The sequence below is a fragment of the Apium graveolens genome, chromosome 10 (assembly GCF_009905375.1).
Source record: "Apium graveolens cultivar Ventura chromosome 10, ASM990537v1, whole genome shotgun sequence".
Lineage (NCBI taxonomy): Eukaryota > Viridiplantae > Streptophyta > Magnoliopsida > Apiales > Apiaceae > Apium > Apium graveolens.
The window spans coordinates 202,632,068-202,776,246 of NC_133656.1; the positions used below are offsets into that span (position 1 = coordinate 202,632,068).

General features: G+C 36.3%; 12 protein-coding genes across 16 annotated transcripts; 8 read left to right on the forward strand and 4 right to left on the reverse strand.

Annotated features, from left to right (window-relative positions):
- Nucleotides 1-51,186: 51,186 nt before the first annotated feature.
- Nucleotides 51,187-58,341, forward strand: LOC141693528 (ATP-dependent RNA helicase DEAH13-like). Of its 3 annotated transcripts, XM_074498664.1 has the most exons (12): nucleotides 51,187-51,290; nucleotides 51,863-51,911; nucleotides 52,055-52,124; nucleotides 52,199-52,273; nucleotides 52,358-52,407; nucleotides 52,506-52,566; nucleotides 52,815-53,186; nucleotides 53,349-53,594; nucleotides 53,702-53,932; nucleotides 54,042-54,155; nucleotides 54,437-55,651; nucleotides 56,605-58,341. In XM_074498664.1, the coding sequence occupies exons 2-12, from the start codon at nucleotides 51,868-51,870 to the stop codon at nucleotides 58,087-58,089; spliced, it is 3,963 nt and encodes a 1,320-aa protein (XP_074354765.1). In that variant the 5' UTR covers nucleotides 51,187-51,290; nucleotides 51,863-51,867; the 3' UTR covers nucleotides 58,090-58,341. The 3 variants fall into 3 exon arrangements, with proteins under 3 accessions (XP_074354765.1, XP_074354766.1, XP_074354767.1); XM_074498665.1 differs by lacking the exon at nucleotides 51,187-51,290 and having other exon boundaries at nucleotides 51,331-51,911; XM_074498666.1 differs by lacking the exons at nucleotides 51,187-51,290; nucleotides 51,863-51,911; nucleotides 52,055-52,124 and having other exon boundaries at nucleotides 52,358-52,391.
- Nucleotides 58,342-60,448: 2,107 nt separating this feature from the next.
- On the forward strand, nucleotides 60,449-64,778 carry LOC141693029 (putative ethylene response sensor 1). The gene is made up of 6 exons (XM_074498011.1): nucleotides 60,449-60,646; nucleotides 61,741-62,661; nucleotides 63,346-63,714; nucleotides 63,806-64,072; nucleotides 64,201-64,325; nucleotides 64,449-64,778. Exons 2-6 carry the CDS (start codon nucleotides 61,759-61,761, stop codon nucleotides 64,585-64,587), a joined length of 1,803 nt encoding a protein of 600 aa, XP_074354112.1. The 5' UTR covers nucleotides 60,449-60,646; nucleotides 61,741-61,758; the 3' UTR covers nucleotides 64,588-64,778.
- Nucleotides 64,779-67,708: 2,930 nt separating this feature from the next.
- Nucleotides 67,709-70,373, forward strand: LOC141689076 (uncharacterized). Of its 3 annotated transcripts, none has more exons than XM_074493251.1 (3): nucleotides 67,709-67,945; nucleotides 68,128-68,173; nucleotides 68,359-70,373. In XM_074493251.1, exons 1-3 carry the CDS (start codon nucleotides 67,836-67,838, stop codon nucleotides 70,288-70,290), a joined length of 2,088 nt encoding a protein of 695 aa, XP_074349352.1. In that variant the 5' UTR covers nucleotides 67,709-67,835; the 3' UTR covers nucleotides 70,291-70,373. The 3 variants fall into 3 exon arrangements, with proteins under 3 accessions (XP_074349352.1, XP_074349351.1, XP_074349353.1); XM_074493252.1 differs by having other exon boundaries at nucleotides 67,831-67,964; XM_074493250.1 differs by having other exon boundaries at nucleotides 67,709-68,173.
- Nucleotides 70,374-80,110: 9,737 nt separating this feature from the next.
- Nucleotides 80,111-83,339, reverse strand: LOC141693033 (endoglucanase 17-like). The gene is made up of 8 exons (XM_074498014.1): nucleotides 82,901-83,339; nucleotides 82,583-82,789; nucleotides 82,091-82,291; nucleotides 81,862-81,954; nucleotides 81,575-81,736; nucleotides 81,354-81,450; nucleotides 81,072-81,235; nucleotides 80,111-80,784 (listed from the first exon to the last, which is right to left on the reverse strand). The coding sequence occupies exons 1-8, from the start codon at nucleotides 83,156-83,158 to the stop codon at nucleotides 80,452-80,454; spliced, it is 1,515 nt and encodes a 504-aa protein (XP_074354115.1). The 5' UTR covers nucleotides 83,159-83,339; the 3' UTR covers nucleotides 80,111-80,451.
- Nucleotides 83,340-86,376: 3,037 nt separating this feature from the next.
- On the forward strand, nucleotides 86,377-88,755 carry LOC141688976 (pectinesterase-like). The gene is made up of 2 exons (XM_074493130.1): nucleotides 86,377-87,366; nucleotides 87,831-88,755. Exons 1-2 carry the CDS (start codon nucleotides 86,463-86,465, stop codon nucleotides 88,505-88,507), a joined length of 1,581 nt encoding a protein of 526 aa, XP_074349231.1. The 5' UTR covers nucleotides 86,377-86,462; the 3' UTR covers nucleotides 88,508-88,755.
- An 848-nt stretch (nucleotides 88,756-89,603) lies between these two features.
- On the forward strand, nucleotides 89,604-91,412 carry LOC141691661 (pectinesterase-like). The gene is made up of 2 exons (XM_074496425.1): nucleotides 89,604-90,600; nucleotides 90,724-91,412. Exons 1-2 carry the CDS (start codon nucleotides 89,604-89,606, stop codon nucleotides 91,410-91,412), a joined length of 1,686 nt encoding a protein of 561 aa, XP_074352526.1.
- Nucleotides 91,413-92,712: 1,300 nt separating this feature from the next.
- On the reverse strand, nucleotides 92,713-96,667 carry LOC141693654 (epoxide hydrolase 2-like). Its single transcript, XM_074498806.1, has 3 exons — nucleotides 96,030-96,667; nucleotides 93,856-94,094; nucleotides 92,713-93,161 (listed from the first exon to the last, which is right to left on the reverse strand). The coding sequence occupies exons 1-3, from the start codon at nucleotides 96,492-96,494 to the stop codon at nucleotides 92,915-92,917; spliced, it is 951 nt and encodes a 316-aa protein (XP_074354907.1). The 5' UTR covers nucleotides 96,495-96,667; the 3' UTR covers nucleotides 92,713-92,914.
- A 1,013-nt stretch (nucleotides 96,668-97,680) lies between these two features.
- Nucleotides 97,681-100,358, reverse strand: LOC141693465 (large ribosomal subunit protein eL18y). Its single transcript, XM_074498569.1, has 5 exons — nucleotides 100,212-100,358; nucleotides 100,032-100,121; nucleotides 99,297-99,425; nucleotides 98,574-98,756; nucleotides 97,681-98,064 (listed from the first exon to the last, which is right to left on the reverse strand). Exons 1-5 carry the CDS (start codon nucleotides 100,212-100,214, stop codon nucleotides 97,906-97,908), a joined length of 564 nt encoding a protein of 187 aa, XP_074354670.1. The 5' UTR covers nucleotides 100,215-100,358; the 3' UTR covers nucleotides 97,681-97,905.
- Nucleotides 100,359-102,472: 2,114 nt separating this feature from the next.
- Nucleotides 102,473-104,703, forward strand: LOC141691662 (F-box protein CPR1-like). The gene is made up of 3 exons (XM_074496426.1): nucleotides 102,473-102,580; nucleotides 103,160-104,284; nucleotides 104,665-104,703. Exons 1-3 carry the CDS (start codon nucleotides 102,533-102,535, stop codon nucleotides 104,701-104,703), a joined length of 1,212 nt encoding a protein of 403 aa, XP_074352527.1. The 5' UTR covers nucleotides 102,473-102,532.
- A 1,430-nt stretch (nucleotides 104,704-106,133) lies between these two features.
- LOC141691663 (agamous-like MADS-box protein AGL62) lies at nucleotides 106,134-106,755 on the reverse strand. The gene is made up of 2 exons (XM_074496427.1): nucleotides 106,527-106,755; nucleotides 106,134-106,480 (listed from the first exon to the last, which is right to left on the reverse strand). The coding sequence occupies exons 1-2, from the start codon at nucleotides 106,753-106,755 to the stop codon at nucleotides 106,134-106,136; spliced, it is 576 nt and encodes a 191-aa protein (XP_074352528.1).
- Nucleotides 106,756-108,380: 1,625 nt separating this feature from the next.
- Nucleotides 108,381-109,601, forward strand: LOC141691664 (F-box/kelch-repeat protein At3g23880-like). Its single transcript, XM_074496428.1, has one exon. It carries the CDS (start codon nucleotides 108,381-108,383, stop codon nucleotides 109,599-109,601), a length of 1,221 nt encoding a protein of 406 aa, XP_074352529.1.
- Nucleotides 109,602-116,250: 6,649 nt separating this feature from the next.
- On the forward strand, nucleotides 116,251-117,262 carry LOC141691665 (uncharacterized protein At2g29880-like). The gene is made up of 2 exons (XM_074496429.1): nucleotides 116,251-116,586; nucleotides 116,690-117,262. Exons 1-2 carry the CDS (start codon nucleotides 116,251-116,253, stop codon nucleotides 117,260-117,262), a joined length of 909 nt encoding a protein of 302 aa, XP_074352530.1.
- The last annotated feature ends 26,917 nt before the right edge of the window (nucleotides 117,263-144,179 follow it).

Here is a 144,179-nt window from a genome sequence, read left to right on the forward strand (position 1 = left end):
AAGAGCACTGCAAGAAGAATGATTCGTTCTTGCTGATGGAGAGCTTCTCTCATTTCCTCTTCAGGACGATCACAATGGAGATGATAGTCCATATAAAAGAATAAGAGGTTTGTGTGAACCTCTTGTGGAACTGAGTTCCAGATCTCTTCAGGAATGACAGTGACATGCCACTCCTGGCACCAATCATCACAACTCAACTCGATATTAAAAGTATCATAGTTCAGGAGCAAGTTGAAATGAACCATGTTTTTGATGAGTTTTAAAAAAAATGAGTTTGTGAGAAAATGAAAGATGTATTGGCTGGAATGAGTAGTTGGTTTAAATAACCAATAGAATATCAAGTGACGCAAGAAATATTAAATAGTTACAAGTAAAAGTAATGATACCTCGTCTCCCTAAACGAATGTGTAATAATAACAGTCATTAAGTGATCTAAAGCCATAGTAAATGAGCACGGGAAATAATAACAATTACTGTGCACATGTAGGTTTTCAAGACATACACGCTAATCACTAACCCATAATGATTATGACTGATTTATCTCACATAAACCAATATTCTGTAAAAATATGACCGTTCAAGTAATGACCAAAAATAGACCAAGTAAATAAATACCGCCACGTCAGCATCAGAACTTGATTATTATCAGGATTTAAAAGTCATCAGAATATGGCTCCTTTACTCGAAAAGTGAATGTTTATTCCTGTAATTCTTCGCACAAATACTGATATGGGTTCAACATAACTTAATCATCAGAACTTCCATCAAAACTTGTCCTCATAATTTATGCAACTGACACTTAAACTGTTCATCTAAAATAATATTTATCACCACAGTAATTTTCATCATTCATATGGAGTGTACGTGTGTGCATTAAGCTAAATATCAGACAAAGAGTAAAGTCTGATTCACTTCAGTACATCTTAGAAATAAGGCATAACTAAGAACTTTGCTCAAAATCTTTCATTATTTTGAAGTCTACTATAGAATGAGTTCATGCATGAGTCCACCTCAACTATTTTGTGCTCATTTTATGCATCTTTTGAAATTCCTTTTTACAGTGGCTTCTTAGTGTAAATGAGTCACGACTGCTTATCAGAATTTATGCTGTTATCAGAGTACTTCTCCAGTAATCAGAGAGTGTGAAAAGTCACCAAGAAAATTTTATGTTGCTTTTCTAATGCATATTACTTAATACCAGCACTGCACTTGGGTCTTCCCTTCCACATTTTTACTGTAGATCTCAAAGGAGTACCTGATATTTATTTCTTTTCTTTTTCTTTTGATAAGTGAGGCTTATCAGCACTTAGTACATCCACCAGATTTACTAACATCAAAACTTAAAAGATAAGAAGCACTATTCTAGTTTTTGACTTAGTAATAAGATACACAAAGTAAACTTTAACTAAGCTCAATATCAGAATTTGCTTGTTTCAAAAGATTTCCACATAAACAATTACTTCATACATGGGATCTTTAGTATATTAAAGACTATTAGATCAGCATCTAGCACAGTTATCCTCATTGGTTTGAATAGTCACAGAAACAATTATATCACTATCAGAGTTTAGAAATTCACATCAAACAACAATCAGCACTTAGAAAATTTTTCAATTAAGCACAAAATACACAAAGATAGTAATATCTGTAAATGCTGATCATAAAGTCTGATGTATCAGAACATAAACTAAGCAGATTTAGAGAAAGAACCTGAAACCATTCCAAGTTCATTTACCAATCTTGTAAAAGTAGCTTCACACAGTGGTTTTGTGAAGATATCTGCTAGTTGTTGATCTGTTGGAACAAAATGCAATACCACTGTACCTTCATCCACATGTTCCCTTATGAAGTGGTACCTAATGCTGATGTGCTTTGTCATTGAGTGTTGAACTGGATTACATGTCATAGCAATAACACTTTGATTATCACAGTATATAGGGATTTTAGAAAATTCTAACCCATAATCTAATAACTGATTCTTCATCCAAAGAATATGTGCATAACGGCTTCCTGCAGCAATGTATTCTGCTTCTGTAGTTGATGTGGAAATTGACTTCTGTTTCTTGCTAAACCAAGAAACCAATCTCAGATCAGCTATACCCTTAAGGTACTTGAAAATTCTTTTCACAGCTGTTAAGTGAGGTTCTCTTGGATCTGCTTGAAATCTTGCACAAAGACATGTAGCATACATGATATCAGGTCTACTTGCAGTTAGATTGAGTAGTGAGCCAATAATACATCTATAATCAGTAATATCTACTGATTTACCAGTATCTTTATCCAATTTTGTTGCAGTGGCCATAGGAGTGGATGCATTTGAACAATCTTGCATTCCAAACTTCTTCAACAAATTTCTGGTGTACTTAGATTGATAAATAAAAGTTCCTTCTTCATTCTGCTTGACTTGAAGGCCCAGAAAATAGCTAAGTTCTCCCATCATACTCATTTGATATCTTGACTGCATTAGCTTGGCAAACTTCTTACAAAGTCTGTCATTTGTAGAACCAAAAATGATATCATCAACATATATCTGCACCAAAAGTAAGTCCTTTCCATGGTTGAGATAGAACAATGTTTTGTCAATAGTCCCTCTATTAAATCTACTTTCCAGAAGAAACTGAGCTAATGTCTCATACCATGCTCTTGGAGCTTGCTTAAGGCCATAAAGTGCTTTGTCAAGCCTGTAGACATGATTGGGAAATTTTGGATCTACAAAGCCTGGAGGTTGTTCAACATATACTTCTTCTTCCAATTCTCCATTAAGAAAAATACTTTTCACATCCATTTGAAAGACTTTAAACTTCTTGTGAGCAGCATAGGCCAAAAATATCCTTATGGCTTCCAATCTAGCAACTGGTGCAAATGTTTCATCATAATCAATTCCCTCTTGTTGAGAGTATCCTTTTGCAACCATCCTTACTTTATTCCTTGTAATTATGCCATCACTATTAGTTTTGTTTGTGAACACCCACTTTGTACTAACAATAGATATGTTCTTTGGTCTTGGCACTAAGATCCAGACTTTATTTCTTTCAAATTCATTTAACTCTTCCTGCATTGCTTGCACCCAATCAGCATCTTGAAGAGCTTCTTCCACTTTCTTTGGTTCAGTCTGAGAAAGAAAAGAATGATAGAGACATTCATTTGATGTAGCTGTTCTAGTTCTGACACCTGCATCAGGATTTCCAATAATTAAGTCAGGTGTATGTGCTTTAGTCCACTTCCTTGCAGATGGAAGGTTATCTCTAGAACTGGATGCTCCCCCATGATCCATGCTGTCTCCATCAACATCTTCTGATGCTCCCCCTGAAATTATGCTCTCTGAGTTGGATCCTTCAGAATTTGAGTTTCCAGAAATATCAGAACATGAGTTTCGAGAATTATCAGAACTTGGCCCATCAGAACTTGATGAATCAAAACTTAAAGAGCCTGTTGTAGATTCTGATGCTTCTAGAGATCTGGTTGGATCTTCAATATGCTCCCCTTGCACAGGTGCATCTTACTTTGGCATAGTCACCACAGTTTCAATAATATAAGAGTTTAATCCATTAGAGTTTGCAGTATCAGGATTTAGACTGTCATGATTTACAGAATCAGAATTTAAAACTTCATTTTCGAATCTCAGCTGATCATGATCATTGAAATCTTCAAGTCCAGTAATCTTCTTATCATCAAAAGAGACATTGATAGATTCCATGACAACCCTTATTCTTAAATTGTAGACTCTGAAGGCTTTTGTGGAAAGTGGATATCCAACAAAAATTTCTTCATCAGCTTTTAGATCAAATTTGGATAGCTGTTCAGGATGAGTCTTAAGAACAAAACACTTGCATCCAAATACATGAAAATACTTCAGATTTGGCTTCTTTTTCTTCACCATCTCATATGGTGTCTTTACATGCTTGTTGATAAGTGTTGCATTCTGAGTAAAACAAGCAGTCTGCACAGCTTCAGCCCAAAAATAGGTTGGTAACTTTGCTTCATCAAGCATAGTTCATGCAGCTTCAATAAGAGTTCTATTCTTTCTTTCAACAACTCCATTTTGCTGTGGAGTTCCAGGAGCAGATAATTCCTCCTTTATTCCATGGTCTTTGCAGAACTCTTCCATAATCAAATTCTTGAACTTAGTGTCATTATCACTTCTTATGATTTTCACAGAGTCTTTGACCAATTTATCCAGTTGTTTGACATGATCAATCAAGATAGATGCAGTTTCACTTTTTGTGTGCAATAAATACACCCATGTGTATCTGGTGAACTCATCCACTATGACCATGGTATATTTCTTCTTTCTAATAGACATGACATTCACTGGACCAAATAGATCAACATGTAGTAGGTGATAAGGCTCAAGAATTGAAAATTCAGTCTTGCTCTTAAATGAAGATTTTCTTTATTTTGCCTTCTGACATGAATCACAAAGGCCATCAGGAGCAAATACTGATTTTGGCAGTCCTCTCACAAGATCTTTCTTGACTAGATCATTTATATTGTTGAAATTTAAATGAGAGAGTTTCTTGTGCCAATTCCAGCTTTCTTCAATTGATGCTCTACTTAACAGACAGATTGCAGAACCATCAATACTTGTTGAAAGCTTGGCTTCATAAATGTTACCATGCCTGTATCCTTTCAGAACAACTTTGCCTGTAGATTTGCTTACAACCTCACAGTGTTCTTCAAATAAATCTACATGATAACCTCTGTCACATATTTGACTAACACTCAGCAAATTGTGTTTAAGTCCTGAGACAAGAGCTACTTTTTCAATGATGAAATCCCCAAGATTGATATTGCCATATCCCAGAGTTTTTCCAATGTTGCCATCTTCATAAGAAACACCTGGGCCAGCTTTCTCCCCAAAGTCTGATAGCATGGCTTTATTTCCAGTCATATGTCCTGAACATCCACTTTCCAGAACTAGGATGTTTTTCATGTTGCCCTGCAATCACAAAGACCACTAATGATTAGTTTTAAGGACCCAGAGTTGTTTAGATCCTTTGGCCTTATTAAGTTTGTTAACATTTGCAGCGGATTTAGCATCAGAGTTTATGTTAACAGTTTTCTTATCAGAATTTATATTATCAGACTTTGCATCAGAACTTACACTAGAAGGAACAATGCTAACTTTCTTTAAAGAAGGTTTTATTTGATAATAATCATAGTACAAACTATGATATTCCTTACAAGTATAAATGGAATGTCATAAACTACCACAATGAAAACAAGGATTTTGTGGCCTATATCTAACAGACTGACTCTTAACTCCTGACTTTGAAGGTAAGGAGTTTATGTTCTTATTCTTCCTGCAAAAAGAAGCCAGATGGTTAGAATTTCCACAGTTATAGCATTTCTTTCTAGGAGCATTAGGAACAGGCTTATAATCATTGCTTTTATTCATACCTTCCTTTCCATTCCTATTTTTCCTAGGTGGCTTTACCTTGTTTACATTCTTAACATCTTTCAGCTTATGCTTAAGCTGCTTCTTAGTCATTAAGCATATGTTAACTTCAGTTGGCTTATCCTGTTTTGGTTTGTCAGAATTTAATCTCTCTTTAACTTCTGATTTATCAATATCAGACTTTACAGCTACAAACTTAACAGGATTTACCTTTGGCTTTTGTTTAACAACTATAGACTCAATTTCCACAGTTCCTTTATCATTCTTATCATCTCCATAACCTAAACCCTCTTTCCAGTTTCCACTACTTAATAAATTCTGAGTTGTTCTGCCAGAGTTAGTGCAAGTCCTGATAATCTCTCTTTCCTTTTCTAACTCAGTTTTTAGAGATTCATTCATTTTTAGTACTTCATCCTTAACATAAAAGGCATCATCTCTATCTTTCTGAGTTTGATGGAACATAACTAACTCTTTTTCTAAATAATCATTCTTCTTTTTATAAGCAAGATTTTCAGAAGTTAATCTTTCACATGTTAAAGTTTGATCTCTATAACTAATGAACATGGTTTTAAGATATCTTCTCAACTCAGTAATATCATCAGTATGAAAGGCATAAGTAGTTTGAGGTACCTTTAACTCAGCAGCATCAGAACTGCCATCAGCATTTGCCATTAAGGCATAGTTCACCTCACTTTTAGAATCTGAAGTGTCTGTCTAGCTTTTCTTCTTTGTGACAAGAGCCTTTCCTTTGTCACTCTTCACTTTCTTGCAATCAGGAGATATGTGGCCTTTCTCACCACAGTTGTAGCATTTGACATTTGAGTAATCTCCTCTGTCGGACTTTCCTCCCTTGCCTTCAGATTTTCCGAAACCTTTCTTATCAGAACTTGCACCTTTCCTGGAAAACTTCTTTCCCTTTCTGAATTTCATGTATGCAATCCTTGTGATTCCTTTCACCATAAGAGTACACAGCTTCATCATCTCTTCATCATGATCCATCTCAGGTAAGCTTTCAGTTTCTGAGTCATCATCACTATCAGAACTTGATGACTCAGTATCAGACTTTGTAATGAGAGCTTTTCCTTTGCCTTTTCTTGAGGCAGCTACTTTGGGGACATCCTCCTCAGCCTTAAGAGCAACTGTCCTTGACTTCCTTCCATTCCTCTTGCTTCTTTGTTCCATCTCAAGTTCATGAGTCTTGAGCATCCCATAAATTTCATCAAGAGTTGTTTCATCAAGAACATAGTTGTCTCTTATAATGGTGGCCTTCAAATCCCAACTTTCAGGAAGAGCTAACAGGAATTTAAGATTTGAATCTTCAAGTTCATATTCCTTGTCCACCAGTGACGGATCATTCAAGAGTTTGAAAAATCTGTCATATAATCCAGTTCATGACTCATCAGGTTTTGAGTCAAAGTGCTCATACTCTTGAGGGAGTATAGTTCTCATGTTCTTCTTAATTGAATCAGTTCCCTGACATCTTGTTTCCAAGGCATCCCATATCTCCTTTGCAGTCTTGCAGTTGATTACCATGTTTGACATGACATTATCAATGGCACTATGCAGCAAATGTCGTACCTTTGCATCCTTAGCAATAGATGAGATATCTTCAGCTGTATATTCACTTTTCTCCTTTGGTACCGTCTGTGCTGGCTGATCTGCAACTATAACAGAGAGCTTGGTTGGCTTATGCGGTCCTTCATTGATTCTGTCAAGATATTCTGGATCTGTAGCTTTCAGAAACATAGACATCCTCACCTTCCATATGGGATATACAGATGGTTTCAGTATGGGAACCCTAATAGTCTCATATCGATTATGGATTTAAGTCTTTGGAGGTTCTTCAGTTTTGGTGGGCTTGGTTGGAGTTTGTGCTTCTTCAGATATGATTGTTTTTGGATATTTATTGTATGTATGTTAACAGAAGGCTCTGATACCACTTGTTAGGTCACACGCACTGTAGAAGGGGGGTGAATACAGTGTTTACTACAATTAAATCGAATTAAAGAACACAAATAACAGAACACAGATTTTATTCAACACAATAAACTCTGTTACAATATGGAACTGTCCTCTCTCAGTGATGAACAAATTATCACGAGAGATGTTCGGGTTACAATGAATAATATTTTCGATAATGATAACACATATAGTGTAAACCATATGCCTGTGTTTATATACTACACAGTTACAAGATAATCTTCTAATTGATATTGAATATAATTCTGCTTCCTAAAATATATCAATTAGTTATCTTTTCTTCCAAGTATTTTATTCTTCATAGAATTCCTTCTTCATGCATATCTCTTCTTGCGTTTGTCTTGATCTTCTTTCCTTTCAATCAGCCGCATTCCTTATCTGAAAGTCTCCTTAAGTCCTGATATTATCTCCTGATAAATATCTCCTGATAACTTAAGTTCTGATAACTTAGGTTCTGATATCTTAAGTTCTGACTTCAGTATAAGTACTGATTTCCAGTTAAGTACTGATTTGTCCTGTTTAAGTAAGATCTAAAAACTAAACACAAATCATATTAGACATGACATCACAAATATATCTAACATAAAGTGATATGATGACAACAAAATTTATATAACAGAAAAACATCTTAGCTACGATTTTAATGATTTACAAATAGAAAAAACTGAAAAACAAGGTATTAACAAGGTATATCACTAACAGCCCTAAAAACAAGGTATTAACAAGGTATATAACACAAATAAAATGTCACCTACCAAGAATATAACACAAATGAAATGTGTAGCTCAGTGAACACGCTACTAACAATTTAATCATATATTTAATTAACCTCGTTACACTGAAAAACTAAAAGAAAAATAGTAAAACATTAAACAGATGCAAACAAGTTGTCCACATTAAAATATTAAAGAGGTAGATGAAATGTACAAAATATTATAATTTTAATTATTTATTAAGCCAAATTCCTCGAACATCCTGTCTTTGATTGCTAAGACTAGGGTCATCTGGATCATCATATACAGCGGCATCAATTGGAGGGATTTCAGTGCAGAATTGAGGAGTTTCCATTGTTGTGTCTCCTAAATCGTCGTCATTATACATCTCGTGATAATTTCGGTTCATCGATGTTAATACAACTGACCATGTAGCATCCACTGGATCTTCGATATAAAACACCTACTTCACTTGGTCAACCGATACATACTTATCATTTTTGTGACTTGGCCGACTAAAGTCCACAAGAGTGAATCCAAGCTCATCCACCTTAACGCCTCTATCACTATCTGCCCATTTACACAAGAATAGCGGCGCTTTGAATGCATGATAATCCAACTCCCAAATATCTTCAATGATGCCATAAAATGTCATATCGCCTTCCACTGGATTTAAATCCTTTGCGCTCGACACTTGAACTGTGCTATCAACTAAGGAGATGCCACTGTTCTGCACAACTCTTGCATCGTCTCTGCTTTTTGTGAAGTATCGGACGCCATCAACAAGAAAACCTTCATATGTCAAGACAGAAAAAGAGGGTTTGCCGGCAAGCCATCTTATTGTTTCAGAAACACTTTCACCATTCTTGATCATATCACTAACTTTTTTTCAAACCAACTAGAAAAAAGCCGATTATGTTCTCCAATCAGCCATTGTGCAGTCTTTTTTTACCTAGGTAAGTTCTTTCTAGAAATTCCTTGTGCATCCTATACAAATGCATGAATTAAATCAGGAATTACATAAAAATTTGCTAAAAATGATGAATTGGAAAATGGTAATTAATTTAACTTACGTAATGTATGGATACACTTCGGAGTTGTTTAAAAGAACATGCAGATGAGCCTCATCTCGTTCTTTTTCATCCACTGACTTCATAATTGCAGTAGATAGTGGACCAGAAAGCTTGCCTTCGTCTTTCGGGAGACCGGCAGTTGTACAACTTTGGCGAATAAATTCGGTGCAAAATTCTATAGATTCTTCTACAAGATAACTTTCGGCTATGCATCTTTCCGGATAAAATCGATTTCGCACATAACTTTTCAACACTTTGTTGAACCGTTCAAAGGGATACATCCATCTATAAAAAACCGGACCACACAAACGTAATTCCCTAACCAAATGGACTGTGAGATGTATCATTACATCGAAAAATGAGGGAGGAATTTTTTTTTCCAGCTCGCACAAGGTTAATACCACTTCTGACTGCAATCTATCCAATTTTGACACATCTACAACTTTGTTGCACAGAGAATTGAAAAAGAAACACAACCTTATGATGCTAACCCTAACATTTTTCGGAAGTATTGAACGAATTGAAACTGGGAGCAGTTGTTGAAGTAGTACATGACAATCGTGGGACTTCAACCCAAACAACTTTAAGTCAGGAATTGATACATAATTTTTTATATTCGATGAATGGCCATAAGAAAGTTTCATCGATGACAACGATTTTAACAGTTTCTTTTTTTGTCTTTGAAAGAGTAAAAGTAGAAGGGGGCAAGTAGGTTCTCTTTTCTCTAATTTTTTGTGGAGCCAAGTCTTTCATAACGCCCATTTGAATCATATCAAGACGTGACGCCTCACTATCTTTAGTCTTATATCTTATATTTAGAAGGGTCCCAATAAGATTGTCACACACATTCTTCTCGACGTGCATAACATCGAGACAGTGACGGACATGATGGAATTTCCAATATTCTAAGCCAAAGAAAATTGATTTTTTTTCCATGGACAGTCCACCTTCTTTGACTTATTTACTGCTTCTTCAAAAGAAAATTTTATTCGCTCCTGTTACAATAAAACCTCTTCACCGGAAAGGGGTGGACGCGCAAATCCTAACTCTTGTTCACCATTAAAAGTCGCCTTCTTCTTCCTATAAGGATGGTGCCTAGGTAAATATCGATGATGACCTTAGAAAGACATTTTCTTCGAATGAGGTAAGTATTTAGCCACGGTATCATCCCCACAAATAGGAAAAGACATATAACCCTTATTCACACAACCAAACAAATTACCATATGCGGTGAAGTCATTTATCGTCCACATTAGAATTGCCTTTAAAGTGAAAAAAATTTAGTATGAGCGTCAAATACATTTGGTTCACCTTCTTCCCAAAGCTTCTTCAAATCATCGATCAATGGTTGCAAAAACACGTCAATATTATTACCTGGCTCTTGCGGGCCAGAGACTAATACTGTTAACATCATATATTTTCTTTTCATGCACAACCACAGAGGGAGATTATACGTTGTCAATACTACAGGCCAGCAGCTATACCTATTGTTTAGGCCATTATTGTGTGGGTTTATACCATCAGCTGCCAAGGCTAACCGAATATTTCTTGGCTCATTACCGAAGGTTGGCCACCTATAATCGACATTCCTCCATGAAGGAGAGTCAGCTGGATGGCGCATGTGACCATCTTGACTTCTTTGGTTCACATGCCAAGTTATTAATTTAGCGGTAGATTCAAATTTAAACATCCGCTTAAATTTGGGAATGATCGGGAAATACCACATAACTTTGGCCGGAACGTTGACTCTCTCTTTACCATCTTTTCCTAACTTCTACCGAGATTTGCGACACTTGGGGCACTCGACAATATCGGAATTGACACCCCTATATAGAATACAATCATTCAGACATGCATGGATTTTTATATACTCAAGGCCTATATCGGATAGGGTTTTTTTAGCTGTGTATGCATTAATTGGCAAGTCATGATCTTTGGGAAGTAAAGAACCAACCGAAGAGAGTAAATCTGTAAAGGCGCTATCACTAATCCCGAATCTCGCTTTCCAATTATGTAATTTTAGCATTGATTATAATTTACTACTATCACTGCCCTCAAATAATGGGTGCTCATCATCGGCCAAAAACCGCTTGAACTCGTCTGAATCTTTATCACAATCATCACCCAAATTACCTTGATTATATGTTGCTTCACAAATATCACCTACTTCTGATGCCCCAATATTTTCTTCGATATTCTCTTCTATATTCACCGAAGAAGGAGTCGGCATTATGCTATCGGCAGATGACCTAGGATTGGCACTAGCCCCATGCCAAATTCAGTTTACCTACCCCAAACTAAAGCCCTTTTCATACAAATGACCTCTAATGATTTTCACAGAGAACTTTTTGAAATTACAGCAACGTGCACATGGACAGGGTATTAGTTTAGGATCTTTACAGTTTTCTTTGGCGTATATTAGAAAGTTTTCAACTCCGATCTCATACTCTAATGAATCCCTATCAGCCCGCATCCATGATTTATCCATATATAGACACGTACACCTGATTCTAAGTTCAATATTAAATACTAAACAACTACATAGCTTACACATTATTTACAACAATTGTTACTCATGTTATTTTGTTAAAAAATATATCGAGATAATTTAATATATGATTAACTTACTTGGTGCAATTGTGTATTTAATTTATAATTATAATTCTTATTAGGTTAGATGCAGGACATAAAACAAGACACAAAACATGACACTACTACACTACTAATAAAGGATGCACTTATCAATTCACACTAGTACACTACTAATGATAACACTACAGATTTCCAAAAATAAAATTATAAAAATAATTACATTATCTATGTGTTCAAGTCAAGGTGCACAAGTAATTAGCTATGTGTTCAATTAATTTAGTACACACGGAAAAGAGTAAATGCAAATTTTGAAAAAAAGAAAATCCATGGAAGTCTGTTACTTTTTAGAGCAAGAGTGAAACATTGCAATTGTGAGTCCTAAACTTAAGTTGTCAGTGATGTTTTTAAACATAAAGTTGGCTTCACACTATGCAGCATACCAAAACCAATAACATATAAAGACCAAAACCAAAATTTATACACAAAACCAATAGAACAAACACTATCATTAAATTTTCAGAACCAAAAGAAGTTAACAAACATACAATATAAAGACAAACATACAATATCATACATTTATCACTTTAAAAAAGAAAAAACATACAATATCATACACATCATATAAAGATAAAGACATGCAGATACATACAATATAATGCCATATAACATCATACCTAATTTATACATACAATATCATACCATACAAATCATACCTAATTGGTCCAAAAATCCCCAATTTTTAAAATCCCCAATTTGTAAAATCCTCAACTAAACAAGTTCAAACAAAATTAGGGTTCATAGAGAGCTTACCAAACCCAGAGCAAAGGAGTTGGTGCTTCGATTCGATTCAAACCTAGCTTCGGCTCAAACCCAGCTTCGACTCAACCCTAGCTTTGATTGGAGCTTCAATTAAGCTTCGATTGTGAGCTTCAAACCTAGTAGCTTCGATTATTTCAGTTTGTGACTTCGATTGTGAGCTTCAAATGGCTTCAATTACTTCAGTAGTGAGAGTAGTGAAAGTTCATTGGAGAGTAGTGAGAGTGGTTGAGAGAGTCGGGGTGAGAGAATGTGGGAGTTATATTTTTTAGTTTTTAGTTTTATATTTTTAGTTTTTAGTTTTATTTTAATTTTTATTTGGGGGGATGTGGGTGAAATATTTGGGGGGAAGTGAATTTATCTAGGGGGAAATAAATTTGGAGGGGGGAACATATACACTACTTAAAATATAAACAGGAAAAGACACGGGCTGATTTAGCGTGCTTTTTTTTCCAGCTTACATTAGACATCGGTTGAACTACAAATCGATGTCTATATAAATCATAGACATCGGTTTTATTGGGACCAATGTTGATAGTACTCTTTTACATCGGTTGCACCAACAACCGATGTCTAAAGGGCGATGTCTATTAACAGATTTCTAGTAGTCGGAACACCAAAACTTGGCATTTGGTACCCTAGAGATTTTGGTTTTGATCTAATTGGTTATTCAAATACAAATTATGCAGGTTGTAGAATTGATAGAAAAAGTACAACATGAACCTGTCAATTTCTAGGAAACAAGCTTGTGTCCTGGTTCAGTAAAAAGCAAAATTCAGTTTCTACCTTTACAGCTGAAGCCGAATATATTATTGTTGGCAGTTGCTGTGCACAGATTTTGTGGATGAAAAACCAATTGCTAGACTATGGTCTGCAAGTGGAAAGTATCCCCATTTTTTATGATAACACAAGTGCAATTGCCATCACTGAAAATCCAGTACAACATTCAAGGACAAAGCACATAGACATCAAGTACCACTTCATAAGGGAAAATATAATGAATGGTACTGTGGAACTACATTTTGTTCCAAGTGAAAAGCAGCTTGCAGATATATTTACCAAGCCACTGGATTAATCCACCTTTTCAAGGTTGGTAAGTGAGTTAGGTATGCTAAATTACTCTTAAATCTTCTTAGATAATTTGCAAGTTGTGATGTAGCCAGAAATTTAATTGATTTTACAGTCTTGGATGAAATTTTGGCTAAGTCAAAATTTATATCTCGACGGATGATCATTATCCATCGAGTTTGATCATCCGTTTAATATATGTTTTATTAATAAAATCAATTACTTTTCTGGAATATTTTATGACTCGACGGATAACTGATTTATCCTCATCCGTCGAATTGTCTGAATCCTAGCCGTTAATTCCCTGAACATTATCCATCGAGTATACTTATAGTTTATAAGTATAACACGACGGATAATTGAAGGAATTTTTACAGTTTATTTTTAAACGGCTATTTTGGGCAATTCTCATTGGTTGCTTTATTTTACTCTATTATTTTTTACAGTTATTTTTGAGATAGTATAAAAGCTTAATTCATTTCCATTACTTTTCTTTTATCATTCTCAAATCATCTGCTCTAAATTCTCTCTTTCTCAAAATCAACTATCATCTCTATCTCTGCAATTTCCACTCTCTAACAATGGCACCAGTAGTCAAGATCATATCACAAACTGGATACATCTATGAGAAGAACAACTTCACGGCTCTAGTAAACAAGGGGATTCAACATTCAAGTGACTACCACAAAATGATGGATTTTGTGAAGAACTGCAAACTCAGTTATGCAATGCTAGAATCACCCACCATCTTCTGTGAGGTTGTCGAAGAGATGTGGACGACTGCTACATACAAATCTATTGATAAGACCATCACACTCACTATTAAAGGTAAGGAATTCTGTATCAATAGTGATGTTATTAAAGCATGTTTCAAAATTCCTGATAATACTGTGACCTCACCACACACAGATACTGATATTGTTAATATGCTTAATTCCATGAACTATGCACTCTCCACTTCTAAGTTAAGTGATATTAAGAGGTTGGGTCTTAGGAAATAATGGAGTTTCATGTGTGATGTAGTTACCAAGGTCTTTTCTGGTAAAATCAGTGATTTTGATTCTATCAATATTTATATGCTTAACATGCTCAACATGCTAGTTACAGATAAGTTCTTTAATTTTAGTGATCTTATTTTGTTTGAGTTAGGGTTTAAATTAGGGGAGTTAAACAAGAGGGGTAAAAATGTTTACTATGCTAGATTTTTCATGATGCTAGCTAACCACGTGCTCTGAAAAAATTGTGCTTGAGAACCCAAACAACAAATTAGATTGTTGGGTTCAGGAGAGAAGAATAATTGCAGATTTAAACAGGGCAAACCATCACAAGGAGGTGCCACTCTTCTATTTCCCTGTAATGGAAGCACCTCAGGTAAGTGAAGTAAGTTCATCTGTCCCTACTCTTCCAACCTCACAGATTTCTTTGAATTCTAGTGTAGTTATGGCAACTGTGTCAATGACCCAACAGTTACCTACCCAAGCTACTAAACCATCAAAAATTTCAAAAACCAAATCAAAGAAAGCCACCTCTAGTATCTCTCAAAAGATGCCAGTTATAAAATCCATCAAACCCAAAGATGGGAGTGTGAAGGTGGGTAAGGTAGGTAAGGTAGGTGAGGGACAGGGTGAACATAAAAGAAACCCTAAGGATAAGGTTGGAGAGGTGAGTGTTTCCCAGCCTAGCCACACTGCAGTTTCCCAACAAACTGCAGTGCTTAAAAAGGATAAAAGCTCATTTTTAGCTGCATCCTCCCAAAAGGATGTGGCTATTGAACAAAGCTCTCAGCCAAGAGCACAGGCCAAAAGGGTAAGGGACACTAGCTCACCCCAAACTTATGCCAGAAAGAAGAAATCAAAAACTTTTGGGGATGCACAGGGTTCACACACTATGCAAACTGGTGCTAAAGACACAATCACTGCACCTTCTCAAATTCAGTTTGATGTGGCTCCAATAAATGTGGAGTCACATCCAAAATCTTTAGTTATAGAAGCACCTCACACCCCAAATTCTCCCATAAACTCTCTGGATGTGGATATGATCAACACATCAATTCATGATTCCCCTTCTTTAACTCTGTTGGGGAAGCCAAAATCTAATGCAAGTGAGCATCATCTTTTAGATGATTTGTTAGCTCACTTGCCAATTCTTTCAGGAACTGTTGGAACTTCTGTGCCCAAAATCTCATCAATCTGCATAGATTCCACAATAGTTTCAATTCCAAGTTCACTCATTTCTACTCTCTCGATGGATATTGCTCATCCGTCGAGTAGTGATTGTATCCCGAAGGATAAGTTTAACAGCAGTTATCCGTCGGATAGTCAAACTGCTAACCCGACGGATATCCCTTATCCATCGAGTGTCTCTGCACAGCTTAAAATTTCATCAATTATCTCAAGTGCAGAAGACTTAGTGGTAGTACAATCACTCTTAGGATTGAGGGAAGAAAGTGTTATGAGTGAGAGTCTGGGTTGCTCCCAGGAAAAAGGAGAGGAAAAGAGTGAAAATAAGCAATCTAGTTCTTCAGGATTGGCAAAAGAAAGTGAGAGGAGTCCCACCTTATATGGTGAAGGTGATGGTGTGAGGGTGGGGAGCCAAGGTGAGACCTTGATGCAACAAAAGAGAGAACACGAGAGAAATGCAGGTACAGGAGCTATAAGGATGGATGTCATTGCAAGTGAGTTAATGGATGTCCAGGATGCAAACAGGGAGGGACTATCTCAGCAACCTCAAACTGTTATAGATTCCACCTCCCTTGATGCTGAGACATTTACTCACCCTGTTCCAGCTTATCAACTTCTAGCTGAACAGGGCAATGACAATGCAGAAAGGATGCTCAACTTGGTGCACACCACACAGTCAATGCTAAGGGCTAAGGATGCCATCACAGCTTTGCCCTCTACAGTTGGTGATGTTGATTATGAGACTGGTGGTTCAGCAGATTTCTTTGGAGATGAAGGTGGAGATAGTGAAGAAGAGCCATTGGACATAGGGGGAGAAGTAGGTTCTAGCTCAAGATCAGGCATGCCATCATGGGCATTTTCAAAGCATTGTGATGAACACTACTTCAAGACAACCCTGATTCAACTCATAAATCAGACAAATTCTGCTCTTCAAACCACCACAAATGCCAACACCAAGAAGCTCCTTCAAGCACATCTTGCTTCTCTGCAACTACAATAAATTCAAGGCTTCCAACATGCTAGAGATATCAACACCATCAAAGGAGATATTGATGAGATGAAGAAGGCTATTTCTGACAAACTGGACTCTAAGCTTCCAGAAGCTACAATGCTTGATATTAAGAGACAACTCAGGAAAAATTCTGATCTTGCCACAAAGATAGATGCCTTGGATACAAGGATGACAGCTATGGAAGCATCTCTTACAACAATTTATCTGCATCAAGCTCAACGGATAGACTTGCTTCAGAAACTGGTGGCTGCACAAACCTCCTCTACTCAACTTGCTGATAACAAAAAGGGGGAGAAAGAGAATTCTAGGAGTGAGGGGGAGCAAAAAGTGCTCAACATTGAAGTTAGTAAAGTAATTGTGTCTTCAATTACTTTCACCAAACCACCAACCAAAGATAGCATTGATCTGATAAATGAAGCAGCAGCCAATTTAAGAGCAGCTGAAAAGGAGCAGTTAAAGCCAATCAACTGGGAGAAGATTGATGAGGACATTCAAAAGAAGTTTGGGCTAGTAAAGAAGCCAGAAAAGTCAGCCATTCATCACTCTCAAGTCAGGCAAATCTCTATAAATGAAATGAGCATGAACTATCTGGAAAGGGGACAACCATCCTGCATACAATCTCCAAAGGCTGAAATAATTCTGAAGCCAAGGGTGAACTATCCAAAATCATCATTAAAGAACCCTTTGGATACAGTGTATGAGACACCTAAGCCTGATGAGAATAAACTGTTGTCAAGGTCAATTGCCTTCTACAAGGATCCAGCTGATTCAACCTTAAAAAGGAGAATTGCTAAAGTTTTCAGGAATGGGAAAGAAATTTGTGTGGTGGCGGGACATCCTCAATTTGCTCAAGCAAAGAGAGAAGAAAAGGCAAGATTGAAGCAAGAAAAGAAGCAAGTTGCTCTAGATGCCAAAAAGGCTAAACAAAAGAAAGAGCAATCTGCTATCTTGGCCAGGCTACAAGTTGTGAAACCAACACAACAAATTCCTGCTCAGCCATCTGAAATCACTGAATCTCAAGATCCAAAGAAGCAAGGAATTGGAGGATCAGTTTTCCAAGGAATCCACTCCAACTACAACTCAAGCATCAAAACCCTATGTGGTATTTAAAGACATTAAAGTGGTGGATCCTTACAGGAACATTCATGGTGAACCTATTGTGTCTAAGGATGAACCAATAGACTGGGAGAGTCTACCAATTCCTGACTTCAATTTTCCAGTCCTTAGCAAGCCAAAAAGAACAAAGTCAAGAGCAGTCAAGAAAGTGAAGTTGTCACCTCTCAAATCCAAATCTCTAGTCAAAGCTCAATCTAAAGTTAACAAGGGAGATTACTTGTACTTATGTGACATCAAGGAATTCTCTGACCTAAACCTCTATCTAGATGAACTGGAAGAAGTTAGAGGGATTGGTGCCTACAAATATTTACCTGAAAGGTTAGTTTTCAAGTACAAAGGAGGAAAGGAGATTTAATGGCCACTTCACAGGATCCTTCAAGAAAGCTAATCTATGCTGATAAAAGTTTACTCATCTTTCAAAAAGAACTTTGGTTTCAATATAACTGCAAGAAGACTGGTTCTAAAGAAGATTGAAGAACTGAGGAGTATTAGAGCTGAAGATGCACTCCCAAAGACTCTAACTATTCCTTACACAGGAAGTAGAGTGCATCTAAGGCCCTACTGGCTGATGGAGTTCATGGATGACAAAGGGGTGAGAAGATTTTTCGGATTAGAAGACCAATTGAGCATCTCTAGCAATGAGACTCTTTTGGAGATGCAAGAAAAGCTAAATCTCTCAGAATCTGATGAACTAGAATTCCACAGACAGCTCCAAAATTAGATATAAGAAAACAACAAAAAGCTTGGAAAGAGATCCAGATCTTCAAGGAAATAGATTAATCTGCTCAGGCTAGGGGAGCACCTTGAAAATGACTGTGAGCAAATCTTTGTACATTTTGTTAATTGAAGCACTTTACAGTTTTATCTACTTACTTTCAAAGTTGTATTTTTAGGGTGTTTTGTTATCATCAAGTTTCTCTTAATTTATGGCTACAATTCCAGTAGACATAAATTGGGGGAGATTGTTGTGGATATGTTGTGAACTTGATGATTTCATTAACAAAACACCTTGGTAGATTTTACTTAGTGAAAAATGTATCACTCGACAGGATAAGGATTATAGTCCCGACGGATGACTCAATATAGTCCCGACGGATGATGATTCATTATCCATCGAGTGAGTAGCTTGTGTAACAATAAGTCTGTAGCACATTTCTGCATACACATTGTTTAGAGTCTGTAGTAGTACTCAAGTCATGTTGACTTTAACTAGATATGCAGAATAGGTTGATTAATTGTACATATGTGATGTCTTGTAATTCTGCATAAATGAAATGAAGTCAAGTGCCAGATAGCTACCCGATGGATAAACAACAATGCCACTCGATGGATGATCAACAAGGCAACCCGACGGATGATCATGAACCCGACGGATAAAGAATTCAAATATCTGTTGACAGTGACAACACAGTCACATGCGTCGAGTGTATGCAAATGGAATGTGGAAGCCTATTCAACTGGGTTTTAGAGAACAAAGAAGCATTGCCATTTCCATGCTATTATGAAGATATTCAAAGATGCTGGAAGAAGCAGCATAGTTTTAGACTTGATAGGTTTTGTTTTATTATCTTGTCTTATTACTTTGTAATCTTGGTAATATATAAACCAAGAAGTAGCAAATAGAACAACAAGAACAATAAGCAAGAAATTCTCTGAGAAACATTTGTAGGCTGTATTTTTAGTATTTCTCTGCAAACTTAGTTGTTCATTTTTGTAAGCAGCTGTGAGAAAATTGCTACACAGAGTTCTCTTGATATAATATATATCTCTGGTGGATACTTTCAAATCCACCAGAAAGTTTTTAAAGACTTCTGTTTTTAATTACTTGTGTTTTGATTCATTCCAAGTTATTATTCCGCACTTTGCAAATCAATTCACTCAGATATATATTTTAAGTTAGAACACTTTTTTAACCAAGAAAAAGTTTAAAGAATTCCATTCAACCCCCCTTTTGGATATCCACTTTCCACAAAAGCCTTCAGAGTCTACAATTTAAGAACAAGAGTTGTCATGGAATCTATCAATGTATCTTTTGATGATAAAAAGATTACTGGACTTGAAGATTTCAATGATCATGATCAGCTGAGATTTGAAAATGAAGATTTAAATTCTGATTCTGTAAATTCTGATAGCTTAAATCCTGATCCTGTAAGTTCTGACGGGTTAAATTCTGATGTCATTGAAATTGTGGTAACTACTCAAAGGGAAAATGCACCTGTTCAGGGGGAGCAAGCTGAAGATCCTACCACAACTCAAGACTCTCAAGAAGCATCAAAACCTGTCACTAGCTTTTCAAGTTCTGACGAGCCAAATTCTGATCAGTGATTCATCAGAACTTGGAATGGTTTCAGGTTCTTTCTCAAAACCTGCTTAGTTTTTGTTCTCATGCATCAGACTTTATGATCAGTGTTTACAGATTGTCTTATCTCCATGTAATCTGTGCTTAAATTATTATATATTAAATACTGATTGTTATCTGATTTGATACTATATACTCTGATAGTGTTTTGAATGTTCTGTGACTATTCATTCCAATGAGGATTACTGTGCTAGATGTTGACCTAATAGTCTTTAACATACTAGAAATCCCATGTTTGAATTAGTTGTTTATGTGGAAATTCATTAACATAAGCAAATTCTGATTTTGAGCTTAGTCAAATTTACTTTATGTATCTTATTACTAAGTCAAAAACTAGATTCTTGCTTTTTGTTTGTCAAATTCTGATGTCAGTAAATCTTAAGGATGAACTACATGCTGGATAAGCCTCACTTATCTGAATAAAAGAAAAGAAAAGAAAATTGAAGTCAGGCACTCCTTTGAGATCTAGAGTAATATATGTGAAAGGGAAGATCCAAGTGCATTGCTGGTATTAAGTTATATGCATTAGAAAAGCAAATAATTTTTTCTAGGTGACTTTTCACATTCTCTGATTACTGGAGAAATACTCAGATAATAGCATAAATTCGGATAGCAGTTGTGACTCACTTACACTGAGAAGCCACTGTAAAAATAATGTAAAAATATGCATAAATTGAGCACAAACAGTTGAGGTGGACTCTTGCATAAATTTATTCTATAGTAGACTTCAATATTGATATTTTAAGCACTTTTCTTAGTTATGCCTTATTTCTAAGATATACTGAAGTTTATCAGACTTTAATCTTTATCTGATCATTTGCAAATGCACACACTCTCACTCCATATGAATGATGAAAATTAATGTGGTGATCAAGTTGTTTCTGACTAACAGCTAAGTATTATTTACATAAATTCTGAGGACAGGTTCTAATGAAAGTTCTGATGATTTAACTCTGAAGAACCCAGTCAGTATTTGTATGAAGAATCACAAAAACAGACATTCACTTTTTGAGTACAGAAGCTATATTCTGATGACTGTTAAGTTCTGATAATAGTCAAGTTCTGATGCATATTCTGATGCTTACGTGGTATTATTTAATTACTTGACTTATTTCTGATTTTTACATGTAACGGTCATATTTATCAGAAAATAATTAGGTGAGATAAAACAGTAATAATCATTTGGTTGTGTGTTTGTTTTGGTAACCGCATGTGCGCATTAATTAATGCACGTTTAACGTGCCCACTACAATTTTTTGACTGTTCACATGCTGCCAGGTGTAAATTATATGCCATGCTCCATAAATATAGTTGTTGTCACATGGGGTGTATAAATAAGAGAGTTTAAAGATTTTTTAATCTTTTACCTACTTTTCTCATTCACTAATATCTCTCTTATTTTCTTTCACCCTCTAATATTCTCTGAAGCTATTTTCTTACAGGCATTTTATCAAACACCTTCTATACACACAACTTTCTCACATAAATGGCACCAAAGGACATCATTTTCAATGGAGCCAAGTTTGTTCCCAACAACTACATGGCTATTCTTAGCAAGAACGAAGCTCCATCAGATCTTCACTTCGTTCAGGACTTTCTTGCTAACAGTGAGATTGGGTATGCATTGACCCAACCAGAAGCACTCTCAGGAACTCAAGTACTGGAGTTTTGGAGGAGTGGTGTTTATGATGATGGTGGTGCAATTGGGTCCCCAGGCATCATATTTACAACAGGGGAGGATGAACACTTGGTTACATTGTCAACTGTTCGACAAGCTTTACATCTTCCAGAAAACTGTGTTTACAGTTCAACAATTGAGGAGCCAACTCTTCAACAGATGATGGAAAACCTTGGTTATGAAAAATCTTTGTCCAAGCTGGGACAATTGAAGAGGCCCCACATAAGGAGGGAGTGGAGTTTCTTTTTCGACTGCATCATCGAGGCCTTTGCAAACAAGTGCTCCAACTTTGATGCAATTCCAATCCTTAGTCAGTAAATTGGGTATGCTCTTATTACTCAATCTCATTTTGATTATGCTAGTGCTGTGCTAGGATTTATTGGGGATAAGATGCAAGAGGACAAAAATACTGTATATTTTGCTAGATTCTGTCAACTTATTTGTTAGTCCCTTAACAATATAGCAAGAATTACAGAAGGGGGGTTGAATGGAATTCTTTATCTTTTTCTTAAAATAAAAATGTTCAACTCGATTATAGATATATCTGTTTTGATTAGCACAATGCGAAATATAAACTTTAATGAATCAAAATAAGAGTAATTAAAAACAAGAGTCTTTAAAAACTTTCTGGTGGATTTAAACAATTCCACCAGAGATATATATTAATATATCGAGAGAACTCTGTGTGCAGAAATGCTCACAGCTGCTTTTACAAGATAGAACAACTAAGAACACAGGAAATGCTAAAGATAGTGCTTACAAAGACTTCTCTGTGTTTGTTTCTAAGCTAACTTAGTTTTCTTAGTCATTATATTTATTTGCTACTCTCTTGGTTTATATATATTACCAAGATTACAAAGTCAAAAGAACTGAATAAATATAAAATCTAACAGTCTTGATCTTTGCTGCTTTTCGTCCTCTATGACCCAGTTAATAGGCTTCCACAGTGTTTGTATCTAATCTCGACGGCTGTGTGTCAGCTTTCACTGTTCAACTGATGTTTGAATCTTGATATTATCATCCGTCGACTTTCAGATCATCCGTCGATGACTTACTTGATCATCCGTCGACTGCTATTTTGAACATCCGTTGAAAGTCATTTGATCATCCGTCGAAGCTTTGTTAAGCATCCGTTGATAGCTATTTTGGCACTTGACTTCATTTCACTTATACAGAATTACAAGACATTGCTTATGTACAGTTAATCAACCTATTCTGCATATCTAGTTAAAGTCAACATGACTTATATGCTACTACAGATTCTATACAAAGGTGCATACAATATTGTGCTACAAACTTATCATTATATAAGCTACTCACTCGATGGATAATAAATTACTCATCCGTCGGTACTCAAACTGAGTTATCCGTCGGGACTATAATTCTTATCCGTCGAGTGCTACATTATTTCACTAAGTAAAATCTACTTAGATGTTTTGTTTAGGTAATCATCAAGTGCACAACATATTCACAACAATCTCCCCCAATTTATGTCTACTGGAATTGTAGCCATAAATTAAGAGACACTTGATGATAACAAAACATCCTAAACATATATCTTTAAAGATAAGTAGATAAAACTGAAAGTGCTTCATTTTAAACAAGGTATACAAGGTTTGGCTCACAGTCAATTCAAGATGCTCCTCTAGTCTGAGCAGATTTTTCTAGTTCCTTGAAGGTCTGGATCTTCTTCCAAGCTTTCTGTTGTTTTCTTCAATTTGATTCTGGAGCTGTCTGTGGAATTCTAATTCATCAGATTCTGAGAGATCTAACATTTCTTGCATTTCCAAAAGAGTCTCATTGCAAGAGATACTCAATTGGTCTTCTAGTCTGAAGAATCTTCTCACACCCTTGTCATCTATGAATTCCATCAGCCAGTAGGGCCTTAGATGCACTCTTCTCCCTGTGTATAGGATGATAAGAGTTTTGGGTAGTGCATCTTTGGCTCTAACACTCCTTAGCTCTTCAATCTTCTTCAATACTAATCTTCTTGCAGTTACATTAAACCCAAAGTTTTTCTTGAAGGATGAATAGACTTTGATCAACACAGCTTGGCTTTCTTGAAGTATCCTGTGAAGAGGCCACTGAATCTCCCTTCCTCCTTTGTACTTGAATACCAACCTTTCAGGTAGGTTTCTGTATGCATCAATTGCCCTTACCTCATCCAGCTCCTCCAGATAAAGGTTTAGGTCTGAAAATTCCTTGATGTCACACAAGTACAAGTAGTCTCCCTTGTTGATCTTGGGTTGAGCTTTGACTACTGCCTTGGATTTGAGAGGTGACAGCTTCACTTTCTTGACTGCCCTTGATTTTGTCCTTCTTGGCTTGGTGAGAATTGGCAAGTTGAAGTCAAGAATTGGTAATTTATCCCACTCTATTGGCTCATCCTTTGGCACAATAGGCTCTCCATGTATGTTCCTGTAGGGGTCCACCACCCTTATGTCTTCAAATACCACAGAGGGCTTTGATGCTTGAGTTTCAGCTTTAGTGGATTCCATTGGAAATTGATCTTCCAATTCCTTGTTTACAATATCCAACTTTCTTTTTGTTCTTTTAGCCAATTCTTTCTTTCTTGGAGATTTCTTCTGTTCTTCAGTCTTCTTCTTTGATCCAGTAGCTTGAGTTGGTTGAGAGGGAATTTGTTGAGAAGAATTCACAACCTGTAGCTTGGTCAGTATAGCAAACTGTTCTTTCTTTTGTTTAGACTTCTTTGCATCTAGAGCAGCTTGCCTCTTTTCCTGCTTCAATCTGGCTTTTTCTTCTTCCTTTGCTTGAGTAAATTGTGGATGTCCAGCTACCACACAAATTTCCTTCCCATTTCTGAATATCTTTACAATTCTCTCTCTTGAGGCTGAATCAGCTGGATCTTTGTAGAGAAGAATAGATCTTGACAGAAGCTTCTTTTGAAAGGCATATGTCATAGCCTACTCGTTTATTCGAGTATTTAACTCAACTCAAATAAGAATGTAATAAGTAAATAGTGGATCAATCATCAGAGAGATCTCACAAAGTAACATCTGTCAAAGATCAAAGAAACATTGTTCATCTGCAGACTTGAAGATTCACTGGAAGAAGTTCAAGAATTTGATCATGCCTCAGTGATGTAAATCAAGATCGTGGATTTAATCAAGTGACAGAGATCTCGTCAAGGTATCAATTTATTACAAGGATTCAATCAGAATATCAAAGTCAAGACATGAAGAAACGTCACGGAAGTTAGTCACTCATGAACCAGACAGTACATCGAGTGTCAGCATTGAAGTGGCGGAATTGATTCATAAGTCTCAGTGACTTTCAGAAGATTGTCAGAAGAATGGATGCTGCTCAGCGTTAGTATTAATTCTCTATTAATTAATTAAGTCATATAATTTAATTAAGAAAATAAATTATATCTGCAAAGATTAATTTATTGATTAATTGAATTAAATTGATTAATTAAGTTAGAATTAATATTAAGGATTTACAGAATTTTAATTGATTAAAATCTGTTTTAATTCTAAAAAGACAACTGATTGTACTAGTATGACAATCGGTATGACAATTGATAGTCATACCGAAAGTCATGCTAATTCAGTTGATTGTCTTGATAGAATTATTGTTTAGATTAAAATCACTTATTAATTCAGTAAGACAATTTCATTTGTACTACTATGACAATCGGTATGACAATCAATAGTCATACCGAAAGTCTTGCTAGTTCATTTTAATTGTCTTACTAGCTCTAAAGGATTGTCACACCAGTTCAACATTCTCGGCTGTGGTGATTAAAACAAGCAGAGACCAATTCATTCATAACACATAACAGAAAACAATCAAACAGAAGCAAGAACAAAAAGAGAACAAGCAGCCAAAATATTTCATCTTATCTGCTAATTCAAGTTTACAATTTCTAGCTTGTAAAGTTAAATCCAATCAACTAGAAATCACTCTCTTGTTCTTGTGTATCAATCTAGCGGATTAAAATCCCTAGAACTTAATCTCAAATCGCTTTTAGCATTTGATCTTTTAATTACAAAAATAGAAAAAGTTCATGTCGAATTTATTCTAGATTTGTAATAATTGATTTGAGATTAATCCCTTGTAACCGATACCGTAGTTGTAACACCTTTCAAGTTTAATAAAAGTTTTATTTAACTTGAATTTTGTTTCACAATTTTATTCCGCATTTTATTCGACGAATCGATATTGTTTGCATTCAACCCCCCCTTCTACAAACAAATTGGGACCTAACAATTGGTATCAGAGCCTTCTGATTAACGTACAAATCAAGATCCTAGACTTTTGTGTTTCTTTCATTTCTTGAATTTTTTATTCACTCAAAAAATTCATAATGACTACACAAAAAGTTGGAACCGTTAAAATTCCACTTTTCGATAAAGAAAATTATGTTATGTGGAAGAAGAAGATGCTACTGTTTTTACAGGTTGCTAACCCCAAATATTTGCAAGTGTTGAAGAAGGGTCCAAAAATTCCTATGGTTATGGAACCAGAGGTAATAGAAAATGATGTGGTGATCACCAAAGCGAGAACTTATGTGAAGGATCCTGAGGACTTCTCTCCTGCTGAAATAGAAGAAGCTTCCCTGGATGCTAGCCTTCAATTAATCTTAGTAGATTCCCTTAATCCCCTGATGAATAGACATGTGATGAATGGTAAAGATTCCAAACATATCTGGGAAACTATTGAGATTATTAATGAAGGCACAGAGGAAGTTAGGGAGAACAAACTAGAAATCCTAACCTCTGAATATGAATATTTCAAATCAAATCCAGGAGAAGGAATCACTGAAGTGTTTGAGAGGTACAATGCATTGATCAACAACCTGAATATTAATGGTAAATACTATTCCATCAGGGAGGTCAACAAAAAGTTCCTTTTAACACTGCCAACTCATCTCGAACATAGAATCACTGCCATAAGAGAAGTAAGAGATCTGAGTGAGATTTCTTTGGAAAGGCTCTATGGTGTGTTAAAGACTTATGAGTTGGAGCAGATTCAGCAGAAGGAAGTTTACGGGAAAGGAAGAGTGGTCAGCACGTCTACTGCTCTAGTAGCTGATGAATAACAACAACAACCACAATATCAACATCAATCTCAACAGTCAGAAAGAATGGTACAGTCTTCCAAGGTTGAAGATAATGTGATAGTAGCAGAATTTGATTCTCCTACTACAAATCAATCAGGAGATGATTATTATTCCTTGGAAGAACTGGAGCAATTGGAGGATGAGTCAATGGCCCTGATTGTCAAGAGATTCTCAAATGTCAGATTCAAAAGGAATCCCAAGTTCAAGTACAAGTCCAACTACAACAGATTCCAGAAAGGTGGATCTTCATCCTCTAACACCAGCAGTGGTGGGTATAAAACAGGGATGGTTGATCGAAGCACCATTCGATGCTTCAACTGTAATGAGTTGGGACACTTTGCCACAGAATGCAGGAAGCCAAAACAAGCTAGGAAGAACTCTTATGATTCTAATCAGAAGAGTAAATCTGAAAGGGCGTACCTGGCAAAGGGAAGAAGCTGGGATGATACTGACAGTGAAGATGAAGAAGTTGGGAATCTTGCTCTCATGGCTAGTGATGCAAGCACCTCATCGTCAAGAAAAGAGGGCATTAAACAGGTACAACCGGTAGTGTGGATTCTTGACAGCGTATCGTCAAGACATATGACCGGAGATAGAGCCCTGCTATCAAATGTGGTTGAGAAAGCTGGCCCAGTGGTTACCTTTGGAGATAACAGCAAAGGTTTAACGGAGGGATATGGTTGTTTGCAAGCTGGAAATGTTATCATTGAAAATGTATATGTTGTGCAAGGACTTGAACACAATCTGCTTAGCATTAGTCAGTTCTGTGACAACGGCTACAATGTTTTATTCGACAAGCTGAAGTGCAAGATTCTGCACAAGAAAAGTGAAAAACCCTCCTTAATGGGAATCCGGAAAGGAAATCTGTTCGTAGCTGACATGAACTCTGGAAGCAATCTTGAAGTCAATTGTTTCTATGCAAAGGCATCGTCAGATGAGAGTTGGCTATGGCACAAGAGACTTTCCCATCTCAATTTCAAAACAATGAATTCTCTTGTCAAAAGAGAATTGGTAAGAGGTTTGCCTCAGCTGGAATTCTCTCCAGAAGGACTATGTGAGGCTTGCCAGAAAGGAAAGTCAAAGAAAGCAAGTCACAAAGGCACTGACACATCTTCCATAACTGGTGTTCTGCAATTATTGCACATGGATTTATTTGGTCCAGTTAATATCCTTTCTATGTCAAAGAAGTGTTACTGTCTTGTGATAGTTGATGACTATTCCAAGTATACGTGGGTTTTATTTCTTCACTCTAAGGATGAAACACCACAAGTTGTGATTGATCATATCAAGATGATTGAGTTAGATTCTAACGTCCCTGTTAGAGCAATAAGGTCAGATAATGGGACAGAATTCAAGAATACACTTCTCAATGGATTCTGTACAGATAAAGGGATTACCAGACAATTTTCAGCTCCTAGAACCCCTCAGCAAAATGGAGTGGTAGAAAGGAAGAATCGTACATTGATTGAAGCTGCAAGAACGATGTTAAATGAATCAGGTCTTCCAATGTACTTTTGGGCTGAAGCTGTCAATACTGCATGTTATACTCAGAATCGAACTCTAATCAACAAAGACTTCATGAAAACTCCTTATGAGATTTTGAATGAACAGAAACCTTCTATCAAATACTTTCATGTATTTGGTGCCAGATGCTTCGTGCTCAAGGATGGAGATGATCGTCGTGGTAAGTTCGAGGCAAAGGCATATGAGGGTATTTTTGTTGGATATGGAAGAAGATCATATAGAGTGTATATCATTGATCAACACAAAGTAACTGAAAGTGTCAATGTTACATTTGATGACACTAAACTCCCTAGTATCCAAACTGAAGATCCTTCTGAGAAACTGAAGTTTGATGATACGTCAGATTCAGAATCAGAACATGGTCAAGAACCTGAGGTTGTTGCTGGTGAAGAACCTGTTAATCCTGATGATACTCAAGGTAATAGTGATGGAAACTTTGGCAACAATGGAGATACCACTGCTACTGACGGAGAATCATCAAGTCAACATGGCAACAACTCAGGGGGAGATGCTGAAGGATCATCTAGTAGGACACAACATCACAATGAATTTCAAGGCGAATCATCAAGATCACATCTTCCAAGACAGACAGTCTGGAATAAAGCTCACCCTTTTGAGTTGATTATTGGTGATCCAGATGTTGGAGTCAGAACTAGACGTGCTACTCAAAATGAGTGTATGTTCTCAGGATTTCTTTCTGAGATGGAACCTAAGAAAATTGAAGAAGCACTGTCTGATCCAGATTGGGTGATTGCTATGCAAGATGAACTCAATCAGTTTGAAAGTCAACAAGTCTGGAAACTGGTACCTAGGCCTGTACACAAGAAAGCTGTTGGTACTAGGTGGGTATTCAGGAATAAACTAGATTAAGATGGTGTGGTTACAAGAAACAAGGCAAGACTGGTAGCTAAAGGGTATTCTCAAGCTGAAGGTATTGATTATGATGAAACCTATGCTCCAGTGGCTAGACTTGAGGCCATCAGGATATTTCTGGCATTCGCAGCATTTTCAAATTTTAAAGTTTATCAAATGGATGTCAAGAGCGCCTTTCTGAATGGAAAGCTGGATGAAGAGGTATATGTAGAGCAACCTCCTGGTTTTGAAGATCCAGATCATATGGATTTTGTCTTCTTTCTTTTCAAGGCTATCTATGGGCTAAAACAGTCTCCAAGAAAATGGTATGACACTCTCTCTGAATTTCTTATTGAAAATAGCTTTATTAGAGGTGTCATAGACAAAACTCTCTTTTCTAAAAAACATAAGAATGATACTATATTAGTCCAAGTCTATGTGGATGATATAATATTTGGGTCTACTAATGATAATCTCTGTAAGAGATTTGCTAAGTTAATGCACAGCAAGTTTGAAATGAGCATGATGGGAGAGCTGAAGTTCTTTCTTGGATTACAAATAAATCAAAGGTTAGATGGAACATTTATTTGTCAATCCAAGTATCTCAAAGAACTCCTCAAAAAGTACAATCTAGAGGATTCTGCATCAGCAAGGACTCCATCAACTACAGCTGTCAAGCTTGGACCATGTGAAAACTCCATTAAGGTAGATGTCACAAGCTACAGAGGTATGATTGGCTCGTTACTCTATCTTACTGCAAGTAGACCAGATATTATGTATGCTACATGCTTATGTGCAAGGTTCCAAGCGGATCCTAGAGATATTCATCTCGTTGCTGTTAAACGAATCTTAAGATATCTTAAGGGAACACCAAATATAGGTATTTGGTACCCTAAAGAATCTGGTTTTAACCTTGTTGGATATACAGATTCAGATTATGCAGGAAGTGTTGTTGATAGGAAAAGCACCTCAGGAAGTTGTCAATTCCTAGGAAGCAGGCTAGTCTCATGGTACAGCAAGAAACAGCAAACAGTTTCCAACTCAATGGCCGAGGCTGAATATATTGCTGCTGGAAGCTGCTGTGCTCAGATCTTGTGGATTAGGAACCAACTACGAGACTATGGCTCTGTATTGAACAAGATTCCTATTTTATGTGACAACACAAGTGCGATAGCCATTACCAACAACCCTGTGCAGCACTCGAGGACAAAGCACATTGACATCAGGTATCATTTTATTAGAGAGCACGTCATGAATGGTACTGTTGAACTATTTTTTGTTCCAACAGAAGAACAAATAGCAGATATTTTCACTAAACCACTTGACGAATCCACATTTACCGGATTAGTTGGTAAATTGGGCATGTTGAATAGTTTTAGTGATTAATTTAGTTAATATCTGGGATCTGTTCTTGAATGAATTTACAAATGAATTTTTCATAAATGAAAAATTCATTTACAAATTTATTTTATCATTTTATCATATTTCTTGCTTATTTCTATGTAATATATATTATCTTATCTATTGTTATTTTCCCTTCTTGTTAATTTAAAATATCTCAGAATATTTTATTTCCTCTAAAAATATTTTTCTATGAATTTTATTTGCTAAAATTCAATAGAAATCTACTTTTGGAATAAAAATAATAAATTCTGATATATTGTCTTTGTTTCTGTAAAAATTTTAAGTGTTTATTTCAGTTTTACTATTTTGTAATATAGTTTCAGTACATAAATAGAAGTCTGTTCCTTTTATTTTATTTTATTTTGTTTTCTACTGCAATGACAATCGGCAAGACAATTGAATTGTCTTGCTGAAAATCATTTCAGTACTTATATATATATACTTATTTTCATATTAATTCTGTGTGAAATCCTTTTATTTCCAGAATGACAATCGGCAAGACAATTGAAATTGTCTTGCTGAAAGTCATTTGCGAATATAATTGTCATTTCAGTGTTTTTCAGTATAGTTTTATACTGGCAAGACAATCGGTATGACTATTGATTGTCTTGCCAGTTATAAACATTATATATATCTATTTTATTTTATTTTGCCTGGTATGACAATCGGTATGACTATCAGATTGTCATACCAGTTATAATTTTAATACTTATTCTATTATATTTCTTTTCCTTCTTTTGCCTGGTATGACAATCGGTATGACAATCCCGGATTGTCATACCAGCTGTTATATAAAGGCGTTTGGTGTATTGTTTTTAAACCATTTCATCAGTTCACTTCATTTCAAAAAATCTAACAGTTTTTATCTCTTAATTTTCTCTCTTCTCTCTCTTCGAACCAAACCATCCATCTGAGTATTTCCTTGCTCGAGTTTTTACTCAGCTTACTATTTCATCACTTTGTGATATATACATACAAGTATATATATACAAAGGTGCTGTTGAATTTTTATTAAAATTTTTTTTTATAAAAATCAGTTTGCCCCTTCAAATTCCATTTGTGTTGTTAATTTTGAACTTTTTATTTTTAATTTTAATTTCTGATTTGTGTCTTTTGGCTTATTAAAACTGTGTTTGTGAGTTAAAAAATTCTAACGAGATACATTTCTGTCTAAATTTTTCGATTATAATTAATTTAATTCGAATTATTAAATTAATTTAATTAATTCGAATTTTCTTAATATTATTCTTAAAATTTTGAAAAGCGTGTGTCTTATTATTATTTTAAATGGCTCTCAATTTCCAAATTGTCGCGCATAATCAGGTTGGTTATTTTAATCCGGAAAAATGTGATGTTGAAAAATTTAAGCCTTGGATTAGATTTTTAAATGACCATTCGATTGTTAGCTCTGCTATTAAATCAAATGTGATTTTAAATATCGAACTTCTTAGACTGATTTGCACAACCTCTACTGTGGCCGATGATTCAAAATCTTTTTCATTCACCGTGGCAAACACACAGTATGTAGTTGATGAAACAGTCGTCAATCGTGCGCTAAATTTTCCACTTGACAATTTCTGTAATTTACCCTCTGAAAATGATATCACAAATTTTTTCAATGCTATTCACTATCAGGGGGTGATCAATTTAACCAAACTTTCTAAATCAAATTTGGTGTCTGAATGGGATATTTTCTTCGATACACTTTCCAAAGTGTTTGCCAACTGCACAAAATCCAATTTTCATAACATCACTTCCACTCTGCAGTATATTGGTCTTGCGGTTGTTTTCAATCAAAGGATCAATTTTGGCAAACTACTTTTTCCCATTCTCTTGAGATGTCTAACTTCTGCTTTACGTGATCATTCTACAAATCGTAGGGTATCATGTTACTATGCTCGTTTTCTCATGCTTATAGCAGATCATCTACTCACACCTGAACACAAAGCCCTTTTTGCTAACTCTGCTGTAACTGAACCCCCTCCAGTTAGCAAAAAGATTTACACTCGCCAAGACACAACCTTCAAATTCATGCAAGTGCCAGTACTTGTATCTGCTTTCATGGCCAATTATATTCCCTTACCTATTTTCAATCTTCCCGGCCATGAACAGCAACCTCAACCTCCAGTGGTTCAAGCCACCCAGGCTCTTCCATTACAGGTAGTAATTCCTCACTCTCACTCTCTTCCTACTTCTGTTGACAGACCCCCAGTGGTTGATAGGGCTGACCATGAAGTTGTAGAACCACAGCTTCAATCCCAGGTCATAGAGCCAAACACAGCGTCTCATTCTATCTCAACCTCTCCCCCACTGTCTAAAATGTTACCCAGGAGATTACTAGGAAGTAGTACATTGTTAAATATGAGTGAACCCTCAGCTCTGCCTCCTCCTAAGAAAAGAAGAACATATTCTGAGGCATCTGAAAGCCCATCCTTGTCCTCCCAACAGGACATGGACTTTGAAATGGCCAATGAACAGTTACTAGATTCATTCTCTCAACAGGATGAATCTATTGAAATTCGCCATAGGGCCATGGCATCTTGTACTGAGTCAAGCACAATTCCATTACTCACAATGGAACCATACACTTCCCCAGATCATACTCAGGACACACAGCGAGGAGTGCACGTAGAGTCGGTTACAGTGCCTGCCATAGTTACGGCAGAAGAGCAGTCACATGCTTCAGAGGGAAAATCTGACTCTCCGCCATCTTTAATAGAGTCATTTTCTCCCCTCCCAGATCCAACACCTCTGGCTCCCTTATGGGATTCTCCACTCGCAGATTTATCTGGAGAAAGTGGAGGGCAACTCGGTCAATCTATCCCTGAAGCAATTCAGACATCTATTCCAAAAGATTTGATAGCATTGACTGAGGATCGGGACTCGCGAATTCCCATTGCACCACCACTGACCTCTCTTGAAGAGGCTAGGGTGATTTTTAATGCAGGTACACAAGAACAGCAACTGGAAGACTCCTCACGAGCAATTATATTGAGAGAAACACATGCACGTGAGATGAGTGAACCAAACACGAGTGAACTTCAGGTGAGAGCACACACAGACACTGATACTGTAAACCTGTTAGCTCAGATTGCTGCCCTAAAAGAAGAACTTGCTAAAAGCCAAGCTGAAGCTCAAGCATTCAAAGCACAAGTGGTTGAACGGTCTTCTTCTTCCACCTCTGTCAACAATCAGCTTGCAATCATAAGGAATGACATCTCAGATCTAAAGACTACTGTAATACCAAAGCTCAATTCTATTCAGGACACTCCAAATTTATCAGCTGATGACATATCCAACTTCTGCTCTCTACATACAAGAATGACTTCTCTTGAAGACCTCGTTGAGATGAATCATTCACTGGACTCCTCAAGATTTCTAAAGATAGAGACGGGCATGGAACATCTCAATGAAGGGATGAAGCACTTATATTTCATGATCAAGAATTCTCATTGCCCTAATGAAGAACAAAGAGCTTATTTTGAAGGACCGTCTGGTGGAGGATCAGGCTCTGGAGGTGATGGAAGTTCCAAAGGAAAGTCAGTAGAGGATCCCTCAACTAAGGGGGAGAAGAAAGGGAGTAGTGCCAAAGGGAAAGAAAAAGATACTTCTGCTGGAGATAAAGGAAAGGCTGATGATGTCTACTACAGTGGAGAACAGGATGACTTCGATATTTTTGACATTCCCACTGAACCAGTTCAGGAAGATAAAGATGGGTTATTTGAAGCTGAAGAAGAAAGTGATTTTGAAGATTGGGAAGAAGAAGATACAGTGGATCCTAGGTTTGAGAAAGAATTTCAGAAAGAGCAGTCAGAGATGCTAAGAAAAGAAGCTGAACTCAAGAAGGTCTCTCAGATCATTGACAGGAGGAAAGACATACAAAGAACAGAAACTCTTCAAAAGCAACGTCTTCATGACATTAAGGCTCAAGAAAGGAGAAGAGATGTCAGACTAAAGATTGGTGAAAAATGGGATGAAGCTAGGAGAGTATTTGATATGCCTCAGCTGAGCACTAACAATGATAGGCAGTTCTTACATCTTCTTGACAAGCTGGAAATCTCAAATCCTAACAATGACATGTACATGAATGCTATCAAGACTGAAGTCTCAAGGATCACAGCTGCTTTTGATAGATCCCTAAATGAGATGAGCATTTTTGCATATTGTCAGAGTGAAGGATCATTCAAGGTGTCACTTCATCTATTTGAGAATCGTTCGTTGTCAGAGATTTGGGTTCTTTTAAACAAAGTCAAAAGAAGCTCAGAATTGAATGAAGTTCTTCGGGAAAGGCTTAAAGAGTTTGCCAGCAGGGCTAGTCCTCAAGTGGTCAACAATCCTCATCATGTGAGATTCTTTAAGTCTGATTGTCTTCAAATCTGTCAGCTAGATGTACAATCTCTTAAAGACTACTCAGCTAAGCATCTGGTCTGGATGGAACATCATTTGAGAACTGTTGGATATTCATCCATGTTGAAGACTCAAGCTGCTGACTTGATTCAAGCTTATTGTGAAAAGAATGTTAAAAGGTACAATCAACTCAAGAATAAGCTGAAGTCAGTTGGAGTTCAACCAGTCAGACCATCAAGCTTCACTTCAGAAAAGGATCGTGTCTTTGACAAGGAATTGCTTCAAGATTTAGAAGAAGGTGAAGTCAGAAGAGAAGACAACTGAAGTCAATTAGCTCAAAACTCAATGTAATATGATTAGAGCGTTATGAATCGAGATAGTCTAATGTAGTTATATGTTCAGGCTAGAGGAACATCTATCTTGTATTCACTTGTAAATTTCATTTGGAATCTGGAAAATGTTAAATATAATCCAGAACTTTTCTGCTATTTACTTTACCTTACTGTTTACATCTTTTTCTTATTTGTTAGTTGAGTTATCCTCTAGGTATTTGTTGTTATTGTCTAACAAGCAAATAGGGGGAGATTGAAAGGCATATGTCATAGCCTACTCGTTTATTCGAGTATTTAACTCAACTCAAATAAGAATGTAATAAGTAAATAGTGGATCAATCATCAGAGAGATCTCACAAAGTAACATCTGTCAAAGATCAAAGAAACATTGTTCATCTGCAGACTTGAAGATTCACTGGAAGAAGTTCAAGAATTTGATCATGCCTCAGTGATGTAAATCAAGATCGTGGATTTAATCAAGTGACAGAGATCTCGTCAAGGTATCAATTTATTACAAGGATTCAATCAGAATATCAAAGTCAAGACATGAAGAAACGTTACGGAAGTTAGTCACTCATGAACCAGACAGTACATCGAGTGTCAGCATTAAAGTGGCGGAATTGATTCATAAGTCTCAGTGACTTTCAGAAGATTGTCAGAAGAATGGATGCTGCTCAGCGTTAGTATTAATTCTCTATTAATTAATTAAGTCATATAATTTAATTAAGAAAATAAATTATATCTGCAAAGATTAATTTATTGATTAATTGAATTAAATTGATTAATTAAGTTAGAATTAATATTAAGGATTTACAGAATTTTAATTGATTAAAATCTGTTTTAATTCTAAAAAGACAACTGATTGTACTAGTATGACAATCGGTATGACAATTGATAGTCATACCGAAAGTCATGCTAATTCAGTTGATTGTCTTGATAGAATTATTGTTTAGATTAAAATCACTTATTAATTCAGTAAGACAATTTCATTTGTACTACTATGACAATCGGTATGACAATCAATAGTCATACCGAAAGTCTTGCTAGTTCATTTTAATTGTCTTACTAGCTCTAAAGGATTGTCACACCAGTTCAACATTCTCGGCTGTGGTGATTAAAACAAGCAGAGACCAATTCATTCATAACACATAACAGAAAACAATCAAACAGAAGCAAGAACAAAAAGAGAACAAGCAGCCAAAATATTTCATCTTATCTGCTAATTCAAGTTTACAATTTCTAGCTTGTAAAGTTAAATCCAATCAACTAGAAATCACTCTCTTGTTCTTGTGTATCAATCTAGCGGATTAAAATCCCTAGAACTTAATCTCAAATCACTTTTAGCATTTGATCTTTTAATTACAAAAATAGAAAAAGTTCATGTCGAATTTATTCTAGATTTGTAATAATTGATTTGAGATTAATCCCTTGTAACCGATACCGTAGTTGTAACACCTTTCAAGTTTAATAAAAGTTTTATTTAACTTGAATTTTGTTTCACAATTTTATTCCGCATTTTATTCGACGAATCGGTATTGTTTGCATTCAACCCCCCCTTCTACAAACAAATTGGGACCTAACATCTTTTCATCAGGCTTGGGTGTCTCATACACAGTATCCATAGGGTTCTTCAAAGATGACTTTGGATAGTTTGCCCTTGGTTTAAGAATCATCTCAGCCTTTGTAGTCTTGATGCAGGAAGATTGTCCTTTCTCCAGATAGTTCATGCTCATCTCATTCACATTGATTGGCTTGACAAGAGAGTGATGGATTACTGACTGATCTGGTTCCTTGACTAATTGAAACTTTCTTTGTATTTCCTCATCAATCCTTTTCCAGTTGATCAGAGTCAACTCTTTTTTATCAGCATCTTTCAAACTTGCTGCTGCTGCATTTATAAGATCTATACCATCTGCAACTGGTGGCTTGGAGATAGTAATTGAAGGTACAATTACTTTGCTGATTTGAACTACAATGTTCTCCCCCTTAGTTGGTCCTTTCTCCCCCTTACTTGATTCTCTCTCCCCCTTTTTGTTATCATCAAGTGAAGGAGTTAGGCCTTGTGCTTTAGCCAGTTGCATGAGAAGATTTGTCTGAGTCTGTTGATTTTGAAGAAGTAGGGCCACTGAATCCTCAATAATTTGAACTCTGGTCTCCAGCTTGGCTATCTTCTTCTCAGAATCTGATTCTCTTCTCAACCTTTGTAATAAATCATGCATGATACCATATGGCATTAGTGAATCCAGTTTCTCAGAGTTGTATGTCTTTAAGTCAGCTATCTCCTTTTTCAATTCATCCACACTGATATTCTGTCCGGAGTGTTGGATCTTCATTAAGTGCAAGGAGTCTAGATGAGCTTTAAGAATAGCCTTGGTACCTGCATCTGAAACTTCCTGAAGGGCTTGCTGAATAGATGTTACTTGTCTTACCAAGGACACCTCAAATTGTCCTGGTGCAAAGTCCTTTGCCCATGCCCATTCAGGTAAACTTAAAGCAGAACTTTGGCCTTCAGCTCCCCCTAAGTTCATGCTTCTATTCAAAGAACTAGAGTCATCATCATAAGAATTTACTCCTAATTCTTCAGATGGCTCTCCAGCTTGAGGAGGCATCCTGTTGACAGCAGCTTTATCTCTTTGAAGAGATTATGTGGTGTGCACTAAGTGTAAAGTATGCTCTGCCTCCACATTGCCCTGAGCAGCCAACAGTTGATAGGCTGAAACAGGGTGAGTAAAAGTGTCAGCATCCAAGGAAATGTTATCAATTACAGCTTTGTAATGTTGCTGAAATTGTCTTTCCTTTTCAGCATCATCCACAATCATTGACTCACTAGCAATGGTTGGCTCCATCCTTATTGCTCCAGTACCTGTTTTTCTCTCATATTCTCTCTTTTGTTGCATCAGGGTCTCACCCTGGCTCCCCACCCTCACACCCTCACCTTCACCTACTAAGGTGGGACTCCTCTCACTCACTTTTGCCAATCCTGAATGAATGGATTGCTAAGATTCACTCTTTTCCTCTCCTTTTGCCTGGGAGCAACCCAGCCTCTCACTCAATACACTCTCCTCTCTCAGTCCTAAGAGTGATTGTATTACCACCAAATCTTCTGCACTTGAAATTATTGAAGTTTGAAGTTGTGCAGAGACACTCGACGGATAAATGATATCCGTCGGGTGAGTGGTAAAGCAATCCGACGGATAACTGCTGTTAAGCTTATCCGTCGGAATACAATCACTACTCGACGGATGAGCAATATCCATCGAGAGAGTAGAAATGAATGAGGTGGGAAGAGAAACTATTGTTAACTCTGTGTTGATTGAAGTTATTTGAGGCACAGATGTCACAATAGAATCGGAAAGAATTGGCAAGTGAGCCAACAAGTCATCTAAAAGATGATGCTCACTTGCACTAGATTTTGGCTTCCCCAACAGAGTTAAAGAAGGGGAATCAGGAATTGAAGTGTTTATCATGTCCACTTCCAGTGAGTTGGTTGGTGAGTATTGTGTTTCAGTGGCTTCTATCAAGAGAGATTTTGGCTGTGACTCCACATTTATTGGAGCCACATCAATCTGAATTTGAGAAGGTGCAGGGACTGTGTCTTTAGCACCAGTTTGCACTAAGTGTGTGTCCTGTGCATCCCCAGTTGTTTTGGATTTCTTCTTTCTAGTGTAAGTTTAGTGTAGGCTTGTGTCCCTAACCCTCTTGGCCTGTGCTCTTGGATGAGAGCTTTGTTCAATAGCCACATCCTTTTGGGAGGATGCAACTAGAAATGAGCTTCTATCCTTTTTAAGCACTGCAGTTTGTTGGGAAACTACAGTGTGGCTAGGCTGGGATTCACTTATCTCTCCAACCTTATCCTTGGGGTTTCTTTGATATTCACCCCTTCCCTCACCTATCTTACCCTCCTTCACACTCCCCTCTTTATGTTTGGTAGGATTTTCAACTGGTACCTTTTGAGAGATACCAGAGGGGGTTTTCTTTGATTTGGATTTAAGAATTGCAGTTGTTTTGGCAGCTTTGGTAGGCAACTGTTTGGTCATTGTCACAGTTGCCATAGCTATGCCCGAAGTCAAAGAAATAGAAGGGATTGGAATAGTTGAGAGTGTAGATGAACTTACCTCACTTACCTGAGGTGCCAACATTACAGGAAAATAGAACATTGGCACATCCTTGTGATGGTTGGCTCTGTTCAGATCTGCAATGATTCTTCTCTCTTGAACCCAACAAGCTAATTTGTTGGTTGGGTTCTCAAGTTCAATCTCTTCACAAAGATGGTTAGCCAAAAGCATAAAAAATCTAGCATAGTAAATATTCTTTCCTCTTTTGGCTAAGTCACCTAGTTTATAACCTAACTCATACACAACCAGATCACTTAAGTTGTAATATTTGTGTGTAACTAGCATGTATAGCATGTTAAGCATGGAAATGTTCACAGAATCAAAATTACTGATTTTTCCAGAAAAGACCTTAGTTACTACATCACACAAGTAACTCCATTCCTTCCTAAGACCTAGTCTTCTAATTTCACTTAGTTTTGCAGTAGGAAGTGCATAATGAATGGAATTTAGCATATTGACAATATCAGTGTCAGTGTGTGGGGCAGTAACATTGTCATCAGAAATCTTGAAACATGCTTTTATGACATCACTATTGATACAGAAAACATTACCTTTGATGGTCAGAGTGATGGTTTTGTCAGTAGAGTTGTAGATTGCTGTTGTCCACATCTCCTCAACAACTTCACAATAAATTGTGGGTGATTCCAGCATAGCAAAACTTAACTTGCAGTTATTCACGAAGTCCATCATCTTATGATAGTCTTCAGATTGCTGAATCCCCTTATTGACCAAGGCAGTGAAGTTGTTCTTCTCATAGATGAACCCAGTCTGTGACATGATCTTTACTACGGGTGCCATTGTTAGGGAAGAAAAGCTTGAAGAGAAAGAGGATTTTTGCTTGAGAGAGAATGAAATAAGACAGTTGAATTTGAGAATGATAAAAGAAAATGATTAGAATGAAATAGGCTTTTATACTTTGCTCAAACTCAACGGATAAAAATAATAAAGAGAAATAAATTACCCAATAGAAACTGCCTAAAATTACCGTTTTAAAATAAACTTTAAAAATTCCACCCACTATCCGTCGTGTAATGCTTATAAACTGTAAGTATACTCGATGGATAATGTTCAGGGAATTAACGGTTAAGAATTAGACACTTCGACGGATGAGGATAAAATGTTATCCGTCGAGCTTTAAAATATTCCAGAAAAGTAATTGATTTTTATTTACAATTTGTATATCGACGGATGACTCAACCCGATGGATAATGGTCATCCTTCGAGAGACAAATTTTGACTTAGCCAAAATTTCATCCAAGACTAAAAATCAATTAAATTTCTGGCTCCTTTTCAACTTGCAAGAATAATTCAGATAAATTCAAGAGTAATTAAGCATACCTAACTCACTTACCAACCTAGAAAAGGTGGATTCATCCAGTGGCTTGGTAAAAATATCTGCAAGTTGCTTCTCACTTGGAACAAAATGTAACTCTACAGTACCATTCATTACATGTTCCCTTATGAAATGGTACTTGATGTCTATATGCTTTGTTCTTGAATGTTGCACTGGATTTTCAGTGATGGCAATTGCACTTGTGTTATCACAGAAAATAGGAATCCTATCATCTTGCAAACCATAGTCTAGCAATTGATTTTTCATCCATAAAATCTGTGCACAGCAACTGCCAGCAGCAATATATTCAGCTTCGGCTGTAGAAGTAGAAACTGAATTTTGCTTTTTACTGAACCAGGACACAAGCTTATTTCCTAAAAATTGACAGGTTCCTGTTGTGCTTTTTCTATCAATTCTGCAACCTGCATAATCTGCATCTGAATAACCAGTTAGATCAAAACCAGAATCTCTAGGATACCAAATGCCAAGGTTTGGTGTTCCTTTGAGATATCTGAAAATTCTTTTAATAGCTATCAAATGAGACTCTCTAGGATCAGCCTAAAATCTAGCACACAAACATGTAGCAAACATTATATCTGGCCTACTGGCTGTTAAGTACAGAAGTGAGCCAACCATGCCTCTATAACTTAAAATATCCACAGACTTTTCAGTAGTGTTTAGTTCAAGCTTAGTTGCAGTGGCCATGGGAGTTTTTGCAGATGTGCAATCCATTAGATCAAACTTCTTTAAAAGATCAAAAATATATTTAGTTTGACTAATGAATATTCCATCACTAACTTGCTTAACTTGTAAACCAAGAAAGTAAGTTAGTTCTCCCATCATACTCATTTCATACTTGCTTTGCATCAGTTTGGCAAACTTTTTACAAAGTTTTTCATCTGTAGAGCCAAAGATAATATCATCTACATAAATTTGAACAAGTATGCTAGAGCCATTCACATTTCTGAAAAATAAAGTTTTATCTACAGTACCTCTTGTGAAGTGATTTTCCAAAAGGAACTTTGATAAAGTGTCATACCAGGCTCTAGGTGCTTGCTTCAATCCATAAAGTGCTTTCAATAGATAGTAGACATACTTTGGGAAATTTGGATCTTCAAAGCCAGGAGGTTGACTTACATACACTTCTTCCTCCAAATCTCCATTCAGAAAGGCACTTTTGACATCCATTTGATAGACCTTGAAATTGGCATGGGCTGCATAGGCTAAGAAGATTCTGATGGCTTCAAGTCTTGCAACAGGAGCAAATGTTTCATCAAAATCTATCCCTTCTTGCTGACAATAGCCTTTAGCAACCAATCTTGCTTTGTTCCTTACTACTATGCCATTTTCATCCATCTTGTTTCTGAATACCCATTTGGTGTCTATTGGATTCTTTCCTTTAGGCTTGGGTACCAGCTTCCATACTTTATTCCTTTCAAATTGGTTTAGCTCCTCCTGCATAGCTAAAATCCAATCAGGATCTAATAAGGCTTCTTCTACCTTCTTTGGTTCTTCCTTAGACAGGAAGCTGCTGTATAGACATTCTTCTTGAGTTGCTCTCCTGGTTTGAACTCTGGAAGAAACATCACCAATAATCAGTTCAAAGGGGTGATCTTTTGTCCATTTTCTTGGTTGAGGTAGATTAGCCCTAGATGAAGAGACCTCAATGTTGTCTTGATGTGTGATTGAGTTTTGATTGCTAGAAGCTCCCCCTGAGTTTGTGGATCTTTGATTTGAAATTGGGGTGCTTTCCATGGGTGATCTGCCTTGACTTCCAACTCCTTTTGATAACCCGATGGATGGTGAATTTTGAGTACCGGCGGATGAGGCAGGTTGTCTTCCGACGGATAATACAGATTGCCTTACGACTGATGAAGTATTATGTAACTCGACGGATGTTGAGTTTTGTGCTTCATTTATAGTAAATTTATCTGCATTATCCTTAGACACTGTTTCTTGATCACTTTCATCATCACTTTCTTCACTGACCATCTCAACATTGTCGAATTTGAGGCTCTCATGGTAATCTCCATCTTTTAGTCCTTCAATCTTTTTATCATCAAACACAACATGTATAGATTCAACAACAATGTTGGTTCTTAGATTGTAGACTCTATATGCTTTACCAACATTATATCCAACAAAAATTCCTTCATCTGCTTTAGCATCAAACTTCCCATTTTGATCAGTTTGATTTCTCAGAATATAGCATTTACAGCCAAAGACATGAAGAAAGTTCAGAGTTGGCTTCTTGTACTTGAACAATTGATAAGGTGTCTTGCATTTTGCTTGATTAATCAGAGAGATGTTCTGAGTGTAGCATGCAGTGTTGACAGCTTCAGCCTTCAGCCCAGAAATATGTTGGTAATTTTGATTCTTCAAGCATCGTCCTTGCAGCTTCAATAAGAGATCTATTATTTCTTTCCACTACTCCATTCTGTTGTAGAGTCCTTGCTGCTGAAAACTCATGCAGGATCCCATTTTCCTCACAGAATGCTCTCATGACATAGTTCTTGAACTCAGTTCCATTGTCACTCCTGATTCTTCTAACTTTGAAATCAGGATGATTGTTAACTTGCCTTATATGATTGATGATGATTTCACTAGCTTCATCTTTGGACTTTAGGAAATAGGTCCAAGAGAACTTTGAGAAATCATCTACAATTACTAGGCAAAATCTTTTCTTTGAGATTGACAAAATATTGACTGGTCCAAACAAATCATTGTGAAGCAGTTGCAGAGGTTCTTCAATTGCTGAATCAAGTTTCTTCCTGAATGATGCTTTAATTTGCTTCCCTTTTTGGCAGGCATCACACAGTCCATCCTTTGTAAACTCCACCAGAGGAATGCCTCTAACTAGCTCTTTCTTTACCAGCTCATTAATGGTCTTGAAGTTCAAATGGGATAGCTTCTTGTGCCATAGCCAACTTTTATCTTGACTTGCTTTACTGAGAAGACAAGTTACAGATTCTGTTTTATTTGAGTTGAAGTCAGCTAGATACACATTTCCTCTTCTCACACCAGTGAGAACCACTTTGTTGTTTTGATTATTAATCACAACACAGGTTTCTTTGTTGAAGGTTACTGAGTTGCCTTTATCACAAAGCTGGCTGATACTCAACAGATTGTGTTTGAGACCATCCACTAAGGCAACCTCTTCAATGATGATATTGTCCTTTGAAATCAAGCCATATCCCACAGTATAACCTTTGCTGTCATCTCCAAAAGTGATATTTGGGCCAGCTCTCTTTTCAAACTCTGTGAGCAGGGTAGAATCACCAGTCATGTGTCTTGAACAACCACTATCCAAGTACCAAAGATTCCTTTTGTTTCCCTGCACACATCAAAATCAAATCAAGTTGATTTTGGTACCCAAGTTTCCTTGGGTCCTGCCTTGTTAGCTTTCTTCTTCTGTTTCTTAGGTTTTAACTCATTTGACTTAGGAATTTCAGATTCTTCCTTAGTCATTTGGGTTGGGCCTTTGAAACCACTAGATGCTACAGAATTATTATGCATGTTATGGCTAACAGGAAATAGCATGCTTGGTGCACACATGTTATTCCAGTAAGGCATGTTAAATGGCATTTGAGGCATATTATATGCAGCATAATATGGATTAGGTGCAAATGCATATTAGCATACTGTGCATTCATGTTCTGTGTAGGCATAGCATTAACAGACATAGGAGGCATGGCATTCATGTTAGAGAATTGAGGCTGAACAGACATGGGAGTAGGCATGGCAGATTTGCAATTAACAGACAAATGATTTACATTGCCACATTTGACACAGATTTTTCTAGGAGCATATTTGTCAGGTGTGTAGTTGTTATATTTGTTAATCCCTACTTTACAATTCCTATTGTTTTTCCTTTTAGTTTCTGTTTTTACCTCTATCTTCTCAAGTCTGTCACTCAACTGTTTGACAGTCATGTGACCAACATTAGCCTTCTTCCCTTTCTTGGCTTGACTTGACTCCCCTGAAACAAAGTTCTTGGAAACAGACCCATACTTTTCATTTAGCTTGGTTAATTTGGCTTTACTAATGGGTTTGTTCACAGCCGACGGATGAGGATTTTTATCATTCGACGGATAACACATTTTGTTGTCCGATGGATAGTCCTCATCATCCGTCGAGTCTACATCTGTCAGCAATCCATCTACCAAAATAGGTTCTAGTTTCTCCTTATTCTTTTTCCAGGCTTCATCACAAAAGGACTCAATTCCTTGAACCTTGGTGATTTGAGCATGAACATCTCTGGATGTTTTCCATGCTTTAATCACCTCCTGTTCACGATCGAGCTGCTTCTTTAAAATTTCTTCCTTTTTCAAGGACTCAGTTAATTCCTCCTTAGTAATTCTACACTCAATTTTTAGTTTCTCAAACTCAACAAACTGAGACTCAAGCACATTATTCCTCTCACTCAAAAACAAGTTTTTTTCTTTGATTTTAGCATTTTCTTTAGTGAGGGATTTAAGTGTAACACACAAATGATACAATTCTGTAGACATGTCATTTATTACATCATTACACTCAGCTTTAGATAAATGTGCAAGGTTTGTAGTAATTACCTGATTGCTTGAGGAACTTGTCTCTGTTTCATCAGACTTGGCCATAAGGGCTAGATTGACATAGCTGATCTCCTCATCTTCATCCAAACCATCAGCTGCCCAGTCATTCTCTTGTGTAATAAAAGCCCTTTCCTTCTGTTTGAGTAGGTTAAAGTATTTTTGCTTATAATCCACAGACTCAAATCTCTTCTTACTAGAATCTGACTTTCTACACTCATTTGCAAAATGCCCTGCCAAGCCACATTTGAAACACTTGAATTTTGACTTATCCACCATGTTTCTATTTGGCTTGGCAACTCCAAAGTTCTTCTTGAACTTGAGCTTGGCAAATCTTCTTGAAAGGAATGCTAGGTGCTCATCAATGTCCTCCATGTCATCTTGACTCAAAGAATCTTCACTTTCTGCAGCTAGCCCTTTACCCTTGCTTTCACAGGCCTTTGAAGTTGATTTCACAGCTTCCATCTTCACTTCCTTCTCCTTTTCCAGTTCAGCAACTAGTGCAATGGATCCTCCTTTCTTCTTTCCTCTCTCCATTCTTTCATCCTGCTCTATTTCAAGCTCATAGGTCTTCAGAATGCCATATAGTCTCTCCAAAGTAAACTCCTTATAATCTTGTGAGTTTCTCAATGAGACTGTCATTGGTTTCCATTCCTTTGGAAGAGATCTGAGAAATTTCAGATTGGAGTCTTTAGTCTGATAGACTCTTCCATGCAATTTAAGAGCATTTAGTAGCTTTTGGAATCTACTAAAAATGTCAGTGAGTGACTCACTTTCTTCATTGTGAAAATGCTCATATTGCTGAATCAGGAGCTGCATTTTATTTTCTCTTACTTGCTCAGTACCATCACAGATTATCTGTATTGTGTCCCAAACTTCCTTGGCAGTCTTGCAGTTGATGATGTTATCAAACATATCTGCATCAACACCATTGAACAGAATGTTAATGGCCTTTTTATCTTTCCTGACTTGTTCAAGATCAGGATCAGACCATTCATGCCTTGGCTTTGGAACTGATGGTTCATTTCCTGTTGCAGCTCTCATTGGAACATGAGGGCCTCTTTCTATGCAGTCCACATAGGCCTCATCTTGAGAAAGCATATGAAGATGCATCTTTACCTTCCAATGATGGTAATTATCTTTATCCAGAAAAGGAATCTTGATTCCAACATCTTTCTTGTTCATCTTGCTGAATTATTTTGATCTTTAAACTCTTTGTAGATTAAGAGCTTGCTCTGATACCAATTGTTAGTCCCTTAACAATATAGCAAGAATTACAGAAGGGGGGTTGAATGGAATTCTTTATTTTTTTCTTGAAATAAAAATGTTCAACTCGATTATAGATATATCTGTTTTGATTAGCACAATGCGAAATATAAACTTTAATGAATCAAAATAAGAGTAATTAAAAACAAGAGTCTTTAAAAACTTTCTGGTGGATTTAAACAATTCCACCAGAGATATATATTAATATATCGAGAGAATTCTGTGTGCAGAAATGCTCACAGCTGCTTTTACAAGATAGAACAACTAAGAACACAGGAAATGCTAAAGATAGTGCTTACAAAGACTTCTCTGTGTTTGTTTCTAAGCTAACTTAGTTTTCTTAGTCATTATATTTATTTGCTACTCTCTTGGTTTACATATATTACCAAGATTACAAAGTCAAAAGAACTGAATAAATATAAAATCTAACAGTCTTGATCTTTGCTGCTTTTCGTCCTCTATGACCTAGTTAATAGGCTTCCACAGTGTTTGTATCCAATCTCGACGGCTGTGTGTCAGTTTTCACTGTTCAACTGATGTTTGAATCTTGATATTATCATCCGTCGACTTTCAGATCATCCGTCGATGACTTACTTGATCATCCGTCGACTGCTATTTTGAACATCCGTTGAAAGTCATTTGATCATCCGTCGAAGCTTTGTTAAGCATCCGTTGATAGCTATTTTGGCACTTGACTTCATTTCACTTATACAGAATTACAAGACATTGCTTATGTACAGTTAATCAACCTATTCTGCATATCTAATTAAAGTTAACATGACTTATATGCTACTACAGATTCTATACAAAGGTGCATACAACACTGTGCTACAAACTTATCATTATATAAGCTACTCACTCGATGGATAATAAATTACTCATCCGTCGGTACTCAAACTGAGTTATCCGTCGGGACTATAATTCTTATCCGTCGAGTGCTACATTATTTCACTAAGTAAAATCTACTTAGATGTTTTGTTTAGGTAATCATCAAGTGCACAACATATTCACAACATTATTTACAGTTTTTGTAATTCTGATAAGCCCGAACTAGATAGTGAGTTGATCCAACCCTTTAAACTTGCTAAAAGGGCCTTCATTGAATTATTATCTACTGATAATAAGAAGACTGTACTAAGACCCCTCCAAATTCCTCAATCAGTCAAACAGGTCTTAGTAAACTCTGATCCAAACACCTATACTGCCATATATCCCGATGTACAACCATCCCAACCTCCATCAGCACCTACAACCACTACAAAATCTACCACTTCTCAACCTCAACCAACTCAACCTACCATCAGAACATATTTCCAGCCAGCACAATCTCAACCTCAACAATCTGCTGCAACATCAAGATTTAAACCTTCAAGAACAAAATCTGTTCCTAAATCTCCACCAAGGAGATGAAGGATGATCCTTAGGGATAAATCAGATGAAGAAGAAGCACAAGTTCATGCATCAGAACCTGTGACAGTAGAAGCTGAAGGGTCAACCCATCAAAAAAGACTAAAGCTGAGGGTTATGATATTTTGAAGAGGAAAAGAACTATAAGTTCTGATGCTACTCAAGCAACTCCTACACCATCCAGGAGATCAAAGAAACAGAGAGTAGGAAGACATTTAGCACAACCTCATTCTGAGGATACTCAAGAAGCTGAGGAAGGGGATCAGGAATCTCTGATCTCATCAGAACCTGTTGTAATTGAAGTTTTGCCATCCCCACCTCAAGCTAAAGACATTGTTCCAGAAACAGTGATTACACCTCCTGTCTCTCCAATTAAAGGAAAAACAGTTGAAGATTCAGGATTAAGTCCTGAAATTGACCTTCATAGGCTGATAATCCCAACTATGTTGTATCTGGAAGCTCCTACAGTATAAGTGACAACTCCACCAGTTTCTCCATTACATGCTGATATTCCTACCACACATATTCTGGATGTGGAAAAAGATGAAGTTGTACCAGAACCACCTTCAGTGACACACACTTTAGTACTGTCAGAAGATGATGAGTTTTCTGCAAGTTGTGGAGAGTCAGCTCCAGTTAACACTCCATCTCCCATTCTTGGAAAGGAGGCACTGATTGAAAAGTTTATTGAACAAGCTGCTCCTGTTCCTTGGGAAGAAACTCATAGAGGGTTGAGTGGACCAAGAAGTGGAATGAATCTGATTTCATTCCAAGCTCAAAAGTTCTGACAGAGCACATTGCCAAAGCTGATGAGCTGATGACAAATTCTGATTTCAAGCACCAACTCAAAGTCGCTGCTCTAAGTACCAAATCTCTTCAAGATCTACACTCTCAAACTCATGAAAAAGTTGACAAATATCTGGAAAAGGCTGAAAAGCTGGATATGGAGATCAAGCTAGATAAAAAGAGGTTTATCAGACCTATACATGAGAAAGTTGAAGCTATTGAGAATGTTCAAGAAAAGCAACATGCCTAAATTACTGAGGTTCTAGCAGAATCAAGCCTCTCAACAAGCTCAACTTAATGAAATTCAATCTTCAGTAGAACTTCTTCTCTCTCTCCTACTACCAGATGATACCAAAAAGGGGAAGAATGTAGTTAAGTTCAAATGCTCACCTACTCAAATACTGAAGAAGAAAGATGATAAAGGTGATGACCAGGGAAACCCTATCAAAGGCAAGGGTCAAGGTCAAGGGCATAGCAGCAAAGTTTCTTCAAGGAAACTAATTTCTGATGCTAGCAAATCTTCTGCACAGAAGAAGACAAGTTCTGAAACTGCTCAAATTCAAAATCTGATAGCAAGTTCTGATAATCAAAATCTGATATCAAGTTCTGATGTTCTGATTCAAGCTGAAAGTCAAGACTCTTAGAAGTTCTTGCAAACTCTGAAGCTAAAGGGAAAGCAGACTACTGTCTACTACAAAGATCCTAAAATTCAGACACTTGATGAGGAAATTGCTAGAAGATTATTTCTCAAACATAATCCTGGAATGAATTTAGAGAATTTAAAGTAGGAAGAAGCTAGATTTGCAGCTGAGAAGACAAATCTTAAGTCTAAAGCTTCTGATGCAAAGAAACCTCCAAGGTCTAAGGAAAAAGGTATTGTGATCAAGGAGAAGTCAATTTCTGAGGCATCTAAGCCCAAGACAAGATCACAAGTTGAAACTGATCCCAAAGATAAAGGGAAAGAAAAAATTGATGAACCAACAAAGTCACATGAGATGAAGATTCCTCAAATCCTGATGAAACCTGTATGCAAACTGGTTCAAGTATTTGATGATGTTGTTGCAGTATATGAAACTGTTCAAACTCTGAAAAGAAGGAAGATAACTGAAGAATCTAAAACAACCTCTGACACAGTTCAAGTTGTTCAGAATGAAGAACAGCAAGCTACAGAAGAAACAACAAATCATGATCAAGTCATCAACCTCTGACAGTGCTCAAGTTGATTTGAGTAAATTGACGTTTACTGATAAGAGAAAACTCTTATGGAAGAATGTTAATCCATCATATCCTAAGAAAAGCCAGCTGCTATCTGATTTCATGACTGTTGGATTGAAAGCCAGATAAGCAAGAAACAGAGCTGGATTAGGTTCTGAAGAAGCCAAGATCAAGACAGGAGTTGAAGTACTTACAAGAGATCCATTTTTATTGACTAACAAACCTCTTGAAGAAGATACATAGAAACACCTTGACAAGGTTATATCTGGTCAAGTGGTACAAGATGCTCATGATAAGCATAATGTCAAAGAATATCTAATTCTATTTCGTTCATAATTTGAAAATTTTAAAAAATTAATTTTATAAGATTTTATAAATAAGGATAATTCGGTAAAATCAGCATATACCAAAAAGTAGATACCGTATCAAAACTTTCAATGTTTCATGTTTTACAGATATATTGATATATTGATAGTAATTGATAACTAGTAGCTAGTAATAATTGAAAAGAAATAAATATAAATTCTTTTTATTTACCAAATATGTATTTAAATAATTCCAATATCCATATATATTATACTATTATATAATAAATGAAATATTAAAAATTTAATTTTAACTGTTCCCATAATTTATTAATCATATAATTATTTTATTTTCAATAATTACTACTTCAATTACCTTTCTCAACTAGAACATGTTATCTTTTTTTCTTCAAAAATATCACAGACAATAATAACTTTCCAATTTACCTTTTTTTTCTAACTTAAATACAAATTATATTTTTTAAATAAAATGCGTTATCTTTTTCATCTTATTCTAATTAGATGACATTTTTGTCCAAAAATATCACATACAAGTCTATTTAATTAAATGAAATAATAATATTTTAATTATTAAGAACAGTTTTCTATATTTACTTAAAATTCAATTATGGTACAAAACAAACATGCCCTTAAATTTATTTCAACTTAGAATTAAAACAAAAACCAAAAAATAAAACCCTAAATTGAAAAGGGGGGCTTTCGTGTCTGCATTGCGTTGCGCATCCTCCTCGCTCTATCTGTACTGTACGTATATGCGTGTCTATTTATCATTTTCAAGCCTTTTAATTATCAATCTTATTTTTAATTTGATTCACATACTCATCAATTTCAATCTGCTCATCATCAATTGTATTGTTGAGCTTGTACACAAATTTATATGTTATGTGTGTATGTATGTATTGTTATACAATTCGAATAAATTTTAGTTGTAATCGAAACGTTGCTTGCGAAACAACAAAATTTTAAGTTAGTAGCATTCTTGATTTTTCGATTGTAATACATGTAATGTTATTCCGTGTTGTTAGAATCATTTGTTAAGTGTTGATTGCGTGAATTAAATGTTTATTAGACGAAATGTTATTGGAAGCGTTATTGAATTTTTCAGTTGCAATATGTGTAATGTTATTCAGTGTTGTTAGAAACGTTTGTTATGTGTTGATTTGCATATATTGGATGTTTATTAGACGAAATGTTATTGGAAGCTTTATTGAGTTTTTCGGTTGTAATACACGTAATGTTATTTACTGTTGTAGTTTTGTTAGAAATGTTTGTTATATTGACACGGTTGGATATATGTTAATTTGTGTGTTTCTTAGACGAAATGGAGGCTTCGATTGATTTAAGAGACGGAGAAGGATTATTGAGGTAAACGACTTGACTAATTGTTTCTTGTGCCGGTTTGAAGAAATATGTGTTTGATATTATATATGTTCATTGGAGTCTAACAACATATGAATGAGTACTTTTTACTGGTTTTGAAATGCCTTATTTTTGTGTCTTCTTTGTAGTTTTGATATGGATGATAGCAATGCTATCATGCTGCCAGGAAAGAAAAACAGTATTAAAAAGATGAACAAGGTGAGTGCTGCGTTTAGATTCCCCTCATTTGTGCATAGTAACATAAATTTAATTTCCCCTTTTTATCCTCCAAGGTTTCGGGAAATCAAAAGAAGAAGAGAATCGCTGAGCTGAGCAAGGCCCAGAAAAGAAAGCTGAAGAAACTTCAGGTATTGGATGTGTTAAAGCTTTCCAACTTCTGTAATCTATTTAAGTTACCGAATTTGGTTGACTTATTTTTTTTTCAAATGTAGGAGGACAAGGATAAAGAACTTCTCTTATCAAAAAGTATGGAGACATTAGAGTATGATTCTGAGTTTCTGACATTAGTCTCTTCCTGTATAACTCATCTTTATATGGGTTAGGTTTTTTTGATTGAGGACTTAGTAATCGCATTTTCAGGAAGTACAAAATTGGAGATGTTGCACAATCACTCATGTGGTCATCAAAGAATCTGGGCCAGGTTTTTTTCTTAAGTACTAATAATTAATAAATTAATAGAGGAAAGAACAACCTCATTTTTAGAGAAAATACTAATTAACTATGAAGAAAAACTTCTTAGCTAGAACTGTCTCTCACTGAAGCAACTTCTAGTTGACCAGTCTTATTGCCCTCTTTAGTTCCACTGCATTTTATTGAACTCTACTCGTTAACGTTAAAGGATGATTATATTTTGTTTTATGTAAGATTATAACTTCTGTATTTTGACAGGTTGAAACTTTTCAAGAAAAACGTAGGAGGGAAGTGCATTTTTGTAAGGCTGGACTTCAGTTGCCAACTAATAATCGACCTATCAAGCGAAAAACTAGGGGCGATACCTTAGAGTTTGAATCAGAAACGAAAAGACTTATTTTGAGGGAAAGCTGCAATGTCAATAACTTTACCTATCCTTTTATAGGTGATAATGAATCAAAACACAATGATAGTACTATTTGTGGCAACGTTGTTGCTGATGCTAGACAATGTAAAGCTCCTGTCCCAGTTAAAGAAATTGTTTATGAGAGCTGTGATATACCAGTGCCATCAAATGATAAAAATGCCTTACCCAGTAATGTTTCTGTGCCAGAAGGGGAAAAGATTATGGTGAGTTTAACTAATACTGGGATCTGAAATTAGCTAGCTTAGGTCATGTGCTGTTCATATTTAGTTTTATATATGTAAACGATAGAACCTAAGAATTTCTCATATATATATGATAAATATCTACGGTTTACTTAAGGACCCTAAATATTTGACATGAAACAGGATAGAGAAAATGGATATCCTAAAGGGCATCTTGGCAGTATCAGTAATCTGGTCAACGGGCACTCAATTGGAGTTCGAACTGCCCCTATAGTAGTACATGTCTCAAGACCAATGGAGATTGAAAATACAAGAAAAGACCTTCCAATAGTTATGATGGAGCAGGAGATAATGGAAGCTATCAATGAGAATATTAGTGTCATTATATGCGGGGAGACAGGTTGTGGTAAGACTACACAAGTTCCGCAGGTGCGCTAATATGGTGGTTATGTAATCTTTTTTTCTGATCTTAGTATAATATAATTCTTTTGTAATATTTTAAATTATTAATACTTGATCTGGATGGTCTCTGTCAGTTCCTTTACGAGGCTGGCTTTGGTTCATCCCGGTCGTCGGTGAACAGTGGCATGATTGGTGTAACCCAACCACGCCGTGTTGCAGTCCTTGCAACTGCGAAAAGGGTGGCGCTTGAGCTTGGTGTTCATCTGGGTAAGGAGGTGGGTTTTCAAGTACGGCATGACAAGAGGATTGGTGACAATTGCTCCATCAAGTTTATGACTGATGGAATATTGCTCCGAGAACTTCAGGTTTGCATATCCATGGTCATCGTTAAATATATGTGTAATCTGAGAACGCAATTGATCTTGTTTTGCTGCTTCGTGTGATATTACTATTAACCTTAATTTTCTCGTGCAGAACGATTTTTTATTAAAGAGGTACTCGGTGATTATTTTGGATGAGGCTCATGAAAGAAGTCTGAACACGGACATACTTCTAGGAATGCTTTCTCGTATTATACAAGAGCGTCAGGTGAGTTTAGAAGTTGGAGTCACAATCGAGTTACTGTAAGATTGTCCTGTTAAAGGTGATTGCTTATAATTATTGTAACAATATGACCAGCCAATATGGTCAGTACGTTATAAACAGTTGCCGAAGAATCTAGAACTTGTATTTCTTTGTGCTTGCCTCCACCTTGTTATAATGCAGTGATGATACTTGTTCTTCAAATTTATTATATTGCAATATCTAGTTATTCCTTTCCAACCCCTTAATTTATTTCTTATCTTGAAACTATCCTGATTCTTTGTTAGAGAATATACGAGGAGCAAAAAAAGCAGGATCTCCTTTTTGGGAAAAGAACGAGTCCAGAAAATAAAGTATATCCACTAAAACTTGTGCTGATGAGTGCCACCTTGCGGGTTGAGGACTTCGTGTCTGAAGGAAAAATATTTTCTAAACCCCCACCTGTAATTGAAGTTCCAGCTCGACAGTATCCGGTAGGTATACACTTCTCAAAAAGAACAGAAATTGTGGATTATGTTGGCCAAGCCTATAAAATGGTCTTGTCCATTCACAAGAAGCTTCCTCCAGGAGGCATACTTGTTTTTGTGACTGGACAAAGAGAAGTAGAGTACTTGTGTGAAAAGCTTAGAAAAGCTTCTCGAGAAATGGTCAAAAGTAGTTCAAGACGAATTGAAAATGCCACTGCAAGGTTGGAAGGAAATTGTCCGGAAGATCACGACATGAATGAAATAAGTGAAGCATTTGAAATTGAAGGAGACTCAAGCCCGCAGCAAAGTGATATATTTAGTTCCTACGATGATGATTACGATGATTTATCCGAGAATGAGTCGGTTGATTCTTTTGAGTCAGATGAAGATAGTGATCTGGAGGTTTTTGGCAAGGATGGTTATTTGTTTAATAAGAAAAATATGGACCCTGATGATGTCTTGATGGAGGATGGAAACCTTGCTTCACTGAAGGCTGCTTTTGACGCTTTGGCTGGGAAAAATACCTTTGCATCTAATACTGATGGGAAACAAGTTGCAACTGATAAAGGTTCAGATCTGGCTAATTTGAGCTCGGGGGAGAGCACTAGGGAAGCAGATGTTCCCCCTGTCAGCCCAATGTGTGTTCTGCCCCTATATGCTATGCTTCCTGCGTCTGCACAGCTTAGAGTATTCAACGAGGTGAAGGAAGGAGAGCGCCTAGTAGTTGTCGCCACAAACGTTGCTGAGACCTCCTTAACTATCCCAGGAATTAAGTATGTGGTAGACACTGGGAGAGAAAAAGTCAAGATGTACAATTCTGGCAATGGAATGGAAAAATACGAAGTACAGTGTATAAGCAAGGCATCTGCTTCACAACGTGCTGGAAGAGCTGGAAGGACGGGGCCTGGGCACTGTTATCGCCTCTATTCTTCAGCTTTCTTCGAAAATAATTTTTCTGATTTCTCAGATGCTGAAATTTCAAAAATACCTGTTGATGGAGTTGTCCTTCTCATGAAGTCCATGGGAATCGATAAGGTATGCTTACTATTATTTGACGCTCTTTATTCACACTTGAATTGGCTCTATATAATTGATAGTCGCAGTTGATTTAAATCATATATGTACAAACTTTATTCTAGCAATTACACGTGTATTTCCATAGAGATTGGAACTATTTTGCACACATTACCCATGTATCTAATTCTATGCAGAAGAAGATTGCATCCATTTTTTTAATGCTCTAAGCGAATGTGATAACGTTACTATTTGGAATACAACTGAATATGCCAGGACACCAGTTTTTAAGCATTGTACCAATACAACTGAATATGCCAGAAAACCAGTTTTTAAGCTTTGTACCAAACAGCATGGACGACAGTGTCAATGGTGTCCTTGCAATCAGCCTGCAGAGCAAACAGTGGCAGCTAGTCTGCCCACTGTGCAACACTTGTTGCACAGCCAGCACGCTGAATCTTCTAGAAAGTTCTGCACACATGCTGTTCCAGCAAGCATGCATGAATGAAAATTCTAATTAAAACCAAATGTTTATTATTGTGTAAAGAATCTTAAGTTGGGAAATGGGAAACAAGAGTATTAGAGTGTTAGTGTATATGAAGACACACATCTATTATGTCTATAATATCATTTTTATGAAAATGAAACATAGAGCTATATAGGAATTTACTGCTCACATCTAAGATCTAATATTCTCTTTAAACAAGTGTGTATTCGATAATCGACAGAATTTTTTTACTTTGTTGTCTAGTTAATTTTTTCTGAAAGATCCAATGTGCCTGGAAAATTTATGAGATAGATATCTCTAGTACTCTACCGTCTCTTTACTTTTGGTATATTTGCGGTTTGAGCTCTAATGTCGATTCTAGTTTTATCTCATTTTCTCTACTTATGGTTTCACTATTTTTGTAATTTGTTTCCCCGAGTATTAATTATTAGGTGGATTCTGTAGTAAGACCTTTTTACTGTTTCAGGTTGCTAATTTTCCATTTCCCACCCGTCCTGAGCTTACTGCTATAAATAAAGCAGAAAGCTGCTTAAAGGCTCTTGATGCACTTGATGCTGATGGGAGGCTGACCTCTCTTGGAAAAGCAATGGCACACTATCCCATGAGTCCACGGCATTCCCGGATGCTCTTAACTGTCATTCAAATACTGCGAAAGGGTAAAGGATATTCACGGGCTAATCTAGTACTTGGCTACGCTATTGCAGCAGCTGCAGCTTTGAGTTTGTCGAATCCTTTTATTACTCAATTTGAAAGAAACAATAATGAGAATTCTGAAACTGCAGCTAGTGAGAAGGTTTTAGACAAGGAAGAAAAACTAAGGAAGAAGAAACAAAAAGAAGCTTCTAGAGCATCTTTTGCAAAATTTTGTAACCCTACTAGTGATGCTTTGAGCATAGCTTATGCATTGCAATGTTTTGAACTATCTAACAACCCCATAAACTTCTGTACTGAACACGCTTTACATCACAAAACCATGGAGGAAATGTCCAAGCTTAGAAAACAGTTACTTAAGCTAGTATTTCAACAGAGTTTGAGTGATTTTCAACAGGATGTTTCATGGACTCATGGGATAATGGTAGACGTCGAATCTTCTTGGAGGGACTCATCTAATAAGCAACGTTTGTCATCTGATGAGGAAGAAGTCTTGGGCCAAGCTATCTGTGCTGGCTGGGCAGATAGGGTTGCTAAGAAGACTAAAGCATATTCAGATCTATCAGACGGAGATAAGAAAGTTATTGCAGTTCGTTATCAAGCCTTGGTAGGAGAAACGGTTTTTCTCCATCGTAGATCATCAGTATCTAGGTCTGCCCCAGATTTTTTGGTGTACAGTGAATTACTGCAGACAAAACGGCCTTACATTTATAGTGCAACAACTGTGAAACCAGATTGGCTTGTCAAGTATGCAAGTTCTTCATGCACATTCTCTGCGCCACATACAGATCCCAGACCCTATTATGAACCTCTAAGCGACCAAGTTTTTTGTTGGAGGACTCCGACTTTTGGTCCTTATCATTGGCAGCTCCCACTTCATCGTTTTCCTGTGGAAGATAATATGCAGCGGGTTGCTGTGTTTGCTTCTTCCTTGATTGGAGGTGCTGCTTTACCCTGCCTGAAATCTGTCCAGGAATTTTTAGCTGCTGCACCTGCTATAGTTTTACCAAAATCATTAGGACATAAACGAGTTCGGAATCTTCTTTCCAAATTAAACACCGGAAAGAAAACAATTGATAGTTGTGCTATGTTAAGAGAGGTGTGGAGCGAAAATCCTGGTGAATTATATTCCGAAATTCAAGAATGGTTCCAGGAGAGATTCCATGATCAATTCAAAGAACTTTGGGCAGAGATGCACCGCGAGGTTCTTTTAGATCCACAAGAACGCTTTGGGAAGAAAGGTAAAAAAGAACGCTCGGGGAAGAAAGATAAAAGTAGAAAGAAAAATCTTGTTATATAAATGAAGTATATTTTTTTAGTTATTTATAACTTTTGGGTCACATTCTGGAATGATTGTTGAAATATAGAGAAATTGAAATGAGCAAATGGATTGAAATTTCTGCTGCCAAGAGCTCTTTATATTAGTCCTACTAGAAAATTCTTGATGCACTTTATTTTTTTAGAGGTGATGAAAATAGCAGGTTTTACTCCATGTTTCTAGAAAACATATTACAACAGTGTATAATGATGAAAATATTTTTATATTATACTCTCTTCCTTTTACTCTTAAATTATAAGCTGGCCTAGCTGTGGAGGAAGCAAGGGTAATACTATAGATTTAAAGATGCAAATAGGTGTTAACACTGTGGTCATGGCTGGTGTCTATTTCAACTATGAAAGAACTACTTTTGGGTTTACCAAACTGCAATCATATATGTGCAGTTGTGCACCGTAAATCACAGACTTCTTTTTGATATCTGCTGTTTGAACTTCCTTGACTCGAATAATCTATTCATTATCTGATGTAGAAAGAAACTGTACTGCGGTGTTGATAATTAACACTTGAATACCTATTTTAGCCATTCATACATACCTCCCAATTCCAGCTTAGAAGAAAGTGCATTATAGTTAAAGTTTGTTTAAAGATCAGCTGTGCACCAGTTATAACAGTAAATAAAACTGTACCAACTTTAGAAACGATGAACTAAGGGTTTGCTAAGGTTCCTCCTCTATCGCAGCATTTTCAGGTGACATAGTTGAAGAAGTAACTTCAATTATATGCTCAATTAGATGTGCTATTGGAGGGATATGTTGTCCCAGCATGAAGTTATAGAGAGCTGGGATAACTTCATTCCTAGTGCCAAAAAGTTCAGTCTTTTATATCACAAACCTGCTTTCGAGTGGAATTTATGGGATAATTTTGGTTTTGATTTTGCATTTTGCACGATGCAATCTCTTTGGAAGATTTAAATTTTGAAGCTCCAAGATGGTTAGAAATGGGAGTGAGCCAAAGCCAGGCATATAATTACTTAAATTTGATTGATACAGCTGTATATATAATTATGAATTTTCTTCAATGTCAATAATATCCATATTATAATTAAAAAGAAAATTATAGATCATTCGTTAGTTGCTATAATAGAGTTGGACTTAAAAACAATAATATATACACCATAAGTAAATAAATTATACAATTAATTAAAAATAAAATAAAATAAAATAATTAGACAACTAAAATAAATTAATATATACGAGTTATAAATAGAATTATAACTTATACTTGAGCTTAAAAAATTAAATTGAAGTTCGATATAATTAGTTGAATTTAGTCGCATTCACCTTAATCAAAATTATGTGTATAAATGATGAACACTAAAACAAGACAAAAATAAAATTAAAGATAATTCACGCTATTTATCTAGGCTAAAATGTAATTTTTAATTAAAATAAAATTATTAAATATTTATACATCTATAAATATTAATAAAATTATATATTTCAATAAGTAATATTATTTAAAAAAATAAAAATATCTCTAATTTCACATATATTTCTAACACATAAGTGTGTATTATGTAGATATTAATATTTTAAGTGAAAAAATTTCATATTTTCAAATTTTAAATTAAAAAATATTTATAAAAATTTATAATAATATTGAAAACAATCCGTGGGTTATAAACTAATATTGTATTAATATCATAAAGCTCTGAAATTTAGTTAACATATATTTTTTTAATAGGACTATTATTCAACTTATTGGGATTTTATTAATATTGTGTGGGTACAAAGTTTATTTTGACAGGGAACAATGTTAAAATAATTATTAATTTAATGACACTGGTTTTTGTTAAATTGTTCTATTACTTTCAATAGTTATGTTGAATAAATTTGCTAAAAAAATTTGTCACAAATGTTTGAGTATTTAGATTGGTTGATGATTAAGATGCTATAATGCCATATCTTTATTGGATCTCTGTCGGGTATTATTAATTTCATATTAATAAACTTGTACTGTGGGTAATATAAATTCGTAAATAACTAAAGTAAATTTTATAAATATATTAACATTTATTATATTGTTAACAATATAATTTATATTTTACATTTTGTTTGAACGGTAAGTTTTTTGAATATAATTAATTTTCTATATTTAATAAATTTTAAAATTAAACATAATTATTGTAATGTTTGACATGATTAAAAAGATTATAGCCTAATTCTACTTTGAAAATTAATGTTAATTTGACTTCTAAATCTTCAAAGTTTTTTTTTTTAATTTTAAAATCGAAAGACATCTACCCTACTACGTGGAACATTTGTTTTTATGTACCATGTCTCACATCTATATCTCTATATCTGTAAAGGGACATTTCACATATTACTCTCCCTCAGTGGTGTAAAAAGGTGTGTATTGAATTAAGGTAGAATAGATATATCTGCCTGCCAAGAGTGTGTTACAAGAAGAGACAACTCAAAATATATGTTACTTGTGTTATTTTCAGAGTTTGCATTGAAGTGATCGACTGCAGAGACGAGATAAACTGCTAAATTATTAGTATCATTTCTGGTTCAAGGTATGTGTCAATCATCCTTTGCATGCATTTTTTCCAAATCATTTGTAGTGTATTAAATTATCCAATTTTGCTGCAAACAACAATTTCAACACTCCAATTTATTAATCCCTTTTTATCTCTAATGTCTTTGTACGAGAAGAGGGCTAGTTCAACTTTTGTTTAATTTTTATATCACCCGGCTGTAAAAATGTATAAAACCAGCAACAAGGGGAATATGTAGACTGTAGTATACATGAGATGGTGAAGCTAGATATGACTTGTAGTTGATTGAGACTTTTTTTTACTAGTTAAATTGACTGAATTAGGGGGGAAGGGTCATATTATCTTTCTATGATGCCGAAATCTTCAACTTCAAATAATTTAGTATAGTTTGTTTAGTTTGTATCTACAATTGTGAAGGGTGCACGAAATAGCGTCAGGTATTTTAAATTACACAATTTTGATAGCCTTGCTATGAAGTATTATAGTATGTACCAGACTCGTTTGGCTCGAGCTGGTTCGAGTTTTACTCCCAGCTTTTGCGTGCCTTTTCTTAGTTTCTTTGATGCTTGGCGTGACTTGATATCATCCACTCCAGTAATATCATGTTATGTTCGATAACTGAATCAATTGAAGTACTTTATTCATATACATTTTCGACTTTTCACATGCTGTCAATACATTAATATACATTGTAAAGCTCAATAAGTTAGCAAAGAGCAATATATCTAAACTAAGAAGTATGGTGGTAACTATTTGTGGTTTTCTTTGCAAAAGTTAATTACTGATACCATAAATTACAAGCTTTAGCACCAGTTTCCGTATTTTAATATGCATTTGTAGTTCCCCTTGTATAAATGTATGATAATGGATGTCAGAGTGGCACTGTATAATCTCATGTTGTCCGATAGTTACATATCCATATACTGGTGACAAATTCTCACTTGACAATTGACATACAGTCAATTATCTTTTCAAAGTAATTGCCTTTGTTACCTGTAGTTCCTTCAAAAAGTTTTGTTTTTTTTTTAATTAGTTGTCGAAGATCTATGCTGTTTTTATGGACGGACTCTTGTAATGCACACTGTGTTAGTTATTTTATATTATTTTTGCAGCTTGATTGGGCTATTAAGATGCAGACCTGCGACTGCATTGAGCCTCTATGGCACGATGAAGTTCTAGTGCAATACCAGTATTTGTCAGACATGATCATCGCCTTTGCATATTTCTTCATTACCTTGGAACTTATCTATTTCGCCACTAGATCACAAATCTCTTCCTTTGCAAGGGTCTTACTGTTGTTTGGTGCATTTATTCTCCTCTGTGGAGCTTCCCATTTCATAAATTTGTGGACAGTGTCAAGTCACTCTATAAATATTGCCAAATTAATGGCTGTGACAAAGTTGTCTGCTGCTATTGTATCATGTGTCACAGCTTTAATGCTCGTCCAAATTATTCCTGACTTGCTAAGTTTAAAAAGACATGAAGTGATTCTTAAGCATAAGGCTGAGGAGCTTGACTCAGAAAAATGCTTGATTATAAGAGAAGAAGAATTTGCACAACATGTTAGAATGCTGACTCGGGACATTAGAGGCACCCTTGACAAACGTACTATTTTGGAAACAACTCTTACTGAGCTAGGCAGGATTTTAGATCTTGCGGAATGTGCACTGTGGATGCCATCACACAGAACTCAAAGTATGGAACTTACTCACTCTCTGAACCGCCTGTTGCGCTTTGGCTACTGTGTGCCAATTCATGTCCCTATAGTCACTGAAGTGTTTAATAGTGCTGAAGCAATAAGGATTCCCCATACTAGCCCACTAGCAAGGATCAGATATGATGTGAGAACTGATTATCCACCTGAGGTTGTTGCTGTCCGGATACCTATTCCACATAATTTAAATTTTGAATTTTATGGTGGTCATGAACTCAATACAAAATGTTATCCCATTCTGGTATTAATTCTTCCTCTCAACGGCTTAAGAAGATGGCACAGACACGAATTAGAACTAGTGGAAGTGGCTGCTGATCAGGTTAGTCTCGTTATCTTTTACTATTTGTTTCCACATGTTCTTGGTATAAGACATTTCTGAGATACAAATTTCTAATAGTTATTTAGCGTTCTTTGTTACACTTCTCAATTACTCATAAAATACAATCCATTGTTATCTCAGTAAGTCTTCCTGGAAGCTAACCTCGGACATTTGGTAAAGGAGTGATTTGCTATAAAATAGACAAACAATTACAACTTACAACCAATGGTAAAAGAGGAAAGGGTTGCTGCATCTTGATCAACTTTCCATCACATTAGACTTTAGGACTGATTAAATGCAACAGTGAACTTTCAGATTCTACACCTAGCTCGGGTGCTCGACCAAGTCCTTCAGTAATTTGCTGATAAATTGTAATATCACTAGCTACGTAATAAAGAACTGTTTCAGCTCAGCTTGTTAGTCCAGAAAGTTAATATTTCCTTGCAGTTTCTTCTGCAGTGTGGCACGAAATGCAAATTATTATGGATAGTTAAACAATTAGATCAAGTCTCTAATTTCTATATCTTTTTCTAATTTTCAGCGAGTCTTGTGTATAAATTAAAGAAACAGTCAAGTGATGCCTGATTTGACAATAATTTCAGCTCAAAATAATTGTGCTAGTTTTAGTGTAATAGAGAAATGTCATGAATTGTCTTTTCTTATCATATGAACTACCCTGGACAGCTTGCTGTTGCTCTTTCTCATGCTGAGATCCTGGAAGATTCCATGCGAGCTAGTAACCAGCTCATGGAGCAGAATCTTGCTTTGGAGTCAGCTCGGCAAGAAGCTGAGATGGGAATCCAAGCTCGCACAGAGTTTACAACTGTTATGTATAATGAAATGATGACACCTATGCATGCAGTGATTATCTTATCTTCACTTCTTCAGGAAACTGAATTGACTCCAGATCAAAGATTACTAATGGAGACCATTCAAAAGAATTGCAACCTCCTTTCAATACTGATTGATGATGTTCTAGATCTTTCTAGACTGAATGATGGTAGCCTAGAATTAGATACACATGTCTTCAGTGTTCATGACATGTTCGTAGAGGTAATACTGAAAGCTCAAAGTTTAGCCTAATAAGTTTTAGACCGACTTATATGAACTTCATTATAATGTTATTGTTTTTCTTCTAATGCAGTGCATGAATTTGATTAATTCTATAGCTTCTGCAAAGAAGTTATCAATGAATCTGAACTTGGAGAAAGATTTACCTGTTAATGCTATTGGTGATAGCAAATGTCTCATGCATGTCCTTTTACACATAGTCGGAAATGCTGTCAAGTTCACAAAGGAAGGTCAAATTTCTGTAGAAGCTTCGATTGCAACACCAGAGTATTTAGAATTCTGCAGGTCTCATGGATTTTCCCCTATGCCAAGTGATAGATACTTCTATTTGCTAGTGCAGGTCGGACATATTAACCTCGTCAGATATTTTAGCTAAATATTTGTTACTTAATGATTACACAAGAAGAATGCAACTTTGCCTGCCACCACATTAAGCCACACCCTTTCTCCTGATTTTCCATCCTGCAGGTCAAAGACTCTGGTCAAGGTATCACCTCTGAAGATCTTCTTCGGGTGTTCACAAAATATTCAGATCAAAGGGCATCGCCTCATGATGGAGGTCACCCTGGTCTCGGACTTGCCATCTGCAAACGGTATGAATCAAAGTTAAACTGTTCCTCTTATGTTTCTCTTTATTTGATTTGTTTTAATTGTGTGGAACTCGCCATGATGGTGAAACAAGTCCTCTCTCCTACATAACATAATGGTATATTTAGGTTTGTTAAGCTCATGGGAGGTCACATTTGGATAAGGAGTGAAGGCCTTGGCAAGGGCACCACAGTTACATTTATTGTGAGGCTCGGAGTCTGTGAAAGTCCAATGGAAGAAACAGTGCAAAGAGGTCACTGGGAATAGTCTTCTGGGATAACATGGCTACATAGCAACGCCAGTTAATATGCAGACATGTCCGTGGGTGATAGACAGACAGGGCATGTAATTTTATCAAGGGAACCAGGTATGTAATGATGACAACTAACTGGAACAAGTTTGTGTAATAATAACTAGCTTCAGATGTTATATTAGAAGTTCATGTACTTTAATAAAACCCATAGACATTACCCCTGCATGCAAGATATGTTTAAATTCTACATGGCCCACCTACAAATCAGATCCTAAATTGACCTGTAGCCGAAGCCTATAATAACACTTCAGACTCATGGTGAACATAGGCTACACAATACCAGCTCGAATACAGCAATGTAGTAGTTGCACTTGCACATAGCAGAATCGATGCACATAAGTACAAACAGGTTCTATAAAGACAAGCTTAGACAGAAGACATATAGAAAACTGCAATTTTCAAGAAACAGCTCAATGTTACGCACACATTCACACTAGAAAACTCCAGGAAATACATCCAGTGTCAGTTATTTTATAAAGTATTCGACTAGAAAACTTGGAGGATTGCTCATGTGACATATACCTGAGCTAATCGCTCCTTCTGGCAATCTTTGGCTCCCTGCTTGCCTTGTTATTAGCTCTTTTAGCCTCGAGCTGATCAGCAATAGTCTTCTCCCTAGCCTTCTCGGGCTTCATCTTGTGAATGCTCTCCATAAGAACACGCTTATTTTTGTAGACATTGCCCTTAACCTTCACGTACATGTCATGATACATATATATGGCAGTCTATCTTCTTGGCTTCCCTATACTTGAGTAGCAGACGCCTGCCTGAGCACCCTCATCCTCCTCATCCACAAGACCTTGCTCAGGCAACCTAGCCTCTCTTGTTCCTCTGCGCTAACCTAGTAATCGTAATTTAATGTTTTGCTAATGCTACACAAATTATTCTCCCAGTACTGTTAAAACTCGATAAATAAATATATTTGAAATTGGACATTTTTTGATTCGTTTATCGAGATTGAAATAAAACGGAACATTTTTATTAAGGTAACAAAGAACAAGCATTATTTATTTGAAAAGGTTAATCATTTACGAAAATTAGTTAACTATAAATAAACGAAGTACCATATCCATTATCCAGCATGACCACCCTTGCTCTTAGCACCAGATCTAAAATGAATCTTGGTCCGGATAAACAAACCCAACTTCCTAATATTCTGTCCTGCATTTTCGTAAAATCCATAAAAAAATCATTTGATCTGCTCGACATAATACATTTATTTATCAAATCTATTTTTTTCTTTTTAAAGAAAATGTAATATTATGTCCATCGTGTAATTATTTTTAAATTTTTTTGCTAGAAAGTCTTAGTTTTAAAAATAAATAAATCTTAACGTGTGGAGAACCCAAATTGGAGCATGCTAAGCGCTAGCAAAAAGACCCTAATTTTTTAAAAAATTACTAGAAACTTTTTTATTAGAAAAACTTAAAATGTAGTAATTAGAAAAACAATTTTTTAATACACCTTAAAACACGGCTATACAAATCAAGGTGGAGTGAACTCACTGAAGTACAGTTACATTTTAATCCTATGTCGGCCTCAAAATCATAACATGGGCCCAAGAAAATCTACGTAAGCCTCAAAATCAGAACTTGGGGGGAAAAAATTTTGTTGTGTGGATTTGATTACAATTTTGGGCTTCTTTGCGGGAGCCCAAAATTGAAAAATATTGAACTTTTTTGAATTACAGTAAAATCTTCATAAATAAATATACGATAAATAAATAACTCATTATATAAATACACTTTTTTCGATCTCAATCTAATAGAAATAATATATTTTTTATCTCGATAAATAAATAATCTCAATCAATGAATAAAATTTTTTGATTTCAAAAATGTTCATTTATCCTTTTTGATTTTTTCTAATTGATTAACCATTCATACTAGTTAATGAGTTCGGTAAGAATTATTTATACCTTTAAAACGCCATATTTCACCTAAGCATGTACTAATAACGTTAATAACATGATTTTAAATTAAAAAAAGCGAGGCTAATACGATAGCTCAAATCACAATGATTTCTCTCTTGTAGTCGCATTATTTATATTTGAGTTGGGCATAAAAATTAGGAAAAATGATAAAGTAGTAGAGAAAAATTTTAAAAAATGAGTAAAATAATATAATTGATTAATATTATATGTATAAAATGGATATATTAAAAATTAGAGAAAAGTAGTACATATAATTATTTTTATATAATAAAAAATTATAATTTTTAAAAATTTTTAAAATATAAATAATTGGATAAGACGCCAACAAAAAAAAAGTAAACAAATGAAAGGTTCAACCAAATACTGACTTCAATGTCGCGCCTACCAATCTTTACATTTTCGTTGGCACAACAATAACTTTTACACACTTTAGTCGGGTTTTTTTGACTTTTTCTACTCTTTGTCTTTTTTGGGAGAAAGAAATATAGATATGAGTTTTATTTTAAACATCGACTATTTTTTATAAATTTTGAAATTTTAAGAATTTGATGAAATATTTTAAAAAAGAAAAATGTATAAAAATGGTTGGAATAGAGGGAGTAATTATTATTTAATATAATGCACTAAGTACAATCATAGCACACTGTTTATATTGTTTGAAGAGATTCAATTACTTTTCTTACAACAATGTAAAGTTATTCTATTTTAGTATTTTACTCTTATAGCACCATTTTTTTGCCTGTCTAACAAAGTAGAAAGTACAAAATAGAAAAATATTCACGCACACAAAGTATCTATTCCCAGCGTAAATTGTCTTTCAAATTTGCACATATTCACCATCTCGGAAAATAAAAAAAATACGAAATTCATACATTTTCTTCTAAAGTGTTCCCATTAATCAATTTACTCTCTCGTTTCCAAAATATCCATCAATTTCCATTTTTTAGGTGAATTAAACATGGAGTTCTATTAATTATTTTCCAATTTTATCGTAAATAAAAATTCAAAATTTTATTTATAAATTATTTTTTTATAAAATTATTTAAGTTTGAAGTAACTGGGGAAGTGAGGACTAAGAAAGATATGTTATATGCATTTTATCTGTAAATGTATTTTAGTTTCCCAAGATTATAAACCCCATACTGGCACCTCGGGAATAACGAAAAAATCTCAGTAACCTTGGGACTTGGGAGAGCTATATCTCCATGGACAAAAATCAAGAAACCATGAAAAAGAATAACATGTCTACTAAAATTGTGACTACCGCAAATGGAGGAGGTCTATCAGGAATTATTCTGTTATGTGGTGCATTGGCCTCTGCTGCTTTTGTTTCGACATTTGCATTCAAATTCAAACAAAAATTTAACAAGCCTTCCAAGGTGGTAAACAAAGATTCTGGTAAATTTTTAGTAGATGAAGGTCTTTCTTTTCTTGTTTCTGATTCTTTGTCACCTCGACTCCATTATCGTCCCAGGGCCTGTAATGTTAAAGTTTATAGTTTTCTTATAATTTTTTATGTTGTTGATAGTTTGTTTATTAGTACATGTTTTGATTGTTACAGCAATGGCACAGAGAGTGAAATTGTCTCCGGGGAAACTGCGATTTTGGTAAATTCGGAGTTTTTATTATGTTATGTTGTTTTGAATACCTACGGTGTTAGTAGAATGACTATATCTGTGTCGAATTGAATATTTGAGAATATTATTGGTACCGCTGAACTCATGATCATATAACATGTGTGCTGAATTAGACAAGTCCAAATTTTTTAGAAGTTTTTGTGTTAAATATGCAGGATGAGACTAGAGAAGTTAATAGTGAAAAAGATGAAGAATTTGATGTTGTGAACAAAGCAAGGGAAGGTCTCTTGTGTGATGAATCTGGTGTTATGGAGGAGATCTCAGTTCTAGTTGCTAATGGTTCGCTACTTCTGGAATCAGGTGAAATGAAGGATTATGGCCTATTAGAAGAAAATGCAGTACTAAAAGTTGATTATAAAATCATGATGGCTGATTCGGATAAGGTAGGTGTTGTAGTCGATGATCAAAACATTCAGCTTATAGAAGATGAGGTATGTGATGGAAGTGGAAAGAAAATTTACGGAAATAATAAACTGGATGATCAAGCAGATGTGATAGAACGTATGCCTGCTGAGAAATGTAACGAAACTAGAGAGGACGTATTTGTTGAGGTACCTCAGTCTGGGCAACTTGGAATTGATTATGATTATCATAAGCCTGGGGATGAATGTGATGGAAATGGACAGATTCTTGTGGAGAAAAGGGAAGAACTGGTTGAAGCAGCTGTGGTGGATAAGATCAGAGCAGATAATAATCGATATAAAGGAGGGGAAGAATCTGATGATGATATGGAGGATACAAATGAAAAAGGTGAAGTATTGGTAGGAAATGCTGCTGCAAATTGGATACAATTGAGTGAAGAATTAGAGTCTTCTACCATGTATGGAGGTCAAGATATTATGTGCTCCGATGGTACAATTATTGATGGACTTGAAAATTGTACTTGTTATGTGAGGAAGGCAGATTTGTTGTCGGAGATGGACATTTCATCATTGCTCAAACCTGCAGATCATGACCATGTTGAGAGCCAGTTAGTCATTGAAGATAGGGAGATATTGGAAGGGAAGGAAGCAAATGAGACAGAAGATCGTACTCAAGTTGATGAAAGGGGACAGACACTCTTGGTGAAAGCAAATGATGATAACAAGATTTACAGAAGAATTACCAATGATAAATCTGAGGATGCCGATGAGATTGGAGTAATTACTGATCAACAAATGCAACCATGCGAGGAATACCAAAAGGACCAGATCAACGAGGATCAGAAGTATAGTTCCGTGGAGTCTTTACCTGATACCAATTCATTTCAGTGTAATGGATGCGAAGAACAAGAATTCTCCTTCCCACTGCTTGACAGCCCACCTTATTTTAATTTCGGAAACTTGATCAAGAATGACTCTTCAAAAACAGCTTTATCTGTGGATGTCAAGCCATTAATTCAATCAGCAAAGAATGATGAAATGAAGAGATTTAGTGATGGTAGTGAGAATGATGCTGTGGGAGGGGAAGAAACACCGGAGACAGGTGTAGTGGATATTGGTCAGCAAACAGAGCTGAGTGAACTGAACAATTTTAATAATGGCAGCAAAATAGACAAGGAAGCACTTGAGATGATGATACAAACAGAGAACTTTGAATTAGAAAATAATCAGCAATCACCATTAAATGGAGATAACAATTACGGTAATAATGTTAACAGAGAAGAAGAAATTAATGGAGACTTTGCCGAAGAGGATGAAGAAGAAAACAGTGACAATGATGAGGAAGATAGTGTTGATGGAAGTTCAGAAACAACAAGAGACTCCTCCCTGGACTCCAATGCCGAGGCTATCTGGCCAGTTGAGTCGGTGCAGGAACTTTTGGAGAAAGTAATAGATAGAGTGCATGCCAATAACCACAACTATATGGAAATTGAAAGGGTAGACAGCAATGTCAACTTCAACAGACGTAAGCTAGAAGAAGAGGTCAAAGAAAATTTCGACATGGATTTTAGCAACAAGTTCACAGCAGAGATCACAACACCTAGACAACCAACAAATTTTTTGAGCCTGAAATATTTGTTTTTGTCACTGATGGTGCCTTTTCTACTCGTACTCTGGCTTCTCTCATCTCAACTAAGTGGGAGCCTCAAAAATAAAATTTATTGAAATTTTACTGTATTTAATTTATTTTCAAAAAGTTTAAGTCGAAGCAAAAAAAGGACGGACAATTTACTCCTAATTTATTTATATTTCCCTCTCACAACTCCTAAAATTATTTAGATTTGAGCGCTATTGTTCATTTCATTTCTCTAACATATTGCACACATATCATATTAACAATTCTCATTATTAGTAAGGTCTCACGAGGTTTTCCGGTGAAAAAATTACGACCTAATTTAGGATGGTTTCTTGTCAAAATTTCGATAGTTTATTGTTACTAAATTTTACAATGTATTTTCCGTTAACAGTTGTTGTTAGAATTATCAACAAAAAATTTTGTTGGCAAGGTGATATTTTTGATTACTTTGTAAGATGTTACTAGTTTGTTACTATTCTGTTACTAAACTATGCTACAGACACTAAATCGGTCAGTAAGGTACTAACCAACACTGTTTCCTTCGACAGTCGAGTTCAGCGGGTATTCGGTTAGTAATCTCTTTTACCAAAGGATTTTCTTACCAACAGAATATGTCGTTGGCAATAATGAAATTTCTTGTAGAGTCAAAGAGATTTCTTCACAATGAGCTGCAGTATTCATATGATCGAATGACTTCCTAGATTATTTCTCCTTTCGATTTTCATTAAAAAGCTAACTAAACATAAGGCCATAAAAAATATGGAAAATTCCGATATCAGTCCAAAAATTTATATTCTTATCCGATAAAAAACGGATATTATCTGGATTCGAAAAAAAGAGAAGATTATCCATATCCGAATACGGGATATTCGAATCCGAAATTAAATACATATATAATATTTTAATTATATAAATATATACTTATATATATTTTAAATTTAATAAATTAGCTTATAGTGTATGTATATGCATTGAATAATACTCTCATACTATATGAGCTATGATATGTGCAAGACAGTGAGTTAAATCAATAATACAACCAGACACTTAACTATGAATGTCTCTTGATGGTTTAAGAAGAAGCTGAATGATATTTATTATCTATTGCCGGAAAAATGATGGTCCTAAAGCATTCAGAACAAGTTTAACTGTTTGCAGGCATTCACTATATCGATGTCATTATAAATTATGAACTGCCATTAATTTGGTCATGCATCTGAGCTAATAATAACGAGGCTGGCAGAAATTGAATTTTTATGTATGAACTTGTAAAAAGAAACTAAAGGAATGATAAGAGTGATGATAACTATTCACCACATAAAAATATCTTCAAAATCGCTTCCCGAAAGAATATGTTAGTGCTTCATTAAGCTTGGTATTTTCTCTGGAGGTGGCATTTAGAAATTCTCTCTGTGTTGTGCTTTGTCTAGCGCATGATTTGATGATTGTTGATAATTACATGTACAATGTGGCAATTTACGTCTTTCTAGTTAAGCTATGTGCAACCTGCTCTTTTATATGTCTCAAATGAAATAGTTAGGATTTTCTGTTTGAACTCGTCCGCTCTTTTATATGTCTCAGATATGCAGTTTGATCTATTTTATGGTGCGGATAAGGGCTCCGTCCCTTTTTTGGCGCACTTGAAAAAAAGAATCTATTTTTATGGTATAACTGTTCAAAAATTGACAAATATAACACATAACACCACTTTTTCTCGAGTTTTGTCACGGAATACCAAAAAAAAGTGGCGTAAGAAGTGGCGTTTTAGGGTAAATAATATTTTTTCCAATTTTTCTTCTCTCCTCCCCTCTGTTTGCCTTGTGTTTGTGCAGATTTTGATGGTTAAAAATCATGCGAGGGCTTATTTTGTAAAACTCATATTTAATTACCAAAAAATTATTTTGGTTTAATTTTTTTGTCGATGGTTAGTGATTTAAATCTATTTTTAGTATGTATTTTTTTAATTTTAATTTTATATGTATATGAATTTTGTAACTCGAGAAAGGGTGTCATGAGAGTCGATTGCGTATTTTTTTGACGAAAACACATTTTCACGGTTTTTTCAAATGTGGTTGTAAATTTTATTTTTGTAAAAACTTGTATCCATGTAGTAGCACTTTTGTAGTACTTTGCTTATTGTTTATTTTAATAAATAAATAAATTAAAAATTTATGAGTTTTGACGGTAGTAAAATGATACTAGAATTGTGTAAAGCTGTACATAAAAATTAGAAAAAATAAATATGGGAATCAAATTCATGAAGGTGGTCAAAGTAGGTTCATAATACAACATAAATGCTTAATTGAAAATAGCTTGATATTACAGAAAGACACAACTAATACGGAGCTGGAATGAAAAATACGGAAATGGAAAGGAACGATGCAGTTATGAAAGACACGAAAATGGAATGAAAAAGACGGAAATGAGCAACAACAAGCTCACGATGTTAAGTGTGGGCGCCCTGCTCTGGCATTTCTTACTACGCTTGGTGTGACCTTTGTTGCATACACTACATTTCTTTCCTGACCGCGGGCCATTAATCTCCGTTCGGATCCGGACCGATTGACCCTTATCTCCGCGTTTTTTCTTAAGCTTTTTCAAGGACTCATCCGACACTAACTTTTCATAGCCCTGCCAAGGTATGGGTAATTCGTAGTTCCAGTATTCAGTTGGTTGTAAAGGATAAATCATTGGCCGGTACAAGTTCTCCATTGTTTGGTTCTTATGGCAATTTTCAATATCCCGCGCAGAAGGTGAAAAGTAATAACCGTATGTCCTATTGCCTTCCTTTGAATTTTTGCTAACATAGCGGCTAAACATGCACATAATTGTTGCCCTTGTTGCAGACCGTCATCCACTATATTTCGATGTGTGTCAACAATTGTGACCGCCTTGTAGAAGAGGTACTTCATCATCGTTGTTACTGGAAGGAAACGAGCCCTTCTTATGTTGTCGTTGAAACCCTCAAGCATGTTTGTGGTTGTTTGACTGTATCGAACACCAGTGTCGTCGGAAAGTGTCTACCTCTCCACGGGTATTCTTGCAAGATAGTCCAGGGCTGGAGGGGAAATTTTACCAATCCTTGCCATTTATGCGTCGTGCTTTGAGAATTGCATCGTTGTTCCAGCTTTCCACATCAATTTTTTTAGTTCACCACCAGGGTGATGATGGAAAAAGTTGCTTCTGACATGGAGTAGAAAGAACTTATGGATTCCTAATGGCTCAGCAAATTCATTTTGTGGGTCTCGTAGTGCTGACATAATACTGGTTGCACGGTCGAAAATGATGCACACGCCGACCTTTTGCCGACAAACATGTCTCCGAAGACGATGCAAAAATCAAGACCAATTTTCGTATGTCTCCTCATTAACCAAGCCATAACAAAGAGGAAAAGGGTGGTTGTTCGAATCTACACCCATAACAATAACCAGTTTGCCCCTATATCTCCCCTTCAAGAAAGTTCCTTCTATTGAAATCACAGGATGTGCATGTTGCCACCCGTCCATCATTGCCTTCAAATACCAAAAAAATCGTTTGCATACGGACGTTCCCGTTCCTCAGCATCAGACACGACATCGATCTGAGCAATGGTTCCAGGATTTGTCTTGATAATGGCTGCCAGGAACATGGGAAGAGCTTGGTATGTTGTAGCCCAACTGCCATAGATTTCCTCAATGGATATTGTCTTGCCTCTCCACGCTTTCTTGTACCCCACTATATGATTGTGCTCATTGTTGATAAGCGGGATAATGGTTTTAGTGGGAATTTCTGGTGTATCTGTTACCTGTTTCAACATATCACAATAAATGTCAAAATATTTCCGTACCGAATATGTAAAGAAGTTCAATATTTATGTATGTGAAATTGCTTACAATTGGTTTCACAATCCGCGAAATCATCCTTGCAGATAACTTCTTGTGATCTTGCAACGGCTGATCGACCATGCATTTGTATTCCTCTCTATTCACATTTATCCTCCAGTACCCGGAATTATGCATGAAAACAACTCTCATCCTCCAGTTACAGGCCTCCGCCCGGCACTGTACAATGAGCTGTTCTTTGTTACTCTTTGTCATTTTATATAAACGGTCAGTGGAAATATGTGCACGCCTCACTGCCAGCAAGAGGCTGGCTTTGTCACGGTAACACATTCCTTCACTCAGTTCCCCTTGATCGAGGTCTTCATCAGTATACATAGGGGTGTAAACGGTTTGGCCAACCCGACCAATCCAAACCGAACCGGTCCTATTTCGGCCGAACCAAACCGATTTTTTTCAACCCGATATATAGTTGGGTTGAAAAAATGTCAACCCGATTTAATTGGGTTGGATATGGTTTTCGATAATTTTAAACCAATCCAACCCAACCCGATTAAAATATATATGTACATGCTAATAAGTTAATCCAAAATTATGTTTATGCCATTTACATAGATCCATATATCTCTAACTCTAAATGTAACTTATAACCTCCGTGTTCATAGTTCATTTCGTAACAACAATAGATGTTTGATTAGTGTTATATTTTTTGCATTTATGATTCATTCCAATATATAAAGTGTAAGCAATATTATTAGTACTTTTGATGTCGAAAATTAGATATTTAAGACTATTCAATATGGAGGATTGTAATATTGTTTTGAACTATTTTCAAGTGTTTTAAACTTTAAAACCTTATGTTTTATTATAATTTTTTATATTAATTTTGTATATTTATAAACCGATCAAACCGATCCAAACCAAACCAAACCGAAGTATACAAATTGGTTTGGGTTAAAAATTTAAACGGTTTGGGTTGGGTTGAAATTTTGAAAACCCGAATTAATTGGGTTGGGTTGCTAAATTCTCCCAACCCGTCCAACCCGATCCGTGTACACCCCTAAGTATACATATCATTAGGGTTATCTATTATTGGGGGAGTGTATTTCTCTGTGCGAAACCATAGAATCCTTGGAACATGATGCTCTTCCCCAACTACAGGAATTGTGATGGAAATTTCTTCATTTCTCTCCGAATGCCCTTTACCTTCATCGCTGCCTGAAGATTCTTCTTCATCATCATCATGAAGGTGAAAAATCTCTTCACTTGATGAATTGACTATAGCTTCATCTTCCACGAAGGCTAACCGCTTACCTGAACCTCTTCTCACCACATTCTTTGGTGGTGAAAATGGCATATCTACATTACCCCCACCACCTTCATCATTTTCATAACTAGTCCCCCCATAACCTCCACCATATTGACTACTCTCTCCTCCATACCCTCCACCATGTTGACTAATCCCCCCTTCATACCTTCCACCATGTTGTCTAGTCCGACCTTCATTCCCTCCACCATATTAACTACTCTCCCCTACATACCTCCACCATGTTGACTAGTCCCCCCTCCATACCTTCTACTATGTTGACTAGTCCAACCTTCATATCCTCCACCATATTGACTACTCACCCCTTCATACCCTTTACCATATTGACTAATCCCCCTCCATACCCTTCATCATGTTGACTAGTCCCCCTTCCATACCCTCCACCATCTTGACTACGCCCCTTCCATATCCTCCACCTTATTCACTAGTTCCGCCTCTGTACTCCCCACCTTGAAAAAGTAGATCTGACCACCCCGGGTTTACATTACCCCCGTATGTTGTTTGTGTCGGTTGGACCCTAAATTAGGTTGGAATGAGTATGGGTCATCAACAACAATTTCATCTATTTCGATGAACAATGAAACATCTCCTTGAATGCTCAGCAACATGGAATGGACATTTAACATGCGTGTAACATCATCATCACATAATATATCCATTTGATAAAACCTTCAACTATGTTGTATTGACCATGGTATGGATACTTCAAACTCAGTTTCAAATTCCAATGATACGAATTAATATTCATTAAATTATACACAACATGTTTAAACTCATCATAAGTGGTACCAAACCTAATAAATATCATTTTTTGGGATCGATAGAGTAATTGATATTAATACCTTCTCGAATAACCACTCCATCCCAAAAAAATTGACATTCACGTGCCCTTCTATTTCCCTGCTTTATAGAAAATATTATATATATATACACACACACATATAAGGATGACATGCCTTTTTTTATGTCGGAGTTCTTGCTAAGTATAATCTATTTATTTCGCTAAAGTTTTAGGAAATTAGAACAGATGTGTGTGTTGAAATTAGAATGTAGTTTGCAAGATAATCAGGACTAGCAGCAAAAGTGAAGCAACTAATCATATGTGATCTGTATGAGGACATATATAAATAGTAACACATGATATAGGAAAGAAGACGAGTGTTATTGTGAATTATTGATTTTGTCAGATTTCTTGCAAAGAGAATTATTGATATTATCCATTTGAGATTTCCGATAAGATTACATTGAAAGAGAATATACTTTTTCGTCAGATTTTCAAGATATGAAAGAGAAGATAAGGTTCTCGGAAATAATTAATTTTATTTATGAAATAATGCAACATATTATTTAAAGAAAAGAGAAAATAATCCAATCCATAATAATGCTACATATTATTTTAGAAATAATTAATTTTATTTTTAAAATTTTAAAGTTTTATGAAATATAAAAACAAATTTATGAAATATACAATTTAAATGATACATTTTATGAATATTTATTTTATGTTCTGTTAATTTAAAATAATAGATAAAATTTATATTTATTTCAAATTTTAGTAATATAATATATTATTATATTGTAATATATTATTACTCAGAAAAATGTAATTACTAAGTAGTTTTCGTAATATAATATATTATATTTCAAATTTTGGTAATATAATATATTATTATTAAGTAATATATTATTACTAAGTAAAATATTAAAAATAAAAAGTTATATTATACAATATAAATATTTTTATTTATAGTTATATTTCGTGTATGTGTATATAATTTATGACATGATATGGTGATATGCATTACTAAAATTTCGATTTAATCAGATTTAAAGAAAATTACTATAATCGCAAGTTCTACAATTCAAAATTAGCAATTATATATAGTAGTGAATTTTTTTATATAATCATTCAATTTGTTCAAAGCAACCCAACCCAACCCAAAGCGATGCACGATGGGTAGGGTTGGGTTACGATTTTATAGTTTACGGTTTATGTCAAAAAATTTCAAACTGGTTTAATTGGGTTGGATCATAAAAACGCTGAAACCCGCCAATCCTAGCTATGAACACCCTGCTCAGACATACTAAGTGTACAATTACAAGTGTGTTGTTTGAGAAGAATCCTAATAATATAATACAAGTAGGAGGTAACAACATCTCCAGGTAACATTTAAATTTGTTAGCTAAATAATTATTATTTAAAATTGAACTTCTAAGGATTTGTGCTGTACTGGTGTTAACTATAATCATTAGTTATATTCAAAATATTTTTTTATTAATTTTAAACATACAATTAAAATAAATTTAAGGTAGTTTTAATCAATTCAATTGAAAATAAAACATGTATTTCATAAAAAGATATTCAATAAAAATATTTTTATATTTTCATATTTATGTAAATATTATAAATAAAAAAATTTACAATTATAAATATGTAACATATTTAAAAATAGAAAAAATAAAATTAACAAACATTACTTATATAAATTCTAAAATATATAATTAAAACATAGTTTATTATATCAGATTTTAAAATTTTTGTTAACAATTATGTTCGGTTAAAACATAGTTTGTTATATTTTTAAAAAAACAAAAAGAGCACATTATGTTCAGTTTACAAGAAATTTTAAGTAGGAAAATGACCTGAATTACTTTAGATGATGAGAGCAGAATCAACAAATATACGTGCCCTGAGCATTCGTTGGAGTGACCAATATTTTATATATTAGGTATATTTAATTGCCACGTAAATATTATTGCTACCTGTTGAGGAGCGTTGGAGATGCTCTAATTGTACCGATGAATTCTATACTTCACTTCGTGTGGACATTTCCTTTGAATGTTATTATATTTGTTAAAATCGTAAGAAGTATATCAGAATAAGTCAAACATAATATATTTTTATATATATTATAATATCTATTTTATAATAATTAAGTTTTAGAAAAATATAACTTAATAAATTCGCTCAAAAATATAGGTTGGATTCTCCCATCCATAACAATTTTCTATTAAAATTGGAGAACTATTTCTAGGAAAAATATGTTTAGTTCAATTTTAGTTGTTGATTTAGTTTATCAACATTATTTCCACTGATTCACGATAAAGTTATCTTTTTTTCGTCCATTCTTTTGTAATATTGTAGAAGATAATTTTGTTAAAATAATAAATTAATTAAGTTGGAAAATTATGTAATTTCAGCAAGTACCGACCGACTATCAAATTTTTAATGTTTTGTCTATTATAATATAATAATATAGATTGATAAATAGATAATCAGTATATATTAAAAAGAATTGTCCATAATATTTGTAGAGAGAGATTTGTTTTATTTGAAAAAAATAAAAAAGACATTATGTTTTACTTAAAAAAGGTATAGATTAAAAAGAATTGTCTAAAATATTTGTAGAGAAAGAGTTATTTTAGTTGGTAAAAATAAAAAATTAACGTATTTTGAGGCGTAAAATATTGAATTTTTTTAAGGAAAAGCAATTATGTAATGGGAGGAAGTAGTGTACCGGCCTAAATTTCAATGTTTTATAATAGTAGGTAAAAAAGATGAAGAGATTGATAATTTTGAAAAAAATAAGTGAAAGTCGCTCATCTGATGAATCTGTTATGGGTATGGAGGATATCCAAGTTCTAGTTGCTAGTGTTTGTTACTTCTGAGACCAGATGAAATGAAGAATTCATGATTGATTCGATGAGGTAGGTAACATCTGATTTTAATCAACACATTCAACTTGAAGACAATGAAGTATGTGATGAAAGTGGATGAAAGTGGGAAGAATATTTACGGAAATAACAACTAACTGGTTGATCAAGTGTTACTTTTGTCAGTTGTCACACATAATTCCCAGGAGTTCTACGCGTAAAGACTGATCATGTGCCATCAACATACATTGTCATTTTTCTACCATAGATTATAGATATCTAATTTAGATTCCTCAACAAATTCTGTTTTGTTTAGTTAAAAATATCATAAGATTCTATATATATGACATCCAAGCTTAGAGTATATGTTCCGTTCATGTCATGCCACAATATAAGACAATGTGACAAAACCTGCATTTAGGCTCACTGCTCACATAGTCACATTCTTATTGAGACTCAATCATTAGATTTACAATGCGGAAGAAAACAAGAATTTGTGATACGTGTACAACTTTTTATGTTCAACGGTCTAATAATAAGGCCCCCCTCAGGCCTCAACTATAGTCCAAGACAGTAACAAACGTTTAAGTATAACTTCACATGTTTTGTAATTATCCCAAGGCCACTTTTTTCTCATTTCTTTTGTCAGCAACTCTCTATTTCAAGTGCCATTTTCTTGTTCAGTTTAGAACTTTGTATTAGTATATAAATACATTTTTTTTAAAACCAAAGCAAGATATGTATCAGCCATCTTAAGACAAAAGGCCACCTGTTTATGTTTAATCCAACACATTATTAATAGCACTCCTGTAAATATGCATACTTTATGTGTGTGTGTGTGTGTTTACACCTACTACAAGTTCATCAGGTTCAGGGGCATGTAAGTAGGAAAAAGTGTCCTAAGTAGTTCAGGATTTCAAGATTAGAAGCACAACTTATGAACAACTCCTTTTAAGCTGTTTCCGATTTTCGCCAGTTGTCAAAATACATTAAAACACAACCATTGCAGTGAAGAAAAAGATGGTAAAAGCTACATATGCTTAGACTTTCTTGTAGATAAGAATCACATATTTATATATCACAGTTTTAGGCACAAAAGAAAAGTCACAGTTATAAAAGTTATCTTTAATTCACACATTGATACGAGAAGATAGAAATCAGTAAATCACTGTTACAAATTGGTAAACATAACATGACAATAACCAGCTAATAATCTATGCTTCTATGTATGTAGAAATATTATACTCCATATACATAGGTTCAGACAACGCATATGTATTGCTTTGACAACTGCGCCATCAGGTTCTGGGCTCGAGAATTTCTTTAGTTCATCTTTTGTCCCCCAACAACCAATAACTGAACTCCTATTTCTACCACTAATGAGATAAAATATGCAAATAACAGTTTTTAGGAAGGCACATCTTGTAAATAGTAGAAGGGCTCTCATACTACTAAAGTTGACCAAAAGAGTGAGCAAGATAAGCCAGTGATCCAACAAGGGGTGCATTTATATAAGTAGCTGGCTCGGATTGGAAGTAGTCTGACCGTTGATCTAGGAATCGATCTCTTCTATCTGGACCACCAACGACAGCACCAATCAGGATGTTAGGATTAGGGGACTGGGATTTCATCACACTGAATCCCGCGGTGCATTGGATCTTGTATGGGTGCGAGGCAATGGAGGGCAAAGATGATCCTCTATGGTGTATCCTTTGTGGGAACCTTGGACCATAACCCACCATATAAGACATTTTCATTGGATTGTCACCTAGAAGGTAGTCCACCTGTTTATCCCAATTACAATAAATATAGTAACACTTGTATCAGTTTGAACTTTGAAGCCATGCTATGACCGTAAAGGGAATATAAAGTACACATTAATTTTGTAGACCCGGTGGGGACTAGAGCCATGTGAGTTTGGGACTTTAAAGATAACATACAGATACTGTGACTTTTACTGGTAACTGGATACAAAATCATCTACTTGTACTCAAAGGGTTCATTTACAATGTGTTAGATTTTTGATGCACTAGATTTTTAACTTATAAGGAAGGGGAAGCGATTGTTTTACCTGTTGTTTAGCAAGGGTTCGAAGCTTCTTAGGGGTGACAATAGATCCCCCACAAGTAACAACCTTCTTCGCATTGGTCAAGTACTTGGCATAAGTTACTAGGAGGAAAGAAGTTGAAGTAACATACTGCATATTAGTATCAGCCATCTTAAACAGTAACCCACCTGTTCACGTTTACACCAACATATTATTATTATTGGCACTCCATTCAAAATAAGAGAATTATGTATATGTATGCAAATGTCTATCATATACAATTATACACAAAGAGGAAAAGGGGACCTGGAGTGTACTGGGACTGAGGAACGAGGGAACAGATAAAACTATCGGCATGACCTTTGTAATCTTGGAGGGACTGAACCTTCTGAACAAGAAATGCCTGATATTGGATATTGAAGAATCAAAGGTTAATTCACATGATTTTGGATCATGCATGAATGTATAAGGGCTTGATTTAACAACCCCAAACTAGAGATATTAGTCATTAAAGGTAGCAATGTGACCTTGGAGAGTAGAATTCTTGCGCCAACATGCTTGTTATCCCACCCAAATGTATTGTCACCTTCATTAGCTCCTAAAGTTTGTCCATTTACTTGAATGTAGCGAAGGTACATTGGGTTTCTTGTGGCCTTGTGCAGCCACGCCGCACCCCACAATAACTCATCCTACGCATAAATTATATACACCAACAATGAGCTCTAATTTATCGTATATACCAACAACGTGCTCTCTACGATAATGAAAACGATATATAAATTTTTATTCTCTTCGAAAGGGTGGAATTTGTTACCTCATATCCGGAAAAATCACAGTAAAAGGGGCAAACCCATTTTCTCAAAGTACTGCTGTAGACACCTCTGTATTTATTAGCAAACGCAAAAACCTGTGACAGATTTTAATTTTGTTTAGCCTAATGCACATTTGTTATCAATAGTACTTTCTGTTTCTTAGAGGTGAAAAGTATAATTACACAAGTATTGAAAGATTAGAACTTTCAAGAAAAAATATTAGTAAATTACCCTAATAGCCCTTATGGCAAGAAGCTTAGAATAGGTCCTGTCAGTCCTTCTAAAGACCAAAGAAGCAGCAGCAAGAGCAGCTGCAGTTTCAGCTGCTACTTCTGTACCAGGGTTATTTTTGTCAATCTTCACAACTGTTCTTAAAGTGTCCATATCTTCTGGTCTCTCCCAACAAGCATGATCTTTATTTGCATCGCCCACCTACAGTAACCCAAACAAACACATTCACATCCAAAACTTGACTAAAACCAAATCAAACACTACCACGTATCAGCCTCACTAGTCACTTGGAAACACGGTCCGAAGAGGGTAATAAAATGTACGGCAAAAACCTAACTTGAAAATTAAAAAAACTTATTTGCTATAAACATCAAAAGTTATATCAAGTCCAGTGAAAAGGGAACAAATGCTTGATAAATTCACTCTCACACAGAGAGAGAGAGAGAGAGAGAGAGAGAGTGAGTGAGTGAGAGAGAGAGAGATTATGTAAACCTGAACATAAATGGTGTCTGGATGGGCAGTGGCTTTGAGAAGATAATCAGTAGCCCACCTAATAGCTTCTTTAGCATTCTGTAGCTCACTTTTCATTAAGCCACCAAACTCAATTACACTCCATGAAAGCATAGTTGTAGTAAAAGCCATTGGAAACCCAAACTTCACATTATCCCCTGCATCATAATACCCTCCTACTAAATCTACCTGCATTGTCAAATCCCACAAGGAATAAATAATCTACAGAGAGAGGGAGACAGAGAGAGACAGGGGAGAGAGAGAGAGAGAGGAGAGGGAGAGAGAGAGAGAGAGACTTACATGCATAGCAGAGCCATCTGAAAGGCCAGAGTCTTTTCTCCAAGTGACTCTTTGATTAGGAGGGAGCTTGCCTGACCTTTGTCCTTCAAAGTAAAGTATGGATTTAGTGAGGGCATCTTTGTAATTATGTGAGGCGTATCTCCGGTGAGGTTGGTGGTGGAGATTGGCGGCAGAGACGGTGGCATTGTTGAGAAATGAAAAGAGAGTGAAGTGAAACAGAGCAAGCAGAAACAGAGGAGTCAAAACAGAGAGAGACATTTTCTTCTTTTTGCGTGTGAAAACGAGAGAGAGAGAGAGAGAGATTTTAGGACAGGAAGTAACCAATCAGGACAAACAAGGCTGCAGGGGTTGCAGAGGGTTTGTATTGTATGTTGTTTTTGGTTGTTTAAGGGCTTGTTTGGTACTTTGCTTTACTTTGGTGTTTGATAAAGCTGTTTCTTGAAATCTGCAAGTATAAATTGATTTAAGTTTAAAACTGTATAAAGTATTTGTTCTATATATCACAAATAAAAAGTAAAGGAATAAAGATCATTTCTAAGTTCTTTTTGGGTCAATTGCACATTATTTTGTCTCCAATCTGTTACTGTGTGTTGGACCAATAAGATGTTAGGGAAAATATGCTTCTTAAAATTTTGAATTCTGATATATTTTTATGTCCTTTTTTAGATAAATTTGATAAAAGTTATGTCGCGTTTGCCGTTCCTTACTGGAGTATTTTATTTATAAATTAAAATGCTAGTCCTCATTTATAAATTAAACTTGTCATTTGTTGTACCCCTTCTTGTCTCGGGAAAGAATGTAAGATTCATTCTAAAATGCACCTACTCAATAAATGAAAATTAAAACGGAGGTGCATTGATGTCGTCGAATTTGACGTGTCACGAGAATAAATTTATTTATTTATTTACATATTAAAGTAACGGTTAGTCTGTGACTTTTGGGTTGTCCAATTTATTGATAGAATTTATGTCAGTTACATTGACCGACCTGTAACAATTTTATTACAAGGTTCTGGGCTGGGCTTCGAGTGTACTTTGTTAGATTCTATTTTAATAAAGGTGAGCCCATTGCTGGACTGGATTCATTCCTTTTAAGGCCCATTTACATTTTACACAAAGCATAATAAATAACCATTTCTTCCCCCGAAAGCTTGGTAATGCCCTCCCTGCATTTTTAGGAGAGAAAGAGAAGTGAGAATAACAGAAAAGAAAATAAAAATCAATCAATTCTTTCCTGACTATTTCTTTTTTCTGGGCAAAAAATTCCGAAGCACATCTTAAAAAAAAGTTAAAATATTTTTTTCTCTTCTTTTTCTATTTTCAAATTCGGGAACACGGAACGACCCAACCGATAGCCGCTTGTTATGGCTAAATATTGGTTTGCAAAAAATTTCTGAAAATAAATTTTTTAGAAAAGATATCAAGTTGGGGATAATGTGACCGTCTCAATTTTTTTAAACTATCAGCTAAATTTTGTAACAGATTAATGGTTATAGTCATCGGTTTTTCGAAACTCGGATCCTTCCATTTTATAGTTAATATATTACAGTATTAACTAATTTTTAATTCAAAACACTGATTTCATGCCCTTGCACTTTCAAAGTACAGTTGCATGCAGCCCACTTGCACATTTTAACTTAAAACACTTGTATCTTTGCGCTACCAGTTTTAAATTGTAAGCAGTTTTACACAGAAGTGCTGTTCATGAGTTGAAATTTGTAGATTGAGATTTGTATACACGCACACACAACCTACCATAAATGAAGTGAAGCTGATATATGCATATCCCGGTGCATATATTTTTGTTGACAATGCCTTGTTGTACATATTTAATTTCAACTTATTTTCATGTACAAACCGGAAAAAGTGATCTTAATTTCAATAAACCGTTAGAACTAATATAATTTTTAGATCCAGAGTCAAAACCATCAGCTGCGTACGTCTTTCTGATATCAACTTATATGTGCTGGACTAACTAGACTTGCATGCTTTAATATGTTTCTTATTACATGCTTTAAACATGTATTTGGTTTTACACAGATGCATGATACATGTTAGTAGCTCATTGTTTAAAAGTGTCAAATTGTCTTCCAAAACTACTAAGCTGTTTTTTGTCCTGGTCTTTCATTTTTACTGCCACTTGCTATTTTCCATGTCTGCTGGACTGCTGCATCCTGCAACTATACAATTTCACTTTGCATGTCTGTAAAGTAAAATGCATTCATAGACGGCAGAGTTCTCAATTCTCTTTATATTTCTTAGAATGCCCGACTCCCCTTACAAACGACTGTTAACCACCCGTTTGCTATATAGTTTTACTTTGGTTGGTTCAACACCAATTTTTTTTTTTAATACAGGGAGCCAAGTTGTTTTTCAACGCCTAATTCACCCCTTATAGAATTTTTGGATATCCATGAAAAATTATAAAATACATATTATTAACGACAAAGGCTTGAAAGGGACCAACTTTCTTTCTAAAAATGGTACATGAATACTAAAAAGCAATAATTTCATATATTAACGGTGATGCTTCTAAATTTTCCTCCAAAAAGACTTTGACATTTATGATAATTTTTGTCACATAAACTTATTGAATTCGACTCGACTTAATAATAAACTAGAACAAATTCGAATCCGGCAGAGACTCTTCACACATGTTATCCTGTACGTTCTGTTTTGAGAGATCCCTGCAACTGTTCAAGTTGACATGTATGCCAAGACTTTAATACCCAGCCTGCGTTTTAAGATTACTCTTTTCAAGCATCAATACCTTCTTCTGGGGTAGCTAAGCATAATATAATTTTAGTAAGTTCTGATCCAATGAATTAACCATGTTATGACAAAAGATAACGACACAATGACTATCTACTACTAGTATGATACTAGGAATAAGCATCAGTACAGTCAGCACTGATGACCAAACTTCACCCATAGTTTCGTTAGTCTAATCTCTATTCTTTTCTAGGAGTTTATCCACTAACCTACCGGTGACAGAACCAAGTTAGAAGCTGACTCAGTCTATTCCAGAACAGACCCATCTCCAAATTTATCAAAAAAATTATGTTTATTCCTAAAAAGTTTGATGAGTAGTAGTGATAAAAGACCCCGACCCTACTTTACATATGAGATGCAATGCACCGGGTATATCTGGTTTGGTCGAAAGCAAAAGAAGAATTTCTTACCCCGAATGATATTTTAGCACTAGTTGAACTTTATGACGAGAAATTCTAGTTCCGGCCATTGATTAGTGTCATTGTCACACATAGAGATACGAGGTGTTCGGTTTAGTATTTTTGAGAAAAATAAGTAGCGGTTTTTGAAAAAAATACTGAGAAACTCGAAACGGAAAGAAATACCCCCATAATATTTAATGTTGACATCGAAAGATTACAGTAAATCAATCCATCAAACAGAGTGATGGATGCAACACTTGAAACACAATTTTTCAAACTTATTCTACTATAAGTAGACTAGCTGAACTGAACTCCAAGTACACCACAGACATTCCTTTAGCACTTACAAAAGACCTTATTTGTTATTTCTCCAACATATTTTTATCCGAAATGATTTCCAAACCTCTGTTTCTCATTACTTTGTTCATCTTTTCACTTTCACTTCAATTCTTCCTCTGCACAGCTGAAGTAACTTTCCCCTCCAGCCCCATTTGCAGGACCATACCAAACCATCCCTTTTGTAGAACTTCTCCTATACATTACCGTAATCGCCACGCTACCATCTATGACAACGGAAGGCTCTCGATTTTTAACTCCATAGCTGCCACACATAAACTCATGTCACTGATAAACAAATATCTCCAGCACTCTTCTTCTTTAAAACCAGGTGCCATTCTGGCTCTTCAAGATTGTCATTCTCTTGTAGCTCTCAACCAGGACTTTCTCACAACTTGTCTACTTGCTATCAACAAAACTAGAACCCTGTCCTTAATACGAGCTGACGATGTACAAACCTTACTCAGTGCCATTCTAACCAACACACAAACTTGTTTAGATGGACTAAAGGATTTAGCTTCTTCTTGGTTCCGTGCAAACAATGACATTTCCAAGCTTGTTGCCAAGGACATTAAGCTTTATAGTCTTTCTTTGGACCTATTCATCAAAGGGTGGATTCCCAAAAGGAAAGTTCTGCCATCTGAACCTCCTAAAAATAGCTCAGCGTCTGAAAGTGGCACGTTATATTGGGAAAAGTTCGCTAATGTTACAGTTAGTAAAGACGGAACCAGAAACTTCAGCACTATCAGTGATGCTGTGGCCTCTGCTCCAGAAAAATCTGAGGCTACTGCTGGATACTATGTGATATATGTGCTTGCTGGAGTCTACGAAGAATACGTGTCCATATCCAAGAACAAACAATATTTGATGATCGTCGGGGATGGTATTAATCAGACAGTAATAACTGGCAGCCATAGTGTTGGTGATGGCTGGAGTACTTTCAATTCATCAACATTAGGTAAGATATTACTTCTTGATTTAATTTTGAGTGCCAATTTTTGTTATATGATCTAGGTTCTTAACTATTATATATCCTTTACGTTCAATTCTACGATAAATATACACAAGCACACTTCTCACAAATGTTGTTAGAGTTTGTCACTGCCCTGCAGTACTAGATAGTTACGATTAATTTTTAATCAGGTCAACAAATGCAGCCTATGTTCTAAATATACTGTTAAACGTTAATTATTCAAACATTACGAACATTAACATTTCCGTCATTTTCACAACAAATTAATCAAACCATTAGTTCTAATCTTTTCATAGCCATCGCCAATATTTTATATTTCTTTTCGGGTTTACAAGGTGAAATTTATTGGTAATAGAAATATTTGTTCAAGTAAACTAGATAAATGTACGAGCTACTAACTATATCTGCCTGCAGTTTGTTATGTTTATGCTAATATGAAACTAATGCAGCTGTAGATGGGAAAGGATTTGTCGGGGTCAACATTACAATTAGAAATACTGCAGGAGCTGCTAAGCACCAGGCAGTGGCTCTGCGAAATAGTGCAGATTTGTCAACATTTTACAGCTGCAGTTTTGAAGGTTACCAAGATACTTTATATGTCCACTCACTAAGACAGTTCTATAGAGATTGTGACATCTATGGCACGGTTGATTTCATATTTGGTAACGCGGCTGCTGTGTTACAAAACTGCAACATTTATCCGCGCCTGCCTCTAGCCAAACAGTTCAATGCCATCACAGCTCAAGGAAGGACTGATCCGAATCAGAACACAGGGATATCTATACAATATTGCACTATTAGACCTGCGGATGATTTGGCTAGGAGCGATGGCACTACACAGACGTATCTGGGGAGGCCTTGGAAAGAGTATTCTAGGACAATTTACATGCACACATATATGGATAGCTTCATTCATCCAGATGGTTGGCGCGAGTGGTCTGGAGATTTTGCCCTGCATACGAGTTACTATGCTGAATATAATAACACGGGGCCTGGATCAGGGATCAGAGGAAGAGTCACGTGGCCGGGATTTCACATCATTACCTCCTCAGAAGCAGCTAATTTTACAGTAAGTAACTTCATTTTAGGGGACGAATGGATACCTAAGACTGGTACCCCGTATTAGTCCTCAGTAACTTATGTCACATTTTAACGAGGGATGAGATCAATATCGAGCAATAAAGCTGCAAACTGCAGATGAATAGGCCACAACATTCGAGCTCAAGACAATAATTCAGTTGGGGCATGCTTCAGTGTGCTTGTGTATGTAGTAGGGCTGCTTGTGTTAATTGTGAACCTATGATACTCATTGTAATCATAATCAAATAAAATGACAGATTAGAGTAACACAAATGAATATAAATTTGAACATCTTGTTTTAGTGTTTATAATTACAAGCAAAAAATGACAGAAACAAATTAAAAAAATGCATCACAACTATCCTCATGTGCTACAAAATGATATTACTTATTTGCAGTATAAACGACATTTCTGAAGAGCGAAGAAGTTTTTTTTACGAATGACACAGCGATTTAGTTAACTAGTACAGAACACAAGTGTAAACCAATAGTTATCCAAGTAATACTGTGATAGACAATGGTAAGATTACTTCTTGTCTCCTCAGAGTACATGCATTCATGACCAAATAAAGTCCACGATTAGGCACGTCCGAATTAAACTAATAACTTTACTAAAATCATCATTAACAACCAAATCTAAATTAGTGTAGGTGGAAATCTCCATTATAGAATATGATGTGAATCAGAAACTCTTGATGCATGTACAATCAACAACCTCATTTATATAATCAAAGATGTTTATAGAAAACTAATCTATTAATACTCGGTATCAGAACATTCCTCTGTGTTTAATAAGAAAATAAACAAAGATTAGATAGATTTTCCATATCGAGCTACGTTTGTTGTACTTTGGTTTAACGTTGAAAATATCCCTGTCGCGATATCAACAAACAGCATGCATTCAGATACTCTTAATATAAGTACGCAGCACAACAACTGCAGGCAACAACAATTCTTGTTCCAGTTCTCTGTTCTCAACTGATTATGTATCCATTGCACACGTTTATGATTCCTCCAAATATATTTGACTTCGCTACATTCCAAGATTACTCTTCTACTATATATATATATATGGACTTAGGCACCACTTCATAATCATTCAATCTACTCACGTATTCAGAACAATATCTTATCTGAATAACCATGGCTTCTAAGTTCTTTTCCAAAAATTCTCCAGCTCTGTTTATTGTAGTTGCACTTTCATTTCTGTGCTTTTCATCCATGGCTAATAATATTTCTTCCTCGAACTCTATTTGCGATTCCACCCCATATCCTTCCTCGTGTATCTCCTCTCTTCCAACAAATTACAACACTACCAAAGCCAATGTCTACAATTTGTGTCAATTCTCCATTCGTAAATCCCTGTCAAATGCTCGCAAATTTAAGTTGTTGATCGAAGAATATCAGAGATCATCTGCAGCATTATCGACTGGGGTACTACGGGCTCTTGAAGATTGTCATCTACTTGCAGACCTTAATATGGATTTTCTCACGAGTTCCTTGCAGTCAGTAAGCACCAAAGCTTTATCTTCTTCTAAAGCCGAAGATGTACAAACCCTACTCAGTTCCGTTTTAACTAACACGCAGACTTGTTTGGATGGCCTTCAAGAAACAGCTTCAACTTGGAACCAGAAAAATGGTATCTCCACCCCTCTTGCAAATGACAATAAACTATTCAGTGTTTCTTTATCGCTATTCAATAAAGGTTGGGGTCATAAGATGAACGAAGGACCATCTACTCCTTCTAAGAGACAGCAACCCGGATTTAAACATAGCCCGTTGCCCTTAAAAGTGTCGAATAAAAACAAAACACTTTCTGAGAGACTTGGCAGGAGAAAGCTTCTTCAAACAGATGATGGTGCAGATGAGATTCCAATAAGTGACCTTGTGATTGTTAGTAAAGATGGAAGCGAGAACTTCACTACAATCAATGAGGCAGTGGCCATGGCTCCAAATAACTCACTAGCTAGTGATGGATATTACTTGATATATGTTGTTGCTGGGGTTTACGAAGAATATATTACTATTCCAAAATATAAGAAGTATTTGATGATGATTGGTGATGGCATCAATCAAACGGTGATCACTGGCAATCGCAGTGTTGTTGATGGATGGACCACATTCAATTCCCCAACATTTGGTAAGAAAAAATATATACTATTTATCTTGTAAACATATAATAACTGGCATTGTGATGGCGCTATTACAAGCTAAAAATAGTTTTAGTATGTACTAATAATCTACAACTAAAAATTTATTGCAGCTGTAGTGGGACAAGGATTTGTAGGCGTGAATATAACATTCAGAAACACAGCAGGAGGAATAAAGCATCAAGCGGTTGCAGTACGAAATGGAGCAGATATGTCTACTTTCTACAGCTGCAGTTTTGAAGGATACCAAGACACCCTCTATGTGCACTCACAAAGGCAATATTACACAGAATGTGACATCTATGGCACTGTCGATTTCATTTTCGGTAACGCTGCTGCAGTATTACAAAATTGCAACATTTATCCACGACTTCCCTTAGCCAACCAGTTCAATGCCATCACAGCTCAAGGAAGAATTGATCCGAATCAGAACACTGGCATTTCTATACAAAATTGTGATATCAAAGCTGCTGATGATTTGGCTTCAAGCGATGGAACTACACAGACATATCTAGGAAGGCCCTGGAAAGAATACTCGAGGACTATTTACATTCAATCTTTCATGGATAGCTTGATCAATCCTGCTGGATGGCGCGAATGGTCTGGAGATTTTGCTCTCAATACATTATACTATGGTGAGTTAGGCAACAAGGGGCCTGGATCAGTAACTAAGGAACGTGTTACATGGCCTGGATTTCACAAAATTAGTGGTAAAGAAGCGGCTAATTTTACAGTATCTAACTTCTTGTTGGGGGATGATTGGTTACCACAGACAGGGGTGCCTTATTCCGGTGGCTTATAATTAAATTATATACGATTTAAACAATTTGTGTACCGAAAAGTGGTACTAGTTTCTTCTGTATTCTAGGCTTACCTAGCTATTTGGGCTGGTGTAGTAGATTAATCTTCAACAAGTTTTCTTGTTTTGTATTTTGTTTTTAAAATAATGAACATTCCTTTGTTATTCTACATATAGCCAAAATGTTTTCGTTTGTTATTCACTTTTGCTACCTTGGTCATGAGGTTTTATGTGTCAGTGGCCGGACGTTAGCAGTAGCTTGTCAAATTAATCCAAAACTTGCATGTGATAAGGTTATTTTCTGGTACGTGTTCTTGATCCCTCTATAAAGCCATCTATGTTTGCTAATAATTATTCCTCAAACATTGGCAGTTAAAATCTGTACTTCATGCTCTGGTGAAGCTTATTGAACAGGAACATTCAGAGATTTATTCATCTGGATGCGCAGGATTTGTATATCTTTGTGAAGGAAGAGAAGAGATGATACTTGCAAATGAATATTTTGAACCTTTTGTTGAAAGCCTTTTAAATTCTCCATGTATTGAATAGCTTAAATTGGTGTTTCTATGGTATTCCGAGTTGTAATTTCACATAACTTGTCATCTCACCAGAAACTTTTTGAATATTTTGAACCACTCAACACTATCAACTGCCTGATCATTGCAATAAATCATCTTCTTACGTGTAGCTAGTTATGATTTCACATAACTTGAATACCATATAAGATGATTTATTAAGCTACATATAAGTTATGCTATATTATTAGAGCAATCTTGCACAAGTTATTTATTACCGTAATATTATTTAAAAATACTGTAATCAATATTCCTCTATTATTCGACATACATTTTTGTGTTCATTGATTTACAATGAACATATCTCTTTTTATTGCCCTCTCTTATGAACAAGAAAAAATTTACTTCTTTCGCTCAGAAACAAGTAATGCATGTTTTTAAGAAACTGAGATTCAACAATGTCGTGGACTGAGTAAAAGTTAAAAGTGATAAACAGAGGTTAATTTTAGGGAGAATCTGAATTTCGAAGAAAAGGCATATGAAATCAGTGCTCATATATGACTCCATTACCAGTTACCTAAACCAGTAAGCAGGAGCTAAGGTATAAAAACTGCTCTATTCACAAGGTAATGCTTAGACTTGCTGAGATTCTTTCGATGAAACATTTATAACTTCACTTACGGAGAATCTAATCAGCTCCTGATTTTAATGAATTCGTTAACATTGTATTTTACTATGAATGTGTAGATCTTCCAGAAATACAAGCTGCCAATAATATGGTGAATGTATTACAGCACAAACATGAAATTTTAATTTATTATAGGCTACCACAAAACAAGCAGCACAAACCAAGGTTGAGGGGAGCGAATCACAAGCCTAATCCCAAACAATTTCTTTTCTTCACACCTTATTTTTAATTTCAAACATGTAAAGAAAGCCACTATCTTAGAAACTTGCTGCAATAAACCACAGTTACATACTAAAACAAGATCAGAACTTCTTGATGAAATCGTAGATGTGTGCGCTAATTTCTTCTGGCCTCTCTTCTTGGAGAAAGTGAGCAACACCTTCCATAATCACTAATTCCTGCAAGAACAGTACATCTCTTTTGAGACCCCCTTTATGTATATATTCCTTGGCTCCTGGGGTATTATAGGTTATGTCCAGGTCCCCCACAATGTACTTCACAGGCACCTTTACTTGCACACCAGTCCATGGTGCTGTGAGCTCCCAGTTTCTGTATGAGGTACCAGAAATAAATTTTGCAGGCCTCAAGTATTATGTAGCCAAAACAGTAAACTAGCAAATATCTAATCTAAAAGAGACATTGTTTCAGATAAAGAGTTTCTTGATGCAAAACTGAAAACAAATTGCTCTGTAGATGGCTATAATATTATACAAAACTAGCAGACATATTGAGTACAACATAGAATTTTACATGAATCAAAAAGCCGTTTGCATTATCCTCATGCATGATGCAGCCCATCAAGCTAGAGTATATGAATTTAGAGTATAATGGAAATGCACGAAGAATAATAAGGATAATGCTATTCAGAGTATATGAATTTAGAGTATAACGGAAATGCACGAAGAATAATAAGGATAATGCTATCTGCTAATCCTAGAAACAACCTCTCATGAAAAAATTAGGCTTAGGCTGCATACATCATGACCTTGATAACGTAGGAGCATGATATAACCTTTTCATTCTTACTTTTTTAAAAAAAATCGATTATAAAAAATTCAAACACAAGCCCCACAGAGACTCGAACCTCTCAACCTCTTATTACCAATGATGTGGGGTACTACTTGGCCACAATGCTAGGGATCCCTTCTTTTAAGGTATGAACACTTCTATCTGATATACAAGAGACATATTTATCAAGTAATCATCTTTTTATTAAATACAAAAAATGGAAAAGGAAACTTACAGATCCATAGCTCGGTAGTAGTTCAGTCCACCTGTAAAGCCTGTCTGCTTGAATTTGCTTGCATAATAGTTTACATCTTCCTCCGATAACCAAGAAGGAAGTATTATTCCTTTTTTAGGGTTACGGCCTAATCCATCTTTAGGTATACGAAATAGACCTGGATTGCGACCTACAAGAAATTTCTTTATTATAATTGCAGGATCAACGCGAGCAAAGTCTTCTTCTGCCACACCAGGTTCCTATATGCATAGGCAGCAAAATAAAAATAAAGTAAGATAACATCATTAAGGACTACTTGATACTATACATTCCTATTTGAACCAACACTTTACATGATTAATGGAAAATAGTTTGCTAGGGCATCAAACTATTGTGTCCTTACATTTCATTTTTGAGAAAAATAAGATGAAGAAACTTAACTAAGCCGTTAATATTCAGCCTATGAATATGGTCTGCCACTGATCATACAGTTGTTCTTTAATTTGTCAAATGTTTGTTCAAATAAGTGAAACATTAATTTGCCTACTATTTCATCATTCCACCACTCAAAACTTCTAGTACCATTATAAAACATACATAGAATGATACTGGGTACCAAGATAATACAAATCAAAGAAGAATCTTGTATTCCTTCACTGTACAGCGTAAGTGCTTCATATACAGAATTTTCATTTAAACCTGTCATGGAGCCATGAGTTGACATGACAAATAAAACTATGAAATTGACAAGAATATAAGAGGAACAGCTATCTTCAGCAGCTCCCATATGCAGAGCAAGTTTAGAGGAATTTCAAATTTTTTTTTTTTTTGTCTTCAGAGATTCCATTTTTTTTTTCTAGATTAAAAAGAAAAATACAATGTCCACAATTATGAGATGCATCTAAGACCGGAGTTGCCAGAATGTCGTATCATTGACTAAAGATTTTAATAGGAGGAAGATTTTCGGAATAAAGTAGACCACTTCTTACCAAAACCTTATTGTTGAACGCTGAATCTAAATTGAACAACTTGAGTTCACTAGTCCACTCTTAACAGAAAGATTCTCTGAGATAAGGAATCTAAAACTGGTAAAAAATGAGCAACCCCACCGAAAACTACTTCCGAGTCCCCTCCCCTGCCCTTGATATTCTCAGACATAGCACACAAGAAAAGTCTCAAATAGATTAGTTGGAAATCTTAATTGAAACAAGCTAATTTGATATGGAATGCATAGAAGCATACAGATGGCAGTCAATATGTATAGCTGTTTAGTGCTAAGACATTGAAATTAAACAGTCAAAATGAATCTGTAATTTTGGAATAGAGGTACTCTACAGTATGAACATTAGTTATACAAGCTTAAGAGTTCTTTTCATATTGCATCAATTTTTAACCGCTACCGAAATAACCACTTATAAAAACCTATCTTTAATAATAAACATATTAACTCTTCACCGCGCGAGTCCGGAAACCACAACAAATGCATGATCTGACAGTAAATTCCAGGAAGTAGTTATTGATAGTGTCCCACAGAAACAAGTTTATAGTTCTGATATATTTCAATGAAGACACATGTCGAAAGATTCATGACTTATATCACCGCTCTTCATGACAGATACAAGGCTTATCAGATTTATTATCCTGTTAATGCATGAACAACTTTAATAAATAATGGCATTTATAGAATGGACCACAGTTCAACAAATGTAATACTCCTAGGTGCTTTCCATGGCAACTATAAAATCGGCAAACTAAACTATTGTCACTAACTTGTGCTTTAGATTTTAAAGGTCGTGCTTTTAAGTCTTATAAAATATACTGTTATACTTATAACTTCATATAAAGATTTAACTCTTAATCTTCACATAAGACAAAGATTATCAAAAAATTATGCAGTTCCTTAAAGCTTATTAAGAAGCCATATTGAAATTTATAATTTGGAAGTGGGTATAACTCAATTCTCAAAGTCTCTACTCCCTATTTCTAACTTCCTCAAGATAAGCCTTAATATTTCTAACTTTAAAAATCAAGTTAATTATACTTTGGAACCTCACCGTGGATTTCTAATTAAATTCCCCCAAAACTATTGGCATGTTTATGAAACATAAGAACAGTAATGATTGACAGCAACAGTCATCAAAATCAGAAATTGTAAGAGAATAATTGAGAGTAAAAACAATGAATGAATACAATACCTGAAATCTGCAAATGTAATAATCGTCGCCAAAAGCAGAACGCATGGATTGCAAAGGCTTCCTATTAGGATTCCTAGGCATATGCGCAACACTCAAACTAACCAAAGCCCTGATCCTATCCGGTCGAAGCTTGCAAAACCACCAGCAGATATGCGAGCCCCAGTCATGACCAACTAGAAACACCTTGTCTATCTTCAACAAGTCCAGAAGAGCAACAAGGTCTCCTACAATATGGTGCACAGTGTAGCTGGACACTGAAGGAGGAACATCAGTGTCACCGTAGCCACGGAGGTCAGGAGCGATAGCTCGGTAACCAAGCGAAGACAGTGACAGTAACTGGTGGCGCCAAGAGTACCAGAGCTCAGGGAAGCCGTGCACGAAGAGGATGGGCTGGCCTTCACCAATCTCAGCTATGTGCATGTTGATTCCATTGACATGTAAATTCTTGTGTTGGATTTTGTCCATCTCTGTTTTGCTTTGAGCTCGGGAAAGATGATTTGGTTTTCAACTATCTATTTTGGAGGGAGGAATCAGACAAGAAACGAGGAAGAAACTGACAGGGTGTTTGTTTATAACTAACGTACGTCTTATTTGACTGCTCTCTCTTCTCTTTTTGCGTGACAAATGATAAAGCTACAATCAGGGGGAAAAAAAGAAATCTAAAATCTTGTATATATCTAATTTTGTGCATGTACTATTATTCCCTCTGTCCCAAAATAAGTGTCGTTTTGACTTTTGATACATTTTTTTAAAATACTAAAAAAAGATATTTGCATATATTTTTTTTCAAATTTTTTTTTCCTGAATTAAAATTTTATATTTATATTTTTATTTAGAAAAGAAAATTTATAAAAAAAATATATACAAGTACCTTTTTTTAACAACTCAAAATACGTGTCAAAAGTCAAAGCGACGCTTATTTTGGAACGGAGGGAGTACTAAACAAAAGAAAGTCAATATCACTTTCTTTTTCTTTTTATTCTTTTTTATATATAGGAAAATAAAAGGGGACAAACACTCCAAAACAAGAAAAAAAAGCTCACCAAGCAAAATAAACCAATAAATAAATAAATCACCATAACACATCCCAAATTTTACTTGAACCAACTAAATTGAAACTTCCAAAATGGGGGAAAAAAAGAAGGCAAAGGTTGACAATAAATGAAATCCTGTAACTCAGGTCTTCTTGCATCAAGCTTGTGCTCACAAGCAGCAAGTTAAAATTCCCAAACTCTATAAAGAGTTGGAAGATGAACTAGAGCAAACAAACTACAGACATGGTTGCAAATATTGACGCTCATTTGCACAATACTGGTATATCTTTATATGCTACTCAGAGGCTGCAAATATCACCAGAAAGCGGAGATTCAACTTTAGGAAGGTTCACCAGGAGTATATGATTGTGAACTCTGGATAACCAAGAATCCAAGATTTAACTTCCCAACTCAGAGGCTGCAACCCACCAGAAAGGGAAGAAATCTAATCTCTCGGGAAAAAAATTGATTTAATGATCTCCCTTTTCCTCGGTTATTATTTTGGGGAAATTTTTTAGGCACACGTCAACCCTGCACTAAACTGTTAAGGTAACTAATGACTATATTTGAGGATTAATTATCAACACCAAGTTCTGTATAATACAATGACTTAAAAATGTGGAAGAGAACTTTTACCAGTGAACATTCAAGAGTTACTAAGATATGGATAACCATCAAACATTCATAACTTCAAAGTTGATCCCTTGATCCTACATATGTTGTAGTGTCCAAAGGACTAATGCATTGGAGGTTGCCACAGATAACACAATTGTTTAAAACAGGGAATCCAAACAAGCACAGTAAAAAACATGGAGGTGTCTGTCTTGTAACCATAATACAACTCAAACCCTAAAGCCTCTGCTCTTCCTTTTGCCTCTAGCCTTTTCAAATTTCCTTCCCTTTGATCGCACATAGGGCTTGCTGTGACTGTGTGGCACACCAGGAGCCTTGCCAAAGTGCTTCACTGCTTCACGAGAGTTCTTAGGACCTCTGAGAAGAACCTAAAATAATCATAAAAAAAAAAGTAAGAATCCATGTCAGCGTCTCTTAGTTTCCTCGTTCATATTTCAGAAGAACATATTATTCACTATATTCATGCCACTTATTCGTTTTTACATATAGCATTGTCTACATGAGGTATAAGCTAACAAGCCAACTAGGCAAGCAGCATAGCTGACGGAATTTGTTTTAGAAAATTACAATTCAGCATATACATCAGATGCTCTGCATAATGCATTGAGATGGCATTCTAACAAATGGCATCAGATAAGAAAATAAAATTTTGGTTCATAATAATTTGCTATTCTACAGAATCATAAATATTTTGAAAGTCAGTCCGGGTTAAATAACAAACACTAACTAGTAGTAATTTCATAAGCCATAAGTTTTATATCACCAATTTGGCTAGTGATTTCCGAAAATTATTTACCTATGCGCACATTGTAAAGCATACAACACTCTGTAACAATAATATTTAGCACAAGTAGGCAGAATATATTAGTAAACTTACTGTGTTCTGTCCCAGAGGAGCTCTAAGAGCAAGCTGGTCAAATGTCAAACATTCACCGCCAGCCTTCTCAATCCTTGCCCTCGCAGTCTCTGTGAACCTCAAAGCGGTTACCTTCATGCAAGGAATTTCATGCACTCGAACATCATCAGTAATAGTTCCAACAATCACAGCAATCTTGTCCTCCTAGAACACCAACCACCCGTTTAACAAATATATTAGTCTCCCATTCAGAAACACACACTATAATCTATATGTGCAAAATCAAAACTCCATTTCCCCATCTTCAATAGTTTACACTTTACATAGTGAAGACCCATTACATAAAAGTATCCATAACCCCCCCCCTCTTTCAATTATGGTAGAAAAATGCAAATTGCTGATTAAGTTGTAAGTGCATAATCATAAATAATTAACGAGCATAACAAAATTGTCTTACAAGCTACTAATAAGAAAAAGCAAACTGATGCCAGGGGAAAGTAACAGTGTCAAGCACTTCTAAGCAAGAACAATACAATACATGTATTATAGACTTTGCATTCAGTAAATAGTAAGCGACTTTGCATCCAGTAACTAATAAGCATATATACATTTTCAGTTATAAGCATTTACAACCATTTCTAATTTTCACCACATTGAACTTAAAACTTCGTAACAAACATCGATAAAAACACATAAAGAGCATAAAAAACATATCACACAGAGCCGAAAGTACAAACAAAATACCTTTCCGGTCATAAACCGTATCAACCTCGAAAGCGACATCGGTGGCTTATTAGTTTTACTCATAAACAACCTCTTCAATATCACAGCATTGAACTTACTCCCGGTCCTCCTCACCAAAAAGCGATACAACTAACAACATACAAAAAAATCAATAAACACTATAACCTCGATAAACAAACAATCATTCAAACCCACAACTTACAATACACTTCCAATCTCAAATTCTATTCTCGATAAATAAACAATTATTCCCAGTAAAAACATACAACGCACTTCCAATCCCAAACTTTTATTCTTAATCTCAATAAATGAACATTTTTTTCCGGTCACAACAAATAATATACTTCTAATCTCAATATATGAATAATTATCCCAGTCACAGCATACAATATTTTATAATCTCGCATTTTTAATCTCGATAAATGAATAATAATTTTTACGATCACAACATACAATATACTTATAATCCCAAACTTATAATCTCAATACAATATACTTATAATCCCAAACTTATAATCTCAATAAATGAATAACTTTTTCCGGTCACAACAGACAATACACATTACACTTCTAATCTCAAAAAATGAATAATTTTTTTCGGTTACAGCATACAATATATTTCTAATCTCGAATAAACGAATAAATTTTTAAATATCATCTCGATAAATTAATAATTTGTTCCGGTCCTAACGTAACGGATAAAATGTATTTTTAATCTCGATAAATGAATAAAACCTTGACAATGAGTTTCAAGTAAATATCATCTGATCTAGGGGCAGTCCTCTTAGTCCTCTTGCTTTTACCTCCGGCTATCAAATCAATACCCTGAATTAATCACCCAAAAAAACAAACACAAATTAATAATTATAAATTTAAATAAATAAATTGTTATTAATTGAGTGGGTTGAAATAAACCATTGCTGTTGATGAATTTTGTGAGTCTCGCCGCTAGTTTGAGAGAGAGAGAGTCAGAGAGAGAGAGAGAGAGAGATTTATTAGGGTTTTGTAAAATGGGAGTGAAGAAGGTAGCTATTGGACCTAATTATGATTTTTGGGCTTCATTAGTGAGGCCTAAATTATAGTATCGGATATGCTCCTTTTGTGAAGTTGGGCCCGTTAATTGGGCTAAACTCCGGTAAACAAGATTAAATATGAACAGTGAAGAGTCGGTCTAGCAAATTTTATTTCTGAAACTAAATCACTAATTTTGGAAAAAATATACAAAATAAAATATGATCATAAATATTTATGATAAATATATAATATTTAAATTTATTTTATAAATATGGAAGTTTTAAAAAATAAGTTATTTGTACATCACTTATAAGTAACTTTGTTGGGTAAGTAATTCGACTCGATTCAACTTATTTATTATATTAGGAGAAATAAATTTAATTGTAAATTTTCGAAAATTTATATATTTTTTTATAAATATTACTTATATTTTTATAAATAAATATTTATATTAATAAATTTTTGAATTGAGCGAGGATTGAAATAATATACTTTTCAAATTTTGTAACTTTGTTTAAATGTTTGTATTAATCCTTCTTAAATGCCTTTGTTCTTTTTTAGCTTTTTATGTTCAAAATATTTGTATTTATGATATGATTCTCCGTAAATTGTTTAGTAGTTTATATATATATATATATATTTGGTGACTTTTTTAGTTTTAAACAGAATAATTTATTTGTTAGTTTTAATTTTACATTTATTTTTAGTTTTTTTTCATTTTAAAATTTATTTTCTGAATTTTTAAATTAAAAATTCCAAATAACACTATGTACATGTGTCACATATTTGTATCTTTTTGTATCTAAAGATGGTGGCCAATTTTGACAGCATTTTTTATCATATGCGATGATGTTATGTGTTGTTAATGACAATTTTACGTCACATTTTAGTAATTTTGAATTTCGATTTTATTTAATCTTACACACGAAAAAAGGTTTGGTCCTATCCGCTTTTAAAGTGATCTAGGTCCCTGGGAGTTTAATGTAAAATTTTCTTCTTCAAAGTTTCTTTGCTAATTTTATTATATTGGGATAAAAAATATGCATTGAAAATATTAATTTATTATAGATTATTAATTTATTGATTATAAATTAATAAATTTTTTATTATAATAAGTTTGATATAAGCAATTTTTTAATATACATGCTAATATGATTTTTTTAATAAAAAGTGTCTAATCAAGGGAGCCTATGGTTACATTTCATTTTGTTTCTTATTTGGTGCTTATGATGAGACCTGACATTATTGGTCCGGATCCGAATAACCGAACCGAAATCTATGGATTCGAGATCCGATCCGAGATCTGAATTATATAAACTGATAATTATCCGAAAACTGAATTAAACCGATCCGAAAACTTAACCGAAAATAATTCGAAATACTATATCCGATTAAAGTGGAATCTAACAAAACCGATTCATATAATATATGAACCGAATTTGATCCGAAATAAGTAAAATTCATTCTTAAATGTATCTTACATTCGTGATACTTTAATTATTTAATCATAAATTAATATAAAAGTACATTATATTATATTAAAAGTACTACATTTAATAAAAAAATAGTATTTTAAATTACACAACATGAAAAAATAAATAAGTTATGATCTAAAATACCCGAACCGAATTTGATCCGAACCACATTTTGTCCGATTTTTATCCGATTTTCATCTGCTTGTAATCCGAATTAGACCCAAACCGATTCACATCCGATCCGATTCGAATGACCTCCGGTTATATCATAATCCAAAATTGGAACCGATCCGAAATAGATATGATCCGAAACCGATCGGTTTATCTGATTTGTCAGGTCTACTTGTGAGCGGGTGAACAATTTAATTACAGTAGACCTCTTTCTACTAATCAGGTAAATTTATTTTATTAATTTTTTTCCAAATATTTCTCTTCTCGGACATTGTTTTATTGTCCTAATTTTTGGGCCATCATACATAAATTTGAACTTGGGTTAAATGATAAATTTTATCACATGAACAAAACCTTTCCCTTTGGTTACTTTAGGAGAATTATTAGTGGGAAAAAAAATACAAACAAGTAATTAGCGAATCTGGCTTAAAAAATAAAAAGAAAAAGTAATTCATGAACCGTTGCTGTTCAGAACTCAATACCCTAATAATCAATTTACATATTCTACCATAATTTATATCTTCTGTGTTTTTCTCCGAAGCTAATTTTCTTTGTTCTTCTACAGGCACACCAGGTATGAAGAAGCACTTGGCAAAAAGAAAAAAGGTTGCAAAAAGAAAAGAGGTATGAATGTCCTTGTTTTACTCCACAACTTATTACTTTGTTTTATTCCTATTTGCCTCTGTTACAATCTTTTTCCTGTTTTTAATGAGATGGTCATGTTTCTTGATTTATAATAGCATGAAATTTGTTCATGCATGTCGTTGGTGGAGTTCGATTTATAAACGTGGCCCTGTTTTCTTGATTAGTCCCTGTTTTATTTAGATATTTATGTGATTTTCTTTAGAAGATTATGTAGCTTGAGGTTTCATAAGCTAAAAATCATCAGCACTCTTGTTAATACTTGACAGCACTTGATTAGTTAAACGATCCGGTTCCACGGCAGGCGATTGTTATAACATACCATATCGTGATAGGTGTAAATTAGGATTTTTGGTTTGAATACATGATGCCATGATTACTCGGACTATTCTTTGTTATAAAAATCATGTGCTAGACCCTTTGCTTAGTTGAAAAGGCGTTAAAGGAAAAAACTTGTGTAATAATAGCACTTGATTAATATAGTTTGGGATTTTGATAATATGATTAGAAGACAGTCGTAATATTGTTAACTGATATTATTTGTATTGTATATGTTGGAAGGTGTACAGTGGCAAATCCTTCACTGATGATTTACCAGAAGAGATTATGGCTTACATTCTATCAAAAAATCCCATAGAGACGATTATACTTTGCAATGGTGTATGCAAAAAATGGCGCAGGTTACTCTCAGAGCCTCTATTTGCTAACCTGCATTTATCAAGATCACCTGCAGGCCTAATAATTTATCAACCATGTTATTTTGAAGAGTTTAATATTTATAATTTGGCTGAAGTAGACAACACACCCCATCCTGATATTCACGATGGCCCTGTGATAAGTTTTGACCTTGAAAATGAATTTGTTGGCGAGGATTGGCCTTTATGCGGTTCAGTTAATGGCTTAATTTGTTTAAAGAAAGATGGGGGTGGAACTTGCATTTGTAATCCAATCACACGAGAGTACATACGCCTCCCACGTCAAAAGTACATTAGAAAGTTGTCAAATTTTCTAGCTTATGGCTTTGGATTCGTGAAAGTCAGTCATGAGTTCAAGGTGGTATGCTTTTACGAGCATGATTTTTCTTCAACTGAAGGCTTGGATAAGTTATGGTGCGAGGTTTATACACTTGGAACAGGCATGTGGAGAAGTTTAGGACAGGTTCCATTTTTAGCCAAGGTTGGTAATCGAGATTTTCTATATGACCGTGCCTATAACTCTTGGAATGGAAGTAAAGATGGTGTATTTATGGGTAGCAATCTTCACTGGTTAGTTAATGTTCTGGACACCAATCAAGAAAGGGTATGTACTTTTGATTTGAAGAATGAAGTATATCAACTCACCGCCCCTCCTCGAGCTTGTGAGAAGGAAGATTTTAGGAGATTGGGAGTGCTAGGAGATTCCTTGTGTGTATGTGATAACACGGCAAAATCTGGACTTATTATTTGGGTTATGAAGGATTATGAAATGAAAGAAAGTTGGAGCAAAGAAATCATCATCCAAGAACGATGTCCTCCTGACCATAGTCTGCTTTATGGCAGGGTTCATCCTTTAAAAGTTTTTAAGGACGGGACTCTGATTTTATTAGCCTTGAAGGATTATCAGGTAATGTATGATACGGAAAATAAAACTTGGAAAATATTTAACATGGGTTTTACAAGCGAGTGCTACAAGAAACCTATCGCAATGGTTTTTGTCCCAAGTTTTATTAGGCTCAAGAGTTTCATGTGTTGGAATAATCTTAAATTTAGTTATTAATTATTTGTTTATTTAATTATTAGATATTTAGCAATGATTAATTATTAGAGAAAAATATTATTTTAGAATTGTTTAGTAGTGGGGTAGTGGAGTTATGGAGTAAATTATGGACATGTAATTTACCCATTAATTAGTAGTGGTTAGTTTTAGTAATAGTTAGTTTTAATATGTTTGTAAAGCCTATATAATGGCTAGTTTACCTTGAGTTTTAGGAGAGGAAAGGAAAACAAATAAACAAGAAAAATAGCAGTACAAGTTCTCTGCAAAATGTAGGTGTCTTTTTTCTCTAAGTTTTTTCAACATCATGTTAGAGAAGGTTTGGGTACTTTAGATCATCAAGTTTAGTCTAAGTTTCAACTCGTGGAGAGACGGTTTCAGAAAGCAGCTCGGCAATATGATTAACTCATAAACTCACTATGTTTGTAAGCTGCACTTACAATGTGTCTGGTTCTATCTGTTTCGGTCAGAACTTGAAAATTTCAGGGATCAGTATGAATGTTTCAACTTTAATAGAACTATTGTATTCCACTGTGCAAATCTCTGGTGCTAGTTATGGATTTGAAATGATTTAATCCACCCACTGATTATGTTTGAGACTTTTTGATCATTTCTCAATACAATCAAGGAATGGAGTTATTTCTTTTCTTTCTTTTTTGACAGGCTCAAGGAATGGAGTTAATTAGTTTCACTACCTATTTGTTTTTCATCGTATACTTCATGAATAACATATAAATTTAATCTTAAATACTAATAGATTAGAATGTAAATTTATCCTCACTAATCAATTTCAATTTTTTTATTTAGTACGTAGAATGAGATTTTTTAATAGCTGGTGCTGTTTCTGGTATCATGATATAAGTTAATAGCTTGCAGTTCAACTACTAATTCTTCTAGTAATTTTTTTAAGGGTTTTTTAATGTGTGCCTAGGAGCACACAATAAGTACCAACTCTCATCATTTTGGTGCATTTTGATTGATCCTCTAATTATAAATATTGATGTACCCCTACATTTACAATAACTCCACCAATAAAAATACACCAAACTCATAAAATTTAGTACTTATTACGTGTTTTTGGGCACATATTAGAAAAACCGATTTTTTTAACTGTTTGCCATGATTAAAGATTTACCAAAAAGATAAAGTGTTGTTTTGTACTTTTATAAGCTAGATTATATACGCCAATGAGAAATTCTTGAAATTAGGACATTTTGGTTCAAAATTGATTATAATGTCCCCTAAATACATAGGGTATTATTGTAACATATATTTATAAAAATAACATTACTATTTTATACAAAAAAGTAAAAAAACTACATGTATCTCAGATAAATTTACCAAAAAAACCTCAGAAACATTATTATCTTAAATAAATATAACACCGTATATAAGTCATAGACTCATAAATAAAAAAATAACATAAACATATGATAATTATTCCAAATTTCTTGAAGTTCTAATTACAAACCCCAACAATACTCAAGGACCACTTCAAATCAACTCATTATTTTTTAAAATGCTACTATTAATAAGAATTACTAATTGAATAATCAAGAATAGAACGGTTTATACACTTCAAATTTGATCATATTTAAAATAGAGATCATCACGAGGAATCCCATAGGTACCAAAATCACTTTGAATTTGATCCCGTCCAAAGCAAAAATCAATCAGAAACTCCAAAAGTACCAACATCACCTTGAACTTGCAAATTATTAAACTGGTCATTATGTTCATCACTTTGAATTTGATCCAGCACGTACTTCACCGGGATTTATTCTTATAAAAAGAAAGCATCCACCGACTGACTTACTGAATCTCCATGATCATTAGGATCAACAGCCGACATCATCAAGTCTTCATTAGCAACATCAATGTTATCCAGAAGAAACTCATCAAGTAATCCATCAGTAATGTTGTCAGACGAAGGACTCGCGGACAAGGTCCTCAACTCATCAGCTTTCTTTGTCACATTAAACTTCAATTGTTCCAATGAATTAATAAAAATCTCAAGTTCATCAGCCTCCAAATTCTCTAAAGAATTTTCCCACCAAAATCCTTCACTTTCTCCAACATTACTAGATTTATTCTTCTCAACTTCCAACTCCTTACAAATCTTTGTGTACTCTTTATATATGCAAATAATTTGGATTTGACGAATTTGAAACATTACTTCCAAGATAAGTGTGGATAACAGAATCAACAGTAGGATGACCAAGAGCAAACACACGGCCTCCTTCAGATTGAACAAGAATGGCCATCTCAGCACCGGTTAAAACACATAATTCACTAGCTTTATTAAACAGTCTGGGCCGACGTTTCGAGAAAGCAACTAGCCGATTAGCAGTGTTTTCTATTCTCTTGATTTCAATCTTTTTACGACCACTTGTTTTTCTCATCATCTTTCCTGAGAAGAAAAGTAAGAAGAAAAGATTGCACCGAAAAAAAAGTAAGAAGAAAAGATAATAATATATAAGAGGTTTTAGGCAGGGGTGCGAAAAAAAAGTCAAACCGACCGAACCGGACCAGACCAAACCGTTTTTTACGGTTTTTTCGGCGGTTTGACTTGATCTAGGTTTGGTGTGAATAAAAACCGTTATTTTAGGGTTTGACCTGGTTTTCATCTCCAAACCGGACCGTTAAGGTCGAACCGGACCGTTTCAATATATATTAATATATTTATTATAATTATATACCATTTTTATGTATATATATATATATATTAATTATTTAAGTTTATTTTATACTTAATATATATATTCTAATTAATATCTTCAAATTTGTATTTTACATGTAATATTTGTATTATAAATTTTAAAAAATAAATAAATTTTATAATTATATATTTAGTTAGGTTTCAAACCGTTATCGACCGGACCGGACCGTTAACTCGCGGTCTGGTCTGGTCCGGTCCGGTTTGATATTCTGTAAAACCGTTATATATGTTCCAGCCCGGTTTGATCGTAAAAAACCGACCAAACCGACCGTTGCACACGCCTTGGGGTTTAGTGAGAATTATGTATAAATATTGTGACAACAGATTACCCAGTTTATGACAATACATCAGCAGGTAAAAAATATTGGACTGCGCGGGTTAAGGCAATGACCAACGAAAAATAATATACCATGTTTATGAATTATTTTCTTTTGAGATATATGTGCATATTAATATTAGCCCACAATATCTTTATTTATATTGAGAATAAATCAGTCTTAATTTTTATTTAATGGATGTACACCTAATATTAGGGCGTACACATGTCAACTCCCTATTCAGAATCTTTTATAGTTAGTATATCTCAAAAATTATATATCTCAAAAATTTTGTTGTTTATGTATCTCAAAAATTTTGGACCAACAGTTTTTCTTGACGACTGTTCAAAATCATCACACGCCAATCGAAGATGATTCACATGGCGAAGCTGAACTACACTGTGGAGACCCTGCTCTCAATATTCAATCGTCTTGCTCCTCTTTTAGAGCCATTGGTATTTTTAATGTGTCTACACTTCTGATTTGTTATTACTGTATCGTTTTATATTTTGGGTGCATCTTTATGTGAGCATGGTTTGCATGAGTATATATGCATATATATGATCATCATATTATTGTTATGAACTTCCGTTTATGTATAACACATACAAAAGGTGCATAACATAATTGTTTATTTTGTTTCAGCGATTCTCACATCGAACCTAATAATAATAATTGTTATGCACTTTCATACTTAGAACAATTATATTGTATACACAAAGTGCATAACATTATTTTATGTGTTCGCGTTTTTACACGATTAAACCGTTATTCATGGAACATGACCTTCATAAAACAGTTATATGTGTTCTGCTAGTAGGAAGAGTGCTTAATTAAGTTGTTTCCGAGGATATTGTGGTGTTGAGAAGATAACATGTTTCTTAGTTTTCTTTTGGTTTCTTCATCTTGATACTGTTAAAACACAGTAGTGATTTTGCAAATCAAATTTTACAAATTCTTTTTATTGAAGGTGACGATTGGCCAGTCCTTTACTATGGATTTGCCAGAAGAGTTGGTGGCTGACATTCTTTCTAGAATCCCCATCAAGGCAATTGCCCGCTCCAAGTGTGTATGCAAAAGATGGCACCAAATACTCTCAGAACCTTATTTTGCTAGCCTGCATATATCAAGATCACCTGAAGGCCTTTTAACTTGTCCATACGATATGAAAAAATTTGATATCTTTAAATTGACTGAGCTAGATGAAAAATCTGAGCTGCATCATGATATTTACCATGATCTTCTGATGAGTTTTGACACAGGTTTCAGCCCCGAACACTGCTACTTGGCATTATGTGGTTCAGTTAATGGGTTAATTTGTTTATGGGAACATAAAAATGAAGCTTATGTATGCAATCTAATCACACGAGATTACATACGCCTTCCAGTTCACAAGCACGTCAGGAACTCGACTATGAATCCGAAGTATGGCTTTGGATTTGTTAAGACCAACAATGAGTACAAGGTTGTATGCTTTTACAATGAATATGATTTTTCTTCAACTGAAGGCTTAGATAAGTCACGGTGCTGGGTTTATACACTTGGAACAGGTGTTTGGAGAAGTTTAGGACATGTTCCCTTTTTAGTCGATCCTGATAATCATGAAGGTCTATTTGTCTGTGTCAATCGCAATTGGCATGGAAGCGATGATGGTATATTTGTCTCTGGCAACCTTCACTGGTTAGTTTATGATAAGAAAGACACCAGTCACGAAAAGGTGTGTACTTTAGATTTGAAGAAAGAAGTATTTCAACTAACTGCTTGTCCACAAGTTGACGAGAAGGTAGATTTTAGGCGATTGGGAAAGCTGCGAGAGTTGTTGTGTGTATGTGATACCACGCAAAGATCTGAAGTTGCAATTTGGGTGATGAAGGATTATGGAATGAAAGATAGTTGGACTAAAGATATTGTCATTCACGGTGAACATATTAATCCGCTAAGTGGCCGGATTCATCCGTTAAAAGTTTTTGAAGATGGGACAATGTTATTATCATCCAAATTTCATTTGTTTACTTATCATCCTGGAAATAAATCATTCAAAGTTCTAGACATTTTTGGGGAGAGGGCCCATTTTAACCAAGCTGTTGCAGTGGTTTTCGTCCCGAGTTTCATTAGCCTTAAGAGTTTTGTAAAAGAGAAGGCTTTTCAGTACTCTTGTTTAGGAGAGTCATCTGCCTCTCATCATACTCTGTGTGCATTGATAAATTTCGATTAGTCCTGATTTAAATTCTCACGCATGCTTGTATTAATTTTGTAACCAACGTGCATTATATAAAGACATCTCACCTGCTTGATCATTGTCATCGCAAGTTTGTGAATCTTGAATTTTACCTAGTCTATACTTCTGCAACAATAAATATCAAATATAGGTTTGATTCTTTCCCGTCGCAATATTCGTATCTCACCTAACAATGCTATATACAACAGAGTAAAATAAGTGCTTGTAAATGATTCTTCAAGTGGTACAGAGTAAGTCCTTGGATGCCCATCACCCTCATTAAAGCTTTAGGTGCCTCTGCCCGATCAAAATTATAATCAAGACTTAATCACAGACTCTAATTAAACATTACTAATGATGATTACTGTTAGCATTGGCCCAACAAGACCCACAAAAAAAGGCCCATTAAGCTCCTGGACCACTGGACCGAAGTCCCAACAAGCTTCTCAAATAGCATTAGGCCGAAGGACGAGGCCCACCATTCCACCCTACCCTTGGGATTATGTAACGGACGAACATTACTGAGATGTAACGGACGAACATTTATGTCAAAATCGGGTATAAAACCCCGGAAAAAGTTAGAAATACACAATTTTACACACTGATTCTCTCCTATTCTCGACTTTCTTCTATTCCTAAAACCCACATTACATTCAGATTCTCATTCTCACACCGGAAATGAATCGGGGGATAATCCCTCGCATTATCTTCCTTTTCAGGTAGAAACCGAAGACAGTTCCTGAGAGCCGAAAACCGTTGATTCAGTCTGAAGAAGAATGAATCAGGTTGATTGCAGATTTTGTGAACATACTTACTGTCTGCACCACCTAACTGTGCCCCAGCATGTACAAATCTTTGGTGAAGTTCAGGATTCCATTTAAGCTTACGCTTGGCATCACTTGATAAAACCAAGTTCATATCTTGATCTTGCTGCATATTCAGTATAGTTTGAATTACACTTTTTGAATAAACTGTATTCAGACTTGGCATAATTTGGAAGACATCCCTTGCTCCTATAATTTTTTTCATTAATTTTATACTTTAAATTTAAACATTTTATAATTCAGGCACTTTTTAAATTTCAGCCATCTTGCTAATACTGATTTTGAACTATACTAATATATTTATCTTATGAAAATATTATCATTGATAATTTTATGAATAACTATATATAAAGGAGAAAAATGGGCTTGAAGACGACCTAGGTATAAAAGTAATGACAATTTTATAAATACTAGAAATATATCTATTTACCATGCTATATTTATATGAAAAAAGGTTACAACATGGGGTACTATCCTGAGGTCATCCTGATTCTCATCCAATCTAATTATCACAATAATCCACTTCCTATTATAAATTGAATTAGCAAACCCAAGTGTTATAAGTACTTTATGAACTTTCTACTACTTTATAACCCTGTCCATAGTTTTTGCAGTTCAAAATTATAAGAAGCTCGGTTTTAAAGCAATCAAAGTTAATTCACATGGCGAAGCTGAACTGCATTATGGAGACCCTGCTGTCAATATTCAATCGTCGTGCTCATCTCTCAGACGTTCATATCAGCTTAACTGCACAGGCCTCCCCAGTGGTACTAATTTTTCCAGACTAAGGATTTGATAAATCAGACTAGCTAGGTTGGTCTTTTCAAATGTATGAAAATTCAGTGGCCGGTTAGAAGGGGTGCTCGAGGCTGAATCCAGAACACACCTGTTATTATTTTCCTTTTAAAGTTTTGGAGGAGGGGACTCAGATATTATTATTTTTAAAAGATTATCAGGTAATTTATGATACTAAAAGTAAAATTTTGGAAACAGTAAACATGGGTTACAATTTAGTTTCCCGGGAGGCAAATAGTGTATTTTGTGGCATTTTCTTGCATTATCATGACTTTCTTTAGCCTTCATTCTACATATTCACCTTGATTTAGTCATTAGTTTAATCATATGGAGGTTCCTCGACTGAGTCCTAGTTAAGAAAAAGAAAAAAAACCCAACTGACCGAGTGACTAATGAGGTGATATGAACTGATTAGAACAAATCTCTAGTCAAACTCCTGTTTAAAGGCTTAAATGTCTATTAGCAAAATCAAAGACGATTCGTATGACAACTGGATTATTCTTGCAAAGCTAGAGTAGATCTTTCATCAGCCTCATGACTGCAATTGTATTTGTAGGCAAAATCTGTTTACCTAGAAGAAACAATGGGTTAATAGGCTAAAACATAATCAAACTTACCTAAAACTTGCAACTGGATAAGTGAACTCAAAAAGTTTGCACTCGACTAAGTGAAATAATATAAACTTGCAATTAACTAACTTAACTGTTAAAAAATTGCAATTAAATTATTGAACTGATGGTCAACTTGCAATTCGGTAATCAAAGTCAAAAAATTATAAAATAACACATATTTTCATTTATATACATTTATTTACTAAATTGAATTAATAATTTTGTTTTTAATATTAAAAATAACAATTGAAATCAAATTTGTATTTATCGAAAATCATAAAATGAAAATCGTGTTTTAAATATTATATTATAGTATTAACGGTTAGATTTAGGACATGTTTGGAAGTTAGTTTATTAAGATAAAATTAACTTATTATATTAAATTGAAAAAGATAATATTGGTGTTTGGTAGTTAGCTAATTGAAATGGCTTTTTGTCCCAATAAGTAGAGCTGTAAAAAAAATTCGAAAAATCCGATATTCGTCCGAAAAATCCGCATTCGTATCCGAAATAAAGCGGATATTATCCGTATCCGAAACAAAATTTCGAATCCGACGATTGCGTATACAAATACGGATATAGATATATTCGTATCCGATAATATCTGAATCCGGATAAATATATTTTATATTTAAATATTTAAATAATTTAAAAATATATTATATTAAATTTATAGTGTGCTTATGTGTATATATACATATATATATATAATATTATGTTTATTTTTATTTAGTTACCATTTGCAAGTTTATTTTTATTTAGTAACCCTAAATACAAATTTTTATTAATCTAGTAATGTAAATATTGCAAGTTGGGGTTGAGTTCAGTTTTGTAAGTTGCAAGTTCAGTTTTTATTATGTTAGTGATGTTAGCGGTAATGACCTAAATGCAAATTTTAATTTCTTAAGTTATGTAAATGCAAGTTTTTTGAGTTGAGTAACCCAATTATAAGTTTTAGTTCACTTCAATTATGTTTTAGCCTATTAGCCGGAGAAACAATATTATATTACAGAGACTTCATTTTGCATTCAAACATTAATGCTTCTCTGATCGCTATGAATGTTTTGTATTTGTTATTATGCATCAATAGAGTGTTAACTCTTAGCTTAAAATCATCATATCTGAACCTAACATCTTTCCCTTTCTTAAAACCTGCTATGATCACAACTATAATAAACTTGGTAAGCAAGGTGGGATACTAAGCGTTTATCGTCTTATAGTAAGAATTATTTATGGTGTCATTGCAGATCTTGATACCTGAAAAAATGAAAAAATTAAATGAATCTAGTCCATTACAAAAACGTAACGAAGAGGATGAAAAAAATATATTATGTAGGGTTGTTTTTTTTCCCCGAAAGGCTAGCCATTTCATTACAGAAAGATAAAGTCCTTAAGTTATAGTTGGACAGACATGACAGTAGAAGGACAAACAGGGGACTGAGGAGAAATTAGAACATAATAAATTTAATTTTTTTTTGTAATTTTTTGACAGTTTTTTCTTTTATATGTAAATCTCAAATTATATATTTATAAGAACTCTAATGATCATCAATTTTCTCTCCATGTTATCAGAATATTGAACTTGTAAGTTGTAACCATCTCAAAAACTGAAGCCTTATGTCTCCGATCATCATCTTCACTCTCTCACTCCTCACTTTTTCAATCCACACCACCGCCACCACTGCCACAGCCTACGACCTTCTTGAAGCACACAACTTTCCGATAGGACTGCTCCCGAAAGGCGTAAAGTCCTACACTCTAAACTCTACTACTGGAAAATTTAATCTTTACTTGAATAGCACGTGTAGTTTTTCTCTTGAAAATTCTTATCAGATTAAATACGAGTCGACTATTAGTGGATATATAGGTAATAATAAATTGACTGATCTTAGTGGGATTAGTGGTAAGGTTTTGTTTTTTTGGCTTAATATTGTTCAAGTTAATAGGAGTGATGATGAGCTTGTGTTTTCGGTTGGAGTAGCTCTGGCTAATTTTCCGGTTGAGAATTTTGATGTTTGTCCTCAATGTGGGTGTGGATTGCGGTGTGATTTTGTAAGGAGTAATCGATTTGTAAGGAAGATTAAATATAACCATTCTGTTTCTGCAACGTAGGGTTCTTGATTTTAGGTATATTAATTACATAAAGTTTAATTCTTTATTTGAATACCGAATTGTATTTTGTTACTAATATATTGGAAGTTCTTTTTAAAGATTTTCTTTTCTAATGTTAATTTAGATGCAATGCATTTGTGTTTGGATTTATGATTAGTTTTTCTTGATGTATTAAAAGAGGAAAATTGTTTGTTGCTAAGTGTCCCTTATAAATTATTCGCGGATAGGTAAAAAACCTAAAGTATGAATTAAGCGCCGATAGACTATCCTGACTCCCCTTGATTCAGATTTGTTTTTAGTTTTAAACCAATCCGCTGAAAATTATACCACACAGATGGTTAACAATCGCTTGTCAGACATTTACATGATTGTGTACATTGGACTTGAAATAATTTGCAACTTTAAGCTGTTTGGTTAATTATTGAAAGTTAAAGGTTTAAGAGAGTAATCTCGGAAACAGCCTGTCTCTTTCGCATCCCACATACCCTCCTGGATCCAAGTATAACATGCAATATATTCTAGATAATTTTGGAATTGTATAGTTGAAGCTCTTTTTTCTTTGTTACAACAAGCAAGACTATGATGAATTGATAATGTGTCTCTGGCCTTTTGTTTTCTGTTGATGAATTGTGAATTATGAAACACTGGAGTTGGAAGTAATGTGCATTAGTAGCTATATTTGGATCTATCTTAGCAATACCTGATTGAGCTGTAGTCTTGTTAGGTTTATTTTAAGATGAGGGGAATTAGTTTCAGGTACCATCTGTAACTTTTGCCATGTTCAGATAAAGGATGGCACCTTGATTTGATAAACTAAAGGAGTTAAAGAAGATACTAAGATCTAGTAACTGAAAACTTCATAACTTGAAAATGTTTATGATTCCTTAAAGTAATTGAAAACGTCGTGGGAGTTAGCTTGTGGTTGATGCAAGGGGGTTGCCAAGCAATTCTTAGAGATATTCTGTTGATTAAATGCTATCAAGAAGCTTGCTCCACGCTATTTCTCAGGAATGGAAGGAGCTAGGCACATACTAAGCAGTTCTCGTTAGTTTTTTTAATATAGCTGTAAATGTATTGGATAATATATGCTCCGAAAAAGGTTTTCCAGATGATAGACTTTTTGTAATTGGGATTTCTAGTCGATTTTGTGGAAGATGCACATGGGACAACCTGAGCACCTTTCTACATAATTCATAATTGAGATTTATGATTAAGCAATAATCTTTGCTGGCTTTCTTGTGTCTGCGAAAGGTGTATTATCTTCTGTAGCTGAGTACTTTGCATTAGCACACAAGATCTCATACAAAATTAACTATATTACAGTAACTAATCTGGAAGTAATCTAGATCCTCAATATACCGTATTACAAAAATATTTTTGAATTTAAACAGAGATACCGTTGATTACTGACAACATTAATTATATGAACGCTCGCTAACATTAGGAACGATACAATATTAGTCCTAGATGTTGCAGTCTGCCAATTTTTCTGCAGGCTGCCTGAATCCATGTCGATTGTTGATTGTTTTCCAAAAAATAGACACATTTTAGAGTAAAGCTATACATTTTAGGAATGATACATGTTAGACCTGTTCTGGTAAAACTTGACATCCGGGTTTTAGAGCAGAAATTTATGTTGTTGGGTGAAAAAGGTTCCGTTGCCGGGAATCGAACCCGGGTCCTAACCGCTGGACGTCAACTGAACATATTGCTGAAAGTATTTTGGAAGTATGTATATATCTTTCAATGACAATATCACATTTATTTAACACTTAGAGGGTGGTATTGTATCATGATTTTTAATGACTTTTATTGACTTTTAAAATTTAGGTGTAATCAATTAAGATTTTTAAATACTCTTTAAAAGTAAGGAGGTATTGTATCATGATTTTTAAAAAGTCTTTTAAAGTTTGAGGTATTGAATTACAATTTTTAAAGAGTTATTAAAAATCAGTTGTTATTCAATATATCAATGACTTTGGTGGAAAAATATAATTGATAGACTTTTAATAACTTTTTATAAAAAATTGCATATATTTTTTGAGAAAATTGTCACGCCATTATTGAAAAGATTTGACATGACTTTTTTATCTTCCCTCAGTTAACCAGTTGTTAGGGTTCATCCTCTCCGAAAAGTCTCTCCAATTCATCCTCTGTGAAAAAGGTACCTTTTCTTCTCTATTATCATAGTGTGTTTTTACATATATATAGATCTACTTGCTTCGGCTATAGTAATATGTATACGTTACTTGTTTTTTTATTTTTTCTGCATATACATATATATGTATCAATATACACAGAAAAATGGGCGATGCATGTCAAGAAAATGACAATTCGAAAGGAAAAAGTGCTGGGTATAAATCTTGGACAATTGAGGAAAGTAATGAGTTATTGAATCTCATGGTTGATGCCGCAAAACGTGGTTGGCGAGATAGTAATGGTTTATTCACGAAGGTTACTGTGGAGAAAAAGATTCTTCCTGTTCTGAATGAAAAGCTTGGTTGTCAAAAAACTCATCCCCAATATCTTAGCCGTTTAAAATGGTTTAAAGCTAGATACACCAATTATTCAAAATTGATGCTGTTTAATTCTGGATTTGGATGGGATCCTATAACAAAAAAAATTACTGCTCAAAATGAAGTTTGGGAGGAGTATTTTAAAGTTTTGTTATTTATTTATTAAAAATTGAGTTTTTTTCTAACTTTTGACATGATTATTATACTAACATAATATTTTTCTTTAGGTACATCCTAATCACAAAAGTTATCGTACGGACACTTTTAGAGACTATGATGATTTAAGAATTGCAGTGGGAAATGGAACTGCTATCGGAAAGAATGCAATCAGACTAGGAGATGATACTGATGCAAGAACTTATGACAATGAAGCAAGTAAAAAATACCAACCTTTGGATGACTTGGTTTATGATTATAATACTGAATCTTATACACCAGATGATTTTCAAGATCCTTTGACCCAACCTTCTGAATCTATTAATCTTGATGCTCCTCCCCCTCCAACACTAAAACGTAAACGGTCTGAGTTCGAGGGAAATTCTAGTTCTTCTGCTAATGCTAGTCATCCAGATGCTATCATGCAAATTAGTCACTCAGTTGAGAAGATGGTTGAAGCTGTTAAGTCATTTAATAATGATAATTATAGCTGTTGGGATCTTATCAAAGATTTGCCTTATTTGGATCAACTTACACGTTTCAAGGCACTTAAATTACTTAACACTAGAGCAAAAAAGATGGAGTTCGTGAAGATGACCCCTGATGAACGCTATACTTGGATAATTTTTGAATTAGATATGTGACAATATGATTATGCTTGCTCTATTCCTCAAACAGTTTTATCAATAGTTAGCATCCTAAATTCCTAATATTGTTACTGTGTTAGTACTTGATCACTGCAGATTAATCTTTTATGGTTTTTGAACTTTATTCTGCTTTATCATTATTCGTGTCCTTGTATACTTGGTTTGATTATATCTGTTTTGCTGAGAAAGTAGTTAATACAAAATTTTAAAAAAATGAGTACATGGTTTGCTATGGTACATGGTCTCTTATAGCTATTTTCTTCCAGTTTTCTCTTCATGGTCTCTTATATGAGGTAGGTACCTATAGAACAAGTGAGAAATATGTTAGGCATACAAAGTTGTTAAATGTTAGTTTGAGGGAATTAATATGCAAAAACAGAATGGGAGCTGCCAGTCAATGACAAAGCAAACATATGTTTAGCAGCCTAGTATATTTTAGTCTTCAGATAATGCATTTTAAGTCGTCCTTGGCTTGACTATGGTCTGTGAGACCAGTTTTATCTGGTACTAGTGCTGAAGTGAAGTCTTTAACTTCTATATTTTTTTCAGGAAATTGCTGCGTTTTTTGTAAAGTTTAGGACTGTAGTAGGCAGTTTAGAATTTAAGGTCATAATGTGCTTATTTAACCAGGAATGAAGTCGTTGAGAATAATTGGAAGTCCTCGAATCAATGCCTCTGCAGAAATGAAAGTCACTACCTGATTCAGATGAGGATTGTATTAGCTAAGGGTACATGTAACCAATTATAAGCTCTGTAATGACGTTCAGCCCTGGTTGCTGCACATGGATATTTTTACATAATTCAATAAATTAAAAATTGCAGATCAACAGAATTCTTGGCTATGATGAATTGCGATGAATTTACTTGGTTTGTTGTACCTTGACCATGAAAATCTTGAAGATGATAACGAACACCACGGAAGGGAGCTAAAAACTGGAGTCTATTTGGAAATCCACAATCCACCAAATAATATTTACCTAAAATACAAGTAGACGATAAAAACCAACACATATAATTTATAAATATAAATACACCAAAAAAAATACCTTGTGGTACTTTAAGTCCATTTGACCTTGATATAGCGTTATTTAATAATTTCGAATCGTGTGCAGATCCTTCCCAACCACTAAGAACATATATAAATTGCAAATTGAAATTGCAAGCTGCTAAAACATTTTGTGAGATTGTCCCATGACGATTACGGTAGCTGCTTATGTCATGTCCGGGGACCATAGCTGGAATATGAGTGCCATCAATGGCTCTTATGTAATCCTGAAATAGTTTAGAAAATAAATATATAATCACATATACGAGTAATAATGATATGACCCAATAAGAAAGAAATAAAAATGTACTTACTTTAAAATAAGGAAAAAACCTTGTACTTTCTCTGATTTTTTCTGGGGTTGAAGAACCAGGTTTAACCATAAAATCCACGGTAATTTTATTCAAAACTTTCAGAATTTTGTTGAAATTTTGACTAGTACTAAAATGTGAACGGTTGAATGTTTCACCAACATGAGAATATCGAGAATTCTGACCAACAACAAGTAGAAAAGTTGCAAGCATCTCCTCGATACATATATATCTTGTATCTTTCAAAGTTATTTTTTCTCTAATAATCTTGGATAGCTTAAGAAAAACTTGCGGATACATCCTATAAAGTTTTCGAAAGTGTTCGGGATCCTCATTTAAAACACCATGAATATATTCATATCCTCTTGAATAGACAGGTCGCCTAGTTAGTGAACGTGGGATGCTTTGATTAGACAGGGTTACTATGTGCTTATTCAGCACACAGAGCACTTCTTCATTTACTGTCAACAAAGTTTTTAAAATTTCCTGTCGTTGTTCTTTCCTTTCTTCCTCTTCAGCCATCTCTTTTTCTTCCTCTTCTTGGTCTTCCATATCCATATTTATGTTCATTTTAATAAGTAATTGTGGTTAGGATAGATGATCTTCTACAAATTAATAAAGCTAGATCAAAAAACACATAACATATTATAGTAGTGGAACGGCTGCAAAACAGAGAGAGATTATATAAACATAGCATAGATTATGTTTATAAATATGATTTAGTAAACACTATTTTAGTATATATAATACATCAATAATACCTTGTACTCGATTTTGTAGTCGCCAGATTTGAGAACATACACCCAACTAGGGTTATACCAGAAGATCGAGAGGGTATAACAAAGGTCCACAGGTTTCAGAGAGGTTATTTATGATTAATAAAAGTCTATTAAAATATTTGAAAGTCATGAATTTGTAATAAAAAGTCTATTAAAGTTTTTAAAAGTCATTGTCTTAGGAGTCATGATTTCTTTTTTGAAATCTTAAGAAGTCAACAAGAGTCATTAAAAATCTATAAAATCCATTAAAGTCATCCTCCCAGAATTTGTCATTAAAAATCATGATACAATACCACCCTCTTAGTTGCGGCAAACCAATCAACAAGGATTGTTCACTTAGACCAAAATCAATTGTGTTGTAAAAATAGGTGCACCTAATGCTATAATTTAGAATTAAAAGTTATAATATCACTCTATATTTAACTAAATTATTTCAAATTTAACCAACTTTTCTATTTATGTGTATAATTTTTTTTTAACTTTTACTTATTCTCTCTTTCTCTCTTTTTTTGTAACTCTTTTGTAATGTGGCAAATATAGCATAGTGCTATAGTTTGTGCTATCATTTTAGAACAATATTTACACTATTATTGAATTGTCAAAATTCACATTTTGTGCTATATTATAGATATAACATACCATTTAGCACAACATTGGATATGCTAAGTACTGGATGACAATGTGGCACTAGATTGATATTTTTTTTAATCTTATTATTTTACTGTTAGCTAGGCCAGTATCCTGAAAGTTGTCTTGGTTTGAGAAAATGGACAAAAAATCTTTTAAAATATTTGACCGGTTGGACTCTTAAAAAAATTGGTAGGGGAAATAAATATTACCCCATTAATTATTATTATTCATACTAGTTTATAATCCATATGATGTACGATTTTTAAAATATATATTTTTATTTTTTTAAATTTTTTTAATGTATAATATTATTTTTATTTTTAATAATTTGTTGTAAAATTATTATAATAAATATGCAAATATTGATAAATATAAGGACGTGCAATTGAATTAATATATATATATATATATGTTTGTATATTTAATAATATTCCATTTACTGTTATATCATTATACCATGATTTGATGTTAGAATAGTATGAATAATGTAAATTTTTTATATTTATGATTTGTTAAATTTTTAATAATATTATATTTATGACTGTATTAAAATATTGTATCGTAATTGGTGTTTAAATAATAATAGGAAAATATCATTATTTTTTATTTATGATTGGACTAAGCAAATATTTATTTTAATAAGATATAATCTAAATCATATATTTTTAATTATAACATATTAATGGTTGAAATTGTTTTAACGGTACATGACCAAAATTTTGGCTAAGAAGTCTCTTACGTTTATTATATATTAGTACTAACTTATAGCCCGTGCGATGCACAGTTTTTTAAAATTTAATTTTTTAAAATTTTTAAAAATTAACTTTTTATTATTTTTAATAACAATATTTTAACGTACATGTATATTGTTAGTTATGATGTTGTTGCATATTGTTTTCATTTTTGATAGTTTGTTATAGTATTATTGCAATAAATATAAAAAATTGAGAAACATACGGATGTATAATTGAATTATTACTAGTTATATATAGTAGATTTCATCTAGTGTTATATCATTGTATCATATTTTGGCGATTGAAGAATAGTTAAAAAATATAATCATTTTATATTTATAATTTGTTAAATCTCTAATCATATTATATCTAGGATTTTATTAGAACATCGTATTGTGATTTATGTTTAAATAGTAGTAAAACAATATAATTATTTTTTATTTACGAATGTATTAAGAATATACTTATTCTAATAAGATATAATCATAATCGTCTTTTTTTAATTATACCATATCAACGGTTGAGATTGTTTTGATGGTAGATGACCAAAGTTTTAGATAAGAAGTCACTTACGTTTATTAATATAAAAATATAATATAACTGTTGGACAAACTTAGTATTTTAGACTAAGTTGTGAATCATTTTGAGACTCTATATGAGTGACACACATTATGTGTTAGTGGTGTGTATTTATTGGAACGTATTCTCCTCTTCGAGGGGATTCCAACGCATATGTACACGCTCAAAATGGGTAAAAGGTGAATGAGAACTGATGTTCCAAAGTTTTACCTTTTAATATGAAAAGTGGTTTTGTACCACATCGAGAGTAGCACAAACCTATTCCTTAGTTTTTCTTATAAATACCATGTACCACATCGAAAAGAAAAACAAGTCCTTTCAAGGCTCTCTTTATAAATAGAGTCTTAGGGCATCGGTTTTATTAAGTCAAGGGAATAAGAGTCCTCTCTTTCATTCTCGGTCTCTTCAGTCTTAAATTTTCCAATACTCCGGTGGTAGTTCTCGGGCTTAGTTCAAGTTCGCTGAGAGTATATTCGATCTATCGATTATACTGGTATCTCGTTTTATCCTGGGAGGCTATCGACTCGCACATACGGTGAGAGGCGAAATAGCTTTAAGGAGACAGTTTCAACTGGACTCGAGGATTTCCATTTGGTTATATTCTTCCTTTCTCTGTTTGATTTCGTTTACTCACGCACACACTTATTTGATTTATATGTATTAATCGCAGATTGTATTCACAATCTTAAAGCTATTTATTTTATATACATCTGTGACTGATACATCTATATCTGCTTGTTTTGTTGAGTAACAGATCGATGGAGAACCAAACTGTGAACGATTCGATGAACATGACGGCTGATCCCAACGCATAGATCACTGGATCTGATGGGGTTCACCAGCAGCCGATTAACCCTAACGCACGGATTGTACGATCTGATGGGGGTCAAACGCCTGTTGGACATGTGCCTTCGGGACATGTGCCTGTGGGACACACTGTCATTGGACAGTTTAGTGTTCCTCTTGGACAGATATCGGCAGGATTCACTCCTCCGATCATACCTGCGGTGCCTACTGGTGTGCATACACCTGTAGTACAGACGCACGTACCATCTGTTCCACCTGTGGTGCCTGCTGCACCTGTTATGCCAACTGTGCCTGCTGCACATGCTGAAAAACTGAGAAGTTCAATGGAACGAACTTCAAACGTTGGCAACAAAAGATGCACTTTTATCTGACCACGTTGCATATGGATCGCTTCCTTAAGGAAGAACTACCGTTGCTCACTGTTGAGAGTAACATGCAGACTGTGTATGCTGCTGATGCTTGGAAGCACTCCGACTACATCTGTTGGAACTATGTGTTAAATTGTTTGTCTGACTTGTTATATAACGTATACAGCGCGAAGCCAACAACTAAGGTCTTATGGGAGTCACTTGACCATAAGTATAAAACCGAGGACGCTGGGGCAAAGAAGTGGATTGTTGGCCGCTTTCTTGATTATAAGATGGCAGACTCTAAGACTGTGGTCAGTCAGGTGCAGGAACTGCAGGTGATCATTCATGACATTTATGCTGAGGGAATGGTCATAAGTGAATCTTTCCAAGTTGCTGCTGTTATTGAAAAGCTTCCACCTGGATGGAAAGATTTTAAGAACTACCTTAAGCACAAGCGAAATGAGATGTCTATGGAGGATCTTATTGTTAGACTTCGTATTGAAGAAGACAACAGAGGGTCCGAGAAGAAAGCTAATGTTGCCACTGAGAAGGCAAACATGGTGGAGCACGCTCAAAGCTCCAAGCCCAAGAAGACTAATTCTAGTAAAGGGGCAAAGCTGGCACCCAAAGGAGGGATTTCGAAGTCGAAATTTCAGGGGAAGTGCTAAAACTGTGATAAAGTTGGTCATAGGTCTTCTGACTGCAAGAAGCCCAACAAGAAGAAAGAAGCAAACATGGTAGAGAATATCTCCAAGGATATGGGTGATATAGACCTCTGTGCTACGGTCTCTGAAGTGAACCTGGTCGGTTCTAATCCACGTGAATGGTGGATTGATACTGGTGCTACTAGGCATGTTTGCTCAGACAAGGCGATTTTCTCTAGCCTCAAAGTTTCTGATGCTGGTGAGAAGCTCTACATGGGGAATTCAGAAACTTCTACCATTGAGGGTGAAGGCACGGTGATCCCGAAGATGACCTCTGGGAAGAATCTGACTTTGAAGAATGTACTTTATGTGCCTGATATTCGCAAGAACCTTGTGTCTGGTTCTCTATTGAGTAAGCATGGCTTTCGCATTGTAATAGAGTCAGATAAAGTAATTTTGTCTAAGAGTGGTATGTTTGTAGGCAATGGGTTATTTAACCGATGGGCTTTTTAAGCTCAATATAATGTCCGTTAAGGACGATAATGAAATGAAGAATTCTTCTGCTTACTTGCTTGAGTCTCCTAATTTATGGCATGCTAGATTAGGACATGTAAATTATGACACTTTACGACGTTTAAGTGCAAAAGAATACATACCTAAACTTACTATCGATTCAAAATATAAGTGTGAGACTTGTGTTGAGGAAAAATTAACGAGATCATCATTTAAACGTGTGGAAAGGAACACCAAAGTGCTAGACCTAATACATAGCGACATATGTGATTTAAAATTCGTTCCAACAAGAGGAGGAAACAAGTATTTTATTACATTCATTTATGATTGTACAAAATACTGCTATGTATATTTGTTGAAAAGCAAAGACGAAGCTATAGATAAATTTAAAATCTATAAGGAAGAAGTTGAGACACAACAGACTGAGAAAATCAAAACGATACGAAGTTATCGTGGAGGTGAATATGTTGAACCATTTGGAGAATTCTGTTCACAACATGGTATAATCTATGAGGTCACTGCACCATACTCCCCTCAGTCAAATGGTGTGGCTGAAAGGAAGAATCGCACTCTGAAAGAAATGATGAATGCGATGTTGTTAAGCTCTGGGCTTCCACAATCGATGTGGGGAGAAGCCATCTTAAGCGCAAATAATATTTTAAATATTACGATGCGCAAGAATAAGGATGTAAGTCCTTATGAAATGTGGAAGAAAAAGAAACCAAGTTACCAACACCTGAAAGTGTGGGGGTGTCTTGCAAAGGTACTGATCCCTACACTGAAGAAGGTGAAGATAGGTCCTAAGACTGTGGATTGTATTTTCATCGGATATCCTCCACATAGTACTGCATATCGGTTTCTTGTTCATGAATCCAAGATTCCTGATATTCAAAAGAATACCATTATGGAATCAAGGAATGCCTCATTCTTTGAGACGATGTTTCCCTGTAATCCAGAAAACCAACAACCTACGACGTCTAAACGATCTCATGAGTCTGTAGATGACGATAATGAGAGTGACGAAAGCGAAGACGAAAATGTGGGGGTAGTGAGAAGGAGCAAAAGACAACGAACGGAGAAATCCTATGGGTCTGATTTTATGACCTATTTGCTCGAAGAAGGTGACCCAAAAACCTATAAGGAGGCGGTTACCTCACCTGATGGACCTATGTGGAAAGAGGCCATCAAGAATGAAGTTGATTCAATTATGCAGAATCATACTTGGGAACTAGTGGACTTGCCAACTGGTTGCAAACCATTAGGTAGCAAGTGGGTTTTCAAGAAGAAGTTGAAAACTGATGGCACTATTGATAAATATAAGGCCAGACTTGTGATTAAAGGATACAAGCAACAAAAAGGCCTTGATTATTTTGATACATATTCTCCTATAACGAGAATAACGTCCATAAGGATGATGTTTGCTATTGCTGCAATGCGTAATCTAACTGTACATCAAATGGATGTGAAAATAGCCTTCCTAAATGGGGACATAGATGAGGAAATCTATATGGAACAACCCGAAGGTTTTTTTGTCCCAGGACAAGAAAGGAAAGTTTGTAGACTGGTGAAATCATTGTATGGTTTGAAGCAAGCGCCTATGAAATGGCATGAAAAATTTGACGAGGTCGTGCTGGCTAATGGCTTCAAAATCAATGAATGTGATAGCTGTGCCTATTACAAGGATAACGAGAGTGGCTATGTCATGATGACACTATATGTAGATGATCTACTTATTGCCGGAAGCAATGATAAAGTGATCAAATCTACCAAGGACATGTTGAAATCAAGATTCGACATGAAAGACATGGGACTAGCAAATGTATTTCTGAGAATTCAAATTTCTAGAACATCAGAGGGTCTCGCATTAAGTCAACCACATTATATTGACAAGATCCTTGAGAAGTTTCTTAAGGATGACTTTGAGAAAGCTAGGACACCTGTGGATATGACTTTGCACCTATCCAAGAACAAAGGTGTAGCTGTTTCCCAATTGGAATACTCGAGGATAATTGGTAGTCTGATGTACCTCATGAGCTGTACAAGACCAGACATTGCATACTCAATTAGCAAGTTGAGTAGGTTTACGAGTAATCCGGGAGCTGATCACTGGAAAGCGATCATAAGGGTACTAAGGTACTTGAGGGGAACTCGAGACTATGGACTGCACTATGGCAGATACCCAGCAGTATTAGAAGGATATACTAACGCAAATTGGATATCTAGCAAGAAAGCACTTAAGTCTACGAGCGGCTATGTGTTTACATTAGCTGGAGCGGCAATATCATGGAAATCCTCAAAACAAACGGTGATAACTCATTCCACGATGGAAGCTGAGTTTGTGGCACTAGATAAATGCGCCGAAGAGGCTGAATATCTACGTCAGTTTCTGGAGGATATTCCAAGATGGCCAAAGCCTGTAACTGTAATAGGGATTCATTGTGATAGTCAATCCGCTATTGGCAGAGCGCAGAGCACGATGTATAATGGAAAGTCTCGTCATATACGACGACGACACAGTTCCATTAGACAATTGATCTCAACCGGAATTATCACTATTGACTATATACCGTCAAAAGATAATATCGCGGATCCACTAACTAAAGGGTTATCAAAAGAAGTGGTTGAGAAATCATCGAGAGGGATGGGCCTTAAGCCTATTGCTTAATGGCATCATGGTGGACACCCAACCATTGCTGACTGGAGATCCCAAGAACTTGGTTCAATGGGACAACTAAATCATGATGACCAAATCACTGTGGGGGTAACCCCTGGCCTGTTCCTATGATGAGGAAACAGTGAGACCCGTAAGGTACGAGGTTAAGCTTTGAGCTTTTAATGATCTTTGATGATTATATCGAGTTCAGGAGTGAACGCATGGAATTCAGTTGAGTAAATGCGGGTTACTCTATAAGATAAAGATCACCTATGTGGGAGAGAAGTGGGGCCGCTTCAAAGGAGAATTGTGAGGCACAATTCTTTAAAAACTCCTGCAGAACCAGGACGATGTTCCATGGCCAAAATGGACATAATCATGAGAACTGAATGAGTTAGGAAAGATATAGTGATGAGCATGTCATCATTTACACAAACGGTCGAACAGTTTAAGGACATCGCGTCATACTGTCTACCAGTAAAGTCGATATACTTATTCGAGCGAAGGTTCAAGGAGCATTCTCTACCTATCGTATGCTATATCTGACCGCCGAAACTATTACCAAGTCAAGCTCCGCGTCTGTCTGTCTATGTGGTGCGTGCTACTGGACCATCAATCTCATTTGTGGGGGATTGTTGGACAAACTTAGTATTTTAGACTAAGTTGTGAATCATTTTGAGACTCTATATGAGTGAGACACATTATGTGTTAGTGGTGTGTATTTATTGGAACGTATTCTCCTCTTCGAGGGGATTCCAACGCATATTTACATGCTCAAAATGAGTAATAGGTGAATGAGAACTGATGTTCCAAAGTTTTACCTTTTAATATGAAAAGTGGTTTTGTACCACATCGAGAGTAGCACAAACATATTCCTTAGTTTTTCTTATAAATACCATGTACCACATCGAAAAGAAAAACAAGTCCTTTCAAGGCTCTCTTTATAAATAGAGTCTTAGGGCATCAGTTTTATTAAGTCAAGGGAATAAGAGTCCTCTCTTGCATTCTCGGTCTCTTCAGTCTTAAATTTTCCAATACTCCGGTGATAGTTCTCGGGCTTAGTTCAAGTTCACTTAGAGTATATTCGATCTATCGATTATACTGGTATCTCGTTTTATCCTGGGAGGCTATCGACTCGCACATACGGTGAGAGACGAAATAGCTTTAAGGAGACAATTTCAACTAGACTCGAGGATTTCCATTTGGTTATATTCTTCCTTTCTCTGTTTGATTTCGTTTACTCACGCACACACTTATTTGATTTATATGTATTAATCGCAGATTGTATTCAACGGTTGAGATTGTTTTGATGGTAGATGACCAAAGTTTTAGATAAGAAGTCACTTACGTTTATTAATATAAAAATATAATATAACACATGCGATTCACTGTTATTTTTATCATTATATATTGAAAATTATGATTTTGATAAGTTACTAGTGGGATTAAATCTTATACTCATTAAATAATTATTAAGACCAATTTAATCTGATGGGATTTGAATCTTATTAGAGTAGTAATTTTTAAGATTACGTGTAACAATTTTTATCAATTTAATTTGACGATCAAATTACCAAAATTCTTAATGTTTCAATTTTTTTGTCGGATTCGATATTTCGTCTTTAATATAATAATATAGATAGTTAAGGATATTATTCATTAAAATTATGTGTCTACGAATAATTTTCTAAAAAAATGCTCTCCAATATATTACAATCTCAAATTAGATGGTCTTTTTAATTTAAATGCATAAGTTTTAAAATAAATAAGATTCAGACGCCATAAAATAATATACATTTTATTTTATGTTTCAGTTTTCAATTCAATTTATAATTATCCTAAATCCTTAGCTCATTAATTTTTGTACCTCCTACCAAACAAATTGTTTAATGTAATTTCCACAATTATTAAAAGAGTATTATTTAATATATTTAAATTATAATATAAAAAATATACCCACAAAAAGTATGTTGAATTAAAAAAATGTTAGAGCTCCCAAAAATGTTATTGATCATTACATTATACTAAGCGTGCATTAATATGAATCATACCAATAAAAAAGAAGGAATTTGGGATCCATTTTGAGGTTACTTATGTGAATACATGTTTCAGCTAATGCTCAACATATGGCATTTTTTTTTAAAAAAAAATATGCAATTTTATGGATCTAGCATTTTCTAAAAAACGAACATATTTCCTTTCTACAAATTACAAAAACGAACATATTTCCTTTTTACAAATTACAAAATCTCTACCTTTTCAGAATCAAATTCTAATCCAAAAAAATAGGTAAAAGAAAATTGCTTGTTTAAGATGGCTTGTTTTTTGTAGAATTTTAACTGATTATTTATACATAAGTATATATCTGTTTACTTCTCAATAGTAAAACACAAATCACACACACAGATTTGCACACCAAAAGATCTACTTTTCTTTAATCAATGATACTGTTATGCCCGCTTTCGGCCATGGGCCCTAAACAGGTCCCTATAGGTGCATTGAGAAGCTGGACTCTCGTGTGTGGGCTAGAACCATGGATTAATAAGACTTGGGCTAGCACATGTGGGCTGGACTCGTGACGTGCGAGCTGGGCTCGTGACATGCGAGCTGGGCTCGTGACATACGAGCTGGGCTCACGTGACCACATGCGGGATGGGCTCACATGACCACATGCGAGCTGGGCTCATGACAAGTGAGCTGGGCTCACACATGCGAGCTGGGCTCACATTTGTCATCTGGGCTCCCATATGCGAGGTGGGCTTAGGTGTCCACATGCGAGGTGCGCTCAGATGACTTCACGCGAGCTGGGCTCAGATGATAGCACGCAAGGTGGGCTCAGATGACTTCACGCGGGCTGGGCTCGGTTTCCCACACGCGAGCTGGGCTCGGTTGCCCACACGCAGGCTGGGCTCAGGTGCCCACACGCGGGCTGGGTCCATGAGCCCACATCTTATGAAATCAAAGTTAACATTGTATTTATTGGTTAAAAAGGAAGGCGGTGCGGGCCGAGGCCGCCAGGCCGACCCGCATTAGAGGACTTTGTGTTCGACATGGAAAGTGGCTTATAGATGACTGAGTTGCTCGTAAATTTCGGGGCCGACACGGGTTATTGCTATAATTATGGGAAGAAATACGGAGATGCCGTGAGATTATAGGAAGCGTGTGGAGTCGGTCGAGATTTACGTGACTAATTGGCTGAAGGCCTGACTTTATCGTGGGCTTGGGTTGCACGGGTTGGAGAACCCTAACCCTAGCCTACGTGACTTGTTCCCCAAGAACTACGTGAGGCTTGATCCCTATAAATAGTGCCTGCACTTGTATGAGACATGAGTCGACACTTGACAGAGAATAACAAACCCTATTCTTTCTTAAGGAGTCCACATACAAGCTCAGCCACCACCAAACAACCTTCCTCCACCCTCAAATACCGTCCTTGATCTTTGTTCCGCCCATTAACCTCCGCAACATTGTTATACGAAATTCTCCCTATAATATTTGGCGCTAGAAGGAGGGGCCTCGTTCATCTTAGGGAGAAAGATGACCAAAGAAAGCAAGCAAGCGGCGACACCAGGGAGCGGAGGCAAGAAGGACCCTACTTTCGAACACACGCCCCCAGAGAATCAGGCGCCACCTCCACCAATTGCAACCGTGGACGGGCAGGATGTGATGACGTATCTCAAAGGGCTGGCCGATCAGATGAATCAGATCAACGCCCGAATGTCAAAGGTAGAAAGAAGCTCGGTCCGGAACGCCAAGCGTACGGCGCGCCGCCTCAATGTCTCACAGCGTAGCTGGAAGGGCAAAGGCCCTCAGAAGAAGCTGATCCACGATTTTGATGACGTGGCAACCGAGACCAAGCAGAAGAAAGAAACATCACGCGAAAAGAAAGATATACCCCGAGGCCATGATGAGCGGGGCAGCCAGATCTCTACGAGATTGGGGCCGAAGCCAGCTTCATCTGAGGCAAGGTCAACTAGCGTGCTAGACCGAGTGGGTAAAAAACTAAGCGAGCATGACCTCAGGCTCAAATTGGAGAATTGTAAGAAGGAGAGAGAAGAGAAAGAGCCCGTGGATCAGAGAGGCTCGAAAAGGGAACGGGCAACGACCCCTCCGGAAAGACGTCAACACACCTCACCCAAGAGGGAGGAGCGATGTAGACGCAGAGACAATCGTGAAGAGGAGTCGCAGGCGCGAGCTGGAGGAGGGGGACGCCGCGAACGACCTCAGGGTTCACACCATTCGAGTAATGCGGGTGGTGACAGAGAAGGAGAAGTTGTTAGAGTAAGGGACCTGAGAAGGATCTTACATGAGATGGAGCGAGAGAAGAGAGGGCCCCCTACCTCGGCTGCCCCCTCTCCGTTTACGGCTGCTATCCGATCATCCCCCCTACCTCGGGTGTTTAGGCACAACCCCGACCTTCTATTCAACGGCGAAGCTGACCCGGCGGAGTACCTTATTCAATTTAACACTGAGATGGAAGTTTATCAGGTGCCGGAGATGACCCGCTGCAGACTCTTCACGGCATCACTCAGAGGTAGTGCCCAACAATGGTTCTCCAAGTTGGGACCGGCTAGCATAAGAACGTGGAGGTAATTGGAGGACTTGTTCGTCAGACAATTTCAGTCGACCCTCCACTATTCGCCTCCTGTGGCCACGTTAGCCAACATCAAGCAAAGGGAGGGGGAGCCCTTGGCAGAATACTTTCGTCGGTTCAACGCCGAGGTCCCCAAGGTGAGAGGAGCCAGTGAGGAGACCATCAAAAATTTCTTGATAGCAAGGCTGAAAGAAGGATCGAAATTTTGGAAGAGCCTCCAAGCGAGTGAGCCGAGGACCTTGGCCGAGTTCTATGAGCAAGCCGAACCCTTCAAGAGGGTAGAGAAATCGATGAGAGAGCTGAAAATCAGCGAAAGCTATCGAGACAAGAGGGACCGATCCTCAAGCCCTGACGAAAGGAGGAAGACGTATCGGCGTAGTTCGAGCCCGAAAAAGTCTGCCCGTGGCAAAGAGACCACTAAAGATTCAGGAAGGCCTTATACAAGTAAATGGCAGACACACACCCCTCTGGTAGCCTCTGTCGACCACATATATGCTATATATGTAGGGAAGGGGGTATTCAGGAAGGCAACTCCTCTCACAAACTACAATAAAAGAGACACTTCGAAGTATTGTGCATACCATGAGGCCACCGGACACGATACAGCTGATTGTAGACAACTAAAGGATGAGATCGAGACTTTGATTAGACAAGGGAAGCTTACGGAGTGGGTTGTCAAGGAGGTTCGAAGACACAGGATGAATTATCATACCGTCCCTCCTCCACCCCCAGAAGACAAAGAAAGGGTCCCTCGGGCTGGTAGTATTCATATTATTCTAGGCGGGTCTCACATTGGTGGAGACAGCCGGAAGGCGATCGACAGATATGCCCGGGAAGCAAAGGACAAGCCGCTCACCAACGTCAATCATCTAAGCCAAAGGCCCCCGGAGCTCTTTGAAAGGGAGGCCGATGATATCGTGTTTAAGGAGAACGATGCAAAATTGGTGCATTACCCTCATACCGATGCCCTAGTCATAAAAATGAAGATTGGGACGGTGAATGTTCACCGAGCAATGGTGGACACCGGGAGCTCGGCTGATGTTTTGACTTATGATGCCTACAAAAAACTGGGATTATTGGATAGAGAATTAACCTCAACAGGTGGGCACCTGTACGGGTTCACGGGAAACTTGATCGGAGTGAAAGGGACAATTCGGCTCCCGGTGACCATAGGAGAGGAGCCTCATGTGGCCACCCAGATCGCTATGTTTACAGTTGTAGACCAGCCTTGTGCCTACAATGTTATAGTGGGCAGACCCCTTATGAGGGCGATGAGGATGGTGACCTCGATCCATCATATGACGATAAAATTCCCAACCCCCACGGGGGTAGGCATCTTGAAGAGCTGTCAATACGAATCCAGGGTCTGCTACAACCAGGCACTCAAGGCGGCCGAGTCAAGAAATGCCTCAAGGGAGATAGCTGAAGCAGGTGAGTGCGACGTCCCCATGGAAGAGGCAGAGGGCAGGAAAAGAATACGTTCCGAGGGCCACGAGATTTGTAATTTGATTTCAATTGAGGAGTTGCCCGAGAACTACTTCGAGCACATGGGAATTCATGTGGAACCACGCCCAGGGGCCTTACTAATGGAAGCCTCTCAGCCCATCATGTTGATACAAGAGGGGATTGTAGAGGAAGCAAGTGATGAAGAAGAGAGCCCAGAACAAATCGCTGCAAGACTTAGGAGAGGGAAGTGGGCACACAAAGAAACAACAATCACTATGGACCCACCCGACGGAATCACTCGAACTGTAACTGCAACCTCTGAACGCTTGATAAATCCGGCCCAAGCTCACCAGACCGAGCTCAAGGATGCGGAAGGTTTGGCAATCACGGAAATGGAAAAAACTAGCGAGGCTCAAGCAGATTTAGACCCGAGAATGCCCCCAATGGTCGAGAGGGCCGGGGCCGCAGAGGACACAATCCCGATCTTGGTAGACCCAAATGATCCCTCTAAGGTACTCAGAATAGGATGTAACCTAAGTCCTGACTTGAGAGAGGATCTAGCCCGCTTCCTAAGGGAGAATTTGGATGTCTTTGCATGGTCACACTCCGATATGATAGGGATTGACCCAAATGTCATATGCCACCAGCTCAACTTGGACCCGAAAAAGAAGGGGGTTAGGCAAAAGAGACGGCCGATTAGTGGAGAGAGGGCAGAGGCCCTCAGAGAAGAAGTGGATAGATTAATGGAGGCAGGACTTGTGAGAGAAGCCTTCTACCCCGTGTGGCTGGCCAACCCCGTGCTTGTCAAGAAGCCCAATGGCAAGTGGAGGACATGTGTAGACTTCACCGACCTGAACAAAGCTTGCCCGAAGGACAACTTTCCTCTACCCCGAATCGACCAGCTGGTTGATTCCATGGCTGGGCATGCATTGCTTAGTTTTATGGATGCTTATTCGGGATATAACCAAATCCCCATGTATGGGCCAGATCAGGAGCACACCTCCTTTATTACTGATCGGGGCCTTTACTGTTACATCGGGATGCCCTTCGGGCTCCTTAATGCGGGGGCAACCTATCAGAGGCTGGTGAATAAGATGTTCAAACATCAATTGGGGAAGACTATGGAGGCCTATGTAGACGACATACTGGTGAAATCGAAAGAAGCGAGGGATCATGTCCGCCACCTAGCAGAAATGTTCCAGATCCTAAGGGAGTACAGAATGAAGCTCAACCCCCAGAAATGTGTGTTTGGGATTGAATCAGGGAAGTTTTTGGGATTTATTGTCAACCATAGAGGCATTGAGGCCAACCCAACCAAGATACAAGCCCTACTCGAGATGAGATCCCCTCGACGGGTGAAGGATGTTCAAAGCTTAACGGGACGAGTGGCTGCCTTGAACCGCTTCGTCTCAAAATCCTCCGATAAATGCCAAGAGTTCTTCAAAGCAATCAAAGGAGTGGGGAGGAACTTTAAGTGGACCGAAGAATGTGAGGAAGCCTTTCAGAACATAAAGAAGCATCTCAGTAGCCCTCCAATGTTGTCCAACCCAAAGGCAGGAGAAACTTTAATCCTATACTTGGTCGTCTCCGACTTTGCAATAAGTGCAGTATTAGTCCGAGAGGAGGATGATGTCCAGCTCCCGGTATATTATGTGAGTAAAAGGCTAGCCGATGCCGAGACTCGATACACAAGCCTCGAAAAGCTAGCGTATGCTCTGATTCTGGCCTCCCAAAAACTCAGGCCCTATTTTCAGGCACATAAGATAGAAGTGCGAACCTCCTACCCCCTCAGACAAGTGATGCATAGACCAGAGTCTTCTGGTCGAATGTTGAAGTGGATGGTTGAGCTCGGCCAATTCGAGGTGGATTATAAGCCAAGGACTGTGATCAAAGGTCAAGCTTTGGCCGATTTTGTGCTAGAATTTCCCCCACATCAAGAAGTGGAGCCGGGAGCCCTTGTTGTTATACCTAGCACAGAAGAAGTTGGACTGGAGAGACAAAATAGTGCCCCATGGTGGAGCCTATTTGTGGATGGTGCCTCTAACGGTGATGGAGCAGGAGCTGGAATCGAGCTAATCAGCCCAGAGGTGCATAAGATCAGACGTGCGACCCATCTAGCCTTTCATGCAACCAACAATGATGCTGAGTATGAGGCCCTGATCAACGGTCTCAAGCTAGCTCTGGAAATGAAGGTCGAGAATTTTAGTGTGTTTAGTGACTCCATGATTGTGGTCTATCAGATAAACGGGGGGTATCAAGCTAAGGGGCCGAGAACAGAGCTTTACCTGAAGTGCGCACAGAGGATAATCGCAAGATTCAACGAGGTAAGGCTGGAACTAATCCCGCGTGGGCAGAATGAAGGCGCGGACGAGCTAGCTAAGCTCGGCTCATGCCGCGAGAGCACTTTGCTAGGGACCGTGCCCCTTGATATACAGAGGCAACCTAGTGTGCCCGAGCACGAGGTGGGCAGCCTCAGTAATGAGCTCGGCCCCACGTGGATGACATCTATTCTAGCATACATAAGAGAAGGTTCACTTCTGGATGAAAAGAATGAGGCAAGGAGGATAAAATACAAAGCAGCCCGCTATGTGATATACGACGGGATTCTATACAGAAGAGGGTTCAGTGTTCCTCTCCTCAAATGCATAGATGGGGATGAATGCAACTACATCCTAAGGGAAGTACATGAGGGCATTTGTGGTAATCACTCGGGGGTAGCTCTTTAGCTCAGAAAATCCTCCGTCAAGGCTACTACTGGCCAATGCTGAAAAAAGACGCCTCTGAATTCTCCCGAGCTTGTGATAAGTGTCAGCGATATGCCAATTATTACAACCACCCCGTGACCTCTCTCACATCCCTCATGAGCCCCTGGCCCTTCTCCATGTGGGGAATTGATTTGATTGGGGAACTCCCGAAGGCCAGGGGAGGCGTCAAGTATGCGGTGGTTGCGGTAGACTATTTCACTAAGTGGGCAGAGGCCGAGCCCCTAGCCACTATCACAGCGAAAAAGCTCAGGGAGTTTGTATACAGGGCTATTGTATCTCGCTATGGCATCCCTTACAAGCTGATATCTGACAATGGGAAACAATTTGATAGCAAGGAGATGCGAGAGTTTTGTGAGCAGCTGGGGATTCAGAAGAGCTTTAGCGCAGTCTGCCACCCCCAGAGTAACGGGCAGACAGAGGCTGTTAATAAAATAATTAAGCATACCTTAAAGGCAAAGCTTGAAGAGAAGAAAGGAGCATGGCCAGAAGAGCTCGCCCAGGTCCTATGGTCTTACAACACTACACCCCGAACCACAACTGGAGAGACCCCTTTTTCTCTGGTGTATGGGTGTGAAGCTATGGTACCCGTTGAAGTGGGAGCAGGATCTTTTCGAAGGGACAACTATGACTCAGAGGCAAACGAGGTCAATCATCGGCTCTATTTGGATATGATCGAAGAAACTCGAGAAGAGGCTCAGATCAGGATAGCGGCATATTAGCAGAGGACAGCTAGGCATTACAACAGTAAGGTTCGAGCCCGAACTTTCAAGGTGGGAGATTTGGTTATGCGCTAGGTCATGCCAAATACCAAGGTGGTGAGTCACGGAGTCTTTGGAGCGAGTTGGGAAGGCCCCTACAAGATAAAGTCAGTGCTCTGGGAGGGAACCTACCACCTCAATGATATGCAAGGCAAGTTGATCCCAAGAGCCTGGAACGAGGAACACCTTCGCAAGTATTATCAGTAATATTATTCTTTCCAGACTTAGTATTATCTTAAAATATTCCTAAGTCTCGGGGGGTAGTGCCATATAGGTGCCTCCCTGAGACCACAAGCATGTACTCTTTTCACTTCCCATTATCTATGAATAAACGATTGATCTCTATTTGCGCACTTGATATTTTAACTTCTGTTAATAGATTAAATACCCAGCAGGGGACCCCATCCTTGGGAACCCATGCGAGGACAGAACAGTTGTTTTATTAACATGTTAAAACAAGCCGGGCCTCGGCCCGCTTGACGCTAAGAACATGAAACGAGCCGGGCCACGGCCCGCTTAGACGAATATGAACACATAGTAGATAAAAGATGAGGATAAAGAGGTATAGGCCCGCGATGCGAGCTCATACCCTGACCCTCAAGACCACAAATGCGACCCAGGGGGCCCAGCCCTCCATCAAACATACTCAAAGTCGCATGATGCGAGGAGAAGACACATGCGAGCTCCTAGGCCGGCTCGCTAGTGCGAGCACACCTACAACACCTGCGAGTTGATGCGAGCTTGTTCCACTTGGCATTCTCTCTCAATGGTTGTTTGATTGAACAAATGAAACGAGCTGGTTATTTGGGCTCGCAGTGAAGGGGTAACGCTCGCCATAAGCGGCCAGAGTTATGATTACTTTTGGTCAGTAGAGGCATGGTAAGAAAACACAAAAAATAAAGAAAGCCAGCTGGCACCGTAAAGACATACGCGGGCACAAAAGACTTGACATTTTATACAAACAAAAGTTAAATAAGTTATGCCCCGAGGCAGAATATTTCAAATACAAGCGCGAGGCGAGAGGGGTGCCCGCTTACCCAGTCAAAAGTCTAGTTCTAATTAAAATTACATCAAGGGTTATCAGCCTCTGCTCCCTCACGATTTTCACCAACGACCTGGGCCTTCTCGGCCGCGAGCCGAGCCTCCTCAGCAATTTGGGCATCTCTCTCCATCTCTAGCTTCAACTTGTCAGCATGCCTCGCTGTGCTCACACCCAGAGCCGCCCAATCGAAGTCAGGAACCTTCTTCATAAAGACTTTCATAAAATTCCTGGCCCCCAGATTCCTAGCATCAGCGAGGGCAGCCTCACGGCCCTCGGTCAGGGCAGAGACTGATCCCTCCAGCTCGAGCACCCTCTCCTCAAGGGCATCCTTCTCCTTCTTCCATGCCTCAAGCAGCCAGGTCATGAGCCTCCTTCTGCTCCCTTAGGGCCTTGTCGTGAGCAGCGTTCAGGTTAACTATCTTCTGATTATAGTTGTTCACCAGCGTAACTTTCTCTTGCCCGTGCTCAGCGACCTTACTCTGAAGGGACTTGACTTTAGCCTCGAGCTTTGTGTTGGTCTGGCTGAGGGCTCGCATCTCTCGAGCCTTAGATAACTGACGATAGTATACTTCGGCCGCGGCTCGGGAGAGTGCATCCTGGTTAACCTCGAGAGCAGAGGAAGACCAATCCTTTAAATCCTGCTCGCTGATGTGACCTTGAGCGAGCCGGCCGAATGTGGTCGCAACCATATTGGCAGAAGAAGAGGAGAGAAGAGGAGCATCAGAGGGAGCAGCTTTCTTTGGCTCAGGCTCGCCAGTTTTTCCTTCTTTGTGACCTCTATGCCTCTTTATTCGAGGAGAGGGCCCTGAATCCTTGAGGTGCTCAGAGAGAGTAGTCATGCGGGCCGGAGGATTGGCCTGAGAGCGAGCCCTTGTGCTCGCAGCTGCGGGCTAAACTGGGCCCGAGGCCGCAGCCTGCTCAACCTCTTCCATGAAGGGGATAGGGGAGATGGCCATTTCTGAAAAAGAAAACAACAAAGCAATAGATTAGTCACAGCAAGATGGAATGGAAAGAAGTAATGCGAGCAGGTGAAAAATACGGAGAATTAAAAGTGCGATGTGAAATGAGATGCATGCAGGAAAAGTGAGCACGCGAGCACACGAGCTCGCGCATGCGAGCAGCCAGGCCCGGATGTGCGGGCCCGATATTCTTACCCATTCTGGCTCTCTTCCTAGATTTCTTCTGAGGAGTCAGCCTCACTCATTCCTTCAAAAACCCACATGCGACCAGATTTGAGGTCGTTATGAGTTTTCAGATGTCCCGGTCCGCCTTAGGAAGATTTAGAAGACTGTCCGCGTTTATCTTTTCTTGTCCCACAGGGACAGTGCGAGGCGGGGTGGCTGGAAATAAAAGAAATTCTTGTTAAAAGGAAAGAGCTATGGTAGAAGAGACGAGAGCGGGCAGGGAAAACTTACATGGATTATAATAAAAATGAGTCTGGACTCGAGGCACCTCGTGGATATAGAAGTAAGGGCTCTTCCACTTCCCTGAGTTGCTCGGCCCGTTGTGGATGAGGTTCTTCTTGTTGAAGTACGGCCAGACAGACAAGTAGAAATACCCAAAGTCGTTAGGAGAATGCTTCAAATGGAGGAAGTAACCCAGCTGCCTCACGGTTAGAGAAGGGTGCCTGCATTTGTGGTACATGATGTACAGTGCGAGGGCGGCCCGGTATCCGTTTGGATTGATCTGAAGGGGTGCGAGCTGGAAATACTCGCAAACATCTTTAATGAAGGGATGAAGAGGAGAGGAGATTCCAGCCTTAATAGGAAAGTGGACAAGACCATGCGAGGCACCCTGCCTCCATTCTCCAAGTGATTGAATTTGTAGCATCTCATATGAGGTAGGGGCAAGACAATATGGCCCTCGAGCTGAAACTGCTCAATGTGCTCGGCCAGATGTTTCTGAGTCAGCGAGGTAGGCAGGTCGCGGCAAGCGAGCACCCTAACCTCCTCGTTTGCAGTTGAGCTCTCCTCCCCATCAGGAATGATCTGCCTTTTGAAAACAATTTCACCCTCGAGCTCGGGCTGAGCAGGAGGCACATAAGGCTCAGGAGAGGCCGCCGGGATGTAGTTATAATTACAAATCTTATACTGACTTGTAACATCTGCCACCTCCTCGCTCTGAGGAGAGTCATAGGACCAGTGTGAGCCGTCCTCTTCACCCTCGAGCCCCAAGATGGGGTATTCAGCAGCTATGGGCTCTTTTCCTTTCTTCCTGGTGTCATAGTATGCACTCCCCTAGGTCACTGTCAGTAGATTCTGAGTCGAGATGAATGGGGTCGAGGCTGTTAGCTGCAGCTTGCCTCAGGCGGGCTGCCCTCTCTCCAGCCATTTCTCGTAATATCTCCTCAGCTCGTTCTTTATTCAAGGGAGCAGGCTCTCGGTTTAGCAGCTCTTCTACCCCAAGGGAGGCTGGAATATGAGAGAGGTCCACGGGCCTATTTCTCCAATCATATATATTCTTCTCCCTGGTGAAATCCTCAGGGTTCGGGTCGAGGTGAATATCAAGCGAGCCGGATCCAGCTGCTCGCATCGAGTTCTCAACTCTGGCAATATTCAAAGCCCCTTGAGGGGTGATAGCTGAGCCAGGAGAGATGGGTTGGCTAAGACGACCAGAAAGAGAAGTCAGCTCGCGTTGGAAGTCCTTTGAGCCTCGCTGCTCAGGAAGATATTGGTTTAATGGAGATGGAGTAGCTGAAGAGCAAGCCGGGCTAGCAGAGGTGCGAGCCGGGCTCGAGGAAGAGCGAGAGGATCCATAGGAGCGGGCTGAAGACGCACTCGACATCTGTAAAAGATGGTATAAATTAGTGTGTGGCCCTAAAAAGAAAAAAAACAAAAAACAAGTATGGGATCGCACCTAAGTGTCCTCACATCTCACACGGGATCACACCTAAGTGTCTAAAGGAGCGAAAGGACTCGCATCGCGCATTGTGGTTGTGTGTGAACTCGCATCGAATAGGTGGTGTGTACTCGCATGGTGTACGTGAATAAGCATGAATAAAAAACAGGCTCAAATCGAAGAGTACCTATGGGAGAGGTGTATGAAGATCCTGATGAATCTGGTCCCGGAGAATATCGCCGCCGGTAGACGGTTCTTGTTGAGATGATAATCTTCGCCGTGGTAGATCCTTGAGCAAATTGAGCAGCAATTCAGGAAGTGTTTTTGGAAATGTGAGAAATGAATTCAAATCTCACATATTTATAAGGGATAGGAGAGAGAAAGGGGAGGTGACGCGTGTCACCATCTTAGATGACGACACGGATCCCCACGCCAGCTGTCCAACGGCTGTCAAAATGAATGCTAAAATGAAAGGCATGCGAGGCGAGGCACGCAAGGCAGTTTGGTGCGGCCTGGTGGACTCGCACCTGCGAGGTCATAAAAGACTAGAAAATTCCTAGCCTCAAAAATGCGACCAGGAATTTTGGGGGGTAGTTGTTATGCCCGCTTTCGGCCATGGGCCCTAAACATGTCCCTATAGGTGCATTGAGAAGCTGGACTCTCGTGTGTGGGTTAGAACCATGGATTAATAAGACTTGGGCTAGCACATGTGGGCTGGGCTCGTGACGTGTGAGCTGGGCTCGTGACATGCGAGCTGGGCTCGTGACATACGAGCTGGGCTCACGTGACCACATGCAGGATGGGCTCACGTGATCACATGTGAGCTGGGCTCATGACAAGTGAGCTGGGCTCACACATGCGAGCTGGGCTCACATTTGCCATCTGGGCTCTCATATGCGAGGTGGGCTTAGGTGTCCATATGTGAGGTGCGCTCAGATGACTTCACGCGAGCTGGGCTCAGATGATAGCACGCAAGGTGGGCTCAGATGACTTCACGCGGGCTGGGCTCGGTTTCCCACACGCGAGCTGGGCTCGGTTGCCCACACGTGGGCTGGGCTCAGGTGCCCACACGCGGGCTGGGTCCATGAGCCCACATCTTATGAAATCAAAGTTAACATTGTATTTATTGGTTAAAAAGGAAGGCGGTGTGGGCCGAGGCCGCCAGGCCGGCCCGCATTAGAGGACTTTGTGTTCGACATGGAAAGTGGCTTATAGATGACTGAGTTGCTCGTAAATTTCAGGGCCGATACGGGTTATTGCTATAATTATGGGAAGAAATACGGAGATGCCGTGAGATTATAGGAAGCGTGTGGAGTCGGTCGAGATTTACGTGACTAATTGGCTGAAGGCCTGACTTTATCGTGGGCTTGGGCTGCACGGGTTGGAGAACCCTAACCCTAGCCTACGTGACTTGTTCCCCAAGAACTACGTGAGGCTTGATCCCTATAAATAGGGTACGTAGGCACTTGTATGAGACATGAGTCGACACTTGACAGAGAATAACAAACCCTATTCTTTCTTAAGGAGTCCACATACAAGCTCAGCCACCGCCAAACAACCTTCCTCCACCCTCAAATACCGTCCTTGATCTTTGTTCCGCCCATTAACCTCCATAACATTGTTATACGAAATTCTCCCTATAACAACATCCAAATGTTGATGATGTGTCAAATCCTGATGACACATTAAATATTGATGACATCCAACAGCCAGATCCTGAGCTTCTTCTGATCATTGAGAATTCAATATGTAACAATCTCCCCCAATTTATGCTTAATGTAATGAAACACAAATTCCATTCTCAATGATGTCAAAATCAATCTACAAAATATACAAGAAATAAAGCTTACTTCAGTATCTTCAGATAACTGACAGTTGTTTCTAGAAAGTTTTTTAATCTTTCTTCCTCCTTGTCTCATAGGACTTTAACAAGATTTTTCTTCAACTCTCTCTTTTCTTCAGTGTCTTCTCTAAGCTGATAGATGGATGATCTCAACTTAGAAATTGAGCTTTTGTTTATCTCAATATCACCAATCAACATGAAACTTAAACTGACATCTTCATGATCAGGACTGAAGGATAACTGAGGACTGTTGAGAAAAACTTTTTAGCACTGCAACTCCCTTTTTCATCTTTATTTCTTGACCAGTATAAGTTCTGTACTCAGGAATATAATCACCATTATATTTGTCATCTTTTGTCATGACTCTTCTTCTGATGACTTCAAGTATCATAGAAGACCAATTTCTGGTGACACTGTTCTCAACTCTAAGAAGATAGTGAATGTATTTCAATTCTGTCATAGTCTTCATTAAGAGTTGCTGCAATGTAAAGCTCTTTACTTTACCATCTCTGAAAAAGTACAGAATATCTTCTCTGACATCATTATCATTTATCTTTCTATAAACGATCTTCACAGCTTCAACTTTCTCAAGATGTGAAGGAGAAATTCTTTCACCAAGATTCTCTTTCAGAGTATTTGTATCCAGCAGATCGGATCTTAAAATCTTCATATCAGAATGACCAATGCCTCCTCTGGTTTGAGATTTGACAAGTTTCAGGTTTTTATTGTATTCCACCCAAGAAGATTTCTTGATGGACTTATCAACATCTTCCGGTTCTGAAATAGAATCTCTTAACCCTGCTGACACAAATTCAACATGCTTGAACCCTTTAAGATAATCGCATGTATAAATGTCTTTCCATCTTCTATCCTTCTTGTTGAGAGGAGCATAACTTGTAGACATATCATGAATCTTCCCTTTTGCTTTATGCCATAGTTCTCTCTTTGATTTTAAAACTCTCTGCACATAATCTTTGCATGCTTGATCAACTTTCCTTCTATCAACCTTTTCTTTTTCATCAACCTCTGAAATATGAGGAGTGACTACTGGAGTAAGGGCTGACTCATTTAATGCTTCGATAACTTTTTCATCAGAGTCAAAATTAGTTATCAGGTTCATAGCATCAGGATCTACTTTTACCTCAGGATTTGTGTCTGAATCAGGAGTTACATTCTGATTTACTATATCAGCTTGATCAATGTCAGTGGCTGGTCTTTTCTTCCTTTGTATAATCAACTCTTCTGGCCTCTGAACTTCTTCATTTTCTTCATGTCCTTGTACAGGAACGTAACCTTCTCTGGATAGGAAATTCAGAAAAGTAGAGTTAAATGCAGTCACTTGACTTGATTTAGAAGTTATTCCTCTTCCTCCTCTTCCTCTAGCTCTTGTAGATCCCCCACCTCTTTTTTCTTTTCCTTTAGAATTGTTAGCTTCAGCTTCAATTTGAGCCATTAACTCCTTTTGTTGCATAACTGCTTCTTCAGGTGTTAGATCAGGAAATTCTTCAGTTATATACCCAAGAGCACTCCTAACATTCTTTTGCTCAAACCTTTTGTCTTTGTAGTACAAGACAATCTCTTCACCTGTTTCCTTATGCCTGTAAGGAAAGAATAATCCCTTAGCATCTGCTAAATTAGAGATTGTAACGACATCATCCTCAGGAGCACCAACAGTAGTCTCGTGCTTGGCTTTATGAGCACCAGTATACTTCCTTTGTCCTGAAGAACCAGTCTTCTTGGAATGTTGAGGTTGTTGAGCAGTAGAAGCAATTTGAATATCTGTAACTGGATTCTTATTCTTATCACCATCATCATCAGTATCTTTATCCTTTATCTGAATAGAATCTGGTGTACATTTTGTAGCAACTATCTTCTCCCCCTTTTTGGCATCAGTATTTGAAAAAAGAGAAAACAGAGCATCCAGTTTGTCACCTATAGAAGATACCTTATCTTCTAAGGAGGAAAGTCTAGAGGCCATGCTGTGTTGAGATTCAACAACATCTATGATATTATTTTTCACACTTTTGAATTTAGCTGAGGTAGGTGTGTGAAGCATAAATCCATCAATTTTCTCCTTGAAAGCAGCATGAGACTTCTTCATATATCATCATGGTCAAAATGAATTCCTTTAACATAAATAGTGGAGGCCTTAAGATGCAACTTCATAACAGGAGTTTGAATTTCATCATAGGCACGATGAATATGTTGCAGGCCAACATCAGATGAGATAGAAGTATTTGCAAGTTTCCATTTATAATCCCATTCTATCTGTCAAAAATGTTCAGCATCAGCACTGTAATAATGAAGGATTTTCATTGAAGTGCGAAGAATAACCAACATTGGACTTCTTAGATGCATCAATTGCAGTCTTAAGCTGAGCTGTGTAAGAATCATCTACATAACTATCATTATCAAAATCATACAACCCATCAGAAGAATTTATAGAATCAGGCAGAATTGCCGTGCTTCTATCCAAATCCTTTACAAGAGGTGCATGTGGCTGATAAGATCTTGAAACAGAAACATGATAACACCTAAATCTCTCTGTTCTTTACAAGTGATCTCATCACTTCTCACATAATA

Bases quoted from the DNA above. Each gene is read 5' to 3' on its own strand.
- LOC141693033 (XM_074498014.1), bottom strand. From the start codon at position 83,158: ATGTCTCTCTCTGTTTTGACTCCTCTGTTTCTGCTTGCTCTGTTTCAC. The intron at 82,790-82,900 runs GTAAGTCTCTCT...TTGACAATGCAG, and splicing joins CAGATGGCTCTGCTATGCAT to GTAGATTTAGTAGGAGGGTA. The intron at 80,785-81,071 runs GTAAAACAATCG...TGGGATAAACAG, and splicing joins GAACCCTTGCTAAACAACAG to GTGGACTACCTTCTAGGTGA.
- LOC141688976 (XM_074493130.1), top strand. From the start codon at position 86,463: ATGATTTCCAAACCTCTGTTTCTCATTACTTTGTTCATCTTTTCACTT. The intron at 87,367-87,830 runs GTAAGATATTAC...AAACTAATGCAG, and splicing joins TTTCAATTCATCAACATTAG to CTGTAGATGGGAAAGGATTT.
- LOC141691663 (XM_074496427.1), bottom strand. From the start codon at position 106,755: ATGATGAGAAAAACAAGTGGTCGTAAAAAGATTGAAATCAAGAGAATA. The intron at 106,481-106,526 runs GTAATGTTTCAA...GCATATATAAAG, and splicing joins TATCCACACTTATCTTGGAA to AGTACACAAAGATTTGTAAG.
- LOC141691665 (XM_074496429.1), top strand. From the start codon at position 116,251: ATGGGCGATGCATGTCAAGAAAATGACAATTCGAAAGGAAAAAGTGCT. The intron at 116,587-116,689 runs GTTTGGGAGGAG...ATTTTTCTTTAG, and splicing joins AAATTACTGCTCAAAATGAA to GTACATCCTAATCACAAAAG.
- LOC141693029 (XM_074498011.1), top strand. From the start codon at position 61,759: ATGCAGACCTGCGACTGCATTGAGCCTCTATGGCACGATGAAGTTCTA. The intron at 62,662-63,345 runs GTTAGTCTCGTT...TACCCTGGACAG, and splicing joins TGGAAGTGGCTGCTGATCAG to CTTGCTGTTGCTCTTTCTCA. The intron at 64,326-64,448 runs GTATGAATCAAA...TGGTATATTTAG, and splicing joins GGACTTGCCATCTGCAAACG to GTTTGTTAAGCTCATGGGAG.
- LOC141689076 (XM_074493250.1), top strand. From the start codon at position 67,772: ATGGACAAAAATCAAGAAACCATGAAAAAGAATAACATGTCTACTAAA. The intron at 68,174-68,358 runs GTAAATTCGGAG...TTAAATATGCAG, and splicing joins CCGGGGAAACTGCGATTTTG to GATGAGACTAGAGAAGTTAA.
- LOC141693528 (XM_074498664.1), top strand. From the start codon at position 51,868: ATGGAGGCTTCGATTGATTTAAGAGACGGAGAAGGATTATTGAG. The intron at 53,187-53,348 runs GTGAGTTTAACT...GACATGAAACAG, and splicing joins CAGAAGGGGAAAAGATTATG to GATAGAGAAAATGGATATCC. The intron at 55,652-56,604 runs GTATGCTTACTA...TTACTGTTTCAG, and splicing joins AGTCCATGGGAATCGATAAG to GTTGCTAATTTTCCATTTCC.
- LOC141693654 (XM_074498806.1), bottom strand. From the start codon at position 96,494: ATGGACAAAATCCAACACAAGAATTTACATGTCAATGGAATCAACATG. The intron at 94,095-96,029 runs GTATTGTATTCA...CTATGCATATAG, and splicing joins ATTACATTTGCAGATTTCAG to GAACCTGGTGTGGCAGAAGA. The intron at 93,162-93,855 runs GTAAGTTTCCTT...TACCTCATACAG, and splicing joins TACTACCGAGCTATGGATCT to AAACTGGGAGCTCACAGCAC.
- LOC141691662 (XM_074496426.1), top strand. From the start codon at position 102,533: ATGAAGAAGCACTTGGCAAAAAGAAAAAAGGTTGCAAAAAGAAAAGAG. The intron at 102,581-103,159 runs GTATGAATGTCC...ATATGTTGGAAG, and splicing joins AGGTTGCAAAAAGAAAAGAG to GTGTACAGTGGCAAATCCTT. The intron at 104,285-104,664 runs GTTTTTGTCCCA...ACATCATGTTAG, and splicing joins ACAAGAAACCTATCGCAATG to AGAAGGTTTGGGTACTTTAG.
- LOC141691661 (XM_074496425.1), top strand. From the start codon at position 89,604: ATGGCTTCTAAGTTCTTTTCCAAAAATTCTCCAGCTCTGTTTATTGTA. The intron at 90,601-90,723 runs GTAAGAAAAAAT...AATTTATTGCAG, and splicing joins ATTCAATTCCCCAACATTTG to CTGTAGTGGGACAAGGATTT.
- LOC141691664 (XM_074496428.1), top strand. From the start codon at position 108,381: ATGGATTTGCCAGAAGAGTTGGTGGCTGACATTCTTTCTAGAATCCCC.
- LOC141693465 (XM_074498569.1), bottom strand. The intron at 99,426-100,031 runs GTTTTATTCATT...GTATGTTGTTAG, and splicing joins ACTTGAAACTCATTGTCAAG to TTGTATCGCTTTTTGGTGAG. The intron at 98,757-99,296 runs GTATTTTGTTTG...TTGGTGTTCTAG, and splicing joins TACGGTTTATGACCGGAAAG to GAGGACAAGATTGCTGTGAT.